The 103,271-nt window shown below is 34.1% G+C and overlaps 2 protein-coding genes across 14 annotated transcripts; one reads left to right on the top strand and one right to left on the bottom strand.

The window, feature by feature from the left end:
* The first annotated feature begins 7,030 nt into the window (after positions 1–7,030).
* Positions 7,031–81,056, top strand: LOC143252390 (potassium channel subfamily K member 1-like). The gene is made up of 5 exons (XM_076504414.1): positions 7,031–7,550; positions 54,047–54,187; positions 55,006–55,217; positions 55,994–56,180; positions 74,656–81,056. The coding sequence occupies exons 1-5, from the start codon at positions 7,358–7,360 to the stop codon at positions 74,886–74,888; spliced, it is 966 nt and encodes a 321-aa protein (XP_076360529.1). The 5' UTR covers positions 7,031–7,357; the 3' UTR covers positions 74,889–81,056.
* Positions 81,057–81,087: 31 nt separating this feature from the next.
* Positions 81,088–99,542, bottom strand: LOC143252391 (uncharacterized). 13 transcript variants are annotated; one of them, XM_076504416.1, is made up of 8 exons: positions 99,221–99,349; positions 96,415–96,517; positions 95,927–95,985; positions 95,247–95,341; positions 93,207–93,259; positions 91,376–91,483; positions 91,025–91,116; positions 81,088–82,373 (listed from the first exon to the last, which is right to left on the bottom strand). In XM_076504416.1, the coding sequence occupies exons 3-7, from the start codon at positions 95,942–95,944 to the stop codon at positions 91,031–91,033; spliced, it is 360 nt and encodes a 119-aa protein (XP_076360531.1). In that variant the 5' UTR covers positions 95,945–95,985; positions 96,415–96,517; positions 99,221–99,349; the 3' UTR covers positions 81,088–82,373; positions 91,025–91,030. The 13 variants fall into 13 exon arrangements, with proteins under 13 accessions (XP_076360531.1, XP_076360532.1, XP_076360534.1 ...); XM_076504417.1 differs by lacking the exon at positions 99,221–99,349 and adding an exon at positions 99,024–99,214; XM_076504419.1 differs by lacking the exon at positions 99,221–99,349 and adding an exon at positions 98,727–99,017.
* Between the last annotated feature and the right edge of the window lie 3,729 nt (positions 99,543–103,271).

The following is a 103,271-nucleotide window of genomic DNA, read 5'->3' as shown; positions in this document are numbered from 1 at the left end:
TGTTGTTGGAAATCATTGTCCACTTGGACAATGGAAATCAAGTCTAAGTCAGTGTTGCCAAATATATATAACTTTTTACTTAGCTATAATTTAGTTTGTTGCTTGAAAGTGGTGTGCACTGACTAGACAATTTGTTGACAATCTTTCAGAAAAAAATTTAAACTTTAAAATTGCACTTGCTGTTTAAGATGGTACTGGATAAATTATCCCTAACATCCTCTTATAGGTTCTTGTTTTAACCACATTTTACTTTGGTAAGGATTGCGTAATTCTAAATTTATCCACGGAGCCATTGCACAATTTTGATCTAACGTGAGATTGTGTGTGTAACATCATCAACTTACATCAATGAAAGTAAAAAATAAAAGAAATCATCTTTAGTTTAAGCCACCCTAGAACATGGAAGTACTGCTGGAGAATGGCACCTGCCAATTGAAGCGTTACCTCAAAACTAGATAAGATAATAGGCATCGAATTGTAAATTGATTTGATCAATAGACAATGATGGACTTCCCCATGCCGGTAAGTAAACTGCCAGGATAGTCATGAATTACGAAATGCAGGGTTCTTAGGAAGAACCAATCGACGAGTTGCCCAATGAACCTCTTCCTTCTGCTACTCTAGAGCTGGAGCTTACTGCTCATTAGCATACCAAAGTCTCCGAGAGTTCCTACAATGTTGTGCCACTGATGTCATTCATTGACATCTTGTTAAAATAAAGAACCATTTCTGGCTATGATCACAATTCCCTATGAGTGAGGCAAAACTGATAGTGTTTAGGCGGAATAGGGCCCTTTCCAAACAAACAAAGGTATAATTAAAAAGGATTTTCTGAAGCATTTCAGACAGGTAACTGTCTGGAATTGGTGGTTTTTGGAACAAGTTATACACTTCCTAGCTCTAAGTTTAGATTTTACAAGCTTAGACTACAATGGGCACTTGAAGAAGGACTAGCTCTGGAACTGCAAGAAGTTATTACTGAATTGCAATGTTGGTTCAACCTACTGGGAAACAAGGAACTGCATCAGATTGAATCAAAAACTCAGAAAAGGGGTACCATAAGGAGCTTAAATGTTTAAACGGGTGATCTGGGCCATTTATATTGCTTACCCTGAAATAATCTCAGCAGGTCATGAGTAGTTCCTTGTTGTATAGTTTTGGAAGGATTACTCAATAAGACAATGCAGCATCAGCTGGGTATGAGGGATTTTCTCATCTTTACTGTGGTTGTTTTTGTTACAGTATCGCAGGAGGTGGTAACTTCAAAGTGAAGTTTTTTTATTTATTGATCAGAAAACTCCATTTTGTATACCCAGTTAGATCTAACTTGTTTGTTTTTACATCAAGAATTTATATGTGTTACTTATCTTCATCTGTTGGAGCAAATACTAATCGAGAAAATAGCATAGCACACTACTGAATAAGAATAGCATTTACTAGTAGAAACATAACTTGCACTCCTGTCTGAAGCCTAGAGTAATATAGGCGATATTTCTCTATTATATCTTTGGTGAAGCTCAATTTTTCTAGCAATTATATTTTGCTTTCGATAACCAAAGGGTGACGTAGTTGCATGTGTTGCTTTAGTTATATTAAATTTAGTAATGTACGTAGTTATAACAAAATATTTTCAATTCCCAGAATAATTTTTCATTTTAAAATTCATAGTTTATTCTACTTAATCACCTTAGACTTCTTGGCGTTATGTATTCTTAAGTAAAAATACTGATATAGTTTTAAATCATGTACAATTTAATACAAAAATATTATCCCCGTCAAAACCATAATAAAAACTTTAAATAACCTCCAATTTGTGGTTCGTTTCAAAGTTTTGTACTTTTTCCTCCACTATGAAAACTAGCCCCTATTCACTTCTCAGAAACTATGTATTACTTCTTGTCCAAATGTCATTAACTCAACAATAACATAAATAAAAACGAGTGGCATATTAAGCCATTAATTCTAACTTGGAAGTATGTATTTATTTGTTTGTTTTGAATTTCGTGCAAAGTTACATGAGGGCTATCTGTGTTAGCCTCCTGTAATTCAGCAGTGCAAGACTAGAAGGAAAACAAGTACTCATTGCCATCCATTGCCAACTCTTGGGCTACTCTTTTATCAACGAATAGTAAGATTGACCATCACAATATATCTCTTTTTACGGCTAAAAGGGCGAGAATGTTTGGTGTGGTGGGGTTTTGAACCCGAGATCCTCATATTACGAGTCGAGGGGCCTAACCAACACGCCATTCTGGTTCACTGAGATTTATGACTTACTATTTAATCCACTTGATGAAGCATCATAAATGCTTTTGTTGTTGCTGTTTTCTGAATAGTCATTAAAGGGAAGTGAAAATCACATGAGAAATAAAATCATATAGGATGTCAAAGTCTGAATGAAATACAAACCTATACTTTGAGATGGGCAGAAAATGTCTAAAAACAATCTGTAAAGCTTTGTTCACAGAGTTGATACCCATTGGACTTGCATAAAGATCAAAGTTCAAACAAGTGTTTAAAATTTTTTTTGCAAATACACTAAACGATTTTTGCAAAGTTGCAGAATACCAGCTTTTAGATAACTCTAAGTAAAAAACTTGTTGAGATAAAGTTAGAATTTTTACTTAAATTGTGGATTTGGTATACAAGCATGTCCTCGGTGACCTCTTGACCCAGGAAAGTATCCCACCAGAAGTAATGTGGCTAACATACGAGCTACATGAGTCTAAAAGTGAAACTGATAAGTCAGAGTAGGACGAGGAAGTTCTCACAAGTCATTCTTACTTGTCAGTCAAAGGAAAAGAGATTAAAGATATATATATCTTAACATCCAGTTGAGGAGAAGGAAGATACAAACAATTATTGATTTGGCCTCATTATCGATATGGATGGGAATGATCAATCTTCACGATCCAGGACAATCATTAGGTGAAGCAGCCAAGAATTCATCCTTACTTTCCAAGCTATCAAATGATATTCACGGTATAATGTATACACTTCATTGTTTAAGTATAACCAGCCGGGATGAACATTAGATGAAGCACCCAATGACTGAAACGAAGTAGCCTTCCTTAGTTTCTGAGGTATTGAGTGGTGTTAAGATACGATATGTAAGACTATAATGTAAGATGTATATGTAAAATTGCCACTCGATTTACAACAGTCGGCATAGCTGTTTGTTCGAGAAACCAACTGTTGAAATGGCCTTGCGAACCTTACTTTCTAAACTATCTGGTGGTGTTGTCTAATGTGACAGCTACTTGATAGTAGATATTTAGAGCACACAGATGATTGAAAAATCAAAGATTGTAAGACAGTTTTAACTGTACTTTCCAAGCTCTCAAGTAGTGACATGAAATATCACATCATATGGTTATTACTAATGCAGAAAAAGCTAAGGTAGTTGGAGTGAATAAATACAGTATCTACTACATCAACAGTTTGCACATTTGAAGATGTTAGCTAGGAGGTCGAAAACTCAGGTTGAAAGATACCATGTGAGTGGTATCTTATGATATGATGTAACCTTTACATTATATTTTGGTTTATTGGCTTTACAATTTGATTTATTTCTTAAGTAAGGATGGTTATGTGGTTTAAACATCAGTGACTGAAAGTGTATTGAGACACTGACTGAATTTTTTGATGCAAAACACTATCCAGCATTTCGAAAGTATTACACCAATAACCTAGCTGAGAGACGATAAAAATATGTAGCACGCTGCCTTGTATTTACTAGGTTATTATTAATATACCTAGGAAATATACCAATTTAATGAGCGGAATGAAAGTTATGTTTCCACTGAGATAAGTGATAAGAACACAAACATTAATTGTGGCTGATTAGACATTTACATAAAGGTCTTAACTCACATGAATTTTGTGAGTGATTATTTATTGTGCAATGAATGAAATATAAATGAATTGGCAACAACTAAATGATACTGCTATCACCACCAATTTTGTTTGTTTTTGAAATTTCGCACAAAGCTACTCGAGGGCTATCTGTGCTAGCCGTCCCTAATTTAGCAATGTAAGACTAGAGGAAAGGCATCTAGTCATCACCACCCACCGCCAACTCTTGGGCTACTCTTTTACCAACAAATAGTGGGATTGACCGTCACATTATACGCCCCCACGGCTGGGAGGGCGAGCATGTTTAGCGCGACGTGGGCGCGAACCCGCGACCCTCGGATTACGAGTCACACACCTTACGCGCTTGGCCATGCCAGGCCTATCACCACCAAGACAGGTTGGGAATGTAGTCCAAACGTTACCTAAGCAAGACAATCGAGAGCGAGATAGAATCTATTATGACTTATTATCATACACTTAATTATTTCAAAACATATTACACTTTCTTTCTTTTAAAATGCATAGATATAAACACAACGGATATTAAACATATATATTTTTTAATGTTTTATTTTCATTCTTTTAGTATTATTTAATTATGAAAGTTTCACTTTAATCTTAACAAGTATCTTTAAAAAAACGTTTTTCTTTAATTATTATACTTATTGCATTCCTTTAAATCTTGGCTAACAGAATATTTCTTGCATTTAAGTTATGCAAAATCACGTCAGGGGGCCTTGTTAAAGGTTATTTTAGAACTACACAAGCTCTTCTTTAAGGTTTTATTTTTCTTTGTTAAATGTGTTTTTATGTTTATGGATATAATTATACCAAATTTCACCTTTAAAAGGAGTATCTGTGTTACTTAACTATTTTAATAAGTTTATGTAATATTGCTGAGGTAAAGTTTTTCTTATATATTTAAAAACGGCTGGTATGGATAGAGAAAACACTAGTAGAGGAGCGAAAAACGCTTCGACCTTCTTCGGTCATCGTCAGGTTCACAAAGAAAGAAAGAGTCACTGACCGGTAGCTGACCACATGTTTGAAGGCGGTTGTGTAATTGAGTGTAGGAATGTAGAGGGCGTGCTTAGATGTTAGATATATTTATTAATATAGGTATAAAAGTGTTCCTTTTTATCGGTTTATTTTGGGCTTGAGTTGTTGTACAAGTAAGGCTTCCTTAATTTTGCGTTTGTTTATGTTTGTTTCTTTATTTAGTATTTGGGTGTTTTCTATGGTTATGTTGTGTTTATTCGATTTGCAGTGTTCTAAAACGTGTGAAGGTGACTTTTTGTGTTCTTTGAATCTGGTCTTCATTTCTCTACTTGTTTTTCCAATACAGAAGTCGTGGCAATTATCACGTCGTATTTTATAAATAATGTTGATGTTGTGTCTGTCAGTGTAGTTTTCACATAGTATGGACCTTAGTTTTGTGCCTGGTTTTTGAATAAATTTGGTATTAACTGGAATGTCATATTTTGTTGCTAGTTTTTGCCAAATATTGGTTATTTTTCTGCTGATGTCGGGAACATATGGTATGCGGTATTATATGGTTTCGTGATTTTTTTTTAAATCGTGGGTCTTTGTATGTAGTACGATAACGACTAGCCATGTGGTAGCATATGTCATGTCCGAATAAAACCTAGGTTTCCAGTTTCCGTAAGAAGTCTTGGTCCAGACAGAATTCGTCTTGGTTTCAACCTGATAGATTTCTAAACATGTATTTCTTTTCCATGATCCAGTAATAGAAGATCGTCTAGGCATTCACGCAACTGCATACCCTGTAGTTATTTTGTTTTGTCTAATAATAAAACTGTTTACACTTTACATCACGTGTTCTATCTATTTGTTTTTTTGCACAGCTTAAAACTTAGTCATTTAATCAACTTTAGTTTACTTCACAAAGTTTCTGTTATAAAGTAGACCCATCTAATACTTATGTGGAAACAAGTTTACCTGAGAACACCACAAATGCGGACGTAAAATAGCATTACAACAACAATATTTATTCTACACATAAAAACAGTATCAAAATTACGAGGTGTCTATACTGTTGGTTAAAGGTTATCAAAAATGTCTGTAAAAAAATTATGTTCCAGACTGAGAGAACATAGTTCCACATATGCTATTTTTCTTAGGGAACGTGCAGTACCTATGTCACTTCTAATCATTCTCATCACAAAATAATGAAAAGTTTCCTCAAAGACCCGCCTGACCCAACAATAGAGAGGTTCGCTGCCTTTCTATGCATAGCATGTTCTACTTTACAGCAATTTTTTTCACGAAAAAATGCATGTAATACAACAAGGGAATGGTCAAGAATAATAGGTAACTAGGACAAAAGGAATTTAGTTCCTTTCTTACCCATTATTCTATTCTAAAACTACATACACTTATAACAGTAAACATTTAAACTTTTTTTTAATGAATTAAAGACTTAAACTTATAAAATCTACTCAAATACTTGAAGAAAAATCAGTGCATCTCAGAACATAATTGTCCCTAATTTCGAACTGACATATTAGCAGGAACTTCAACTAGTGAATAGCACTCATCGTTAGCTGATGGGTTACTCTTATCTAGTGCCTAATTCGATTTCAACCTCACTGTTATAGCACACACAAATGTCTTCAAAGTGCGGATTACGTTTTTCTGGCTACGGGAGACAAATTAGAAATCCCTGGATTTACAGCTCTGGCAAGTTAAACACTATACTTTTGAGTTCGGTGAGTGAAATACAAGAAATTTAAACAAGGATTAAATATATGCATCTATAAACCTATATGTTGATCTCTTTGAAAAGATCTACAGTGGTACAACGGTATGTCTCGTGACTTACAACGCTAGAAATCGGGTTCTGATACTTGTGGTGGACAAAACAAAGATAGCCTATTGTGTAGTTTTGTGTTTAACTTCAAATAAGCTCTTCGAAAAATGGATAGAGTGAAATGGTAAAATCCTTTAAAAATATAAAATATATGATGTCTCATTTGATGAAGTTACTAAGAAAAGTTAAATATACGTCATGTGTTCCAAAACTGTTTACATTATTTGTAATATTTATGTGATGAATCTGACATGGTTTTAACGATACAGTACATATATTCGAACAAAAGACAGTTTGTTGCTTACCACTAGAGGTCAGGCAAACTGCAACCACGCGCTCTGAGCATCGTGGGACGTATCGAACCCTATTTCCTATTAGATATACGTACTTCACCGAAGAAGAGAAATATTCGATAGAGCACTACGGCGTCTGACCAATCTAAAAGCAAGCAAGGATTATGATAGTTATAAGAATCACTACAACTTAGATAGAAAGAAATGGTAGCAGGTTACTAGCCAGTTTAACAATAACGGCGGTTTGCCCTTTTAGAAAGCTATTTCTGTGTGAAAGGTTTAATTTTCGCGGAGGTAGTGCAGATACTGAACGTTGACAGAGTTGAGGCGAAGGTGCATTGTCTTCTATTCTGTTCAGTAAGACTGCCGCAATTATAACATGAAGGAAGTTATACGACAGAATTTACGTCGAAGCAATGTCCGTCTAGCTTTATTGACAGCTTTCTATATATTGGTTTTAACGATCGGTGCTTTGATATTTTGGGCTACAGAATCTCCGGAAGAAATCGATATGATACACACGCTTCGCAGTAAACGGTCTCAGTTCCTGGTTGACTATTCTTGTGTTACTGGTAAGCATACATTTAAAACTTCAGAACTATCGGGTTTTTTGTTTAATTAGAATCAAAACATTTTTATAAAAGTTATTGTCACCCGCTGGTACAGCGGTAAGTCTACAGATTTGGAACGCTAAAATCAGGATTTCATTTCCCTCGGTGGACACAGCAGATAGCCCGTGTGGCTTTACTATAAGAAAACACAGAAGTTATTTTCGCGGTGTTAGCAGTGACGTTATTTTGGATTATCATCAGAAAATTGATATTTAGATTTACCTTTCTAATCTCTAAAAACAACCAAGAAAAGAAGTAAGAGTGAATTAGATACTTTTACGTATATTCAAATATATATAATTTTAATTTTAAAACATGGTTTGGTTTATATTTACCGATGTAGCCTTTTAGACGAGTTTTTTCTTAAATGTTTATGGATCAAACAACTAGTAATTTCATTTCTTTGATGGGTAAGGGATCCCTCATATCATGACACGAACAGAAACATGTTAAATATTACACACCATCACTAGTACAGATAATCCCACTAGCTCTGTGTATTTTACGTAAAACATGAGTAACTTCATCCATTGTTCCTTTGTTTGTTATATTATTTGCCTATTTTCTACTTTGAGTATTGTAAGAGGGAAAATCATAAAAATTCTGAACTAATGTGGTATAATATTTGAACGGCATGAAATATAGAAGTCTGACATTATACCTACAGATATGTAATAGATTTCTCTCGTAAGTAGTTCAATTATAATTTATATAATTTCAGTTATAACGTAAGAAGAGTTATTCTTTAAAGACGTTTATATATGGGTCAAGACATCATTTTCAATGACTTTATTGACGTAAAATTAAAGGTTGGTTTGGTGTTTTATGGCGCAAAGCAACAAGGCTATCTGCGCAAAAATTACAGGGAAGAGTATGTGTAGATTCCATGTTTGAGAGATTGCTAGCCTTAAGTGTGTGTTTGTGGGTGTTTAACAGTCTCTGTATTATCGCCAAACTGCTCGCATTAATATGTTGAATAATACACAGTGTAACGTCTAATACTGATATCATTTAGTGGTGTATATTTACTACATGGTAGAAACGTATGTTATTTTGTACTTATCTATTGTCATTCAGGCCCGGCATGGTCAAGCGCGTTAAGGCGTGCGACTCGTAATCTGAGGGGCGCGGGTTCGAAACCCCGTCGCGCCAAACATGCTCGCCCTTTCAGCCGTGGGGGCGTTATAATGTGACGGTCAATCCAACTATTCGTTGGTAAAAAGAATAGCCCAAGAGTTGGCGGTGGGTGGTGATGACTAGCTGTCTTTCCTCTAGTTTTACATTGCTAAATTAGGGACGGTTAGCACAGATAGCCCTCGAGTAGCTTTATGCGAATTTCAAAAACAAATAAACAAACTATTGTCATTCTAGTGAGATGTCCATATGGCCTTTCAAGTTTCCAATATTTATCGTCTTCAGTTAAAAGGGAACCTTCTAATGTGGAAAACTTCAAATTAAAACCATATTATTAACTTATACTGAAGCAACCTGGTGTCCTTATGTCTGTTATATGTGATATTCAGCGAAAGCAGTCTGCAGTGTTTGCATGATCTGTTTTAACCTGTTGCTATGTTGAAGGTGAATATTTTGAACCAGCCAACCCTTATAATACACCCATCCCTTTATGCCAATTCACGTACTTTTACATCTGCTAGTACTTGTTTTGCACATTTGTAGTGTGCAATGCATTTTTTATTTATGGCAGAGCTACTTAGACTAATTTCTAACCAGTGACCAGGAGAAGAGCAACCAGTCAGTAGCGCCATCCACGTTAAGGGATTGACTATCACTCTTTTAACGTACACACAGCTTAAGCTGATGGTAATATTTCTATAGTATCGCACGAATTTGAAACCATCTCCAAAAGTCAGAGCTCTACCACAAGTAAAATTTAGGTCCGAATTAAATGCAGAAAAATGTAAGAACGTGTTGACTTTAAGGCCAAATACCATTATTTCAGGCATGGGTATTCATCAATAGGACCAGACATTGACTACACAGTTCTACTATGAACAAATAGCTGTACATGATCCAATTAGAACCCAGCCCCCCAGTGGCACAGCGGCATGTCTGCGGACTTAAACGTTAGAATCCAGGTTTCGATACCCGTGTTTAGCATAGCAGAGATAGCCCATTGTATTGCTTTGTCCTTAACTTCGTAAGGACATTTACGTAAAAGTGTTTTACGTAAGGGTTATATTTGGCGACTCACAACTAGTAACATAAGTATGGGATACCAAAACGATGATATATCGGTGGGCTCAGTAGATAGCCCTATGTGGCTTTGCTATAAGAAAACAAACACAATGATATAAGAAAGCAACTAGAAGTTCTAAAGTTCTAAATAATCTCTTTATTAACTTAGAGCTATGTGCTTGCTTATATATGTCATACTGTTTTATTAATTTCTCTCATCAATAAGTGATCTTTTCCAGTGGTTCTGACAGTCTTAACAATTGTTAAAGTAAATATACAGACATCAGTATATGGCACTTTTTGAAACGTCTTCCGGTATAGATATCAATAAATGTTACTTTTTGAAACAACGCTTTCCAGTGTAGATATCAATAAATGCCACTTTTTGAAACAACGACTTCTAGGGAACACCTATAACTTAGCAAAGGTTCTATGAGAGGATTAGACACTTAGCCAGTCTCAGTATTTTACTGATGTCTATTTGGTTTTGGTCTTGATATAGTTGCTGTTTTTTGGTGTGTTTGCGAAGAACAACGTGTGCAGTGGAAGGTTTTTAATTTTAATATCCTTAACATAGCCCATCTGAGTTTATTAAATTCGATGGTATCTGAACCAATCAAGGATAAAAAAGAGCGTCTTTGTTCATTCAGAAGCATCACATGAGCACGCAGAAGGGTCAGGACGTTTTTAGGCGTGTCTTGAATACACGATCTTCTTGGCAAGTTCGACAAAGACTCTCACTGTGTCTCAGCACATGCACATTGCGAGTTTGTTTTCTTGTTTTAGCTAAAATGTAGAAAGAAATTCCGTTCCTGAGATTAACATGGCATGAACCTCTCCATCAGTATTGGCTAACTGTGTTATAGTGGAAGTACTTTCATTTGCGGTTGCAATGTGGCCGCCATGAAGCAACATTACAGTATCTGTATTTTCTCTTATTTTACCAAAAGATTGGACGTGATCACCATGAGATATTAACATACGATAATTTTAACGGTGTGTACCACATATTGAGGTTTTAACCACTCTCTGAACAAAATATACCAGAAAAACAGTTTTGTTGGATTTCGTGGACAAGGAATACAGAGATAGGACAGAAAAACCATAAAATATTGTAGTTTTTGTTGTATGAAAATAAGACAGAAAGCCCCCCGTTAGTACAGCGGTTTGGCTACGGATTTACAACGCTAAAATCAGGGGTTCGATTCCCCTCGGTGGGCTAGCAGATAGCCCAATGTTGCTATGCTATAAGAAAAACACACACACATAAGACAGAAAAATCGGTAAAACCGTGTGGTTTCAATATGAAGATAAGACAAATAAGACTTCTTAGACCGTTCTAATGATGAAGACGCACACTCATCACGTGAAATAAGAAACTTCGTCTAGCCCAGATTTAAAACTGAGAAACAAAACTACAGCATTACCATGGTCGTAATCGACTTTCACAAGTCTGGTTTATTGTATTACTGGTGAATTGAGTGGGCCTACTTCTCCCGTGTAGTGTTAAACTGTAATGTTAATATTGTGGTTTCTGAAATATAAAAATAAAGCTAAAATCAGTAAAATCGAGTGGTTTCAATATAAAGATGAGACAGGAAATCGGTAACAGTATTTCATTGTAATACACTCCGATAAAATATATCATGTTAACTGTGCTCGCCAGTGATCAAAGTTGTGGGACGTATGAAATCAAAAGTTTTGTTATGCTGTCATCTGAATGGAAGATGTTGAAGGGTTACAGAGGCTCTTGTATCTCAGGTGACAAAAACACAGAAGAATGTCTTCAGGCTCACAATCAATAAACTCTGCCCCCCCTCTCCACCAAAGAATGATTGATTACATAACGAGCATGTGAAGATGACAAATTATTTCTTGCTCTGAAGAATCTTTGGGAAAAAATAATGGTTTGAACAAAACTCTATATGTTTTATTTCATCTCAATGCTTTATCTAGAGGCTGACAAAAGTAATTTATATATTCGTACATTTTTTAAGTATTGGTTTTGAGAATACAAAGGTCTTGGTTTAAAACTTTTCATTCCGTCACATTCATCATTTTTCGTTCATTATAACGTGGACAGGCGAAAATATGTGACATTTTACTGTTGATCTTATTATTATTTAAACGGTTTCTATTTCTGGCAGATTCTATTTCGTTATTCGGCAAGACAATAATAAACGATAAGTAAAACGGTTTTCCTCCCGAACTTCATGTTCTGCGAACTTGTTTTTAGTGATATAATTTTTGTTTCGGAATTTTTGACAAAACGAATATTAAGTAGTTTTTAGAACTTGAAACTTTAAGAGTCGTGAAAATCGGATTTCATACTCAAAAATGAAAATTGTGTAAATGTTGTATAAACTATTTCAAGTGAATGTGCAAGTACAATTATTATTTCATATGTAAAGCTTTCCACTAAAAATGGTTGAAAAAAACCGTGCAATGAATCCCAAGTTTGAAAATAATACTAATAAATAGTGATTATTCCTATATCTTGGTATTGTGCAGCGTCCTTTTCTTGCCTATGGTTGAGAAATTGAAATTTCAATATGTAGTTGTTAGCTTCACTCGGTTTGATTGATTAATACTGTATCACTTTACTTTTAAAAGAATCAATCAGTTTTAATTTCACACATTTCGATTGCCACAGGATTATAAACATGAAAAATCGCTAACAAAAGTGTAAAATTATTCTCAGGAGCTAAACTGCAATCCTGTTAGACTGCTAAGTGTGCTTCATTTCTAATATTACAAGGATAAGTGGCGAAAATACCACCAAAAGAAGAGATACTCAAAGAGATATAGACAATATTTCACCCAAATACCACCACGAGAAAGGATACCAAAAGAAGAGATACGGACAATGTTTCATCCAAATATTTTTTTTATACAGTCTATCTTTTTACTTATTTTTATTACTTTTTAAAAACATCAGGAAAATTACTTCAAAAGAGTGTTTTTTCCATGTGAGAATCTGATCAGGTAAGTAATTCGGTAATTATAGCTTGTATTTTTCAAGATGAGAAATTATACACTGTTGCAAACAATTTGGCACTTTGTTGCATAAAATTGGCGCCTCATTAGAAAGAAATGGTTCTATTTCAATAAAACAATTGTCAAACACATTTTTCAGTCAACTACAAGAGACTAAAAATTTTCAAAAAATGATTAGAAAATACAAAAGACATACTTGTAAGAAAAAAAAACAATTTTGTCTGATTCAATTCATGTAAATAAAATTAGAACATTTCCCACAATTGAAACATCGTTAAAAAACTTCTTGAATAATTATAAAAATTAGAGAAATTTTGATGGTCATCTTCATTTAATTACGTTATTCAAATCTTATAGTTATAATATTTTACAAAGTATGCATCTTATGCTTTATCAAAGTAACGCCAAATTTTTGCAATAAAGTGTCAAATTTTTGGAAAACTGTTTTTATGAACAGGAATGCAACATCAAAAGTCAGTTTGTTTTATCCCCTCGGTGGGCTAAGCAGATAGCCCTTTGTGGCTTTGCTATAAGAAAAACACACAAACACACACAGTTTGTTTTAAAGCGAGAGTCAGTAGTCATGACGATGAGACATTGTCGTGGATCCACCCAAGGATGATGTAAGGTTTAGTTGTCATAGGCTCTTTTTTCGTGTGTATGTGGTTTGCTTGGCACTTATAATTAAAACTATTATTAACTGTAATTTTTGTCAACGTTTCCAGTAGAAGTTATTATATAATATCATCTAATCCTGAACCAGTATTTAAGAGGCCCTTTTCCAACTCTAAGGTACAGGCATTCTTCACATATACGCTATCAATCCAGCGTGTGTCGTGCGACCAAAACAACCTTCAGGAGACACTTTGTGTTATTAACAGAAGTGATAGTTTAGCGAATTTCTACTTTCTGTAGCTTGAACAGTGATAATTCAAACTATCACATACTTCCCGTGAATGTGCTCTACTGGATCGTTAATTCACATACTAAACTTAAAGGAAATATATTAAGAAATACACGAGATATAAAATCTCCAATTCTGATTGAATTTTTCTCCACGGCCCGGCATGGCCAGGTGGTTAAGGCACTCTACTCGTTATCCGACGATTGCTGGTTCGAATTTCCGTCACAACAAACATGCTCGCCCTCTCAGCCGTGGGGGCGTTATAATGTGACTGTCAATCCCACTATTCGTTGGTAAAAGAGTAGTCCAAGAGTTGGCGGTGGGTGATGATGACTAGCGGCCTTCCCTCTAGTCTTACACTGCTAAATTAGGGACGGCTAGCGCAGATAGCCCTCGAGTAGTTTCGCGCGAAATTCAAAACAAACCCCCCAATAAAGTTTTTCCAAATTTTTTTATTTTTCTCACAGAATGTGCAGAAATTTATTTTACAGAAAAACAAACTTAACTTTTATGATTTTGTTTTCTTTTCAAATTAGTTATGCTATAGATCTTACAGTTAGTTGTCAAATTTGGTGCAAAATTATTCAACAAAAAACACTCATATTTGACCAAAACATTTGTGCGCGCACATGTAAAATGTCACGTGAATATCGGTTAAAACGTTTTCCTACCGAAGAATAAAAGTGGACCGTTTTTAGTTCTTGTGATGCGGTTTAAAGACGGCTGACTTAGAGCAGCAAAACTGTAGGATGAAAGGACGTGCAGATACATAAATATTGGTTACACTGGTAATAGCAATTTCTAGCTCAAGTTTTCACAAAGAATCATACGGATGGAATATTATTATGCACTGCCAATCTTTAAGCAAAAATTTGCTACATTTTACCAAATTCTCCTGATTAAAGAACGTGTAGCATCACATGATACTAGCTTAAGCAATTACCGTAAGTAATGATGTTTGGTACGGCTGTATTGAGTGCATATGAGTGATGACAAGAAACTGTTCATTTAGATTCCTTAGCGTCACTACAGAGGAAGTTCTTAACACTGTTTTAGATAGGAAAACTACCACCATATATTAAAAATTTAGCGAATTATGTAGGAATCTATTAGTTAGTGTTTGTATATTTGCGTTTTTCGTGAATTAAATTTCACGAATTTCATGATGTAGATTTCTATTCTTCATATGCTGTTGTTAGTAATGGATTCTGTATTGTTTGTAATTTAGTTACATGTTTTAGTGCTACGTTTATCCATGCCCTGGACGCATATTCAACTACAGGACGCATGTGTGTTTTGTGTATTCTGATTATATTGTCGGCTGATGTTCTATTGTTTCCTCCCCTAGTACAGTTCGCATGCTGCTAAACTTTTGTGTTAATACTACCTATGTGTTTAACTCAGATTAATCGTGGGTTCATCCTAGAAACTTAGCTGATGTTGTGGTCTGAAGAAGTGTTCCGTACGTATATAGCTTGGCGGACCTTATTTTTGTTTAGTCAGTTTTGTAAAGATTACCTGATGATTTTTGGAGATACCAAATATTGAGCCAAAATTTCAGGGCAATAAATTTTTGTTTACATAAAAAAATTAAGGAGTAAATTTTTCTTTCGTGTTTGGAGCTGCATCTTCACTATTCTTCTCCCGCTAAACAAAGAAGTCCCCTCCCCCAATGGCACAGGGCCAGAAACCGGGTTCCAATAGCCGTGGTGGGCAGAACAGATAACTCATTTTTGTAGGTTTGCGCTTAAATTCAAATAAACAAATCAAATACTAAAAATAAATAAATAAAGGTCGCGAAATCGTCAGAGCAAGATATGAATTGATCTGGCTTAATGTTGCTTTTCTGATGGTCAGCCGAATTTGGAATTTTATTAAACTCTGAATCTTGCAGAAATTAATCACTGAAAATGATAGAAAATGTCAACAGTGAAGATTATTTGGTATTGCCAACAAGATGTAGGCCTAACTTAAAAATAACACTGAACAGTTGCTTACTTGTAATCTCTCCTATATCTTCTAGCACGTCTTTGAAACACAGACTCACCATTTACATCATGAACCAAGTAACCAACTAGCAGATAAACTATCACACTCGTTTAATCAATAATCAGTCAATAACGAACTGTATTTAATCATCCACTTCATTTCCTAGACCAGTGGTTCCCAATCTTTTTTATGCCCCACACCCCTAAAAAATTTTAATATGTTATCGCACCCCTCACAGTAATTATTTACTTAAGAATAAAGGTGAAGGTGGCCAAAACAAATGTTATCTCGCACCCCTGGTTGGGAACCACTGTCCTAGACAGTTCTACTGATGACACACGCTCATCAGGTGAAGTGAGAATATTCTTCCAGCCAAAATCAATAAAAGCGTCTAAATTAAAAACAAAGAAGCAAAACCTACAACATTATTATGGTCTTAATCAGCTTTCACAGGTCTGGTTTATTGTATTACTTGGAAATTGAGTGGGCCTGCTTCTCTCGTGTAGAGTTAAACTGATAGATAATTTTAAGGGCAATGAGAAACTTTTGCAATAGTATGGTGTTTGAAGCTTAACATTGGTTAATACTTTACTTTCAGAGAATTAAGCCCGTCATATATCTTGGCTAGCACAAGAGTGTTACCTTAGAAAATAATGGTAAGCGAAGTCGATTCGGTGTCGTTGGAACACAATTTTGTATTCTATTATATATACAAAAAATCTTAAAAATTTTGCTGGAAGGAAATATTTTATATGCAAATTAGCTAAATTCACTTTTCTTTTCTTCTGTTTCTACATCCACTAAAGTATAAGACGAGTTTCCGACTTGGTAAGTTATATAATATATCGAGCGGAAATTGTAAAAAATAATTAAATTTTTCGGGAAAAATATGAACTTCGAAAAATTTGTAAAAATCAAAGGTTTTGTCTGTTTAATGCAAAGCCACAAATTTTGGACTTTAACGTTGTAAGCCCGTAAACATATCACTGACCAAACGGGAAACATAGTAGCTCCAGAGAAATAGTTTTTTGTTTGTTTGTTTTTGAATTTCGCGCAAAGCTACACAAGAACTATCTGCGCTACCCGTTCCTAATTTAGCAGTGTAAGACTAGAGGGAAGGCCGCTAGTCATCACCACCCACCGCCAACTCTTGGACTACTCTTTTACCAACGAATAGTGAGATTGACCGTTAAGTTATAACGCTCCCACGGCTGAAAGGGCGAGGATATTTAGTGTGAGGGGGATGACGAGTCGAGTGCCTTAATTAACCACCTGATCATGCTGGGCCACTGGAGAAATGAAGAAAGTGAATTTTAACTAGTGTAAAATGATTCGAGTGATAGTGTTGGAATTTAATAGCCTGGGTTTTTTGTTTGTTTGGAATAACGTGGCACTAAACAGATAAACTTTCCCGTAACGTGCAATTAAGCACAAAGCCACACAATGAGCTGTCTTTGCTCCGCCTACCACGAAACCTGGATTTTAGTGCCGTAAGTCCGTAGACATTCTGCTGTGCTACTGAGGGACCTTTCGCAATTTAGAGATTAGGAATGTTCTTTCGACTGTTGCAATGGGAATTTGATTAATGAAAAACTTAACTTTTGCTCGTGCATTTTTTCAAACTTCATACATCCACATGTTATTTAATTAGAATGCAATAATGATAGAAAAGGATAATTTACTTACTGAGGGTACGATAAATATTCAGTTATTAAAGGTAACAAATACGTTATGTTGATGTTGGTACGTTTAGTTCTGGCTGACCAGTGGCTTAATGTAATGAACACAGTACACAAAAGAAAAATGATGATTCTTTGAACTAGTCGACAAAATTTGCTCAATTCGCCATAGCAATGAAACCTAGAACTTTACGAAAGCTAATTTTTTAGAATGAAGTCTAAAAGCATGTCCCGTTTACATCCTGAAATGGGCCCGGCATTGCCTAGCGTGTTAAGGCGTGCAACTCGTAATCTGAGGGTAGCGGGTTCGCATCTCCGTCGCGCCAAACATGCTCGCCCTTTCAGCCGTGGGGGCGTTATAATGTGACGTTCAATCCCACTATTCGTTGGTAAAAGAGTAGCGCAAGAGTTGGCGGTGGATGGTGATGACTAGCTGCCTTCCTTCTAGTCTTACACTACTAAATTAGGGACGGCTAGCACAGATAGCCCTCGAGTAGTTTTGTGCGAAATTCAAAAAACAAGCAAACAAACATCTTGAAATACGCCACCTCGTGTATACCGAATTTTTAAGACTACATTCGTAATAAGTAATATGCATATAAAAAAATATTCTCAAAGTGGATCGTTGTATATTTTGTATGTTATAAAACTCATATTCGTGATTCCAGAGATGCCAAAAATATGTTGTTAAATTTTTTTCCATGTCTGATCCTTCAAAACTCATACTATCATGATATGTAAAGTCTTAAAAGAATGCTCTCTGTATGTTTCCAGCAAAGATGTTAGAAACCTCTAACGTCTTTCGTTTCCACAGTAAAAATCATATCTAAAAATATGCCAGCAGAGGGTATGAATAATATAAGGTTGACAAGTTAACAAGCTTAAGTGATATCTTTTCACTTGGCGAAAGGTTTCTTGTAGAGAGATAAAAGCTACTTAAAAGTGCTGTCATAAAAGCCCTAATTAAACTAAGGGAAAGCTTAAGATAAGAAAAATTGATTGTCATTATACTTTCTTCTCGAAATGATTTGCAAAATTATTGAAATTTTATACAGTGTAACAATTTAACATAACTAAATGGATGTAATTTTGAAATTCGTATATGTACAGTACAATTTGCCTGAGATGTTTACATAAATAAATAACTACTATATGAATATAATAGTACTGTCTGGTATATGTCCATATAATTACTTTGCAGGATGTGGGTGGATCTTCACCAAAATTGGTATGGAGGTTCATTACGTGTAAATTTTCAGTTTTGCGGTTTTGATAAGAGTTTCTTCTTCTTTTTTTATATACCCACTTCTTTAATGGATCTTTTCTAAATTTGGCATGAAAGTTTGATCGGTCATGCGGAGATACATGTTAACTTGCGATTTCACACTTTATGTTTTACGTTTTCACATTTACATATAAGGGAAGTAACTCTTCATGTCTTGAGATAGCCTTCAGTTAATTATGAATTTACATGTATAGTAATTAGCGTTAAGAAATACAAAAAATAAACCCAACATTTATACTTCGTATTAGACTTTGTTTTTATGACTTGTTGCAGTTTTCGTGGTAAATAATTTGCAGTTTAAACTGAAAGTATTTCATAGAAGCTGATTGTGGATATTGTATAACACTAAACGTAAGATATTATCGTTTTATTTCAAATAGATGAAACAAGTCGTGCAATTTATTACCATCGTGACGTCATCTATTTCGTTTGCAACGACGTAGCAGGCAAACGTATTATATGCACATATCATATATTTTATTTTATCCCATGTTGTCTGTTGTTATCACAGCAGTAACGTCTATGCACTCCTTGTAGCGCGCATTCATTGATAGCTGCGCCTTTTAACAAACTATATTACTTTGCTGGTGTGCAAGCAGTCAGGGAGCTCGACTCGTAATATGAGGGTCATGGGTTCGAATTCCCGTCACACCAAACATGCTCGCCCTTTCAACCATGGGGCATTATAATGTGACAGTCAATCACACTATTCGTTGGCGATGGGTGGTGATGACTAGCTGCCTTCTGTGTAGTCTTACACTGCTAAATTAAGGACGACTAGCGAAGATAGTTTTCGTTTCAACAGTTAATTCAGTTCATGTCGCAACAGGTGTTATCAAGACATTTACTAATATAAATAATGTCTGAACCATTACTATAACTGTAGTATCCCAGCCAGAATGTACAGCCTTGTTATTGAACGAATATCCTCGCTCGCACATTCTTCTTTGCTATCGCCCAAAGGTTTATATAGCATTCCCGTGTTTTCTGGGTTTTTTTAGAACAATAAAATCTTAAAAGAGACACTTATCAGAGAAATACAACTGTCACTAAACTTCTACAGTACTGGCTGTATCTGCAATAATGGTGACTACAAGTACACACTTCTACATTAGTGACCCCGATTTTATTTAATAAAATATGGCCACCTTGTTTTAGACATTGCTTTCACGCCATATTTACTAAAAAATCCACCTGCAACGCTCCCTACAATTTGGTACCCGTTTATACTCTCGTCCCTAAGACATGTGTCAGTCAACGTCCACACTCAAATTCTTTTTTAACCTGAAGATGATCTAGGAAGGTTGAAACGTTGTTCTCCCCTTATCAATAAAAATTACCAGGTTGAAATGTGTTACATAAAACAGATTTTTTTACAGCATATTTTGAATCAAGGCCCTTGAATCTGAGGATCGCGGGTTCGAATCCCCTTCGCACCAAACATGTATGTCCCTTCAGTTGTGGAGGCGATACATGTGACGATCAATCCCACTATTCGTTGGTAAAAGAGTACCCCAAGACTTGGTGGTAGGAGGTGATGACTAGCTATTTTCCCTGGAGTCTTACGCTGCTAAATTAAGGACTGATAGCCGTCGTGTAGTTTTGCACAAAATTTAGAAACAAACTGCTGATGTACTTACATGTTTACCAGCTGTTGTCTATTGCATATTATGGTTCTGTGTATTTAAGTATATATTTATAATAAATATATTTGTACTTATGCGTTATTATTTTTAACATATTTTGAACAGACACATTGGTTTTGTTGATACCATTGAGCAGTCGTTATCACGTGCCTATAGTTTTTAAAAGTCTGGCTTGCTACACTCTTGGTTCTTTTAAATATTTGGGTACTCAAAATTTAAAGATGCCTCTCAGTGGCTTAGCGGAAAGTCTTTTTTTGCTCTAAAAACGAGATTTTGATACTCGTATTGATCAAAAACAGATTTAAACATTTCTCTAGTTATCGTGTTCTTTTGTAAAAAAAATTAAAAAGAAGTTGCTACACAATTGTGCTGCTTTCATTCGCACTAATGCAGATAAATTTGCTACACAGTAAGGTAAATTTACTATATGTCAAGAGCGTACTTTTGTATAACATAATATACACAGTATACATGTACTATTACTAATCTCTAATGCACACTTATTACACAGTAATGCGTTTTTGGGATGTAGTAACGCATGCCCACCACATTACACTGTATACACGAACGTATACTAATAATCTGACGCACGCCTAATACATAGAAACGCATTTTTGGTACACAATAACATACTTTTACTACACATGTATATACTAATATTTAACGCGTGCTTATTACACAAGTAACGCACATTTGCTCACGATCTTTCAGTTCAAATTGATTTATGATAAGTAGGAGTAAAATCGTATTGCTAAGTACAAAACATTTATTTTTAAAGTCTATCAAACATATAAACTTTTTGATAACCGCTTACCTCCTGGGTGAATGATTTATTTACTTATGCATTGTGACTGACCGTATTTACTGGTCACCACGACAATTGAAATGTACAGGATTCAAGACTGGTATATTGCAGTAAATTAAGTTTCCCAAGTTGTAACAAGAAATGATAGTAAATTAAATACAACATAGAAAGTCAGTGAGTTCAGTCGATTTGTGTGTGTGTGTGTTTTATTTATAGCAAAGCCACATCTGGCTATCTGCTGAGCCCACCGAGGAGAATCGAACCCCTAATCTTAGCGTTATAAATCCAAAGACATACCGCTGTACCAGCGAGGGGCCAATCGAGTTGTACCCATAGTTGTAAATACAACATAGAAAGTCAGTGAGTTCAGTCGATTTGTACCCACAGTTGTAAATTTCTCATAATATTTTTGCAAACTTTTTTTTCTACTGCGACATAAACAGTAGATTTGTCAGTAAATTGGTCATTAAAAGGTATTTTTAATGAATTTGTGCTAGTCTTAAAGCAATTGAATTCATTCGTATGTTACCAAGTTTTGATTAATTTTTACCGAGCGGTCTAATAATGAGAGGCACGTACTTTTTTATCAGAGATGGCGCTATAACAATGTGACATTGTATACTTAATGTACACGAGTGCTCACTTTACTTGATTAAGTGCAGCGTAAGAAGTGTCTGTCTACGTTAGAAGTTCATGAGGGTTCTAAATGTTTAAAATCTTATAATAGAAAATCATACTTCTCCAAATAAAACTTTGATATCAATACTTGGAAATATGAATAAAAATCACTGAGAATGTATGAGTCAACCAGAAGGTCAACGGTTAACATATAGAATTGGGTTGCTATGTGAGTCTGTTTTTATAGCGTTTTGCCTTTTTATATATTTTTATATACAGATTATTACAGTACAACTTCCACCCACGTCTTTTAAATTGCTGATACTTGTTTGAAATGAAATTTAGAAATAATTAGAAAAGCTTTGCGAACGATCTGAAAGAAAAAAAAAGTTTATTTTTTTATGAATTATGAATCTGTTATTTTATATTCGCTGGTCTTATTTGTCCTACTAATACGTATAATTTTTTATCTTGTTATTTTTAATAGTTGTGTTAACATTTTAAGAACATAAACATTGAGACTCAGGCAGCACATCACGACATACGTACTGTAAAATATGGAATTTTCATTAATTTTTAATGCAGGTAAGATACCTGTTATACTGCCTTAAACCAAGTAAAGTGGGAACCTGGAAACACTGAAGTTACAATGCCCTATGCATTCTTACACTGTTAACCCCAGTGAAAAAGTATGCTGATCGTTTTTAGCCTACTTTTTTGTAAGTTAGTAATAACTTGCTAACATATATACATATACATATATATCAAACTGGCACCCATTTGGTACTCAGCAGTAAATCTGTGGGCTTATAAAGCTAAAATTACGTTTCGTGTTGGGCAGAGCGCAGACCATTATGTAGCTTTGGCTTAACAACAAAGAATTTAAACTAACATACATTTGTAACAGTCTATTTTAGGCATCAGTCTTCATAGCTTAATGACAGATCACTTTTAATCGTACTTTTTAAAAGCAGAGATGCACTGTATCGTAAACTGGATCTAATATACACTCAAAATATAAAGTTTAAGAAATATTCTTTATCCAAGGTCGTTTCAAGGAGAAATGTGACACGATAATTATTAGAGATTTAAAAACTCTAAGCTCTACCATATTTACTACATATGTTTTAACATCATTTTATTCTTGTTAGTTCTGTACTGAACTTTATTTTAAAACTGTAGTTACTTTCATTAAAACCGTTTTCTGGAAAGTTCCAAATACGCTTCGTCAACAGTTCTTCGACAATCAAATTGAGATAGCGTGGAGCAGATGGAGAGAAAAAAAAAATCCATCAGCACTTGGATTGTCGATCGTCCTTCCCAAAATTTCTGGCACCTCCCTTTTCACAAATTTCGCATCGTACTATGCGAGGAACTGTCGCAAGACGTGTGTCCGAGAACCTTTACCCCTTTTTTGGTGAGCAACCTCCGACCCATCCGTGATAGATTTACACCACTTGGCGCAATCGTTGTCTTGGGACTTCCAGTTGATAATAGGTTTCCAATACGTTGTTTACTGTTTTATGTTGATGTAGTGGTTTTGTTTGGCTGCTTTTTGAAGGCACTCCGTGATTATTTGACAATACTTGTCTATTTCTGATTGTTTCACAGCTGTTTTATTATTTTGATAGGTAGTAGATTATCTGGTTATTTTAATATTCATACCAATTACGTCATTCCTAACCTTCTCTTATAGCAATCGCACGTGGTAGATTGAGTTTCCGAGGTACAATGAGATGTTAAGCCAGGGGCGGTTTGTTTGTTTTTGAATTTCGTGCAAAGCTACACGAGAGCTATCTGTGCTAGCTGCCCCTAATTTAGCAGTGTAAGACCAGAGGGAAGACAGCTAGTCAACACCACCCACGACCAGCTCTTGGACTACTATTTTACCAAGAATAGTAGAATTGATCGTAACATTATAATGATCTCAGGGCTGAAAGGACAAGCATGTTTAGTGTGACGGGGATTCAAACTAGCGAACCTCAGACTACGATTCGACTACCCTGACCACCTGGCCTTCATGGGCCCCTTTTTATTTTGGAGTGACGGGACCTAAACCAATGACTTAGAGTGTAAATTAAATACATTATGATTATCAAAAAGATGGACTTTTCACTTTTTTATGGCTCCATTGTTTCAGGTAAGTGGTTTACTTTGTCACTCTCTTTTTTTTTCAGCCGTGTTTTGTTCTTTTGTGCTTATAAATAAAGTATGAATTGGGGCAGAATAATCCAGAATAGTGTTCCTGGTTTGTTTCTGTAAGATAAACTGGTTTCGTAGTTTCTTACTGTAAACGTGAAGTACTTTACTAATGTACGTAGATGAATAATATCAAAAAAAAGCAACAACATTCAACATTCGAAATTACATTCTCAGGCAGAGTGTGCACTCTGTCGTATCTCTGTGCTGGTACAAATAAGATCACCTTTAAACATTCTTATTTCACCAGTATTTATAAATGGCAAGGAACTCGCATTTCACCCTGACATCACACACTTTCAATGTTTTTTGTTTGTTAACCTGAAGATCACCTAGGAAGGTCAAAAAGTTGTTTTCTGCTTATCAATAAAACCTTACCAGCCGTTTTGAGATACATTTTTATTTCAAGTGGGTTTCTTGTCATTAAGAATGTTTTTTTTTTTTTTTGTTTTAAGGGGTATGCAAGTGTATGCATCGCGATTTTCTACTGTTATTAATTTTATGTTTTTGCTAGTTGAAGGTTGCCTATGTTTATATGTACTACTTTTAAACAGCAGACGATAGAATTAAAGTCTAACAAACTAAAATACATATCAGGTCTTACCTGTGCAAACTATACGGAAATGTGTATGTTTTCATTCTTCGAAAAGAAGTACAGGATTACCTCTCGTGTGTTTTTCTTCTTTATTTCTTGATGTCTGCCTTTACTGTTTCTTATGAGGTTATATAAGTAAATACTGGATTTTAGATCATTCTGTTACTGTTAACTTTTACAAATCTACTTTGATGAAATCAATATTTTATAAAACGATAGTATTCCCAAAAATAAGGCCCCGGCATGGCCTGTTGGCCATAGCACTCGACTCGTAATCCGAAGGTCGCGAGTTCAAATCCCTATCACAACAAACATGCTTGCCCTTTTAGCCATGGGGGCGTAATAATGTGACGATCAATCCCTCTATTCGTTGGTAAAATAGTAACTCAAGAGTTAGCGGTGGATGGTGATGACTAGTTGCCTACCCTCTAGTCTTACACTGTTAAATTAGGGACGACCAGCGCAGATAACCCTCGAGTAGCTCTGCGCGAAATTCAAAACAAACCAAACCAATCCCAAAAATAGTAACCAAAACAGTTAAGCGTGATCTAATGGTTTGTATGTGAATCAGAGAATTTGTGCAACATGATCGGTTGCCAAAAGAAACGCGATACGCACCGTAGAGCTGTGTGTAATGTTAGAGTAATAGTACAAATACCACATTTCGGTCAGATGACTGCCTCAAATGATGGCAGTGAGTGATATTGAATACCTGTAGCTTTTGCGTGAAATTCCGAAACACAAAGTTTGGCATGGCTTGGTGGCTAGTGCGCTCGACTAGTAATCAGAAGGGTGAAGGTTCGAATCCCCGTCATACCTAACATGCCTGCCCTTTTAGCTTTGGATGCGTTATAATGCGACGTTCTAACCCACTATTCGTTGGCCGTGGATGTTGTTGTCTAGACTCTCTTCCCTCACGTCTATGACTAATAAATTATGGACTTCTTGCGCAGGTAACTCTCATGCAAAATTCCAGATAAACCGAAATCAACAAACATAGCGACAGATTTAATTCAAACACTCGCTTATGTGAATTTGTTTTTAATTCCTATACTGTTTGTTTTTTAATTTCGCGCAAAGCTACTTGAGGGCTATCTGCGTTAGCCGTCCCTAATTTAGCAGTGTAAGACTAAGGGAAAAGAGCAGCTAGTTATCACCACCCACCGCCAACTCTTGGGCTATTCTTTCACCAACGAATAATGGGATTGACCGTCAATGGTAAAGCCCCCACGGCTGAAAAGGCGAGAATGTTTGGTGTGACTGGGATTTGAACACTCGACCCCCGGATTACGAGTCGAGTGTCTTAACCACCTGGCCATGCCGGGCCTAATTCCTATACTATTTTAAGATTTAAGAAAATTGTTTTAAAATTGCTGCTTTTAAACTTATCAAAGTCACAAAATAAGGTAAAAAGTATTAATTACTTTTGTTTTATGCGTGAGAATTTGAAATTTTCTAGAATTTTATGCTGCGATAGAATATAGATTATGATCGTTTATAACATTTTCTTCTCTTACGTAGACGGGCCCGGTGTATGGCTAGGTGAGTTAAGGCGTTCGAGTCGTAATCTGAGGATCGCAGGTTCGAATCCCCATCATACCACACATGCTCACCTTTCGTTGGTAAAAGAGTAGCCCAAAAGTTGGCGGTGGGTGGCGATGACTAGCTGCATTCCCTATAATCTTACACTGCTAAATTAGGGGCGGCTAACGCAGATAACCCTCAAGTAGCTTTTCTTAAAATTCAAAAAACAATTAAACTTATGTAGAGTGTACTTTTTATTTTCTGCCCTTTTTGAAACAGAATTAAAAGATTAAGCAGCAAAGCTATACATATTAATGTATTTAAAAATATGGTTAAGTAAAGAGACCTAAAACATTTTTTTCCTGTTTATTATTCCAGATTTTCATTTCCTAATTAATTTCACTTTTTCAAAGATATTGTGTGCAAATCTCATTATTGAAGTTTTTTAGTTTAAAATAATTATTAATTTATAATTGTTTCTCTTATCGCTGATCCGCAGAGGGAGGACATTATTACAGAGGTTGACTACCTTATATTAAAACGATTTTAGAGCCTCACCATATCATTACAGTTCATGTCACCACGTCCAGTCGTGGTCTGCCAGGTTTTTGTATATCTTCAAACTAGCGCTGCATTGTATTTCTGTTGCATAAGGACCAGTCAATAGGCTGTCAGGTCTGAAGCACACTAATTCTCCTTGTTGGCTTTCCACAATCCATTTAGAGTATAACAGCAATGATTTTTTTCTCAATATCCTTACAATAGTCTTATCGCTTAGAAATTCATAAGTAATTTCATAGATATGTTCTCTTATAGAATATAAAAGTATAAGTACCCATTTCATTCACCAGCTATTTAGGTATACACCAGTTGAACAGATATGACTTGGAAGCAGCTTGTATACACGTGACGTCTGTCGCCTTTCCGGATGGAGATCCTTCTTGATTACTTATTTTGTCCTGTTACCTGGAGTACATGAACAGTTTTTGCCACTGACCTTTGTTTGCTGCACTTCGTTTACTCTGACAAAAGTACAATGTGTTGCAGATTTCTTTCTTGATGGTCCTGGTACCCCAAGTTGATCCATATTCCATTGTTTTCCAGTGCAATTAAGAACAAGAAATATTTCTGTTTGGAAATTCTAAATTCTCTATCTGGACACATATTTATGTCCTAAATGTTTAAATATTTTGTGTCAGAAAGCCTGTCACATAACCTTTCCAAAAGCGATAGGTTTGCATAACGACATTACCTACTAAACGGCAAAAAAAAGTCAAGATATCATCCTGATACATCCGTTCCATCTTGACTTTATATTGACTGTGGTTATCATGTACCTCACTTTTTTGGATACGTAAAATAGTTTAGATATGACGTACTCAAATCTCTGTATGTTAACAATGTACTTTACAATATTTTTCCTGTTATTATTTAAATTAAAATTTTAAGTAATATTTTTCTTCGGAAGAAAGAAAAGATTCGTTAAGAACACAATATACACGCGTCATTATCATTATGTAATTAACCAACGAAATGTCTTATACAGTCAAGGTATTCAACTAATGAAACAATGTATTCAATTATTAGAAACAAGAACAAAGTAATATATGTTGAATTATTCGTTACAGAGTTTGTTTTTAGTTCTGTTATTTTGATCTTTAATTTATGTTTTAATTAAATATTGAATTATGCATTTTTATCAACATTAGTTAAAAACAATGAAAGGAAGACAGTATCCTGGACCTTATCTTTCATATTTACTTTTCTTTTCCAGGTGTAGGCTTGGAATGAGCTCTATAAGAATGTTGGTTCACGATTACAATGTGTTTTACTTGTTTCTTATGACAATAGTGAAAGAAATCCAACAGCTCTAGCAGTATAGTAAATAGGCTCAGTATTGGTCCTTTTTCGAAGATAAAACAGTTTTCACGGCATTCATCTTGACCTAGTATGGCCAGGTGGTTAGAGCGCTCGAATCGTAATCTGAGGGTTCCGGGTTCGAATCCTGTCACACTAAACATGCTCGCCCCTTCAGCTGTGGGGCATTATAATGTTACGGTCAGTTTATTCGTTGGTAAAAAAGGTAGCTCAAGAGTTGGTTTTGGGTGGTGATGACAAGCTGTCTTCTCGTTAATCTTACGCTCCTAAATTAGGAACGGCTAGCGCAGAACAGCTATACCGCGTCTATTAGCTTTAGCGCTGTAACTTTCGCCAATTAAATCTGAGAGTAAAGTGTGTTTTCAGTAAGGCTCTAACGTAGTGCAGTGCAAGTACAAAATTATTCTCCATTACGTACGTAGAAGATACTCAAGCACGATGTAAATATAGATGTATAGAAAACCATGCAAGTGTTACAACACTTATTTACTTTCTGTATATGCATAAGTAGATGAAGCACTTTGAAACAGGAGGAAAATCTTTTACGTTTTCACTCATCTGTCAAAAAGAACCGATTGAGCAAATCGAGCCAGTAAGAATGTTGGAAACAAAAACCCGCCTTAACGATTTTAAAGTTTTAATGCTATTATATTTTAAAAAGCCATACGTATCACCAGTGATTTATCGCTATCTGATTCTGCTGCCTATTCGAACATAGAATTGCTGTTCTGACGTCCGTGTGAATATCGAATTAATTATGAAGCCACGAAACAATTTGATTAAAACTCGTTTCACACATTCCAATGTAAGGAAAAACGTAATTCAGTTGTATTATGCAAGTTTTCTCCGTTTTTTTTTTTTCGCTCATTTATCTGAAAGAGCAAACAGAACACAGTAAACAGTGGAATGCACGGTATTCGTTTAGAAGTTCCTTTCGCTAGACGTAAGTAGGCGTGGAGCATATTGATTATCGTTACTAGCACCACTAGAGTCTTGATACTGGAACACGCAAGATAAGCACGATTCTGAACAAACACACGCTTAATTCCACCAACGTGAAAACTTCTAGTAGTCTGAGACCATTTGTAGAGCTAGCCCAGCTTTGTTGTGTAACAAACTATGGAGATACGTTTATGGGCACTACACTCTGACATTCGTGATGAAGTCATAACGTTGTGTCACGTTCTGATATAACATTATAACTGTGACAAATAATATGCATCCTGAGACAGATGGGTTTAATATTTTAAATTTGTTGAACAAAGCGCAACAGTTGCGTCACATTTATTAACTTATATACTCTTTTAACTTTGTCCAGTAAAGTAAATAAACGAATGGTCCCTCTGCTGTTTAAGCGTATTATGTTGAAATTATTTCGCTCGTTGGTGACTTTGTTTTTTGTTTTAAGCACAAACCCACGCAATGGGCTATTTACGCTGTTTCCACTGCAGGAATATATCTTCTGACTTTTAACTCCATAAGCCTTTAGTCTCTCCGATTTGCCAATAGGGGGTTTGTTAAGTGAGTAAAGTATGTGGTCTTAAAATGACGGAAATAGAAAATGAAATAGTTAAGGTGTTTTACAAGAAAACAAAAACAAACTACATCTGGTATTGTATTTCAGTTAAGGTTTAAAACATTGGTTGGAAAAGAAAATGTGTATTTATATACACATAAGCTTATAAGAGACGATTTACAACTGTCATCAAACCTGCCATGTACGCTTAGGATAGTGATGTACACCCTTGTGCAAATTAATTTGAAACAAAACAGAAAATTACGATTTTTTCAATTTTTTGCGTTTTATTTCTGAGAATCCAAAAATTACTCACAAATTAATACATGGTATGGCCGTCTTTATTTTTAAGAAGATCATTAATCCGCTTTGGCATCAAGTCCACGAGTTGACTGCAATCTTTACTAATTTTTGGATCGCGGTACCACACCTCAATTATGGCGTCAATTAGCTTATCTTTTGTAGTACAGTCTTTTCCCCAAAGTCTTTCTTTACAAATCGTCCAAAGATTTTCAATAGAATTTAAGTCCGGAGAGTTTCCAGGCCAGTCCAGCATCTTTATTCGCGTTGTAGTCATAAAATTCTTCACAAGAGTCGATGTGTGGCACGGAGCCAGATCTTGCTGAAAAATGCCAGATCCATCTGGAAATCTCTTTTTCAATTCTGGAACGACTCTTCTCTGCAAAACTTCGATGTACTGTGGTTTTCGCATCATACCTTCTACGATATGTAAGCCTCCGACACCATAGTAGCTGAAAAAGCCCCAAACAATCTTCAAGGGATGTTTCACGAACTGATTGATGTGAGATTTTCGAAGTTTCTCACCTGGAGATCTGCGAACATGCAGACTTCTTTGACCCTGTACAAAGAAATGAGTCTCGTCACTGAATAACACCTTCCTCCATTGTTCTTGCGTCCAGTTCTTGTATTTCAGACCCCATTGATACCGTTTTTTCTTCATTGAGTTGATAAGAAGTTGTTTTTTGACTGGTCTCCTTGCCATTCTAACTCAATTTCGAATGACGTAATATTCCTCAAAATTTGTCATATATGCCCAAAATAGATCGACCGTTCTGCAAAACACAGCTAATGACGCTGTCTGTGTGAAAAAATGACTATTAAAGGAAATCAGCGGGTACAGCGAGCCTACACCGGCCGCCATGCTGAAAATGTTGTAAAATGACCATTTGTTTCAATTAATTTGCACAAGGGTATATGTTAGCAGTATTCATTTCTATCATCCCTATTATGTATTCCCAGTGTGCTTATAAGTGGCGAAACGCGAAACCGACTGTTACCAAACATGGTACGTATCTTTATTAGGGCTCTCCGTGAAATCATAATTCGTATCTGTCTATTCCGTACGTTGAACGAGTTTGTTCTCTAGCAAGCTAGTACACAGACATTTGTTTAACAAGTTAGCGTGTCATATTACATGATTTAACACAATTTTTCACTTCCTTCGTATGTTATTGTTTTTAAAACCGCGTGTCGTGTTCAGGTAGAATAAAGTACAAATTTTTTGTAAGACTGTAATAGCGCAATGTATTCTGTTCAGTTGATCTGTTGTAATGGCAATATGCATTATATTGGGAAATGTACTGTAATTTGGCAGCTAATATGCTGTAAAACTTTATTTATAATGTATCTAAGGACGGCTAGTATGGGCATTAACACTTACTAATAAAACAAAGAACGTTTCGACCTTCTTAGGTCATCTTCAGGTTAACAAAGAGAAAGTTTGCAACCGACCGTTGCCGGGCACATTTATAAGTTTCGTAAATTGCAGCGTTTGACTAGATTGTGTGTGAACATAAATATTGTATTGTAGTAAGTATAAACATAAACCAAATGGTTTAAATTGACCGTACGTTATAACACTTCCACGTGTTACACATTGTAATTTATCTTGGACGAGTCTACGATTTATTAATGTTACGTATTACGACGTCATATAGCTTGAAACTGAGATATATTGTAATTCAAATTTAGAAGTTAATTAAACAGAGAGAGATATCAATTTATGACACTTGCCAACAATATTAATACACACAATTTTCTTTCTTAACATAAATACATTTTAATACGCAAACAAGAATACAATTTATAATAATGGTTCTTACAAATAATGATTTATACACAAACGTTTTCTAAACTATACTGAGTATTCTATCTGGTCTGGAACTGAATATTTTATCGACGGTTAACGATGAGTGAAAAATTTCGAGTTGATATTCTTTGCTGGTCTTACGCCTTTTACAAGCTGATTTTTTATCACTGAAGTTATGTAATGTTTTCGTAAAAATATTGATGTCCAGTGAGAATTTACTGAAGTTGAAATCTGTAGATTTTTCGATTAATAAACGTTTATCACAGTTATAGCTTCCGAGGTTTATTGTATTACCAACTGTAGCAAACCAACAATATAATACTGTCTCCTGGCGCGTCAATTTATAAACTTTTTTTAAATCTCCGTTCCAGCCAATTGGAAAAACGAATCCTTTCTCAAATTTTACCCCATGATTCTAGCAAAATTTTATTTTTTGCGAATAGGAGAAGGGTATGTTAATATCTCCGGACACCCCTGTTTAGGAAAGTATAATCATTTCTTTAAAATTAACCTGCCACGATTTCTTAAAATCGGGAGGCAGCGAACTACATGGAATTACATTGATCTGATAACCTAGAGTCAAAGTCATAAATATCCTTCGTCAGATAAATAAATATATACATTTATTTATTAAAAAGTACTGAGGTGGTTTCAATAATAAATATATATGCTAGAGCACAAGAATATGACGAATTACATGTAGGCGCCCTGGTGGTTAGGCTCGCTCAACAAACAATCTGAGAGTCGCGGGTTAGAATCCATGACTTTTTCGACACTGCACGCGTTTAGATACGATAACGTCACATTTTTCCTTCTAAAACTCAGAATATCCTTTTCAGATCCAAACTGATCAACGTGCTGGATCATTTTTGATAACTTGATGAGTAATTACAACCGTAAGGCGCACAGAAAATTTGGTAGAAATCCGATCCCGCTTTACAGAATTATTAACTGAAAATATCGAAAATGCTCTATTTCCCCATCATAAAAAATGCTTCAAAGTGTTCCATAATCTGGATCTGGATTTAGACCCGGACAAAATTTGGGAAGACTATCCCATACTGGCTTCCTATCTTGGGTAAAATTTTATTGTGCTTCGATTTATTAATTTTCGGGAAACACAGACATAGACACACACCCTCATATGTACCCCCGATTGCAATCACTTTCCTCACCCACTCACCCCTACGGGAGCGAAGGAAATGAAAGATAGCGGGAATGTTTTGGGTGGAAGCGGGATTGTATCCTACTCCGCCTCAAGCACTGTATATGGGTAAGATTAAGTTACCAATATATATTTCTAAATGATTTATATTTGAGTAAGAGGCTTGCTGAATGAAAATTAAAATTGTGGATTATATTTTTAATAATTAAGATTATATGTTTTGTATATTTTGCTAAAGGGATTTCTAACACGAGGTGTTTGGCGTGTGCAAGTTTCATGAATTCTGTAACTGACATGACATAATAGGTACGCAACTATTTTTTTTAAATCATAGTTAATCACCAGAAAATTGTTGAATTGTCACATAGTGAATGGGTAATTAAATAGCGAATCAGTTATTGAATTTATTGTAGTATAGTCAAGTGACTACTGAGTTAGTGACTTTATTCGTCAAACACTTGAATTTTGTTGTAGATACAATAATGACTATTAGTCTTACTTATAAGGTAGGCCTGTCAACGACGTATTATTTGCCTGTACACCGTATTTGTCATAAGCTTATAGCTTTCACTTGGTTTTAAATCGATTTGTTTATTTCTTATATAGGAAGAGGGGAAAACACTCATTGTCAATTAATTCCTTATCTTCAAAGTGCACACCTAATATATTTCAGTGGTTTAGCACACGATGCATTTATTGATTCTTCACGAATCTTCTTGCGGTGCCTCGGCATGGCCAGATAATTAGGGTGCTCGACTCGTTCTGAGGGTCACGAGTTCTAATCCCTGTTGCACCAAACATGCTCGCCCTTTCAGCCGTGGAGACGTTATAATATGACGGTCAAACCGATTACTCGTCGGTAAAAGAGTAGTCCAAGAGTTGGTGGGGGTTGGTGATGACTAGCTGCCTTCCACCTAGTCTTACATTGCTAAATTAGGGACAGCTTGCGCAGATAACTTTCGTGTAGCTTCACGTGAAATTCAAACAAATAAACAAACTCTTTGCACTAATAATTACACGTAACCCTGATTTAATTTGCTTGATAAAGAAGTATATTTATCTTCAAACTTTACTCGTTTATTTCTTCTGCTTCTAAATTAACATATCGCCATTTCACATGATAATTCAAACTTGTTGAATTATGCGCAACATTACTCACTAGCTACCCCTAATTAAGAGTGATAGATTAAAGTGTTGGCAGTTAGTCAACACCACCAACGGTCAACTTCACGGGTTACTCTTTATCACAAAAAGGGTTGAACGAAATATTATTCAACCGACGGCTGAAGAGACTGGCATATTCGGCATCAGGATTTAAACCTGTGATCTGCAAAGTGCGAGTAGAGCACCATGACCGACCAGCCACGTTAGGTGTACTTACAATATACAATAATTGCTTACTAAAATAAACCGATCACACAAACGATCTTCTCAGTATCGCTTAGGTGCATTTTCGGTTACTCTTCAAACAAATATTCCATAAACGTAATTAAGACATTTACTAAAAATAATAATTAAAATGGTTTGTTTTTAATTTCGTGCAACACGAGGGCTATCCGCGATAGTCGTCCCTAATTTAGCAGTGTAAGACTAGAAGGAAGGCAGGTAGTCATCACCACCCATCGCCAACTCTTGGGCTACTTTTTTACCAACGAATAGTGGGATATATCGTAACATTATAACGCCCCCACGGCTGAAAAGGCGAATATATTTGGTGGGGCGCGAGTTCGAACCCGTGACCCTCAGATTACGAGTCAAGAGCCCTAACCATTTGATCATGGTGGGACCTCTTAGAGTGATGGGAAAAGTCATAGCTATTATGATTTTGAAACAGGAATTGGTACACACACAACATGTATTTACTTCACATGCTGGTTTGTCAACGTTCGATCGCTTGCGGTGCTTTAGCTTTGTACCATAATGTAATTATTTTAACACCTTTAACAGCCATTATAAAACCAATATCAGAGAGAAGTATACAGATAAGTTAACGCTATCGTGCTAATCACTTAAAGCACTATTTACAACCTGCAATGACGACGTGATTAACATCACTTTGAGGGAAAATAAAATATCGATTTTTTTGTAACCAGACAGAGGCTGGCTGTTTCACCGAAACTTGAGTACTTTGTGGTTGTTTCACCATTTTCGTGTTTCCTTCTAGCGGCCATTTTAACATCTCTCACTCAGACCTTTTTGACAGTGTTTCTGCACTTGCTTGGTATTTATTATGTTACTTATTACAATTTATCCCGGGTGAGCCTCCAATTTATTATGTTACGTATGTTAACGTATCACGATTTCAAGCAGCCGGAAATTTTAATTTAAAAGTTAATCGAATTTCGATATGTATCAAATTTATAATATTTGCCAACAATATTCATACAACAATTTTATTCCTTAACACAAATATATTTCAATATACACACAACAATACAATTTATAATAACAGTTATTTCAAATATTGGTTTATACACAAGAGTTCTACAAACTTACAAACTATACTGAGTCATCTCTCTGGTGTGCTACTAAATATTTTATCGACGGTCTAGGTCCACGATGAGCAAATTAATTCTGTTGTTGTTACACCTTGCCTAAGTTAATGCTACCTTTTCTTGACTGGCCTCTCACCCTTATAAGCTGACTTTTTACCGACAAAGATATTTAATATCCTCGAAGAAATGCTAACGTCCGAAGTTAATTCAGTGAAGTTGAACGGTTCGTAATATTTGAAATACGTAAACGTCGCCGGTCAACTTCTACAGGTTTTCGATTAAGTGTTAACCACAATTATAGCTTCTGAGGCCTGTAGTAGACTGACTGTCGCTGACAAACAATGTTATACTGTCTCTCGGTTATTATTATATTATATTATTATACTGTATTATTATGAACAATATTATACTGTATAATATAATTTATACCAATCACTCAAGAATGTTGGATTTATTTTTTGCGCTAACCGTCCCTAATTTAGCAGTGTACGACTAGAGGAAAGGCAGCTAGTTATCACCACCTACCGCCAACTCTACGGCTACTATTTTACTAACGAATAGTGGGATTGACCGTCATATTATTATGCCCCCACGGCTGAAAGGACGAGTATGTTTGGTGCTACGGAGATTCGAACCCGCGACTTTCAGATTACGAGTCGAGCGCCTTAACCATCTGGCCATGCCAGGCCAACAATGTTAGACGACATGCTAGTATTTTCATAAACCATATATTGTTGTTTCTTGCTCTCGAAAATTTTCTACAAACTTAGACAACGGGCAGGACTTGCGCAATACACATCGAACAGTATACGTCACACGCTTTAAACTGAAACAAACGTAGGCATTAAAATACAATTATCACAGTAAATCTGTTACAAGTCACAATAATAGCAACTCTTTGACCGATCTCAATCAAACTTCAGATGCACCCTTAGGGCCTCCCGTTCAGACCTTACTTCTCATGTCTCCTCCTTCTGACGCAACTTGTTTGGCTGTATCCTCTTTTCACACATAAGATTTTAGCCAAGTCTCAACAAAACTTGAAATGTACTGTTAGGGCTTACGGAGGATTGTAATAGGGGATTGGATGTTTAGATCTGACCCCACTATTATCATGTCCCATCCCTACTTTCTCACGTGTTCTCTGTGTTCTTCTATGAACCTCTACTAAATTTATTCACCCTGAGTACACACGGTAAGAGGGTAGTATTGTCAGTATATGCTCCTCAGATCACCTACCCGCTTGTCCCTATATGTTACTGGGATGTTCTTTTGACCTCTTTTGAACTAACGCATACACCCTTAGGATACCCCAATGATTTGTGTCAGGGGTGACTTTCATATCTCTCCTCCACCTGTCACTCTCGATTCATCCAATATCTTTTCCATGTGTCGAATGTGTGCTTCAGCTAATATAAGTATCTATAATAATAAAAGGGCGTGTCTTTTTGTGTATGTGACCGCCATAACTCCAAGAGAAAATAACCTAAAAATCTGAAATTTTGCACGCATACTAAGTGGACCCTGAGGATTTTTACCTGGGTGTTATTACTAACCACGTGTATGAGCGCCTGCGCATCTTTTTAATGAGAAAAGCTAGCGAAAACCCACGTAGAAAAGAAGCGGTGTCTAAAATAACAAGTTCTAATATATAGAAAAACCAGTGCGTTTTGGTAACAATACGTTCCAACACTGACTTTTATATTATGTTGTTTAAAAGCATAACCTGTTAATGTTTATTAGAGGATATGTGCTAAAAGTATATAATGAAATGTATAAACTACAAAATTAAAAACTAAAGTTTGTTGTTTTATAATTATAAGGGTCCATTAATTTAAAAGTTTTGTTTTTATTATTTATGTTTATTATTTAAGTTTAAAAACGATAGACAACTTACAGGGAAAGTTACCTTTATAAACAGGCCATATCCCGTAAAGGAGCAACAAACGTATATAAGTTATACTTTTATGTTTAAGTGGGTTCAAAATACACACATTGACACAGTCATCTAGAATATATCAACCTAATAATCCGGCCCAGCATGGCCAGGTGGTTAAGGCACTCGACTCGTACTCCGAGGGTCGCGGGTTCCAACCCCAGTCACACCAACATGCATGCCTTTACAGGCGTAGGGGCGTTATAATGTGACGGTCAATCCCACTATTCATTGGTAAAAGAGATGATGACTAATTGCCTTCCCTCTAGTCTTACACTGCTAAATTAGAGACGGTTAGCGCAGATAGCCCTCGAATAGTTTTGCGCGAAATTAAAAAAAAACCAACAAAAACAAACTTAATAATCCAAGCGAATATGTTTACTTTTGCTAATCTCTAATAATAAAAGGGCGTATCTATGGGTGTGTGACCGCCATAAATCCAAAAGAAAAGAATCTAGAAACCTGAAATTTTGCACCCATATTAAGTGGACCCTGAGAGTGTGCACCTGGGTTTCATCACCTATCTGTATGTGCATGCACGTCTTTTTTATGCAAAAACCACATAGAAAAGAAATGTTTCCACCATGGAATGTTAGGGTGTTTCAACTGTTATTAGACAGTATAGTGTTTTTTCTTTAAATATTATGGGATGTTACAGAATATTTTTTTAAAAAAATTATTGTAGGATGTTGGAGTGTTTTAAGAATTATAGGATATTATAGTGTTTTCTTTAACTATTATAGGATATTCTAGTAGTTGTTAAGTTATTATAGGCTGCTATAGATTGATTTTAACTATTATAGGGTATTATAGAGTGTTTAACTATTATGGGACGTTGTAGAATATTTCAACTATAATAGGATGTTATAAAATGTTTTGTAACTATTATGGAATGTTATAATGTTTTTAGACTGTTATGGGTTGTTATAGTGTTTTTACGTATTATTATCATGTAGCCCGTCAAAAATGAAGAGACCAGTACTACTCCATAGTATACTTTAACCTCGCAGTTCATAGTTAACTGAAATAAATAAATTTTGCGAAATCAAACTTGACCAGCAAAAGAGGCAGAAAAGTGCAGTCGAGGCAGCCAAACGCCGGTAAACTGGTTTTAATGAGTCAAGCTAGCGAAAGACCAAATAAGAAAGAAATGTAGTTCCTCATATAACAATTTTCAGTATAAAGAAAAATCCAGTGCGTGCGTTTTGGTCCCCAACAATGGGTTTTTATGCCATGTTGCTTGGCAACAAAAGTATATACTTTTATGCTAAAATGGGTTCAGAACACACATATTATCAATCTAATAACCCGAGCTAAGCCGGGTACTGTCACTGATCTTTATGTTTTTGTGTATGTTTAGAAAAGAAGTATCGAGTTATTACTTCTAAATATTTTAAAGGTATTTAAATATGTTTCAGAATGGGTTTCTTGGTATGCTACAATTTGTTTTAAATAAATAATATCAAGTTACTATGCACATTAAATTGTTTTATTAAGCATAAGAAAAACTCAGTAATCTCTGAATATTTGTAATTTTTAGCTTATCAAAGTATGTGTTTCTTTCATTAGAAAAGTTTTACATACAGAAAGTAATATGAAAATGCCAACTATGGTCTAGCTACGATCGTATTTAAAGACACTGGAAAAAAAAGTTCCAACAAACATCATATATAAATAAGATACTTAATTAACACTAGTTCAGAAATAAGGTTAAACACTTGGTTGAACACTACAATGTGAGAGAATCGACCTAAGTTTTTTTAATGCGAGTTTCTTTCAAATGTAAGATAGGTTTTGTAACATCTTTAATATACAGTTGATTTTACTCGTGGATTCTGCTTATAATTGGAACTTTAAAGGCATTTATGACACTAGAAGTAGCTAATCCAACTAAGCAGTGAAACTCGTATGAAGTTTAGCATACAGTAACTGAATGATTATTAGTCAGTTTTGATGGATTTAGGCTACTTTATCCTGTTAATCATTCTTCCTGTGAAGGGTATTGCGTTCACTTCAGAAGAAAAGTACAATAACTGAGGATTGTTAGCCCGTTTTGAGGGATCTAAGCTATCTTATCCTGTGAATGGGATTAAGTTTAGATTCGGTGAAACGTACAATAAATGAAAAATTGTCAGCCTGTTTTGAGGGATTCAGGTCATTAAATCATTCTTTCTGTAAATCTGATTTGTTCTCATGTTTCTGTGTACGACGAAACTCAAGAAAATAGTTTGGGTTGATGAATTAACTTACACGATGTAAAGACAGTCATCTTACTAAACTTAACTACAAACAGAAAACTCTGGTGTATAAAAAATAATGTGCTCCTTGAGAACCTTTAAGTACAAGTACTGGGGTAAAAAAGTCGATCCCGCTGTACCAAAACACTGCTTTTACTTTACTGTTGAAACAAATCGGGAAATCGATCTGTTGAATGCCAACATACATGGTGTCTTCAAGCATCCACCAATTAGTATCTCGCTGGATTTCACGATGTTTTCCGATAAGTTACTATACAGACCCTAAACATTTCATTTACGGCTTTATACACTGCCATTCGAGATAGTAAAGCTACAATGTAGGTGTGTGTGTGTGTTGTTCCACCTTGCAGAAATACTCTGTGAGTTTTCTTTCCCTCAATACACATAATGTCAGTCAGGAACATCAAACTGTCCTTGTACTGTGACCCTGATGAAGCGCAATGGCTAAACGTTGGCTGAAATACTATTTTTGTTGTTGTTATAAGCTATATATTAAGGTTGTTTTTTGTACTTTTGTTGTCAACGTCTGTGTGCTGTGTTTTTAGTTTAAAACTATGCAATGGGCTATTTGTGCTCTGTCCCCAACAGGGACTCGAACTTTGAATTCTAGTGTTATAAGTCCGTAACCTTACCGTTGACCCACTATAGAAAACGTAAAGACATTGATTATTTCCAAGAATGTGATCCTTTTCTCATTGCTAATTGTTTTCTAATGGCTTAGCGGCAAGTCTGAAGGGTATGACGCTAAAAGCAGGCACTCGTAGTGGGTACAGCACAAATAGCTCATTGTGCAGCTTTTAGCTTAATAACGAACAAATAAATTGCCGAGTATTGAACGACGTGCAGTTTTTAATTCTCAGTTGTACCTGCCACAAACATCGAAACCCAGTCTTTAGCATTGTAAGTCTGCTGACATGCTGCCGAGCCGTTGGGGTGGCACACCCGATGGAGAAACAAGTTCGACCCCCCACCAGTTTCTAAGACGCATTTTGTAAATAATTACAAATCATCTGAAGAAACGATGTAATTGACTGTAAAGCTTTCTATGTCTGTACAACGTAAGACCATAAACGTTATTATGGTATGATGGATCTTTCAGATGAGCATGTACAATTAGTGAAATGACTTTAGAAGACATCAGTACTGCTAATTATATTATAATCTCACGAATCAATAGACTTTAGTGAATGATATTAGAATATGACGTACTGTAAAAATACCCATGTATATATGTATATTGTTTTTTATCTCTTTACTTCAATCACATTAGTTTATAAAATCCAATATTATAAAACGGTCTTATTGTGAAAGTTTTAAAATGCTGAATGTTATTGGATTTTGATTTTTTTAAAAGTAATATTGCACATAAACCAAAACACAGTATTGTAAAGAAATTTGCTGAAAATTACGTTCATATTAGAAAGTCCCTCCGTTTGTATGTCTGCGGACGTAAACGCTGGAAATCAAGTTTCGATACTCATGAGCACAATGTGAGAAGATCACAATGTGTAGTTTTGTGCTTAATTGCAAATAAGCTAAACACCGAAATAAAACTCTCGTTTGGGTTATTAAAAATGTCCTCCAATAGCTGAACGGTGAGTGCAATCTAGCGACACTAAAAATGGTTTCAATGATCCTGTTGAGAAGAGCACAGATTGCTCATTATGTAACTTTGTGATTAACAGCAAAAAACTTACCATTCATTAAACACATCAAGATATTTAACTTACTTAGAAGGTTTTGGTTGACGTGTTTTGCTAATGTATTGACTTAAAATAAAATTGGTTGGTTGGTTGGTTTGGCGTGCTATGGCGTAAAGCAACTAAGCTATCTGCGCCAATATAAAATTGAATTATAAAACTTGTTTATTATATTTTAATAAATACTTTAGTAAAATTTAAACAAGGCAGTTGAAAATTACACGAGAGATGAGACACGAAGTAATATATAACAGAGACATGCTTGTTGTCGTTTCAGTATAGTATTTTCAGCATGCTTTTTATTGATACTGTTAAGCTTTTCATGGAAGTTGTTGCTATTGTTGTTTTAGTATAAAGCTTAACATTGGGTTGTCTGCGCTTCGCCCACTGTGAAGAATCTAACCCTGGAATTTAGTACTATAAATACAAAAACTTACCGCTAACGCACCGGAGAATTTTTGAAAGCTGTGAGAGGCTTGATAGTATAGTAATGATTTCTTATTGTTAAGTTTTGAAAACGGCATTGTATATGATTTTAATTACAGTTTCACTTTGTTACGTCAGATACTAAAATTCTTAATACTTATTGGTATAAATAGAATACATGTTTCTAATTGTGACATTTTTTTGGAGACATATGTATTCCATAACTGTATAAATTAAATAATATATTTGCTTTGTGCAACATATAACTTTTCTTTCGTAATCAAATATTCATTGTGAGACTAGAATAAATGTGTATAATTATGCTGTAGGCTGTAATTTTAATTTAGATAGTTCTTATTGATTGCCCGAGAGCATTTTTTAAACAAGAAATAGCGTGAGTTCTAGAATTGACGTAACGTGACGAGTATGTGACATATGAAGTTGTCTACTTTTTGGGGGGAAAATGCTTAGCAATATTATTTAAACATCAGAATGCTATTGGATAGCTTGTTAGTCATTCAGTCAAACATAAACAGGTTTAATTAGTGAGTTAGCTAGAGAGAATTTACTAAGTTTGTTAATCAGTCAGTAATAGAGTTACTCAGTGAGTGAATAGAGAATTAGTTAATGAATCTGTTGCTTTATTATTGATCAATTACTGAAGATGTTAGCTAGTCATTTTTTAATTTTGTGGTAATCACAAGAGGAAATTTAACAAATAAGTAACTGTTCAGTCTTATTTGTGAGTTAGGCCTACCAACAAACATATCCTGCAGAATTTGAACATTATAGTCGAAGAGATAAATCGCGTTTATCATTGTTGAGTGGGCTGAAAAATAAACGATCAAATCATAAAAATCGTTACAAAAATATCAGAAAAATCACATAAGATATTTAAAAAAAACAAGAAACCCGCTAACCTCAAAGTACTTTCAAACATAGATCTTGTCTTTTTTAACCTACTCTGACAACACTGAGAATCAGTAATTGGCTCTGAATGCAAATGTTGTAGGTGTGTCAACCTAAATATTTCTCTGTTGTTAAGGGGGTACCATAAGAACCAATGATTTCATTCATTAATTAGCGCGCTTTTCACATTTTACTCATTCCCAGTCTGATCCTGACAAAGTGTGTGTAGCAAAAGTCTGTTACAATAGCACCAAAAGAAAGCTGTCTATTGAAGCCAAATCGAAATCAATACTCAAAATACAAGAAGCATAGAAAACAGAAACTTGATAATGACCTAAATCAATAACGCATGTGTTTATGTAGTTTACCTCGATTTACAAAGAAAACCTCAATGACTCTTTCTTTTCTTTGCTTTTCCCCCTTTAAGTGGACATACAACTGATAGCCCGATGTGGCTTTACTGTAAGGAAACATACAATACATACAAGCCTTTAAATAAAACAAGCGGTTTTGGATTATATTGTTGTAACATTGTTCTTTTAAATTATTTGATGAAAACTACTGTAAGTCCAGTTCATGTAATAAGAAAAAATTAATTTATTTATTCCCTAACATTTGTGAAAGCTTATTCGCGAAGTAAATTATAGGCCTAAGATTATAAATGAAGATCAGTCGGAAATATCTCACTAACAGTAGTAAGACTAATGCAAAAAATAAGCCTAGTTATTACTTACAACCGAATATATGCAAATCACTAATAGTTCCAACAGATTCACTGAACTAAACGAACTATCTCAATAATCACCCACTATTTTTCATATTTAGAATCTTCTGAGGTCGTTATAAATGTTGGTAAAGAATAACCTAAGGGCTGGCTGTAGGTAGCGTTGACTGGCTACCTTGCCCATACTTCTAAATTATAAATGGATAGTGCAGATAATCCTCGGATAGCTTTGCGCGAATTTCAAGCAAACAAATTATAATCTACTCTTGTCTCTCGATACTCCCAGAATTTACTAACTTGTCATCACCTAAAATTCAAGGATTTCTTCGCCTACTCCCAAAAACTTGATCTTAATATTATGCGCCATTTAACAAAGTGAAATATTGAAAATGTAGCTTACAACAATATTGAATATTTTATTATCTGCTGTGTATGTACTACTTTCTAAGAGTATGAATAAAAAAAAAAGCACTTGAATTTTTTCAGAACGGATGCTTGTTTGTTTTGAATTTTCGCTCAAAGCTACATGAGAGCCATCTGCGCTAGTCGTCCCTAATTTAGCAGTGTAAGACTACAAAGAAGGCAGCTAGTCATCACTACCCATCGCCAATTCTTTTACCAACGAATAGTAGGATTGACTGTTACATTATAATGCCCCACGGTTGAAAAAACGAGCGAGTATATTTGGATTGAGGAGAATTCGAACCCGCTACCCTGAGATTACGAGTCGATCGCCCTAACCATCTGATCATGCCGGGGCAAGTACAACGGAAATAATGGTATTTGTTACTTTAGGTTTTCGGTTTAGTCGATATGAATTCATTACGAATCTTTTTAATAGGAGTTCTGCAAACACTCGAACGAAATCAGAACCTCTGTATATTATGTTAATCACGCATGCGCAACATCCCTATATTAAACCAGGAGATTTTGTATCACCCTCAGAACCCCTAGTTTCTGTGCCCCAATATGAGTTATACCTGGTAATCATTTTGAATATTATGCTTACATGACAACCAATAACCATGTTTACAAAATTTCTAACAGTTTCATTTTGAGTTTACATACTAATAAATACTAAAACTTTATTTACTGTATAAACATGATAATCATCGCATCAGTGATCGAAAACTGACTAAAAACTTGTTTGTTTGTAGTTAAGTACAAAGATAAAGAGTAGGTTATCTATGCTCTGCCTACCACATGTATCGAAACCCTGTTTCTAGCGGTGTATGTCCGCATACATGTCTCTGCGAGTCACTACAAAAGCTGTAGACTGTAACAAAATAACATTTCTAAGTTCATTATATTGATGTTTATAACTATGCTTGAAGTTATCTCTCGTTTAATTCTAATTTTCAAAAAATATTTCAATGCAATCGATAATTTATTTACATGCCTTACCATGCTTTTATGGTTAATTAATAACAAAAAAAAATATGTTGAATTAACTTGACTGTAGAATTACTTAATAAAACGGTCTCCCTCTGGTAGCTTGGTTGTCAGCTTGAAGGGTTCTAGTGTTAATATTCGGATTTTGATCTAATTTTACGATTAACAACAAATAACGTTAATAAACTAATAAATCCTACAGTAAAATAGTTCTCAGAGTTAGTCTTGTTATCACACTTGAACGAAAAAAGGCTGTTCGTTTTGTGTGTTTTTAAATTTCGCGCAAAACTACACGGGAGCTATTATCGTTCCTAATTTATCAGTGTAAGACTACAAAGAAGGCAGCTAGTCATCACCTTCCACCGCCAACTCTTTTGCCAACGAATAATGGGATTGACCGTCACATTATAATGCCCTCAAGGATGAAATGGCATGTTTGGTGCGAGGAAGATTCGAACCTTCGACCCTCAGAATACAAGTCGAGCACCCTAACCACCTGGTCATGCCGGTCCCACGAAAAACTACGAGAAAAATTGTAATTAACTATAAAACCCGCTTTCTGTACCTTTTATCAATTTTTAATCTAATGAATAACATCGTAGGTGTTTTTTTTTTTCGTGAACTGTGAAGAATAATTCCACTAAAGAACTAGTGATGTGAGGGTTGTAGACACGAGAATCTACACTAGTTACAGAAATACTTTAGTGTTGCGATATATAATAGAGATCATGGTAACAACAAAGATTTCGTCTGTCGTCGGAATTCATGGTCGTAATGTTGTCTGACTTTGTTTATCCTGTGGCCTGGCATGGTCAAGCGCGTAAGGCGTGCGACTCGTAATCCGAGGGTCGCGGGTTCGTGCCCGCGTCGCGCTAAACATGCTCGCCCTCCCAGCCGTGGGGGTGTATAATGTGACGGTCAATCCCACTATTCGTTGGTAAAAGAGTAGCCCAAGAGTTGGCGGTGGGTGGTGATGACTAGCTGCCTTCCCTCTAGTCTTACACTGCTAAATTAGGGACGGCTAGCACAGATAGCCCTCGAGTGGCTTTGTGCGAAATTCCAAAACAGACTGTTTATCTTGCTGTTTTGAATGGTTGGTGACGTTTAAAGATCTGTCTGATTCGTGTATGCGCTTGGAATTGTGGTATAGGTGAACTTATTTTATTTCAAAGTTATTGCTTTGTTTTTGTTGTTGTTGGTTTATTTTGGGTGTCGTTCTTAATAACGTGTCTATCTACCACCTGCAAGGAGGTACCCACTAATGGCATGGGTAGCAGACTTCCTACCCAGTATACCCCATCTAAAATATAATATTTTATGACTTTAACAATTATATACACATTGTGGCTTCCACTGATAAGAAAGTGTTCATTTTTTTTGCCCCAAAACAACTATTTACCCCTTTATGCCCCTCTCCAACAAAAGCTTTAAGAACCGTCATTGTTCACCAGGTTTCAAAGAAGGTTTTGCATGAGTTTCCTCAACAACAGATAACTCTTAAGTAGTACGAAATATCAATTTACATTAGAGTTTCTGTCTTATCTTGGTCTTCCAAAAAATAATATAGTAATAAACTCTTTCCTCGTATATTTGTTAAACGCCTATTGTCACGTGTTGTTCTAGCATTTTAATCTATCAGCTTTATGATTTATTTGGTACATGCTTGCTGTTTTAAAATACGTTCTTGTTGTTGTAATTTTCTAGGTTATCGAACGTGTAAAAAAAAGAGTAGAAAGAGTCTGTTTGTTATTAGCTACACAAAGTCCTATCTGTACTCTGCCCACCACGAATATCGAAGCCCTGTTTCTAGAGGTATAAATCAGAAGACATACTACTGCACCATTGGATGTCTACAAAGAAAAAGAGGAAGGTAACAAGACTGCAGTGATGTCCTGTCGTCTTCCTTAGTAAAGATAAGACTAAGTGGCTACATATATAGTCAGAGAGGCGCCAGGGTTTCTTATTTTTTAACAGACATGATGTCTGGTTGAGTTTGTCTCTGATCAAAATGAATTAGGCAGCTTTATAGGCAGTTAATTCCAAATATGAACTGCAGTAGACAGATGAGAAACTGCACAGGAAAGGATAGATATTGTAAAATGGCGGATACTATGAAGTACTATTATTTTACAAACTCTGAGACATGTAGCAGTGTCTTTAACACTGATTACGTATGAATGATATTGGGCGTTTCTACTAGCTTATGACTTCACATGGATTATTATTTATCTCAGTGAATGTGTAGAATTGTCTGACCTTTGATTCCAGATAATGAGAAACCAGAGGATCAAATAAGTAAAAAGCTACACATACAAGCATAGTTGAAAAGGTGAAAAACAGTAATTATTGTTACAGTAAGTAGACTGTAAATACAAAATGCGAAAAGAACAAGAGGAGAAAATATGTAATTTATACATATATAACATACAAAAATATACGCTCCCTATTGGTGGCTCGGTCGTAAAAACCGGATTTCAATACCCGTCATGGGCATGGCACATGTAGCTCATTGTATAGCTTAACACTTAACAACAAACAAAAATGTTTACGAAATGAAGACAACAAACATAAAGCGGTGAACGGTGAAACTCGATTTTGTGGACGCGTTGATCTGGTTTAAACAGTCAAAGTGGAAATTTTATTTGTTGTTTTGAAATCCTAAATATTACGCAATTAACAGGAGTTGCATAGCTTCATCAAAGTTCTAAAGAATTCAGGCATTGAGTTTTGCAAGGCTTTTTAACTCTCAGATGATCAGCTTTTATTGCATCGTCCACTTCAGTTGGAGTCTAAATACTGTATTATGGTATGTTGTGTGTTACTTACAACAATACTTGAAGTTTTCCTCTCCCCACAGGCCCGACGAGAGAGGGGATCAGGGGGGCCAGTGCCCCGGAGCTCGGGTGTCTAGAGGGCCCGGGAGGAGAGCCTATATGTTGTGCCTTGCCACTTGGTGTGGGGGGGCCTTAATGCTTGCTGCCCTGGGGCTTGTAATGGCTCTCGACGGTCCTGTCCCCTCAAATAAAATACACAGGAGGGGTTGAGACAACTCACCTTCTGGGCAAAATACACTGGGTCCTCAGCAGTAAAATTATTGGGATTAACTACAGTACTGACATATTTTTACTTGAAAGGTTAATTTGACCCGTATTTCATCAGGTACCTAGAAAACAAACACATTCGTTGACCCACAAGTAACTTTGTGCATACACAGTTTAGAAAAATGTGTTTTAAAAATGTATTGGGTCTGGAACCAATCGATAATTTCAGAGGTAACGTTAATTTCGTAGGAATAGTTTTCACTTTTGTGAAATAGCCTAATTTAGGGTAGGCTATCTCATATACATAAGTTCTTCACTATCTCTTTCGGTCATCAGGGTTATCCAAGTTTCACTGAATCGTTGCCAAATAGTTATAACAGCCGTAAAGGGGCAAATTCACACAATCCTCAGGGTATCACCAGTCATGAAAATGTATCGATATGTTATACTTTATTGTTGTCTTGTTTCTGTACATATATACAAATATCAGATTCCCTGCCCGGTTCAGACAACGACCTGGTTTTATTCTCTTTCTTGTAATTCAATTCATAACATACATTCTGGTGGGTGATACTTTGTTTCGTTTTTGAATAACTAGATGAGCATTAATTGTATATTAAGTCGATTAAAAATTCGAAATTTGCTGACTACAGCTATAGGGTTTTAACCTCAAGAAACTGTACATAAATTATATTATTGAACGTAAATCAGTTTCAAATTGTAACTTATCACTAACACTGAAATAAACGTAGTAAGTCATTAGAAATTAACACGCCTAAATATTTTGTTTAGAGAAATCTATATCATGTAATATAATAAAAATCCATTTAGATTTTTTTATTTCAAATTTCAGTAAACAATACATTCTAACTTCAATAGTTGGTAGAAAGTTTCCTTCCGTGGACATTAAATTGCCTGATATTAAAAGTTCAACTAGCGTGCTAATTGATTCAGAGAAATACCGGAAATCATTATTCAAATATAATTTTAACATATAATATTTTGTAATATCATCAGTTCAAGTGACTGAATGGTATCATTCGGCGGCGAGGGACAAAATTATCTTTCATACGCTCAAAAAAAGGTTTAATCACCAGGTAAGTTAGCGTGTTTTTTATTCTGTTATTAATTATGACAAACGAACATTTTTAACGTTAGTTGAAACATGTAAAAGACCTTCAGTAGCGTCTGTTCGTCTGTTCACTCAGGAATAAACCCCCTTGTCATGGGGTCGGGGGAGGGAGATTTTTGTGCGCGTCTCTATTATTTGTATCGTAGGTATTTAGTGTCACTGATGTAATTCCTATTTAATCTCTTGCTTTGTTTGATTTTTTGAAGCACTTTAATTTAGTTAAGATAGAAAAAAGACATTTTCCTGTTCACTAAGGTATGGGCTGAGCGTGGTCTAGTGGTTAGTGCACCGAACTTTGGATCTGCAGGTCTATCTTTTGCATCTTTGTTACTGCAGACATTGTTGTTGTTTTTTAACTGCCCTCCTGAGCTGTAGGGCTATAAGTCTGATATGATGGCGATCAAATCTCACTCTTCAATCAAACAAAAGTAGCCTACGATTTTATGGTGGGTGCTGTTGGCTAGCTATCCTTTCCCTAGTTTATCAACACCTAACTATAAATGGCTATAGTCAAATAGCATCTTAATAGGTTTGAGCGAGTGTCCAAAAATAAAGAAACATAAAATTGTATCTGGTAATTTTTTATTAATATTAACTGAATCTCTACGTACTGTCTCCCGGTGGGAAGGCGGTAACTTCATGGACTTATAACGTTAAATCTGGGGTTTGATTCCTTGCAGTAGACACAGCAGTCAGCCTTATGTAGCTTTGCTCTATTACTGACAAACGAGCTCCACATTTTCAGATTAAGAAACTTCAGGTAATATATTGTCAAACCAAAAACATATATAATCTAAACAATGAGTCAAAAATATCGCAGTGAATAGACATCTGTCACCTAGTTGGAAGACCTCAGATGTGAACAATTATCTGTGAATAATTTCCTATTAGTAAATGAAGGCTCAACAGTTCTTTACAGAATAATGGAATTGTGAAAGGACAATATTTGATGTCCTTGTATGTATGTTTTAACTTTCCAGAATCTATATTTAAATTATTTAAGTTTCTTTTTAAAAGGAGGGTTAAGAAAGATATCTGACAGAAGTTCATCAGTTACCTGATACTGCTCTCCAAAATTAAATTAGCAGACTGAACAACCCCAAGAATGAAGTGTCTTGGGTTTACTTATTTCTGCTAAGAGTAGTGTAGCATGGCCAGGTGGGTTAAAGCGTTCGACTCCCAATCTGAGGGCCGCGGGTTCGAATCCCGGTCACACCAAACATGCTCGCCTTTTCAGCCGTAGGGACGTAATAATGTTACGGTCAATCCCAGTATTCGTTGGTAAAAGAGTAGCCCAAGAGTCGGCGGTGGGTGGTGATGACTAGCTACCTATTCTCTAGTCTTACACTGCTAAATTAGGGACGGCTAGCGCAGATAGCCCTCGTGTAGCTTTGCGCGAAATTCAAAAAACAAACATTTTTATAATTTAACGCGCAGTTGCGTATACTAACTGTAATTCAAATAAAAAGTTATTTTATAATTATCTTGAGTTTAAAGGTGACCTAAGAAATCGCATATGGCATCCTAGATCTAGTTATGTTGTTTGGATCACACCTAGAGCTAAATTAACGCAACTTAGCTCGAACTTACTGGGTTGTGATCTAGAAATGTACAGAAACATTATAAAATTTATATTGATATATAAGCCATAAGATAAGGCTTCATGTAATATATGTATATCACACTAGCACTTATGAAATTCTTATACACCGTTTGACGTAATCAATTGTACTCTACTTGCATACAACTATAATTTACGAAACCTTATTTCGCTGAAACAGGAGAGACGGGAATACTGGATTCATGTCCACGTCATGAGTCGTTAAGTGTCTCACACTTGGGCCATTATTTCAGCGAGTGTAAATTTAATGATCATTCAGTGTCATAGTAAATCTCGACACTTTTAATCTCAAGGTGTCCAACGGCTCTAGCACCAACTCTCTTCCACACTTGATTACTTGATTCAGTAAAAATATAAGAGTAGATACGTACATAAGAATGTAGTTCACATAGATTATTGCTTATTTTTTCAGCAAGTCTATTCACTCCCTCTCTCTATATGTGTACCATGACAAAACTTAAGGTATAGTCTTGTATGTTATTCAAAGCTTTATTTCTTATTATACGCTATTTTAACATTTCTTTCTTAATTTTCTTCATGCTGCACAAGTATTGGATATATTAGATTTGTCACCATAGCTGATATAAACACAAAACACCCACCCACCCATATGTATATTTACACTATTAACATAACATTTACATATGTTAACAGAAGTACAACAACTGTAACGGTACAATAAAAATCGGAACCTATAACAATTACGTAATTTATTTTTCTTTGACGTACTCCTTTCAGTTATAAAATTAAACCTTAAAATCGCACATAAAAATTTAACACTCATAACTTTAAAGAAACATGCATGCGCTAATTACTCCGTATTATGTTCCCAATCACTGACATGACTACAAATAGGACAGTGTTTTACAAGCAGGGTAGTAAGTCATACTGACATAACTACAAATAGGACAGTGTTTTACAAGTAGGGTAGTAAGTCATACTGACATAACTACAAATATGACAGTGTTTTACAAGCAGGGTAGTAAGTCATACTGACATAACTACAAATAGGACAGTGTTTTACAAGTAGGGTAGTAAGTCATACTGACATAACTACAAATAGGACAGTGTTTTACAAGCAGGGTAGTAAGTCATACTCAGGGTAGTAAGTCATACTCGGTCTGTTACAGTTATGTACATGGTAGTATGTCAGTTATTGAAATAAATATAATAAATTAACTCAACACGAATATTCCCAACCCCATCTTTGTCTTGAAACTACAATAATACTGCCCTTAGTTGGAGTAAGAACCTTACATATCATGTAGTTAGACAATATAAAAGTGTTTTCTCTCTCTTGTCTTCTGCCCCCGCGCGGTTAATATAAACCAGGCTAAAAAGTACTAATGTCATATATACATCAGGCTATATGGTTCACGATATTTTGAATGATATTCATTATATTAACCAGTCCACTACATTCAGTTGCTATTTAGATATAACATGGTTAAATCGTATGCGAGACGATTTAATAAAAAAATCCAGACAATGTATTTTAACAGCCTGAAGCGACATTTATTTGTATATACTTTTCTTGGGTACACAATACATGTGATATCATAGAAAACAGTTCGTAGACTGTATGATTTAGTAATAAACAAATTAAACTTACTATGTTACTTTATTACACTGAAAATTTACACAAGAAAACTACAACAAACATTTGAGGGGAAGGTGGTTCTTCACATCTATGTTACGAATTTTTGGATACCTATCCAGTATCACCCCAGTGATAATTATTTCTTTACGTGATCCTTTTGCTGTTTTCCTCGTATTTTAAATCAAAACGCCAGTAAGTTTATAAAATATATACATTTTGTGTTTTGAAAATTATAAGAATGATTTTTTTTTTGTAGTTTAATACTCCATCTTAGGAAACCCATCATGACTGTGGTATTTCAACGCCTTTACATCCTAAATTTTAGACATGGGACAACAATAAAACTTTGATAGTCACTTGTAAATGAACACGTATGAAAATTACACTCTATAGATAGTTTTTCGAGCTACCAATATATTATTATTTATTATATATTATTATTTCCATGTATTTCAGAATTAAACAAGAGCGATTCTTCAATAGCCACAGCAAACAAAAAATGAATTAGAGTAAATCAATCTATGGGGCCATTTTTCCCATTTTATCAGATATATTTTTTAAAATGCGCTAGAAATATTAAGCGTGGGGCGATCGTATACCCCATTAGATTTTATTACTCGTCAGGCCCTCCGCGAGCCTAACCCTCAAATCGAACTTCTTTTATACTAGATTATAGCAGATTAATCTACGAGCCCTCGGACTTCGAAAGTGTTTAACCTTCCGATCTCAAAACCATAATTAGTTCTCAAATTGTTCAAGAGATAAAGGAGTTATGAGTTAAGAAGTTTTTACTTGGAGAAAAAAAAATTAAAGCCATTTTATAAGCCGCTATGCCTTGGCTAAAACCTGGAATCCGATTTGCGAAGAAAGATTATACATACTTCATGTTTTTATAAAATGGGATTCTAGCCAGTGGCTCTCTGATTCCACATATCACGTAAGTATTCCAACCTGTCTCGAAACACGTCATTCCCTTACATGCATAGGATCAATATAAAACCGCTCTAGCAAAAACAAACACAGAACCTAAACTTTGAAAATTAAAAACCCATTGCAAGTATCTATCTTACAAAAAAATATATATTTTAAAGAGAGGAGAAAATACATGGAATCTATACTCATTAACGAAAATAATCCAAAAATGAACAGAGACAGCAGGTGATACATGTATTGAAACTATTATTCAAAAAACAAGACATCATACCACTTGTCCCCCACTAGCACAGTGGTATGTCTGCGGCCTTCTTTTGTTAGACCACGGGTTTCAATACCCGTGGTGGGCAGAGCAAGCTCTTTTTGTAGCTTTGTGTTTAACAACATGAATCAATATAGGTGACATTATTACTTTTAATTTAACACTTCCATATTCTGGAGTTATACACAATTGGCTAAGGCGCTTGACTTGTGATCTGAGGGTCGCGGGTTCGAATTTCCGTCGCACCAAACATGCTCGTCTTTTCAGCCGTGGGAACGTTATAATGTGACAGTTAGTCCCACTATTCGTTTGTAAAAGAGTAGCCCAAGAGTTGGCGGTGGGTGGTGATGACTAGCTATCTATTCTCTAGTCTTACACTGCTAAATTAGGGACGGCTAGCGCAGATAGCCCTCGTGTATCTTTGCGCGAAATTCAAAAAACAAACAGTTTTATAATTTAACGCGTGTTCTAATATCAAACAGTTGCATATACTAACCGTAATGAAGCTGCAAAAGCGAAACATTGATTCAAATAAAAAGTTATTTTATTTTATCTGGAGTTTAAAGGTCGTTTTTCTTCCAACTTTTCATCACAATGTGTGCATACAAATTTTGAAAGATATAATATAGTTAACCGCATAGGTAACAAAGATATTGAAAGTAAAGAATGGGTTAAACAATCGGTAAGTTTTTATTGTATTTTATTTTAAGATGATGTTTTGGCCAGCTCTCTTCGTCTGATAATGCAGCTTCCAATAAAGCTAACTACACGCGTTGTAGGTAGAATTTTGAACGTTCAGCGTTTTGCAGAGAAATTTTACACTCAACGCTTGGAACTGTAATTCATTTTTGGACGATAAGGATCTGTTACTAAATAAAATATAATGGATTTATTTCTCTCTTTGTGTTTCCTTTTTCTGCAGACGAAGATCTTGAGGCGTTTGTAAAAGACATCATTAGTGGAAGTAACAGGGGAGTCAGAGCTGTTCGAAACGTTACTATGGAACCTAACTGGAGTTTTGGCCAATCAGTGTTTTTCTCCACCACCGTAGTGACAACAATAGGTTTGTAACCTTGTATTTGTGAAGTTGTTGTTAAAATAAATATGCAGCAGTATAAAGTGAGCTTATTTCAAGAACTTCTTATTTACATCCACGAAGCTCAGAGTATCTTTGGTTGTTGTTGTTGGTCGTACTAAATCATAGAGTTATAGCTCCGCGTAAGTGAACTTTATCCACACTAAACAGCATTCTTTTATCAACCTACTTTGAGGATGAAGTTTAAACCTCATATCTGGGGTATGAAGAGAGTAGTCAGATAACTTACTATTGAATTGAGTTATTTTTCAGAGAGGAAATCTGCATTATATTATAGCATTGCAGTTTGGACTGTTTCTTTTCCTTCGTAAGTTTGAATATTCACGATGTGTGCAACCTGTTTCGTATTTGATGTGAAATTAAATACATCGTCTTGACAATTTTACTAGTTTTCAATGAACTATTCAAAATTGAATAAGGACCAGTGGTGGATTTAAGGTTGTGTAGGCCCTATATCCCATGTAATTTTACATAGAATAAAATTATCAGTGGGTTCCCATTAAGACCATGGGTCCTGGGATTGAACCACCTCTAGCCCCTACCTAAATACGCCGTCACTGATAAGGGCATTTACAATTACAAATAAATTACTTGAAAAATAAAATTTGAGAAGATATATTATTGATTTTTCTAAATATATTTATTGTAATTCAGTGAGCATAGTTACTTTAGCACATGTTCTGTATTTTCAACTGCAATACGAAACTAAGATTGTCTACATTAAGTTAACAATATTATTTTCGATGTACAACTGTCGTAATGTTTTGGTTTTCCTGAATGTGAAGGCTATGGACAAGTAAGACCGTTATCCCAAGGTGGAAAAATTTTCTGTATAATATACGGATTGGTAGGGATTCCTCTGACAATGACGCTATTATCAGCTTATGTGGAACGTCTTATGATACCAGCAGTGTTCCTCCTACAATTCCTAAACTCTCGACTTGGACATCTGTTCCAACCTTTCAATATTCGTGTGTTTCATCTATCTATAGTTGGGGTAGGTAGCGCTTTTAATTATTACTTGAGAATTACGTTTTGAGAAGTGCTTAGCAAAAATATCCACCATTTTCTTATATTAATTAATTGCAACTGGAAAATTACTTCAATTACATAACTGTAATTTCTTTTAGATTAGTGTTAACAGCTAAGGGGATGCGTTAAAGATTTGTTTAAAATACAATTCATGCGCCACATTACACATTTTGTAAACCTATATAAACCGATGTAATAATAATAGAAATATTTCAGTCACATTGAACACAAGTATAAATGTATTCCAAAGATCACGGGTTGTAAATATTGACTTGGTTACAGTTGTTTTTTTTTTCACTATAGCTTGGTATCCAAATAGAATTGAAGTAAATTAACTTTAAAAGCGTGAGATCTGGGTATTTCTTGTCTAACAAATGTACTACTTGGAATATTTTCGTTGCCTATTTGTTTTTAACTTGATTTTTAAATTGTCGTTTCATTCCGTTACAGTATGAACACCTCTTTCATGCTGACGTAACATGATAACTAATTATATTTATCATAAGACATGTGTGTTCGGTCGTTTATACTTTTTAACGTTGCATTCTTTCTATAGGCCTAAAAATACTTTAGGGACTAAAGAAAGAATAGTCCCAATAACAATGTGGTATAATAGATTATATTCCATCTCCAGTTTATCCATTTTAAAGCATTGGATAATAAATTATTGCCAAAATTAAATCATTAATATTTTTAAAGAAAGGTTTATTTGCTCGAAAGTGAGGTTCTCTTTTCTTTCAGGTTTTAGTTCTGTCTTTATTTTTTATTGTTCCTGCGGTCATATTCTCTCACGTGGAGCCAGAATGGGACTTCTTGGACGCCCTCTACTATTGTTTCATTTCTTTAACAACAATAGGACTAGGAGACTATGTTCCTGCAGACAGTCCTCACCAGCAGTATCGTCCTCTGTACAAAGTTTGTAGTGCATGTAAGTATAACCACCACTCTTCTATTTCATTAGGAAGACCTGTAGTCACAATATCGATACCAGTTCAGCGGAAGTAGTGAGGCTCTCACGCTAATTGGAGTTGATGTCATCAAAGATGACGAGGTCACAGTTATAAATGTTGTTAGAGGTGTGTTGCTAGGATACCACGACAGTCACATGATGTCATAGTTCAATAAAGTGTCACTACATGGTACAAACTAGCAAATGGAGGGGTGAAATTATAGTTCGATACCAGACAGACGGCCATGATGGATGATTACGTCACAAAGTAAAGAACGTGTTTTTAGGCAGTCATGAATCATACAATACATGTCTCAACGAGGATATAATTAATCACTAATTCGATAGTTAAATAAATGATTTATAATTAATTCGTCCTAAGAAAGATGTGTAACACTAATTAATGAATTGACTCGTTGGTCTAAGGGTATGATTCTCGCTTTGGGTGCGAGAGGTCCCGGATTCAAATCCCGGACGAGCCCTTTTAAAGCCCCCCTCTAGTACAGCGGTATGTCTCCGGATTTACAACGCTAAAATCAGGGGTTCGATTCTCCTCGGTGTGCTTAGCAGATAGCCCTTTGTGGCTTTGCTATACGAAAAAAGCACACACACACACAATTAATGAATTTATGGGAAGCTTTAGTTATAATCAAGTAATTACTCTTCAACTATTTCATAAAATTTATACTTACGTCATTTTATAACTGTTATCATGACATGAATTATCTTTCGTTTACACTTTAAGAATCACCAGAGTTCTCTGACTTTTTTGTATGAAACTCACGTCTTATCACAGGTTAATATACTATCTTTAGTGTATTTGAGTAAAATGTTTGACTTAATTAAGCATAAAAAACATTTAGTAACAGAACTTCAAAACACTGTTTAGGAAAATTTTAGTTTATAAATTACACACCATGAACCTTAGTTTATAATAAACCTCTATTTGATATAGCAAACTTATGTAAATATATGTAAACATATTTTACAAGCATACTGAAACATTTGTGAATAAAACTTCAAGATATACTATTTAAGAGAATTCCTTAGTTTACAAAATACTTACCTCACATCAATGTAATAATAACTGCCATATATACTTGTTCAAGCAGATTGCTATAAATTAAATATAAGTGGCAAGTTTCTTTATTTTAGAAACTATACAAAATATTTGAACACTAAACTCCCTGTCGTGTTCAACATACTGCTCCCCTATAGCTTAAAACAAGTGTAAGTAAAGTATCACACATATATATATTTACTGCCTGTCATTACAGAATAAACTTTACAACTGAAACAAAGTGTATGTTCATTATACATGAACTCTGACAACGTTTTTGTTTTAAAATAAATTTATATATTCTTACACTCTATATAATATTATGTAATACTAGCTGGGGTACCAGTACCCCGGACAGAAGTTATGTAAATTCATGATTAATGGAAGGTTATCTTAGGACACGAAAAGTTATTTCCTTTATATATATTAAAAAAAACAGGACATCCATAAAAACAGCAAAACGCAAAATGTGAAACCGTAAATTTTAATGTATCTTATCATGGACCCAACAAACCTTTATGTCAATGAAGATCCATCAACAGGGACGAAGTAGTGGTAAAAGAAAACGCAAAAAAACACTCGTAAAACCGTAAAATGCACAATTGATAATGTATGTGTATTACCCCATGTACCTATTGAACCTCCTTACCAATTTTGGCGAAGATCCGTCCACACACCCTTGGAGTATTTACATAGACATACAACAGACAATATTATTATATTTATATAGATGACGCCATTGCATTAGATCTGCGTGTGATGTATTCCTGATGTCATATCTGCACCCTGAGAATGGAAAAAGATGAAGTACTGACAGGAAAAGGCGACGAAACAAAAAAAAATCGTCTCCAGTATCATTCAAGCAAGAACTTCATTATAGTACACCCCACAAACTAGAGTTGTAGACTTTAGGTTCTCTATCCAACTTATATGTCAGACTTACGAAAGTCGTGGTATGTTCAGATTGAATATAGAAGGATTTTTGTAGGTCAGTACGAGGTGAAACACCGATTATTTCGTTATTTGTTTGTTACTTTTATCTAGACCAGAGGTATCTAAACTACAGCCCGCGACTTCGGTTTATCCGGCCCGCCAACAGTTTATTAAAGTAATAATATTTTTTAATATCATGGTAGTATAAAAGCAAACAATGAAATGTGATTGATACGGCCTGCCAACAGTTCCTTAAAGTAATAAAATGATATATTTGTATCATTATCATTTTCATTTTTAATGATATAAAAATAAAACGTAATTGAACAAAAGCCAATCTAGGTGCGATACACTTTTCTATTAGTTGAAAAACGTCATATTACTTAGTATTATTGCGTCATCTCACTTAGCGATCCTAGTTCCATGAAGCAGCGTGTTTCTTCCCACGCCTGTGACGTATACTTCAGTGTATGTCAGTGAACGCCGCTGTTTACTTAATGTTCAAGTTCATAGCTATTCCCAGTTACTATGTCAGGACAAGGAAAGAGGAGAAAAGTTTACTTTCAGAGTCATGTTTTTTTAAAAAACGGTGGAACGTGAACTACTTCATTATTAAATCACATAACAAAGCATTGTGCTTAATGTGCAACGATACTATAGCAGTGCTAAAAAATATATAACATTCGTAGACATTACCAAACCAAGCATTCAACAAGTTGTTCTCAGTTCATGGGAAAGCTACATTCAGACAAATTCGGAACATTTAAATGTACTTATCGTTACAATAGTTTGTATTTAAGAGGAAGAAAGCTGAGAATGAAGCTGCAACCAGAGCAAGTTTCTGAGTGACACACCTGTTAGTCAAGCGAGGAAAACCAGGTACTGATGGTGAGCTAATTAAAGTACGTATAACTGAAGCAGCCGCAGAAATGTGCTATAAAAAGTAGATTTATTTAAGACTATTGGCCTTTCAACGAATACAATTGCTCGTAGAGTCGAGGACATTGGAAGCAACATTGTGTCTCAGCTGAAAGACAAGACCAAAGAGTTCGGGTGTTTTTCCATCGCGCTTGACAAGTCAACAATGTGTCCGACACTTCACAGTTACTGTTGTTTATTCGCGGAGTCAATATTAATTTTGTGCGTAACTGAAGAATTAGCTTCTGTGCACAGTATACCTGGAACAACCACAGGTGAGGACATCTTCGTTTTCAAAGTGGTTGAAAAATCACTAACTCAGTACAACCTGGAATGGAAACAGCTGAAGTGTGTTACAACATGTGGTGGTAAAAATATGTGTGGTGCAGGAAAAGGTTTAGTTGGGCAGATTTACAAAGCTGTTGAAAGCGCGGGTTATTCAAAGCCCATAGTTCTTCACTGCACTATTCATCAGCAAGCACTGTGTGGAAAACATTTGGATCTGTCGTGTGTCATGGAACCTGTAGTTTCAACAATGAACTTCATTCGCTCTCATGGACTCAACCATCGTCAGTTCCGTGAATTTTTGGCGGAAATAGAAACAACACTTCAGTTCAACGGCTTAGCTGTGGGAAAGTTATGTCGCGATTTTTTTTTTAGCTGAGAACTGAGATTGAAATGTTCTTGAATGAAAAGAACTGCCCTCAACCGTTACTTACAAACAGTGAATGGCTTAGGAAATTAGCTTTTTCTGTAGACTATACCATACGTCTGAATGAATTCAATCTTAGAATACAAAGCAAAACCGTTCTTATTTGCGATATGTTCACCGAGGTGAAAGCATTTCGGCAAAAACTAATTATTTTTGAACCCCAATTGATGGGGAGTTGCTTCACGCACTTTCCATTTTGTGAAAAGTCCAAGCAAGAATGAGGATCCCCATTACCATGCAGGTTTGCATCAAGTATCCTTTATGACCCGAAACTACGGCTCAAGAAGCGTTTTTCTTATCTTAATGCGAGTGCAACAGAAATAAGGGTCTTTCAAAACCCATTTGATTGTGTCATTGATGAACTGCTACCTAAAGTTTAAATGGAAGTGATTGATCTACAATCCAACGACATGTTGATGGACAACTACAAAGAAGGGAAACTGACAGAGTTCTATAAATACCTTCCAAGTGATCGATATATTCGTTTAAAAACTTTTTTCATTGATTCATTTCAGTTTTTGGTACTAACTACTTCTGTAAAAAGATATTTTCAAAGATGAAGCACTTGATATCTAGTTACAGATCAGCCTTATCTGATGAGCATTTGCAATCACATTTGATGACAGGGAGGATGACTTTGAACCTCAATTAAGTGTAATGTTGTAAGAAAAGCACCACTTTCATGCTTCTCACTAAAAAAGACGATTGTGCATCTTAAATATTTTCAGTATGTGTTCTTATAAGAAATAAATTAGTGATGTTGTATTATGATCATGTATGCATCCCTACTTAATTTTACAATGACTCCTCTAGCCCGTGAAGCCTAAAGTGATTCTACTTTTCGGCCCTTGTCCATAAAGGTTTGGAGACCTCTGATCTAGAGCAACACCTTAAGGATATCGTCAAACACTTGATCTCTAACTTTTTCTCTTCACCAGCAGAAATAACACTGTAGGGACAATATATGGACAAATCTACCATCAAAAACATCAATGAACATGAAACTAATTAATTATAAGTGATTTAATTAACTAATAATAAATTAATTAGTGTTTAGCGTTCTTTTTAGGACAAATTAATCATAAATAATTTAATTAACTATCGAATTAATGATTAATTGTATTCTTGTTGAGACGAGTATTGTATAAGTCATAACTACCTTAAAAACGTTCTCTACTTTGTGACGTAATCATCCATCATGGCTATCTCTCTGGTATCGAACTTTACTTTCATTCCTCTATAAGTTAGGTTGCGCCCTCTTTGACAATTTGTTAAACTATAACATCATGACCCCTAACGACATTTGGTGCCTTTACTTTGTTATCTTTAATGACATCAGCCCTCTTCCCCTTCCCTGAAACAGCCAATCAGCATGAGGCGACATCCTTTGGGCAGTAAAGTGGGGCCTATACTACTTGCGGACAAAATCCTAATCCAATCAATGTAATATTACAATCATTTTAGCCCTGGAAGTAATGTATAAATAATATACAGACTGACAGACAGACATAAAACTCGAGTTAAGGAAGATTGCTTACCACTAAAAATAACTGTCTTTGTTGTTAATCATTAAATTGCACTACAGACTATTTGCATCATGCACACGTCAGAAAGCGAAACTTAAATTTTGGTGGTATAAGTCCTACATCAAACTGACCAATAAGCTATTGGGGAACAAATACAATGTATTGCCGTGCTGTTTTTGAAACAATTAGAACAGCAATTCATTCTATTTAGGGTTTCATAACCTCAGAGCAATTTCACATTATTCATAAACATTTAATAATAAATACAATAGATGTATTAGCTAATGACAAGCGGAAGATTCTATGCTCCTACCCTTAGCTAGTCCATCAAATTCCCTAATTAGGGTTACGGAGAAGTTTGGTTTTTTAATGCTATGATAGTGGAAACAAGTATTACCTGAAAACACACAGCCACTATTGCCATTTTCACCATCTGTATGAAATGATACTAAATATCGATATGTAAAATTTAGTTGAATATAATACCGATCTTGACTACATATCACATGTATTCTTAGCAATACCACTATATTGTTATCACATAAAAACACATAAGTGTTTGTATAACATAATTGTCTAATACGTGTAAGTAACATGAAATATTGGTTTGTCTCCCTCACAAATGTTCCCCCAGTAGCACAGTGGTGTGTCTGCGGACTTACACACTAAAAACCGGCTTTCCATACCCGTGGTAGGCAAAGCACAGATAGCTCATTATGTAGCTTTGTGCTTAATTCTAAACAAACAAACAAAAAAAACCCTCACAAACAGACAGGTCACGACGTTTGATCTCATTGGTATTTAGAAATATTTGTTTATTTGAAGTTAAGCACAAAGTTACACAATGGGATATCTGTGCTGTGTCCACCGCGGGTATCAAAACCAGGTTTCTAGCCTGGTAGGTCCGGATACATGTCGCTGTGTTATTCCAACATAAAAAGGAAATATGTTCAACGACAGAAAAATGTGTAAGCTTCGTGATTCTGCATTAGTGCTGCAATGTTTCAAACCTTGTTATAATTTAAGTACTTGTAAGTGAATTGTTTAGAAAGCTGCACTTTCACCTGCTGTAATACATTACCATAAATTAAGTTATCCCAACGTGAAAATAATACTTTTTTTTTTTTTTTGATGTTATACTCTACGGAAATTTCTAATTTTTATTATGTTGCCTTAACAAAGTAATACAAGCGAACTGAAGCCAGGTCTTCTATTTGTATACATATCAAAATCTGACAGAAAATGGTGAAACCTCTACCGAATAACTATCAGTTGTTGTTTTTTTTAACAATGATTTTAAAATGTGGATCAATGTGGGGTGTCGGTAACTCAGATATAATGTTAAAGTGTGCAAGACAATTTATACCAAGAGGTGGCACGAGAATCTTGTACATCTCGTGCAGCTCTTGAGATAAGTAGTCAGTTTAGTAGGCCCAAAGTTCGGATACACTATCCCTGATTTAATACTCCTGGTCCGAAGAAAGATTTACCAGTCAACAGCACTCTTCGCCTAAACCAATACTGTTAACTGATTAGCAGGACTGGTATCACTTTTGTAACAAGGAAAAAGTTCAGCAGCATATAGGTATCTCGAGCCTTGGATTATCTGACACATAGCCTAGGACGCTTATTCTAGAAAAGGACTTAGTATTTATACGGAGTTTACTGTAATATGCATGTATACATTCAATATGACAGTATGTTTGTTTGTTTTTAATTTCGCGCAAAGCTACGTTCCTGATTTAGCAATGTAGATGGAAGGTAGCTAGTCATTACCATCCACCGTCAACTCTTGGGCTACTCTTTTTCGAGCGAATAGTGGGATTGACCGTTAATTATAACGCCCCTACGACTGAAAGGGCGAGCATGTTTGGTGCAACAGGGATTTGATCTCGCACCCCTCAGATTACGAGTCGAGCGCCCTAACCACCTAGCTAGTCCTAAATAAGGCAGTAAATTTGCAATATATATGGGCTGTAATATATGTTAATTTACGAAATGTGTATACATACGCAGATATGGAACATCTTCCTCTATAAGAAGTTGAAGCTATTACATACTTAATATCATTATTATGTATACAGTATAATATATATATATTTACACATACACATTTAGAACGTCTTCCTCTATCAGAACGACCCGGCATGGCCTAGCGCGTAAGGCGTGCGACTCGTAATCCGAGGGTCGCGGGTTCGCGCCCGCGTCGCGCTAAACATGCTCGCCCTCCCAGCCGTGGGGGTGTATAATGTGACGGTCAATCCCACTATTCGTTGGTAAAAGAGTAGCCCAAGAGTTGGCGGTGGGTGGTGATGACTAGCTGCCTTCCCTCTAGTCTTACACTGCTAAATTAGGGACGGCTAGCACAGATAACCCTCGAGTAGCTTTGTGCGAAATTTCCAAACAAACAATCCTCTATCAGAAGTTGAAGCTGTTATATAATTAATATCATTATCATATATACAGTGTAATATATATATATATTTACATATACACATCAAGAATGTCTTCCTCTATCAGAAGTTGAAACTGTTATATACTTTATATCATTATTACATATACAGTATTATATATACATATGTATTTACACATTTAGAACATCTTCGTCTATCAGAAGGTGAAGCTTTCTTATGAGCAGTGGTGGGATTTAGCCGGTTCGTAAGAACCTGTTTTTTAAATTTCACGAGTTCTCCGAACCGGTTCTTACAGGCTCTTAGCCATCTGATGCTAGATATGCAATGTATCGACTGTGACTATGGGAATTCATACTACGTAAAGTCACGCACTATAACACAATTGTAAATGAGTAAAATTAGTACGATAACGTTTGAGGCTGGATTTGCACGGGTCTCTACAAATGACAGATCAACCATCTTAGACAAAGGAAGAAGAGCATTGCCGTATACTAATATAGGCCTACATTTTCCTATGTGAACATCTGATATCAATCATCTATTATACTTGGAGCAGACAGAGAAGAGAAGGTGAGTGTGAAAAATGATACACTTTATGTAGACTTATACGCTATTAACGTTAAACTGTGAGGCTTAATGTTATTTTGTAGGTTTTACTATTCTAGAACAAAATTAAAGGTTTATGGATTGGAGATTTAGCCTGGATTGACGTTTGTTTGTTTTTTTTAAAGCCAAAGTTTGCCTGTTAAACATTTAATTTATTTAGACATGGACAAGTTATTTTAATATGCATATTACCAAAAATGTTAAACGTAGTACGTGATGGCGTCTGACCGTCTAAGGGAATAAAATACATCTCATGTTTTCGCTCGGGATACTGAATCTCTCTTCACTTGTATTTTCATACTGACAGGATACGAAATTTGGATGCTAGGCTTAGTAGGCTAGTACTCACGTAGAAAAACTATTCCAATAATAGATATAAACATGAAACCATAACACCATAGAGCTACATTTGTGTTATAATTGTATGGCTTAGTAAAACTATATTTCACAATATTTATGTTTGTTAATATATACTTATATAAAATTACTTATGTAAGCGGAACAGAGTCACCTAAAAACAATATCTGCAAAAACAGCTAAATGTTAAATTAATTTTCTTTGTTTATATGTCGCCACAAAAATTAAAATATGATTATAAAAATAGTTTTCATATGAAAATTTATAAAAATAATTAGAAAACAATTCTATATTTTTAGCCCTTTTGAGGAAAGTTTAATAAGAAGTTATATTAATACATTTATTTTTGAATAAAGAATTTTGGCATTTCAGGCTTCAGCCCCTAAAATGAAGCAGCAACATGATATACTGGACTTTGTAAGAAAAATCCCCAAGAACCGAAACTTCAAAGCAAGATCCAATTGAACAGCTATGACCAGCAACTTCAAGGAGTGATTAATTTTCTGATTCTAATACTGCACAAAATAGAAATGATGAAGATCCAGCAGCTGCTCTTTCAGATTGCTGGAGTATGAAGCAGGCCGAGGAGTTCAAGAAAAAATATGATGGTTCAGTTGTTTGCAGCAAGAAACTTTGTTTTCACCACTGTACCAAATTTGATTCCATAAACATGAAGGAAATGGAGAAGCTACAGTGTTGAAGCATCAAGAAGGAATAAAACCGCCCACAAGTATCTCTCAGAAAAATAATGAATTAATATATTTCATCGAAGGCACATAATATATGTGCAATGCAATTGAAAGATCGTGCAGATGATGCAATAACCAAATGCCTAAATAAAATAAGCCCAAAATATAGCAACTATTCATGTAAAGTTTTTAATACAATCTACTGTGTAGCAAAACGAAGCGGGACATTTTCTGACGTTGAAGATGAGATTGAGCTACAAATAAAAAATGGGTTGAACATGGGAGTGAGACTCCATTCTTGGAAACTGCTGTTAAAATAGTTGATCACATTGCAAAAAAAAACTAAGAATGAAATATTTACTGAAATAATTGAAGAAAATTTAAATCTGTGTCATCATTGATGAAGCTTCAGTCATATCTAGTAAACCATGATTTTTGTAAAGGTTGAAGATTGTGATCTGTCGTCAATAATTTTTCTTGATTTGGTTGAGTTGAAAGGACAGGATTCTGACACTATATACACATCTCTATTAAAAAGTTTGCATGATACAGGATTTGATAGTGGATATTTGAAAAATAATTTGGTCGTATTCTGCTCAGATGGTGCAAGTGTAATGCTTGGCTGCAAATCAGGGGTGAGCACTAAACTTAAAAATGATTTTCCTGATATCATAATTTGGCATTGCTTAAATCACCACTTGGAACTGGTTTTAAATGATTCTGTCACTGATAAAAGCTACACGATCTTTCATCAATCGAACAAAAACAAATTGAACTTTTCAACATTTTGGAATAAATTGGACTAGAAATTCTGAAGATTGGTAGAGCCTTGGCACCAAGATGGGTTGCTTGCAGTCTAAGATCAACATTTGCTGTATGGCGTGCTTATCCAGCATTACACAAATATTTTTCTACTGAGAAAAAATATTAATGAATGGCTAGCCGTCTTTGCAACAAATTCCTCCTGGAGGATTTAGCAATAATGATGTATATACTACAAGAAATTTCTTTACTTTCTAATGCCCTTCAAGCCAGAAATTTAAATTTAGCAAAAACTGAAAAACTAATAAAATTGGCCATTAAGGCATTTGAAATGCTCAAAGACAGTAGGGAATCTTTGAAAAGAAAATTGATGAAACCATTACTTCTGACGCCTTTAGGAATATCGAGTTTGTTGAAAACCAAATATATGTGAGCCTTCCTTGTCAAAAATTACTGGAAGCAGTAATAAAAAAATATGAAAGCCAGATTGATGGATTATGATTACTTCAAATAAAAAAATAACATACAAGAAAATGACAAGAAAATTCATTAACTGGTAAACATACTTGAGCCAGATTCTTGGAATATTGATGAAATTGTTGACCCTTAGAAAGCCGTTGAAGAAATATTGTATGAATTTAGTAAGCTCTTTCATCACGAAATCAGCATTAATGATTTCCGTGACTATGTGGAAAATATCCTACGAACTCGTCATAATCATGAAATTCCAAGAACTACACAAAAGGCTAGAAATATCACTAATACGGTTGCTCTTAGTTCCACAGAGACAGAAGGAGGATTTTCAATAATGAATATCATATATTCAGATAAAAGAAGCTGCCTTACAGTTTACATGTGGCAAATCTGATGACAATTAATTTGATTGGCCTCCCATTGGATTCATGTGATCCTACTTCTTCAGTTCAAACATGGCTAAGAAAAAAACCACACAACTAATGGCAACAGGGTCAATCATGGAAGAAATAAAGATTTTTGGTGATAATCAAGTGGAAATTTGGAAGTATTTAAAGCATGATAAATAAATTATTTCAGCAAGATATTTTTGTTATTATTTTTCATTGCAATAGATGAGGGTGTGTAAAGCGAGATAGAACTGGTTGTTATTATTTTTTTACTCCCACCACTGCTTATGAGTTATAATGGAAGAGGTTGGCGTAGTAACACATCGGTTTTAATTTAAACTTTCATCAGAATTCGATAAGCATGTGTTCGCGATAATTAATGTTCTCCTAAACAAGTACTTGGACTTAATGTGTTCCCCTTTCCTCATGTGCTTTTGTACAAGAGTTGAGTTCGAAGTACACTAGTGCTAAGCCTATTAGAGATAAAACGTAAAAAATACCGTAATTGAATAATTAGTGAAACACAATTTAGTAAATAGATTAGTCTATCTCTCCAAAATGGTTGATCAAATGTAGAGCGTGCTGTTTTTGCTTTTCTTGAAGCATTGTCCAAATAGTTATTGTGTACATTGAAACGCTGGTATCATGGTTTGTATCACAAGTTATAAATATCAAGGTTCGGTTAAAGTGTGGTATAAGTAAAAACATTAGAAAAACCGACAGAGTTTGTTGGGTTTTTGTTTCTTAACTGATTCTGTAAATTAGTTGCTGTTTCTAGAACCTTTGTGTAAAGCTACACGAGAAGTGTCATCATATAGACGTCATCAAATTTAAATTAATAGACTGTGAGGTAGATAGCTAGTTAACAGTATTCAACGCCAGTTCTTGGGCTCTTTTATTGGTCTCATTGAATATTGCACGCAGAGTCAATTAATTTTTGTCAAAGCTGTTTTTTCCTTACAGGATGGTAACGGTCAAGGAAAACAGACTTCGCCACTTGTCACAAACAAACATAAGTAGGCTTATACAAAAGTACTGATAATTTTAAACTCTCTTTAATGTTTGCTTAAATAAAGATCTTGTTTCAGAGTCGTTAATTTCATGTACTCTTGAAAGTAAATTTTAATAAATCTTCAGTATTTAATACTTTTATTTTTTGTATTATCCTAAAATTCACGACGTAAGTGGTATTAAAAATATAAAAGAGTACATATGAATTGAAAGTCAAAACTTTAGCGTAAGAAAGGTAATTATACTGCCCACAACATAAAATTTAATATTTTACAGAAGTAGAAGACTTATCCTTAATTTCTGCAATTACAGCAAAAAATCTGATTTTGCAACTGATTTGATTTATATTTCTCACTATTTAAAGTCTATCGGCTGTCTCCCTATAAATATTATATTTGCTTTTGGGTTATGACTTAAACGCCATAAATCGTCAAAGCAGTGATACGATGTTTTTCACTTTTATTACACTCTCATCCACCTCTGTGCCAGCGATAGGTTTATGAACTTACAGTACTTAAAGTTTGCCTCCCACTGCCTCAGCATTAAGTGTGCAAGCTAATAACGCTAAATATTAAGTTTGATACCAGCGACATACACAGTACAGATAGATTATTCTGTAGCTTTGCGGTTGGCGTTAAACAAACACTAATATTAAAGTATTTTAATCTCAGGCGCGGGGTTGAAGGGGAACAACCGTTCCCTAACACCACAGTTGGGAAAGCAGGTAAACACAAGGTTGTTTTTTTAACCTTTAACCTGTTGACTGCTAAGTATTTCAGCTGCTACAGCAACTCCGAACCAAGTTTAAAGTACAACTCTAATGCTTCTTCATTTTGTAACTTTTTTCGTGACGCCATTTTGGATCGAAAGTGAAACAACTTGTAAGTAGATCAAATGCATGTATGGTGCTGACATTTAGCGTTGAAGTTAGGTATTATTGAGAACGAATTAACTCGTTCGTGGCACTGTGTTACCAATCGGCTTGGACGAATTATCTCGTCTACGGCACTGAACAGGCTAAACTAAACTACTGTCACGTTTAGTTGTTGCTGTTTTTAAACTTATTCAGTAATGCCTCAAATGACCAATACATTTCTTATCATCGCGCCCTTGCCGTAAAGGTAAAATGGTTATCTTTTTTTGTTGTTGTTCATTTATTCTTGGCAGTAATTTAGATATTAAATATTGCAGTCTTCGAAATAGCCTCAGATACAATTTGGACCACTCAGAAATTGTTGTTTCAGCGTTTCAGTGTACCAAACCTTATAAATTAACGGTAAACAACGTTCAAAAGTCTACATATTCGATTTCATGTTCATTACATGTTCCATACACTCTTAACAGTGGGTTATAACAGTTTCTGAAACTTTCCATTTAGGATCGCTGGGTTCTCTCACTTTAAGATATTTTATTACTCTCTCTGCACCTTTTAATCTGATAAGCACATGAAACATGCACATGCCATTTTTATGACTTCTTGTTGGCGATATGCGTAGGAAATGTTATGGATGTAGGCCTAGTGAATATAGATGCCTTACAGGATTTGAGTTGAATAGAAAAACATTAATAATTCTTCGATTTGTTTTCAAACTTAACTTCTAAAGTATGTTTAATGACTTTTCACAGAGTAGTTTTATAGGGTATACATATTTCTAACAACTTACATGTGTTGAGAAGCCTCTCGGAAGGCTTTAACTCAAAATAGTTTGAATTTCGTTTAAAGCTACGCAAGAGTTATCTGCGCTAACTGTTTATAATTTAGCAGTGTAAGACTAGAGGGCAGGCAGCTAGTCATCACCATCCACCGCCAACTTTTGGGGTACTCTTTTACCAATGAATAGTGGGATTGACCGTCACTTATATTGCCCTCACAGCTGATAGGGTGAACATGTTTGGTGCGACGGGGATTCGAACCCACGACCCGCAGATTATGAGTTGAGTGCCCTAACCATTTGGCCATGCTGGGCCTTGACTCAAAATATGCTGTAAAAAATCAAGTTTATGTAACATATTTCAACCTGGTGATTTTTAGTAAATATGGTGTAAAAACAATATCTAAAACAACTAAAATGTAACTAAAATCGGGGTCACTAATGTAGAAGTGTGTACTTGTAGTCACCATTATTGCAGGTACAGCCAGTACTGTAGAAGTTTACTGTATTAATGACAGTTGTATTTCTCTGATTAGTGTCTCTTTTAAGAGTTTATTGTTCCAAAACCAAAAACAAAAAACACGGGAATGCATTATGGACCTTTGAGCGATAGCAAAGAAGAATGTGCGAGCGAGGATATTCGTTCAATATCAAGGCTGTACATTCTGGCTGGGATACTACAATCATAGTAATGGTTCAGACACTATTTATATTAGTAAATGTCTTGATAACACCTGTTGGGTTAAGAACTGGATTAAACTGTAAAAATGTACTTTTTCATCCATTTTGTTTACGTCGAGACTGTAACTATGGCAACTGAACCAGTGTTGTTGATGCGATACCTAGGCTTATGATAATAATAAAATTGGCTGAATATTTATTTTTAATGCATTTATGTTGCAGACATCATAATAAATATAAGAAATGAAAGGTATTTTTGAGTAGTTTTGTGGGTTTTTCGAATTGGGAATACTTTTTCGAGACATATATTCATCCTAATCAAAAGTACTTATGGCATTCTCAGTTGAAACTGTAAACAATAAATACGTAACTGGACTGAAATTATCAGAGTTTCAACTAAAAATTAAAATAGTACAGTAAGAAAAGTGAGCCATACACAATTGTAACACCAGAAAATAAAATATATTTACACACAGTGTTTTGGATATTTTTATAGACACACACACACGCACCTCCTGGAGGTTTTAATTTTCTAATTGACTGGTCACTTGTGCAGTTTCATAACTCTTTCTTCTGGAGCACAGAGAAAAACACTACTCCATTACAAGATGAAGACGGTGGATTAGGATTATACTTCACCAATACCAGGACCTTAATGTGATGCCTCACAATCTTAAGATTCCTACTTCAGAGGTTATTTTCATACTAATTTTTATGAAAGATAAACTTCTTGCTTTTACTAGCTTTTACAACTCGCTACACCGCCTTCCTGTTGAATATTTCACAAGGGAAGAAACGACATTAAAGCCTGCATAGGCGAGGCCACGTTGTTGAATAACCACTCACCGTTATGATATGTAACGTTTGTCTGAGGCGAAGATTGGCACAAAATAGGACTGACTACGTCCTCTTTAAAGCACAGCTAAGCGAAACAAATACAAACATGAATGCTAAAAAAATGTCAATATGAATAAATAATTATTCTAGTTACGAAGGAGTAGGATTTGTCAGTTTTCAGCTGTTGCACTATACCTTAAGGAAACTCCATCTTTCATTTGATATTAACCATAAGGAAACCCCCCATTTCAGGTGACACTAACATAATTATCTTCTACTTGTCATCGAAACGATGAGGTTTTCTCCTTATATTGTGTACAATGGCATGTAGTCTAATAATTAGAGCTCTCAACTCACAGTTACTGGTCATGGAATCGAATTACCTTCACCGAACATTTCGTTCTTTCAGTCTTGGAGGTATTATAATGTAACAGTCAATTCCAAAGGCCCGGCATGGCCAGATGGGTAAGGAGCTCTATTCATAATCTGATGGTCGCGGATTCGAATCCCCGTCACACCAAACATGCTCGCCCTTTCATCCTCAAGGCGTTATAACGTGACTGTCAATCCCACTATTAGTTGGTAAAAGAGTAGCCTAAGAGTTGGCGATGGGTGGTGATGACTAGCTACCTTCCCTCTAGTCTTACACTGCTAAGTTAGGGACAGCTAGCGCAGATCGCCCTCGAGTAACTTTGCGCGAAATTAAAAACAAACAAACAAGTGTGTGTTTTCTTATGGCAAAGCCACATCGGGCTATCTGCTGAGTCCACCGAGGGGAATCGATCCTCTGATTTTAGCGTTGTAAATCCGTAGACATACTGCTGTACTAGCGGGAGTTACAAACAAACAAACAAACAAACAATGTCAAAGAGTAACCCAAGAGTTAGTGGTGAGTGGTTTATACAAGGTGCCTTCCCTCTAGTCTATCACTACCAAATTAAAGATGGCTAGCGAAGATAGCCCTTGAATAGCTTTGCTCTAAATTTAACAACTAGTAAAACAAAAATAATGACATGTAGCAAGTCCAAAAAGATATTGAAATTTCGTTTCTTTTTTCGATAATGGAAAGAAACTACTTTTGTTTAGATTTCTTTTATTATGTTCATACCACTGCAGCAAATAAATCACGACAAGTTTTCAGTGTGACACGATTTCTGATTTAACGCATTGTTGCATAGAAGTTAGAAATGCAAATTATGGAATGTGAGTATCTTAGTTTTAGTATGTCGTTAAGGGTTACCCAGAAAACAAGAAATACTTTGTTTATTTTAGTTCACTTTTTAGTCTGACATGGCCTAGTAGTTTGGGTGCTTGCATCAAAATCTGCAGGTCGAGGATTCGAATCCCTGTCATTGAAAATATTTGCCCTTTCATCTGTGCATACGTTATAATGTGACGGTCAATCCCCTTATTCGCTGGAAAAAGAGCAGCCCAAGAAGGGGTGATGAGTGTTGTTGACTAGCTGCCTCCCTCTAATCTGTTACTGTTAAATTAGGGACACCAAATTCAAAACAAACAAATTCACTTTATATGGCTGAGCATAACCTAATGGTTAACAAACTGGGCTGCATATCAGAAGATCAAAGGCTTGAGTCGCGATATACTGCTAAACACGCTTTGTATATTCAACTGTGAGGATGTTATAATTGTAACAATCAATTCAGTTTCGATATTCGCAATTCAGTTAAGCGTAACGGACGTGCAAACAGCCTGTGGGTTCAGTCATTTGGTTCAATTTTACACTTGTCATAAAGAAAATTGTATGAATTTCAGGTCGTGCTATGGCACACAAGCCACCAACTCGCGGAAGTTTACGTGTGGAATAAATACCTCACACAGAGACAACTGGCTACAAATCAAATAACTTCTTTATTTACATACTGTTGAATAGTTCATTTATACTGAAACTCCCAACGTTGTCTTGAAACAACACTAACTCTAAGTCATTGAACTCTTCACCTTTAAAGTGTAAATGTTCATTTATAAGACCTTCTGTTATGTTCAATAGCTTAGACACATCTTTAATTAAGTTATCAACTAAGTTAACACAAGAAATTATCTCGGTCATAACCTGTTTAACTGCATTAACAGTGTTTATGAGATATCTTTCTGTAGTTCCAGTATAATCGTTATCAACTTTACTATTTCTTTAGTACACTTAGTATTCTTCACTTTTCTTTCTTTATACATTATTGTACATTAATAAAGTACTGTTCGACTAGATCAGAAATAATATACTAAAAAAGAGCTAGTGCGGCGAGTTTATTGAAGATCCTGGGTTATTGCCAGCTTCTGTAATCAGGTCATATCCTCAGAGGAACTTGATTAGTGTGGAGAAATAGATGTTTGGAGTCAGAAACAAGAATTATACACACAATGTTTAGGTTTTTTCTAATTGTTTAAGAAGTATAACAGATCTATTTTCAAAAATAGTTATTTTTTTAATTCGATTGATACAGTGGAATATTCCAGTAATGAGTGTACTATTTTATTAGACTGTAATCAAAATCCACTTTGTTATTGGTTCTTACAGAGCTTATTTCTGTCTTTTATCTTATATCTGTGGCGAAATTACCCAAGACGATTAACTTAGGGTATACAGAAAAAAGCGAGGCTACTCTAATCTCTTCACTAAGAGTAGTTCACCTTTGTCTTTCATCATTGTCGTGTTAATTGCTTTTCTTTTGTGACATTGGTTCATTTCGGCGTGTGTTTTATCTAACTGTAGGATTTTTATCAAAATGATGCAAAAGCTGGTAGTTGTGAATTGTTTTACCTCTGAAGTCGAGACTGGAAAGTCTTGGGTTAATTCTTGTGATAGGCTTCAAGCCTGCATCTTTCTTATTTGGTTTTGTGACTCACTAGTGTCCACATTTTTTTTATAACACTTTCGATCTGCTGGTTTCTCCATGCTATATGTTAAAAATAAAATATAGATCTTGATAAACCTTTAAACATGTATATACTTAGTATTTGTTTTCCATAAATAATTCAAAAAAGTAACCGCATAATAGGAGGAGGTTGCTGCTGACTAGTGCTGATTTGGTAAGTAGTTCTCAGTTAAGGATATCAAGGGTTTCCTACTTGGCACTTTCGCTAATTTGTCGTGCCATCTAAGTTGACGACCACAAAATCTCTCTCTGATGTTTTCTTTTATAACCTCTTATCTTGAAGTAACCCATTTTTCTTTGTCACATACACAAAAGTATAAGATGATAAAATTGACACGATTTCCAGTGTTTTACTACTATTATTCTCAATTAAGACAACTTTGAATTGAATTTGTAAATACAAAACTGAACTCAAACTGAAAACTCAACTACACATTCAGATTTAAAGTTTTACTATTATTATGTAAAGATTTATTATGAATTTTTTATCATATATATATATATATATATATATATATATATATGTTTTGATTTCTTTTCAGTTTACCTTCTGATTGGCCTAACGTTTATGATGTTCTTCTTGTCAGTGTTGTACACCATTCCAGAACTCAATATTGGGATATTTTTCCTTACAAAGAGTGATGATGTTATTGGGACAGCCAAGACCAATGTTCGTGCCAGATACCCTGGTCAGTTCGATGATCCCGACTCCACAATTCGGCATGTTAAAACTATACGGCGATCTAGTTCGTCTTCTGAAGATGATAACCCTTGAAAATGTCGTTCGCTTTATTTATTCAAACTTCTAGCTTTTTGTGTGTGTGCAGTATTCACACTGTTGATGTAAGCGTAAGCTTGCGTTCACAGTGACTGCAGTTGGGTTAAGAACGTGAGTATAAATTTAGGATAGTATTTGTGGTGTTAAATAAGTTACGTATTTTCAAATTCTAAATAATATATGAGAAAGAAATGTTGTGGTAATACACGGATAAACATAGCTTACAGTCACTCGATTCCATAAGAACAAGAGGTTTGTGAATCTAAAATATAATCAGTGATGACGTGTAAAGTGTTTTCTCAGCCCAAACGAGCCGTTTTTGCATATAAATCTAAAATATAAAGCGACACGTTACGTGTAAAATGAAAGAGGGGCAAGACACGGTATCGAAGTCAAAATAAAAAAATTAAACTATTTAGGCAAAGAATGTGTCTAAACATCGTCAGGTAGCATATTTAGACTATTGGGAATAAGAGAAATGTAAGAAGGAAATGAAAATGAGTGAGAATCGTTAAACTGCAGCACACGCGCACGACCAGCAGGTAAAAATCCAGTGAAACATTGTCAGGACTTCCACAGTATACCTGGTTTTCTTTCAGATAAATGACCTGCTTTCTTCGGAAGTTAGAGTGAATTTCCTTTAAAAGCGCGAAAACTTTGTTTGTTTTGTATTTTCATAATACACATTCTAATTAGTGACAAGAAGAGTATCAGAATGAGAGAATATTCCTGCTCCATTTCACAGTTTCAGGATAGACCTCCATACACGAGGTAAAGTAGAATACAGTAAAAGTATCTCTTGAAACAGTTGACAAATAGTGACATTTCAGATAAAATTTACTTTACGATCTCAGCTAAATTTATTATTTTTTTAAATCAAGGCTTAAGATAATGTAAACAATTCTGCAGAAAAAAATATTTAGGTCCAACAGTACAGAAGAGTAAGGTATGTAGGTACTTGCATACTAAACTATTAGAAAATCAAAGCAAACGAGTACAAAACACAATCATCCACACGGAGTGGATCATAATAATATAGTGGCTGTCAAACAGGCATCTGTGGAGCAGTACCTTTTCTCTAGGAATAGGTCTAACTTTAACTCGAATAGAACTTAATTATGGATAACGTAGAAGATAGATTATGAATTATTTTATAATTATAATTTTATAATTAGATTATAATCTAATTAAGTATATATATATATATATAAGTTTATCTATCCATCTGGGGGAACGTGGAGCTCGATTATGTACCATTAAAGAAACTATATTATCAAGAAACTATCAAATGTTCCAGACAAACTAGTTAAATTGAAATCTTGCCCGTAGTAGGTTTTATTTGTTATCATATAGTGACAACACTGTGTTTAACCCTACCGATAATAAGGCAGAAGTTTTATTAATTCCACAGCTTGAAGCCTTATTTTTCTTTGCTTGTCTCAGAATATAACAATATCACATGAAAATTCGGTACCAGCATCCGTGACTGTTAATAGTTGATAGTCATTTCAGCTAGCCTAACGTGTTTACGGGTTACGAATTTGTGTTACAAATTATATAGTAATTCCAACTTATATTAATGTAATTACAACAAATTCCAAGTGATGGGAATTCTACAGTTCAACATACATTATCCTTGGCATATGCGTGAGCAATGCTTTATTAACCAGTAGATCAAAGATGTTGAAATTAACTCAGGTTAAAGTTATATGAGGTTTAGGTAATTTATGAGACTATCAGCATAATTAAAATGTAGTTAAATAAGAGTTGTTACGTCTTCGGTAATTTGATGACAATTATTTCATACAGAATAGTCGTTCGTAGTAACCTTGTCCTTTTCCATTAAAGTACAAGGCTTGTGAAATCCAATATAAATTATTAATTTGATAAAATGTATGCAAAATATTTACTGATAAATCCACTATTTTACTCTGATCATCAAAGTTGTTATTCCTCTCTTTGAAGGAATACGAATCAAGTGTTCTGCTGTGTCACGGGTTTTGTTGGTTTGCCTTGTGATAAAACTTTTATAATAATTATGAATAACAACGAAAAAATTTGGCATGGGCTTTCAGTTTTGTTGTTGTTATTTTTTTCCACGATAGTCATTTGTACTTTTGGAATAAAACTATTTACGGATTTTCAAAATTATTTACAGATTTTAACACAATGAAAGCAAAAAATGTAATGATTTGTATTTTACTGGTGACACATCTTGTCCACCTCGAAAAGATTGCGTTCTACTTCCATAATACAGTTTTTATTTATTTTATATTCTTTAGTTCAGTATACTTATTAGTTACGTTACAGACAGAGGGCGTACACAAGATATCTAACAGCACATTTTCTCTGTCAGTTTCAAACTTCTCTATTTTCTTTGTTATGCATTAATTATCCGACTTTAAAGTAAATAAAAAAGTTATAACTAGAAAAATGGGATAAAAAGGAAGTATATTTTATTGTTCTGATAAAAATGTTAACACAAAAAACACACACAAAAGATGCAGTTGGTTTTGGCTCTTCTTTTTTTTTAATTTCATTTTAGCCTACTTATATTTTCAGTCCTAACATTTTAAACCTTGCACATGCTAATGTGATTACAGAAGATGACCCACCCATAAAAAGTAATTGGATCCCCTACATTTTTTCCCTATAATTGTAATTACGATTCTGGTTGAACTTAATAAACTGAAAATTCAAAATTAAACCAACCTTAAAATTGCAGCTGTTTTTAATTTTTCAATTACTCACGTATCAAATTTCATGCCAGTTAGATTTGGTATTGGTGAAACCGGATAACGTAGTATTAAAGATGGAACTATAAATATATTTCCATCGTAATAGTACAGAATAGTAACAAAGGCGGTTAGCGTGTCTGCTCTGTCCTTTGTCTAGATGTTTACACTCTACCAAAATTGTGTAGCCCCCACTTTAGTTAAAAGAAATTAAATTGTATGTCTCTTCCCTCGTCAGCGATTCTTACGTTTGTTGCCAGGCCTTTACCTCTTATACTTACGTATCTTGTTCTTTTATAATTTTGCCAAAACTCAACAAACACGCAAAAATGAACATAAGTGTGTTATTTTACACAATGCGTAGTAGTGCAGTGAGCAAAAGAAAAACATGGCAAAACACTCGCCGAATTAAAGAAAAGTTTATTGACGAATACGAAATTAACGCTTTGACCAACATCGGGTTATTAATAAAGAAAAAGTATTTTTTCAGAAGAGACGGAGTATCAAAAAATCAAGAAAAATGAGCAAAGAGCACGTAGGTTGAGAACTCGAAAACTTAATGTCAGAATAGAACCAATAAAAGTATGAGAACTGTCACAGAAAAAATAATAATAATTACGTGGCTAGCGTTTGAATAAACAATTATGAGTTAAGGGATATAAAATATGTAATGATAAGTTAAACAAATACAAATAACAAGTTGAACAAGAATAAATATAGAAACAATGACAGAAATGTTAGAAATACATTAAAAGAGCAGGGGCTCACTGACGAAGAAGTGGGGCACTTTTAAAGCAAAGAGGAGTAGAGGTATTAGAAGTAAGTATGAGGACAGTTGGTTGCCTCTGATACACATAGGATAATCAAGTGTACCTTTTAGTCGTTATGTTCACTTTTAATTACTGAGAAAATGGGCACTTTTAGAGCAGAAACGTAGGGACGGGAAATTGCCCAAATCCCTACACATAAAAAAATAAACATTCGGTTTAGAAAATGGCTTGATATAACAAATGTAGATGGCCGAACTAGTAAATAAGAAAATACAGTATGTTCATTGAACAAAAATAAACAAACCAAAGATCGTTATGAGAAAACTTGGATCACGTGGAAAGGTAGGAAAAGCGAAGTGGATAACGCTGAAAGAAAGATAATTCTTTTTTCATTTTAAGGAATTTAATAGCGATTAATTGGAAAACGATATGTTTTATGAGCGTTCTCTTTGTGTTTTTATCGGTTGTTGAGAGGAAAAATCTGAGTTTGTGTATCTCATATGATGATGTCAGATAAACTTGGTGAAATGTTATGAACTAAACTAACTAACTGTTTACAGCCTATAAGACCTTATCTTAAAATTAAGATAGCTGTAGTCAACAGGTATGGCATGAAACATGTATGCTTACTGGATTAGTTACTTCTACATGATTGTATCGACATAATGAGTATACACAGCAGACAAATATTGTTGCGTTTTAAAACAATGTATATGGCAGTAGATATATGGATAGTAAGGAAACAATTTCTATTAAGAAATAAGTTTTCAAACAATGTAGCAGTATATCTCATAATACAATGAGTTATAAAAACATTCAGTGTTGATATGTATAATATGGCCAAGTTTGTAAAGTAAGAGACATGGTCGATAGAACGCTCATATTGAGGTATAGCTAAGAACTCATAACGCAGTATGACACAAACGAAGCTCAAGAATATGGTTAAGCAGTTGTTCAGAAGTCCACAAAACTTTCAATAATAATTAATATCATTAGGTTGCACATATAATCCACAATAATGATACTTAAAAAGTTTTACTGAAGCCAGCTATAAAGTCCACTGAAGTAATTTAACGATTTCTTAACTTATTTGCAATATCCCCATCACCAATTTCTTGGCATCTGTGCTAAAATTGTACAAGAAACAACCCCTAAATATTTCTCATAGTGCCTGAAATGAACACTTTTCTCACACTTGTGAGAAGTTCAACAGAAGTATAGTTAACCAGCAGTTCTGTCTAATGTGATATCCATTCAATGTTCACTGAGGGTCTACTCTTACTTAGTTCTTATGATCTTCAGCAGGGACATAGGCCAGTACAATAAGTTTTATACAGAAGTCAAACAAATTATTAAATTTTAGTATCATAGCCAACTTGTTACAACCACACAAAAACAAACTTGTTACATATTAGTTATAAAAAACATTAAAGTTGATGGATGAACACAGCATTACTAGCAACATGCTTAAAAAAAATTTATTCCCAAGAAGTATAAAAATGTACATTTGCATTAAATATTAAGATGTTACTATAGTCATGTTTCAAGTAAATTAAATTTTGCTTACAGAAGTAGCTTCACTATTAGAATGTTTTTTGGGGATTGGGTTCTACAGTAGAGTAGCAATAAAAGATCTTTCGCTGAAAGATGTTTTGGGTTTCTTTCAGTTACATTTTTCTTCTATAAACTGTTGAATGACCAAACCATTTTAACAAATTTTTCATCAATGTGCTTCCAACAGCTTTAAATATCTAATGTACAATGACATGATAATTATTTCTCAGAGCCATAACTCAGCAATTGAGCAGCCAGGGCTGACCATCATAATTATGACCCCCACGTGAGTGTCATGGCAAGACAGTTCCATCAATTTGCTATTCCTCACTGCCTGGGGTGGCTGCCCTGTACACCTTACCCTAGTTATGGCTGTGTTATTTCTATATAGTAGGTCACTAAGAGGTATCTTCAGATACATGAATAGATAGTGGACCAAACATTTATCATGTGTTTTGCTTTTTTATGTTGTAAGTGATACATGTTAGTAATCATGTTGTTTCTTTTTCTAAGATAATACTAGTACATGGAGTAATGGCCATGTCAACTGTTGATGGTTTTCAAGTTTAAACTTTGTTGGACACTTTATATTCATATGAAGATGATTGTATCATTAGGTATAAGGTGGCCCAGTAATAATAATAAAAAAGGTAACAGAATTTTAATAGCACTGGTTGAACAAATTTACAGGGAAGACCCACATTTCTTGCTATACATTTCAGGTCACAATTTGAAATTTGTTTCTCATAACAAAGATGTGCTTATTAGACAGGTGTGTCACATGAAAAACATCATTTCCTGTTACATTTTGTTCCTTTACAAGTTTTTGCACAATATAGACAGATACATTGCCAACCAGAATATGAAGTGTATTTTCCATTATCTTTTTTTGTAACTGAAATTTAAGTTAGTATTTCTCTGGGCCACCAAAGTACAGAAAACTAGTTTTCTTAGTTGTAACAAGTGTATGTTTATCTTACCAAGTGATAAATACACCATCATAAGATTGTTTATAAATACTTGCACATTTAAGATGTTTACTTGTATTCTTGTTTATGATGCATCTGTGTCAACTATCAATATTCTTCAATACTACTAATCAATGAATAAAAATTTCTCACAAATGAAACTGGAATCTTATTGTGTTTGCTGAGAAATATTTTAATTTTCAATGAAAATATAAAAATAGTAATCTTACAAGAATGGAATTTCTTGAAGTTCATATATTTATACAAATACATTTACAAATCAGTACATGTAATTACCTAATCAGCATCATTTCCCATGATATGCCTGCTTAAAACAACAATTTATCATTCATGTTTTTAAGAACAGATTTAACATACAAGTAAACAAAATTTTACAGTTCTTTATAAGCATGTAAGAATTCAGACAAATTGAAATAAAATTTAAATTTAGTCATATTTTGGAATGACAGGAAAGTAATGAGATAAACTTTCAGCGTATTAAAAAGAACACAAAACCTTAGCATTAGCAGAACTATTCAAAGAGTATAAAATACCAAATGCTTTTACAAGTTAATCGCATATACCTGAAGTATACAAATTTTGAACATAAGAAGTGAATCAGGTTCATATAAATAAATCCTTAAAAGTCAATATCAAAGGTATAACAAGTACACTAATATGTCTCACTTTCTTTTCATGGAATGTCTCGTACAAAAAGCATCAATTTGTTAACAAATTAGAAAAGTACTTTTTTGTTGTTGAAATCCTATTTAACCAGAATATTCTTAAGGACTGTTATTTCTTTTGAGTTCAGTAAAATTAATGATACATCACTGTTAAAAACAAAATCCAGAGCTAATAGACTCCTATAAAAGTAACAGTTCACAGAAGATATAGACTATGCCTTAATAACAAATTCTAAATGAAGTACAAACATTTGAACTTAGTAATAACATATTCTGTTTGAAGTAACATGAAAAACTACATAATACATCTGATTTTGTACCTTATAACTGAAATTTTAAAGCATTATTCGCATGTATAGAATGCAGTTACTTGAAGAAGCAGCAGGTTAGACAATATCTGTTACATGAAATAATAAACCTTTGTTTTACTGGGCACGTTGTATTATCTTTAAAATAACAAACATTTGAAAGTCAGAGTTGCAAAGAATTTCTGAAAACAAACAGACTGAGAAGAATAACAGAAAATCAAATACTTTAATTTAAAACAATTGAGTGCGAATTAAATACTTATTAGGAATATAATGCAAATGTAATTTGAAATAACACCTTAGGCATTTGAGCAGACATCCATTATAAATCTATAACACAGGTGGAGGTTAATGTCAAACTGGAGAGAAAAAGTAATAAATCAGAAAAATAAATAAAAGCAAAATTCCAACAAGCATGAGGCTCCTAAAATTTTCTTTTCGCAGTCCTTTCAGTTCTTTCTCTGTAATGATAACATAAGACTTAAAATTTAATAAATAATAAAAAAACCCTTAACACTTATAGAAATCAGTACAAAAATATGTTAATAGAAATTTGAAATAAGGATAAACTAAAAGAAACTATCTCCAAGGTTAGTTTTTGAGAAAATCATAAATCCCTTAAATGATTCATTAATTTACAATACATGAGCACCTATTTAGAAGAAATCATACGGAGTTCATTTAGTTTCCTTTTTACCATTCAAGTTTTACAGAAAAAAATGTCTCAAAATCATATTGGCTAACTAAAAACACAAAAATCAGATTGGCTAACTAAAAACAATGAACATCCAGTAGCAACAGTGATTTGATTTTATTACCTGTATTTCTTTTTTTTTTATTGCAGATTCTAACATTCTTAAGGAGGTATGCTTATTTTTTGAAGGAAGATTAGCCCAAAAGATTCAGTATCTCTCTTTGAGAATGTGTTTTTTAATTGAAATTATTTATTAGATCTAATTTGTTTACAAAACGTCTCACTTTTGTAAGTAACTTGTGTTCCACATCAAATTATTCTAATTTTAAAAACCTATGCTATCCTTAGTTGTTAATAGAGAAAATTTTTCATTCCTCAGAAAACTACACTTTTGATCAAATACCAAGTGTTCTAAAATGAAAGAAAATAAAATGGACTCAGACACTGAAATTAACTTCAACCCAAAAACCTGGAACAAGTACGAAATGTAATCTTGTCCCAGCTGAATATTACGTGTCTGCTTTGTTTTTGTATTTTTAATATACTCACACATTCAATTTGTTGTTGTTGTTTTTACAGCCAAACTGTGATACTAATTAATTTCTGAAACTCAGCATGTTCAAATTGTGCATTTCTGAAAGCAGGAAAAGAAGTAATTTAACAGCCAATCAGAAATTAATTTTCTTTTGGACCAGCATTAGCAGACTGTTCAGTTTGATGTTTCAAAGATTCTTGAATAATTGTATCATGCTTATTCAAAGACTTTTTGGATATATGTATGTTACACTTATGATATTTAATCTATTAAATTATTTCTTAAATATATTAAATACTGTTTAGTAATAATATACAATAATTATATTTTAAATATGCTACTGGTTTTATAAATATACCTGTAGCTAATAAATCTTTAAAAGTAAACAGTGTGCAAACATCAAAGCTTGTGTTTGAGCCCTAAAATCACCTAAAATTTTTCTTCCCTTTAAGTGCATAAGTCAACAAAATTCCACAACAAAGAAATTTGTTTGGTATCAAGTGAGATGCTTTACATTAAAGAACTGTTGTAGAATACCACAGTGAAGGGACAAATTTCTTAACAGATACCAACTGAATCAGTTCAAAGATAATTTCCCTAAAAATAGTCGTGAATAAATATGAAATGAGTAGACGACTAAATCCCTTGGATCAGAGCACATATGCAAAACGATTATTTAGTGGGCTATTTACAACCATCTTTTGTCATTTCATGTGTTATTTCAATAATGAGAAATATACTACATTTGTTTCTAAGCAAAGGAAACTGGGACTGAGAATGTCTGGCACAAATCTTTGTTTTTTGATGCAATGGGTGCATCAAGTGTAATAGAGCACTCAGCTTCAGTAAGTAACCACTGAGTGCAAGAAAAGCCCACTACAGAAGTGAATGCTTTTTACAGTTGTTCAAGAGGAGATGTTGAATTCACATCAATTTATTCAACATGGTATAATAAAATCATTCAACTATATAAATACCAACATTAAAATATATATATACATACAACAACTAATGTATACTTAAACATATTCATATATATATATATTTGTTTTTTTCTGATCATTCTCCTATATTTGAAACATCTTTTTCAATTACTCAATGGATGAAGTCGCATTTTCTTTGTGAAATTTCATCGTGAAAAGAAACATTTTTGTTCTTAAGTTATTTTCTAAGAATGACTGTTTAGCACTACAAAAATGGTGAATTAACATAGATGCTGATATTAAAGTTAAGGAACTGCAAAAAAATTAACAATTTTCATATAATATAATCTTGAAGATAGGCCTTTTTTGTACATAATTATTTTTCTATGATTAATCATCCACGAGATACAGAGCAAAACAGATGGACAGACACTTAGAGGCTCATGTGTCTAGGTTAAAATAGTTCTATTAGAATTTCCATTGTCAATTTGACTTTCCAACTGCCAATACTGCAACAATATTTTTACATTATACATCTTATTTACCCTCTGGTGGAACAGTGGTAAGTCTACAGATTTATTTGTTAAACTCCAGTGTTCAATTCCTCTTGATGAACACAGCAGATAATTCTATGTGACTTTGTTATATAAAAAAGACACATACATGTAGCTTATTTAAAGATGTGTCATTTCCAATCATACTTTTAACTTTTAAAGAACTTTTGCATTGCATGCTGGTCGACAATTTTAATATTTGTTATTAAATACACAAAACCATCAAAAAATCTTCATATTTATGTGTACATAATGTTTTATTTAATAAAAAATTTGTAAGACTAATACTGGACCAATGACTTGAAGTCACAGGCTAGTGGTTTAAAATATTTACACAAAGACCTATGGTGATATCAGGTAGGTATGAGCACCAGCAAAATAACCAGAAGAAATGATCTGCAGTCATAAATTAGTAAATACTGAAACTTATAAGTTTGAATATTACTGTATCAAAAAAATTAACTAAAAATGGAAAAGTAGAAGAAAATGTCAATCACAGGTCAAAAAGAAAGGGATTGGTTCAATATTAAGTGCTCCCTATGTTGCTTACAGAGTTATGAATTAGCATTATTCTTGTGAATCAACTTGAAAAACAAAAACACAGTAGTTTATATGCAAAAACGGCTCGTTTGGGTTGAGAAAATATTTTACATAGAAGAGCAAACAACGTTTCGACCTTCTTTGGTCATCGTCAGGTTCACGATGACCGAAGAAGGTCGAAACGTTGTTCGCTCTTCTATGTAAAATATTTTCTCAACCGAAACGAGCCGTTTTTGCATATAAATTTCTCAACAAGTGGGTTTCTCGACATCACTGAAAAACACAGTAGGATGTAGTACTTGTCCTTTGGTAGTAATTAATGAAAACTAAAAAAACTTTAATTTAATTTCTATCATAAAAGAAATATTACTGTCCTGGATATTCTCATAAAACTATTTAAAACAAGGACTACCTTTCTTAGCCAGCCCAAATTCTTCACTGATAAAACTAGGGGGAAAGCAGCTAGTCAAAAGTAATAAATGTGAACAAAACAAATATAAACTATTAGTTTAACTGCTTAAAGAAGACAGTGAAGTAGGCACAGTATCTTCACAAACACTGGAAAGAAAAAGCAGTTTTAAACAAAGAAAAGTATCAGAAAATGTTAACCCATTACATCTTATAACAAACTAAAATTAAGGATGAGACCTCTCCAAAGGATAATTATGGTAAAAAAGTTCAGTCTGACAAATCCAGGTCTCAAAATAATCCATTAATTAACAATTTAGGAGTTCATAAATAAAAATAAGAAGTACAAAGTAAGGAAGAGCCTGTAGTAACTATATAAACAACAAAAGTTGTACAGTGATCTCTCATATTGACAAAGAAAACAATATGAAGCTAAAAGAGTTGCTTTTCTTACGAAATCAATGTACTTTGGCTTTAACATTATAGTTTTAGAGTACTTTAGTTTGTTTCTTTTGTTGTTAAGCACAAAACTACACAATGTGCTGTGCCCACCACAAAGTATTGAAACCTAGATTTTAGTGTTATAAGCCTTCAGACTTACCACTGAGCAAGCAGAGAATCAGCACTTGTAGAAAAATATACTTTTCCAAAAAAATATCACCATATTAATTACAAGGGGGAAAAAACTAAATGCATTAAAATTAGTATCCAACATCAGAATGCCAAAGATAATATTTTATTCACTACAAATATTCCTAAGAAATTCATGAAGATAATGTTATGAATATCTGTAGAGCTAAGCTATCTGTGATTGGTGTAATTTGGTAAATGATCATTCTTACAAGACCTTGACAACTGGAATAACTGAAAATAGTAATAACCATAAACAATAATTTAAAATAGATGATTGTTTTCATAATTTTAGTTAAACAAGATTGAATTAATCAGAAACAACAATAAAAATGTACATATTTTGATTATCAAATAGTTAGAATAATCAACAAACAGTAACAACTGGAAACACTAAATTCATTAGCTGATTAATTTTCTAATCAATGTTCACAATTAACTGACTAAGTTAATTGCCTAGATCTAAAAGTGTGATGGGTTCACTGATATTCATGATAGATAATTGCATTGTTTATAGTTTTTTTTTTCTAAATATATTTCACTACATGGAAAAGAAGAAAGGGATTTTATTACAAAACGTTATATTAAAAACTTTATTTTCTCTTCAAAAATAGTGTCATGTCACTCTGGGTGTTAAAGACTATACAACTTATTTTTTAAAACTATGGTTTTCCTGGAAACAAGGAAGTTTAAATGACAGTATGCAGTAAACCAGAATTATAAACAAAACTGTTAGGAACTGATACATCACAACATAATTCATCATTTGCAGGGATAAGCTGGTTGTTGAAGTTTTATTTTTAATCCACTCTCACAGTACACATCTTAAATTTACATACTGAAAAATGTTTACAATATGACTACAGTTTCATATATATTAGAACTTGAAGTAGACTTTAAACATGCCTAAAACAGCCACTGGGTACTAGGTAAAATAACTGTGCAAATAAGTCACAAAAATATTGAATATGTGAAGAAGTTATCTTTACAGATTCATGTTTTAATATGCTGCTCAGTTCAGAGAAAGTATAGATTTGTTGTCAAAATATACTACACAGAGGATGTTAACATCTGTATGTTAAGATACCTATCACCATACCATTTACTGTTTCATGACCAGCAGTTAAATAAGATGTGTATTTTGCTTTCCTAGCTGTATTGTAAAATTAATAATAACAGTAAGAACCTAGATACATGTAAATATTCACTGATCAAAGACATTTCAGTTTTTCCCACAAATAATACATTTCTAACTGTCCACTGTGCTGTTTTACACTGGCAATGTATTAAGCTGGTCTTCAGGTCCAAAGGGAGCTCATGGAGTCCTCTCATTATTGCAATACATTTTCTCAGACAGTTCACAAGACCTATGACTCCATTAACAAGTAATTAAGAAATTTTCAGTTAAATTAAAATCAGGAGTTCAGTCAATGTTACACAAAGTTCAAGGTAGAGGCAAACATGTACAAGGTAAACACAGGTATAAGCACACACTTTGCTTAACAGATGCTGACCCATTATCTATGTATATATAATCAAACAAGCTTTTGAGACTCACAGTCAAAGTCTACTGTACAATCCCTTCAACTACGGCTATTTGTCATCTCAGGAACACTGTCTCCTACCAGTGTCTGATTATCTTAGCATAGTCTAGGTACACTTGGGAACTGAAGATGTAAGATTGTTTTCTGCTATTTGTGACTACAACTTCCCCTAATCCTTAGATCAAATAACTTTAACTTTCTTCCAATAAAAGTTACACAAAATATAAATAAATAAAATTATGCCTGATAACACAAAAGAATAAATCAGGACGAGCATTTATATAATCAGCATAAAACTGTCAGTAAAGATATTATTTAAAGCATTATCTGAAAAGTTCACAAATTATTCAATTGAATAAATCAAACATATTTCTAAATCAAAAACAGAGCTGGGCAATTAGTGGTATTAACCAACAAGTCCATTAATGAATTAGTACCTTCCTTTCAACCTTCCTACTTGTATTCACATTGTTTCTTTAAGTAGTTTTCAAATTACCTTCACATTACAAAAGGTTGCCATTTGCCAATTCTGCAAAAAAAATCTTTTGTATAAAAATATTCTGTCATAATTTTGTTTTAAAGACAATCTGGACATTTCCCACATGACAAACAAGTGTCTAATGCCAACTGTACACCATATATGTTTGCTTTTAAAATACACAGTAACCCCTCATTTACCATTTGTAAATCAAATAATAAAAACATATTTTACTGTTGCTGATAAGGGTAATAGTGTTTTTATTGAAAACATCCTAATTATTTCTATTGAAAAAAAGTAATTAATAAGGATTTGAGTCATCAGAATATTTTGTAGTTGACTAGTGTACTCACTAACCAGAAAATGAGAGTTTTATTTATTGAATTTTTTAAATTTATACATACTTTCCAATTTAATAAAACAGTAGTGTAGCTACATAAAAGTAAAAATACTGTAAAATTCATAAAAAAAACACACACATTAAGAGATACCTTTATTAACAAGTTTTAGGTAATCTCTAGTGAATTGAGTTCATTTCACACACATATTCATGTGTCTATGTAAACTACTCTACCTGATGATGACCAAACCTTCTTCGAACTTTGTACATTTATTATTGTGTTAAACTTCTAACAAAGTTACTTATTCATCTTATTCCTACAATATATAAGCTTATCATATCTCAAATTATCTGATGTTTTCTTACTGAAGAAAATTTCTGTAGTTTTCAGATATAATTTAGCATGCAAATATGCTTTCACAATTCACAAAGAAATGGAACTAAAGGGAATGTTTGCAGAAATTATAATAAACAAAGAGTACTACCAAAGTAAAAATATCATTCTTGGATATTTTTCACATAACCTAGATATAAAGTAAAACAACAAGAAAATTAGAATGACATCACCTTATTTTGTAAAATCAAGTACCTGACAGTTATAACATTATCTTATAATACTTGAAAACCATTGGGGAATGAATAAGAATAAAAATTAATCTTTGTAGACAATACTTTATTATTTTAACAAGGAACAATGTTTAACCTCTACACATTAGCTGCAATGAAGTTTTAATTTTAAGATAATGATATGACACCAATTAACTTTTAAAAAGTTAGCTGTATAGCACAGTAACTAAGTTTACAGTATTTTTATATGAAAAAACTTTAACAATAATAGTTTATTGGTTTGGATTAATCAATGTTTGCCATACTGTCCTTAATCCAAAATAAAAAAAAATTAAAATGCTTATTATTTTTAACTTTGACACAAACTAGAGTTTATTACAAGACATTTTTATGAATGTAAATAAAATAAGAATCTATACTGTTAGAATGTAACTTTATTAGCTCAATATTTCACTATTACAGCTTCATCTGGAACCATCAATTTCTTGCCAGTTCAATCTAAATTGAAATGCCATTAAAAGTAAATTTAACATCAGTACACATTTAAAAAGTTCAAATCATATTCAAATAATATAAAACATTCTTGAACATAAGTGGTTGAAACAAATCAAACAAACAATGGTAAATAAATAACATATGTAAGCCAACAAATAAACTATTAAAATTATTGGATTCAGAATATGATTTGTTATGAACATATATCTTCATATTTGTGTCTGAAGTATAATTTTACCTTATTATATTAATGCATATACAAAACAATTTCTGAAAATATCTTTCAACCTTCAGAAGTTTGTAGAGGCTTTGTCAAAGTTGAATATATTAAAACCTTAAGAATACTATTAACATTTCTATACTAAAGGCCAAGCTTTCTATTTGTTTATTCTAGTCTTATTTTTCTTCATGAAAATTGATTCTTTGATCTTTTAGTCTAGAAATCTATGGAAGTAGATAATATCTTGACATCTGATGTTATCTGTTTGTGATACGTCATTTTCCCTTCCAGAAGGTTCTGCAATAGCATTATAAGCATTGAGGTTTTGGTTGTTACACACATACTCAGATATTCAAGGTTGTCACACACATACTCAGATATTCAATAATGTACGAGTTGACAAATTTCTCTTACATACATAACATAGCAACTGCAACAAGTTACTTCATAAACAAGATGTTTACTATGGCATCATCAGTGTGGTCTATATTTAGTGTAGGGGGATAATAAGAGTAGAAATGTAAACAAAGAGCTTTAGAAGATGACTTGCTGAAAATACCATTCCTGACATGAACTGTTGTATCTAGAAACAGTATATATCTACCCAGTATAGGATAAGCAAATGTAAATTTTATGAATGGATGAACAATATTAAAGAATTCATGGAAACTAAAAATAGACTAAATTAGTGTTCCACATTCCAAATCTATGAATCTGTACCAGATAGATAGGCCTATGTTTCCTCCTTTTTATATATACACACATATATGGCCAACGTTTCTTACTGTTTTCCAAGAACTTAAGCGCTTCAGTTCGAATATTGCACAAATATTACAGCTAAGACTACTGTCACCCTATTACCTATAGCTATTCATCTAATCTGTTTATAAAATTCCCCATCAAACATTAAATACCCATTACCTAACACAAACCTCAGAGTTCATTCTAACCAATCTGTTGAAATATTTAAAAGTTCTAAGTCATCTCTGATTTTTCTCATTGTAGTCATAACACAATCTCTCTTCTTCAACAGGGAAACAACTGAACAACATAAACAGAATAATTATCATTAAGGAGGTGTGAGTCATTATTTAATTGTTCAAGTAAATGATGTGTTTAGTTGATATTAGCAGAGACTAATTCCAGTAAAGGGTGTAATAGTCTACTTAAAACCTGCCACATACTTTTTGTCAGAGATCTGCAAGTGGATGCTGTGGGTCCATGAGGTAATCCAGGCTTATGATCATTAGGACAGCAGTATAATTCAGGGACTCATCTATAATATGGTTTGAAACTATTCACTAACTGTGGAGCTATATGACTACCTTTCTTTAATTCATATAAAAGAATTCTACTTTTACTTCCAAATGTTTTAGTAGGATATTTGTTTATTTTTAAATAGTTATCTTCATTTGATAAACAAATATAAATGTTTTTCTCATATCTACCCTTCACCAAAATTACAAACCCTTTACTTTAACTTCTTTAAATTTATACAAAGCTTTATTTTCCTGAAAAGATAAATTAGATTTCACTGTGTAACTGGCAGTTGGTTTCCTTGTCATTGTTTGATGAATCACTATCACTTCCACCCTGGTCTCTGAAGAATGTTTTTCTTGTTGTAGTATTTTGTGTATTGTTTGCTGTAATGATGATAAAATATCTAAATCATCATCTCGTCCAGTTAAAATTGCAAAATTCAGTCGTCAACTGTGCAATGATTAAGTTGCATCATTCAATTTAATACCACCTTCTACAGTTATATTACTTTATTTGAGAGCTTCACATTCCTCTTAGTTAATTTCATTGATGTAACTATATGAGCATTCATTAGCTGGGGTTTCAAATTTACATTGAAGGATATTTTTCTTGTACTTGTATCTCTAGCCTACTGATAACATCACTTTGATCTTTAATCCAGTTTTTAAAGTTCATATTCCAAATGTTGTAAAACAAATTAAAATTCCTAGTGAACTGTTAGGAAATTGATAGCTCCTGACAAAGTTACACATGAAATATTAAGCTAATAAAGTTCATTCCAGAGATATAGGTCATTATCTTTATTAATATTTATAAAAATTGTGTTCATTTATAAAGAATAAAAAAACTTGACATTAATGTAAAATTAAAAACAGCATAAGCAAGTATGCAATCTTCAATGTGGTGTTTTAAATTACTTATGAACCACACTTACAGTGAACTTTATAAATAAATGCATCAATACCAGCTGTGAACAAGATCATTTGCACAATGATAGACAGATACACAGTCACACAAATAGCTGAAGATCTCTATGATCAAGGAAAAAAAATGGTATTGTAAGGTTCATTTGTGTTGTAAAACCAACTTGTCAATGTGGCATTTACTTCAAAAGAAATACCCTAACCATCATGAATGACTTTATAAGTAATATTGTGAAACAGACAAAGACTTAAGACACAGTAAAAAGATATTGTAAAACATTTCTAAGATTCTCGTCTTCTAGAAGCTGGCACAAGATATTGTAATACAATCTTTAAGATACTATCAGTGAAAACATGTTCAGACTCCACTATGATTTGTTTTAGAAGTCAAGTCTAAACCAAATCTGGTTTTTAAGCTATATCATTCTCTGAAGAACCCATATCTCCCCTGAACAGAGAAATCAGGACATAAATCCTAAATGTCCTAAATTATTCTACACTTTCCAATGATCTTCAGAGAAACTTAGTAGCTAAGTTAACAACTTTATTTCCTATGCAAGCTAGAAAATCTACCTCTCCAGCAGATGCTTTATTTTCAGGGATAATATCAGCAGTAGTATTACTTATTGTTTTAATCATTAATATTAAATCACCATTTTGTATATGATTTTTGAAAAATTATCTCCATAGTAGTTTAAGAAAATTTAGCTAAATTACAAAATAACTCATGGTATAATCTAAAGCCAATATATACACTTTATGTTGATACATTCAGCAAGTGTAAACTATGGTTGAAACAAAATGTACTTAGGAATATTGTTATTAAATAACAGGCTTATAACTTAAGGAAAACCAATATCACTATGTAACTTTTAGACTATGTTAACTTATTAGCAGTTACTTATAGGTTTATTCGTGATTATCATATTTTTGTAAGCTCCAACTACAGAAGCTCATTGATGGAGATCTCTCTCGGTGAAGAAACTCCAATAATTTATTTTAGTAAAAATATATTTTATAAGTAACATTCAGATAAATATTAAATAATACTTTGTATTATTTCACAACAATACCTTTGTTACTGTTACATAGTTTTAACTTAAACACAATCACTCATGAGAAAAATTATTAATTGTAATGTTTTTTATTATAACTTGATAATCAATCTTACTAAACAACATACCTAATTTATTTAATTCATCCTTGATAACATTGACTTCTGCTTCTAATTCCATCCTGTTAAGTTAAAGATAGAAAGATGGTTAGTAAAAGCTACTTATGTTTAATAATCCTCTCAAACCATTTATATGTTTGGAAGATTGTCATGTGTATGTTACCACTTTTATGGCACTTTAATTTACACAAAACGTGTAATACAGGTAAATATTAATCAAATTAATAACAAATATAATTTAGTAAAGGAAAATAAAAGATGCATAGAACAATTATTAAAAATAAACCATTGCTTTTAACAATTATCTTCAATAGAGATTACTTGTGCTCTACACCTACAGAAAAACTCGTATATACTTCTGATCACTAATATCAGTCAGAAGAACTATTGAAACATATTCTGATAAAATTAAAAGAAAAAAACCACCAGCTAAAGAATGGTATTTTAAACACAATGTCAAACTATCAATAAATCCAGCTGTACAAATATCTACATACACAAACAAAACTACAGTTATGATTATATGCTAGAGTAATTTTTATCTCTGGCCAAAGCATGAGCTCTTTTCCTTCCAGTTACAGAATCATGTTGCAGGATATTTATCAGTGTGCAGTTCAGATACCATGGCCAGTTTTTCCTAATCTTGAATAACCAACCAGAGTAAAACAAATAGCCAGCAGCAATCTACTGCTTTTATATATATATTATTTAGTTATTTGTTACTATATATCATTAGTTGATACTAAATTCAGAATATAAGTGAGAGATAAAACAAATGGAAGCCAATATAGAATAGTAAAAACTAAGCAAAATAAACCAAAATTTCAATTTATCTAGAATATTTAGAAGAAATTAATAATAATATTTAAACTACAATCTGCTGTTGAAAAAATCTATAAATGTACGCCAGATATGTATAATCCTTTTTTAATACAATTTGTTCTTTTCTAAAAACACTGAATTTTACTTAAGAGTAACTGTGTCTAGTACTGTTGTTCCATTATAGCTTCTTGTTACACAATAAGGTCTTATGTCAACTAATTCCATAGCTAATGTATCTATTTGATGCAATAAAATAGGCCTGTCATTTACTTTTACTATCTGTTTGATACTATAGCAACAAGGCAAACATCAGCCTAATTCAGTATCAAATAGCACAATATACATATATTGATCCATCTTCTCTATCTTATTCTCAAAAGAACTCAAAATTAATTACAATATTTGTAAAAATTAAAAGGAATATTAATGAATCCTAACATATAAAAAAAAAAATCCAACAGCTTAGCTTCAAATGGTCTTTACTCTCCAGAATCCACAAATTTAAAATACAGAGGCCAAAATAATTCAGTATAATCACTAAAAAGAAATCTATTATCTGTTCATAAAGATTTCATTACATAAATTAACTGAAATTTAGACTGAGTCTGTACTTAAGTTTTTTTCATATGCTTCTGTTAATTTGGTTATAGCAATAATCAAAAGTGAAGCTTTAGCTTCCTACCTTTTTGATATTGTTATTTTGCTAATGTTAGTTTAACTGGAAATCTAAGTTTATTTATAGTTTATTTGCATGTGTCAAATTCATCCTTAGAATCAGGTAACAATTAAGCAACATACATGTGTAATGCATTAGATTTTGCATGCTTTACTGCACTGTAATCATATATCAAAAAAAAAGAAATAAACACAATTCATTAGCTAATATCAAAATCTTTATACCAATATTTTAACTCTTATCACACTGTTTAACACCACATAAATAAAAATATCTTTAGAAAATTGTGCTTTAAATTATTTACTGATATATTTTTATGTTTTATGGGAAAAAACAACAGAATGAAGTTTGTAATTATTAGACAACTATCAACATGAATTAAAAATAATGACCATTAGCTTTGAAAATCGAGACTAAAAATGACATATTAAGGAACAATTTCAAGTAATACACGTTCATTGAATTTTGAAGAACCAGAATTATAAGAATTTAAAATATATTCTAGGAGAGATGTACTTTAGAAAATTCACCAATTTAGATAAAAATCTTACCTTTGCTCCAATGTCAACATAGTAATATTTAGCCATTCTTGAATTTTTTCTAGTTGCTTATGATACTGCTTAATTAAAGCATCTTTTTCTTCGATCTATAGACAGCATGGATGAATCAATCAGATCACTTGGTTTAATACTAGTTAGCGAGGAAGTAAAACTATTAAAGTATTAGTACAATATTCTGTATTTTGCATTGAAAGGAGTTCCACATAACCTTTTGTTTGGATGTATTAAAATCTCTATTAGAGACTTAATTTGTTCTTTTACTTTATATTATATCAGAAAAACTCAGTGATTTTTAGAAACATGGAAAGATGCTCATATCAAATTTTACCAGAAAATATTGTTTAACAGCTTTACAGTTAAGTATACAAATATAAGAACTTGTGATATAAAATGGAGTTCATTTATAATAAAGGCTAAAACCTGCAAAAGTAAAAAGCCTTTTTGTTACTTACTACAGTTATTTTTTGGGTTCATGTCAAAGCTAATGAAATGTCTTAGACACAAAAAAATGGAAACAAGGCAAAAAAAACCAAAAAACTATTCATCCCCACTGGAATTCAGGCATCTTTTTCACTATATAGTGAAAAATATATCTATTACATGTGTGCATTAATATATACAAATTAACAATTATTCAGGATTGAATAATACATCACTAAACATTAACATACCTGTTTTATTAAAGACATACTTGCTTAGTGATTGCAGAACTTCAATCAAATACATCTAGCTGTCAGAGGTATGAAAATAAAAATAAATAAAATGAAGTCTCTTTGCTAGGAAACATATATATAAATTGTGACAAAATGTTTGAAGTTGTGTCTCATATAACACTAGCACTATATTTTAAGAAATCAATTAATATTTCTTTTATGCAATAATTCCTGAATGGAAAATCTAAATGAATAATTGATATACAGCTTGAATGATGATACCTAAATAGGTCAATGGATTATGAAACAGGTAACAATCAAATGCGTATAGATATTAAAACTTTTCTTAGGATGCAAAAATATTAAATGGATCACTACATGATAAAGAAACATTTTACATAACATAAAAACAATGATTTATACTCACATCTGCTGATGTAATTTTATTTCAACATTTTAACTAAACATTGTTAAAGAATACACTGTTCTGAATTAACTTGACTCACACTTGATCATTGGAACAAACAAATTCTTCAGTAACTGTCTTTAGACATTCCAGCCTTCTCATTCATTGACCATTTCTCTTGGCTCCCAAAGATAAAAAAATACCTAATTGTAAAAGTTTAGAGAAACTATGTATGATTAAATCAAGTGAAATTTTAAGGTGATGGGATTTCTTTATGATGATGATTTAATATACCAAACTGTTATGGAACCAACCAGAGGCATGCCTTTTGCAATGGTTTGTTTGTTTAGGATTAAGCACAAATCTACAAAATGGGCTATCTGTGCTCTGCCCACCACAGGTATCAAAAACTAGTTTTTAGTGTGCAAGTCTGCAGACGTACCACTGTGCAACTGGGAGGCACCTTTTGCAATGGAGGAACATTTAGGTTAGAGCGATTATTACATAACTAGGTTTAATGTTTTGTTGTATGTTGATATAAACATCAAATTTAATTTCTAATTTTCAGGAAATCAATTTTGAAGTCATGGTACAGGATTTATCACTATCACTAGTGTATTGGAATAGTTTAGTTAAAAAATACATGACAGATCTGGGAAAGTTTTCAAAAAATAAACTACTTTTAATTTAAAACTGACATGCTTCTCAAAGGGAAAAAAAATGGAACAGGATAAATCAAACTGAATTGTTTTACTATAAAATATAAAGGAGAAAATCATAAGGATATAAGTTTGAGAAGTTTAAACTGAGAAACAGGATGAAAAATTTACATAATTATAAAACAACTACAGATTTGTTTAAAAAAAAAAAAGGAAATCCAGAATGGTTCATAATGAACAACTAACTGACAATATCAAAACAGTAGAAAAGTTTTAACTGTGCTAAAAGTAATCACAATGTTAAAATAAAGGATAGATCTTTAAAAATGCTGATGATAAAGTTTTCATTGATGACATCAAATGATTCAACCTTAAGACATTTTTTTTTGTTTTTTTACATGATATTAGTAATATTCCTGGTACTAAACATTATATGATAAATAATGCAATTCATATAAATTGTAATCCCTGATGGTAAGAATAAACAGATTAACAAATACAGCACTATGACTAGACAGTAATTTCCCTTGTGTTTTAAAGAAAGTCAAGGATCAGTTATGCAAGCCTCTTTCATTTTTGGAAGGTCAATGTGTTTGTGTGTGTTTTTCTTGTAGTAAAGCCACATATCAGGCTATCTGCTGAGCCCACTGAGGGTGGTAGGTCAATAAACAGTGGACAGGTAGCCTGAAGATTGTAAAGTTACTAATGTTAATATTTTTAAAGAGAATGATGAGAGTTGTTCCAGAAATTTTAGGCTTGCTTCTGTAGTGGGATAATTGCAGATTCTTATTAGTACTATTAAAGAAGGAATAAAATAGTGCATTTGTGGAGTGCGATAAGTTTTCGTTGATTTTTTATCATAAATTAACTGTCAACAACTACTTTCAAGAGGCTCAGAGTAGACCTGTAGAATTTGTAAAGCTTGTTTGTTGGAATTAAAACTGAAATTGGAGAAATGCAAATTTAGGGAAAAGATACATCTAAGATAAAAATTATTACAGTCTGCAAAACAAAAGAAAAAAATAAAACTAATTTTCAGCACAAGTAACTGTATCACATATATTCAAGCCCCTGGTTGTTGACAAGTGTGAAAAAGAAAGAACCAGGCAATTTTACAGATGATTTTCTAAAGTATATTAAACATCAGACTTGCATTCTTTATACAACAAAAGTCCAACAAGCAAAACTGAAGTGCATTAATCTTGCACAAATAAGCACTTTGAATAAGGAATACTAAAACTGTTATATATATTAAATTTATTATACTTGAAAAGTATGAATGAAATACAATGTTAAACCAAAGCCAAAATCACAAGAAGAGAGAAGTTGGTCCTTCAACATCCAAGGCTATCCTTTCAACCCACCTTTCAAAAAGGTAAACAGTTAAACCAACCCTAACCATTCTTTTCCCAACAGAATGCATGTTGAAAGATCCCTCATTTTGAACTTACACACTAGAGGAATTTTTGTTTGTTTGGAATTAAGTACAGAACTACACAATGGGCTATATGTGTTCTGCCCAAAATGGGTACCTGCCAGTCCAAACACACTGCTGTTCCATTGCAGGGCACACTAGAAGGAATGTAGCTAATCAACTCTTGGCAAATATAAATTATATAATATAATAGTGTGATATTACCATCAATATTACATTTATAAACATAATGCACCCATAATTCTAAAGAGTAACCTTTCTGATTTACACACAGCCCACTTAGAAGTATACAAGCTAAAATAAAAAATCATATACTACCAAACAAGAGAAGTGGTGTCACAAAATCACAGTAATCATCTGTCAATCAATTTCAAGAGATTGATTACTAAAACAAAGATTAGAATGTGGGGCAGGTACATTTTCAAGTAAAAGTAAGTTTTAGAGGTCTATATCTAATTCTGTACAAATTAATGTAGATTAATCTTTATCACACTGGTTAATGTCTAATTAGTACGCAGAACAACGTTTCGACCTTCTTAGGTCATTTTCAGGTTAACAAAGAGGGTTTGCAACGTTGTTCTGTACTTTATTTCAATTAAATTTTAATAATCATACCAGCCGTCTTGAGTAACACGCTCGGTCAATCCACAATTTGTAATTTAGTAATTAAGAAATTGTGTTGTTTTTAGCCTTGAACTTTCTGACAATATTTAAGCTGTAACTTCATGATAAAAAAGAGAAATACGTAATTAAATGAATCACGAGTTTAAAATTACAAAAACACAAAAAGATAGCCAGAGATATATACATACACATATACCCAATACAAAATCTTAACGACTACTGCAAGGTGTACTGATACATCAGCGCTCATAATCTCCTAACAGGCAAAACAGTAGTTAAACTTCCAGTTCACCCATTTACTGAATATCGAATGATGAATTCGACAAAATGTCATAATGTTTATTCACATACCGAAATTAATCTAACGTTACTATACGGTGAAGCAAAACAGACTCAAAATCCAAAGGTTCCTCAATCACTTCTCAGGTTCTTGAGTTTTGATAACTAAAGTTGTCAGGATATAGAACAAAAGTACATCATAATTCATTATTTGGTTGTTTGTTTTTAAGCATAAAGCTACACAATGAGCCATTTATACTGCGCCCACCATGGGTATTAAAACGTGATTTTTTTTGTCATAAGCCCAGAGATTTACCAGTGAACCAGCTGGAACAAGTACATCATGAGCTTGTGTCCCATTACTAAAGCGGTAAATCTACAGATTTACAACGCTAAAATCAGGGGCTCGATTCCCCACAGAGAACTCAGCAGATAGCTCGAGATGACTTTGCTAAATGAAAACACACACACACACACATCATGAGCTCTTAGAACAATATTAAATTGTTCATAAATAGATACATCTTGACCTGTTAAAATAGTTTCAGATTAAAGTGTTTAGTCTATTACTTTAGAATGTTATGACTTGTAGACTTGATGTAATTAAAGATAATTTGTTTTAAAAAGTTACAAACATCTGCTAGAAAGTTTTAAATACTCATCTGGTAAAGCAAATTACCACTATATCAGTTTAATTGTGATGTAACTGTGGTAGAAGATGGTATTAAATGTTTGCTACTTCTTAGATAATACAATTTTCTGAATGTTCTATGTTCTTTCTTTTTAGTTTGAGCGCAGAGCGTCGCTCAAGTAAACGGCTTAATTACGTCTTGCTTTAGCTGCACACTGGACTGTGATCCCCCAACTAGCCATTATTCATGTTTTCTTGCAAGAAAAAGCTGTAACATCACTAACGATATCAAAAAAAAAAAAAAACACTACATGGTCAAAAGTATGTGGCTGAGTTCGGCTATTTCAACCATACCCATTGCTCACAGGTGCATAAAATCAAGCATACAACCACGCAAACTCTATAGATAAACATTGGCAGTAGAATGGGTCGTACTAAAGAGTTCAGTGACTTTCAACATGGCATTGTCATAGAATGCCACCTTTCCAACAAGTCAGTTCGTCAGTTTTCAAGAGTTGCTCCAGTCAACTGTAAGTGCCGTTATTGTGAAGCAGAAACGTTTATGTTTGGTTTTATTTGTTTTGAAATAAGCGCAAAGCTACACGAGAGCTATCTGCGCCAGCCACCCCTAATTTAACAGTGTAAGACTAGAGGGAAGGCAGCTAGTCATCACCACCCACCACCAACTCTTGGGCTACTCTTTTTCCAACGAATAGTGGGATTGACCATGACATTATAACGCCCCCACAGCCGAAAGGGTGAGCATGTTTGGTGTGACGGGGATGAAAAGTCTAGAAGCAACAACAGCTCAGCCACGAAGCGGTAGGCCACACAAGCTCACAGAACGAAACTGCCGAGAGCTGAAGCACGTAGCGCGTAAAAATCGTCTCTACACACTTGCAGCACTCACTACCGCGTTCCAACTTGCCTCTGGAAGCAACGTTAGTACAAGAAATGTTCATCAGGAGCTTCATGAAATGGTTTTATGGTCAAGCAGCCGCACACAAACTTAAGATCACCATGCACTATGTCAAGCGTCAGCTGAAGTGATGTAAAGCACATCGCCATTGGACTCTGGAGCAGTGGAAACAACGCATTCTCTGGAGCGATGAATCACGCTTCATTATCTGGCATGGACAAATCTTGGTTTGGCGGATACCAGGAGAACGCTATCTTCTTGAATGCATAATGCCAACTCGAAGAGAAACAATGGTCTGGGGCTGTTTTTCATGGTTTGAGCTAGGCTCTTTAGTTTCAGTGAAGGAAAAATCTTAATGCTACAGCATAGAATGAAATTCTAGAGAATTGTTTGCTTCTAATTTTGTGGTAACAGTTTGGGGAAGGCCCTTTTTTGTTTCAGCATGACAATGCTCCCGTGTACAAAGTAAGGTCCATAAAGACATGGTTTGCCATGGTTGGTGTGGAATAACTTGACTGGTCTGCACAGAGCCCTGACCTCAACCCCACTGAACACCATTGGGATGAATTGAAACGCCAACTACGAACCAGATCTTCTCGCCCGACATAAGTGCCTGACCTCACTAATTCTCTTGTAGCTGAATAGGAGTGAATCACCGCAGCCATGCTCCAAAATCTAGTGTTATAGCAACAAAGGGAGGACCAACTCCATATTAATGCCCATGGTGTTGGAATGAGATGTTCAACAAGTGCATGTGGGAGTGATGGTCGGGTGTCCCCATACTTCTGGCCATGTAGTGTAGCTGTATTATATGTCAGCGAATAATGTGATGTCACGGGGCTCTCTAACCCCCACGCTCGAACGTCTGACAAGAGCAGCATGGCTTTATTGATCTTAACAAGAGCTAATGAAATACAGCCTACAGGAGGGATGACCAAGTCTTTGGGAAGTCTCCTTCTGAACCTATGTTGTAGAGGTCCCTTATTGTTTTAACTTTGCGGCTACAAGCTCATGAAAAGGAATATATATCATCTGGAGTACACATAGAGCCTGATAATGTTCTTCCTTTAATTTGAGGCTCAGAGTAAGTGGATTCTAAACAATTTGTTTAAGGATTACTGAATTGGTACATAACCTAGGGTATTTGAAACAAACTGGTGCAGTCTCTCTATAATCTCTGTCTTTGATAAAATTACAGAGCTTTGTCTTTATTTCATACTATTTTCAGTAGTAAAGAGTTGGAAGGGAAGTTAGGTACCATCAGTTGAAGACATATACTAACAAGACTGTATCGCGTGTGATGGAGGAAGTAATATCTGGAATAGCAGGATACTTCTCCCAGGTGGGTGTCAGATTTCTGAGGCAAACATAGATCAAAGAGTGACCTGGAGCTTTGTTAGACCAATAGGCAAGCCACAACCTGTAGTTTACCAATCTGTGGCCGGATGGGTTGGGGCTAATATTCGACTGAATGAAGAGCTTCTGGCAGCTGTCTATTCTACTAACTCCGTGCTGTACAAGATTGTACAAGTCAAGGTAGATCACGAATATAAAGAGAAATAAGTATGCTAAGACTTCTGCTTGATATTTAAGAAAAATGCGAAACAGTATCTGGTCCTGAATTCTAATGGTCTGGCAGAGCAATTATTGAGGGAACAGCTACAGGATTTTGACATTGTCATAGCTGAACTGTTTTTATGGTTCAACATATTGGAAAACCGAGCCACACTCCATGTCAAGTTAAACGCTCTGGAGATGGGCCCATTCAAAAACATGAATAACTTTTCGGATAATCCGTACTTTTTACACAGGAAAGTCTTTCCTGATCTTGCATTGTCAGATCACAATGACCTACTTGTCAACAACCTCAAATGATAAGATATGAGGCATCACCCGGGAGTATGAGGTACTTATACCTTGAAGGAGGCAGTTTTGTAATGAAAGGTTTTGAGATGATTACCTGGGACAAGTCGTAAAACAGGAGAAAGCCTGTTATTGTAATTCCCAGCACGTGCTTCCTTGCTCAAATTCGAGCCTTCTGTCAAGCTTGAGCTTCATTGGGAGAGGAAGCACAGCTAATACCTCACAGGTGGTATGGCGTGGTATACCATGGACAAGGGCTGATACATTAGTGTAGAACTGTGGGTTCCTGATTTATACAGGTATCACTGATAATATAAAAGTGAGGAAGGACTGTTGCAGTCACAGGACAGAGCTGAACAAGTGATTGTGCACACGAACCAGACATTCACAGCTGTAAATGGTATCGCTGCATAAGAAATAAAGAACTGTTTGAAACTTTAATCTTAATAAAGCACTACTAACAATGTTTTATAACAGAAAGTTCAGTCATGAAGTGATTCACGTGTCTCTAACAATTTTGATGAGCTTCAGAACTTTGAAAAAGATT

Source organism: Tachypleus tridentatus, chromosome 6 (assembly GCF_004210375.1).
Source record: "Tachypleus tridentatus isolate NWPU-2018 chromosome 6, ASM421037v1, whole genome shotgun sequence".
In the NCBI taxonomy this organism is placed as follows: domain Eukaryota; kingdom Metazoa; phylum Arthropoda; class Merostomata; order Xiphosura; family Limulidae; genus Tachypleus; species Tachypleus tridentatus.
This window is presented reverse-complemented; position numbering and strand designations above follow the sequence as displayed.

What these genes read in the sequence shown, in the direction of transcription:
- LOC143252390 (XM_076504414.1), top strand. Translation starts at nt 7,358, where the DNA reads ATGAAGGAAGTTATACGACAGAATTTACGTCGAAGCAATGTCCGTCTA. An exon ending in CACCGTAGTGACAACAATAG is followed by an intron (nt 54,188 to 55,005) that starts GTTTGTAACCTT and finishes CTGAATGTGAAG; the next exon opens with GCTATGGACAAGTAAGACCG. An exon ending in TTCATCTATCTATAGTTGGG is followed by an intron (nt 55,218 to 55,993) that starts GTAGGTAGCGCT and finishes CTTTTCTTTCAG; the next exon opens with GTTTTAGTTCTGTCTTTATT.
- LOC143252391 (XM_076504423.1), bottom strand. An exon ending in ATGTTGACATTGGAGCAAAG is followed by an intron (nt 93,260 to 95,246) that starts GTAAGATTTTTA and finishes TTAACTTAACAG; the next exon opens with GATGGAATTAGAAGCAGAAG. An exon ending in GGATGAATTAAATAAATTAG is followed by an intron (nt 91,484 to 93,206) that starts GTATGTTGTTTA and finishes TCATCATTACAG; the next exon opens with CAAACAATACACAAAATACT.